We start from the raw sequence: 123,191 nt of genomic DNA on the forward strand, positions 1-123,191 counted from the left end.
AGTTTCATGCTTCATTCTCCTAAAAGTCTGTAATCGTCCATGTTAGTGCAGAAATATGACCGTAATAATTCAATATTCGAAAGATCGCCTGAGAATGGAAGGTATCTAGCAGACTTCGTCTCGGTTGGTCTAAATAATTGCCAGTTCTTCGACGAACCAGTTCAGTTCCGCTTGCAGAGCAGAAAACCAATGTTCGAAAGTTCTTTGCGGACACAGTTGAGGAGCAAATTTGCCGCTGCACTCGTGGAATTCGTACATACTCGTGTCATGTGTAGCTGCTCTCCTGCTCCAGATTCTGTTCTGGAGTCCTTCCTGTCTTGTTCTCAAGCACCCTCACCTTAGAATGTTCTAGAATCCTTGTTATGTTTCCGAATTCTTCCAGTGTTTTGAGGGAATTTTTTGTTTCAGCTGATTTCCTTGAGACAAATATTATCCAGAAGTATATTTATCGATCACGTTCTGTATCGAAATTTTGCTCAACATCTATAAAAAGGAGAAATTTCGCAATTGTGTCGATAACAAGGCAAAGCACATTGTTCAGTCATGACACGAGCCCCGTGTGTTTTCGATTTGCGTATTTCTTTTCACACGTAAAATCAGCTCGTTCACCACGAGATCTGTCCGAGTTTCTTCGTCATCTCCTCTGCTTGTCTTCATTATTTAGCGCGCTGTGAATGTGCGCGCTGATTTTTTGCTGATTTTGCCAGTACAACACAATGCCTCTCTGAAGCCGGAGGCCGCCGACCGCACAACATATCGCCAAAGCATTGATTCACTCACACTGCGTTCGTCAATTGTTCCACACTCTCTGATCCGACGATATGTCGCATGAAATTGACTACGATACTGTAGACCAAGTGGATCTCAACGCAGCAGCAACAATTGCTGATATGGTTGCGATGAAGCTTCGTGACGTACCGAATCGACTCATCATCGCACCCGACGAGCCATCGGGTAACAAAACGTCTTGTTTTGAAGTGCATGCCGCACACCTGTAGATGATTCGATTTCGGCTTCATAGCCGATTCGATTAAGATTGACGTGTGTGTGTTGGGATATAGGCATGTGGGCTTGAAATGGGTTGAATACTCAGTGAAGTGGGACTGACCCAACGTATTCAGGCATGGACTGCTTTGCCGACGATCGAGATGCGCTGAATGATTTCGCCAAGTACTATAATAATGCTCATCTTAGCGACGTTAACATCATTGTAGGAGACGATACGTGAGTTTTTTTTTCGACTTTTTACCCTTCGTTCTGAGATCAGTTGAAATTCTATAGATTTCTGTGCTCATATTTCTTTATCTTATATTTTTTTCAATAGCAATACACCTAAGAAAAGAGAAGTGACAATCTGCTTCTGTGAATGAAAACTGAGAAAAGAAAAGGAGAGAAATTTGAAATTTGCGGGAAGAGTTAAGTGGGTAACTCTGAATGGAAGTATGAAATTTATATTTAAATTTAAATTTATGAAAAAAAAATTATAAAAAAATTATATCTAAATTTTTATATATTCTTACTAACCTTTATCTATACTATCTTCTAATAACTCTTTATCTGGATGGCGATTGCTGGAAAATTCCATTAACTTCATGAGGATGTGTTTTGGAATCATTTCACCAACGAAATTAGCTGAGAAGCAGATCCTTTTGCTCTGTGTGTGTGAAAATGTCACGTGATGTGGAACGTTAACGATGAGATGATGCGTCGCATCAGGGAAAGATCCAGCACTCCTGTATGTGAACTTGATTCCTCTAATTTCCCTAGAACTAGCGTAGTTGTAATGGGATTGGCAACAGATCATTTCATTCGGGTAAATGTTCACCCAGCAACACGTTCCCGCACGTTTCATTCGGAACACAACCTCTTCGATGAGTTTTCGCAGAGGCAGCATATCATCTTAAATCATTCTTTTTGGATTTTTCTTCGTTTAATGTTTTTTCTTTATGCTGTTGTTCAGAAAAAAGAAAAACCTCTATTGTGGTGTTCCGTTACCTCAATGTTTACTCTTCCCAGTTGAACTTTCTTCCAATTGTTAGAGCGGGAACAATTAGTCGCCCACTTCCTGTTCACTGTGACCATAGGAATGAGAAAAATGAATGTTTTCTCTGACGTTAAATTAATGGGAAATATTACGTCTTCGCTGTCGTCAACTCTAAAAAATGTTCTGGAAGGAACGCGCATGTTTTTATGTGCATCCTTTATTGCGCTTCGATTGAGATGAGAGAAATTTCGGGCAACGTAATTCCTCTGCTGATCAGCTGCCTCGTTTCCATTCCTGATTTCTTTAGTGGCGGGACCCGACGAAGGGAGTAGGTGCTGAGTGCACTTTGTTCAGTCTCTACTAACACCACTGCTATCTTCGCGAAAAAAAAAATATCCAGAATATTCTCGGATTGGAGGAGTAGGTAGTGAGTGAAGGTTGAAACCTGAACCCATGCTATTACTATATTCGGGTCAAGACGACATGAAGCTCAGTGCAGTTGCGCAAGCGGCTGCGCTCGAAACGGCCGCGCTAAAGCCTGGGCAAAGAGGTGGGAACCGTGTCGAACTGCAGAGCGATGCTAGGAAGGTTCCCTTTCGATTTTAATCTCCTAAGCGCTAACGCCGTGTATATCCGTCATGGAGTGCACTTTTTGTTCAGGCGCGCGCCACTTAGGAGGTTAAGTGCTCGCTGAACCGCGCCGCTTTCATCCGACTATAGAATGCGTGAGAGGGAGGGGGGATATCATTTCATTTGACCAGTGAATAAGATGCGGATGAAAATGACCGAGGATTACTCCAGACGTGGAGCAGAAGTTTTACGCGGTAAGATCAGTTGCTGCTTCGCGATCGCTGTATTACTAGCCAGTGACGACGCCCGTAAACGTAGGAAATCAGCTGCAAGTGGAAAAAATAGCAAGCAATTGCAGAAAAGCACCGGCAATATCCTTGCAAAGGGAAGATTGTCGGGAATCCCTCTGATGGTGATGTGTAAGGCATGGGAACAGCATTTATATGTAGCTTAATGTAATGGAGGTCAATTCTATATCTTCATTTCCTCACAGTTTATCTGTTTCATTTTTTCAATTGTTTCCCTTCCAGTTTCGCAGCTCACCGCCTCATTTTGGCCAAGAACAGCGAAGTGTTCGACCGAATGCTCAGTCAAAGATGGAATGGCGAAAAAAAGGTGTGCATGTGTTACTTACTCATTATATGCATGTGAATAGCAGGGAACAGAGCAGGGACGAGCGAAGTTCCAAATTATCTCCTCATAGAAATCCAAATATTAAATAAAATAATTTCAAAATAATAATAGTAATGTTAATATTAAAACTACTAATATTAATGTTAAAATATTATCAATATTAATATTAAAAATTAATAAATCCAAATAATAACATTCCTCTCGGTGCTCAATAAATATTTAGTTCGGTCTTCAGATGTTTACTAAATGTTCCGATAAAATTATTCGAATTGGAGTGCATTTCTAGGTTACATAAATATTCTTAGATTCTTGACTATTTGATTTTTATAACTACGTAAATATGCGCATTGTCTTCGTAGATAGCCGAAAAAATCGTCCTGTTGAAAAACTACCTTAAACTACCTTTTTTTGCAACATACCTGTTTAAATACGCGCAAAAATAAACTTTACGGGTTCTGGCGCAATGGGGGAGAGGTTCGGCTGCGAAATCACAGTCGATGCTGTGGAGGCATCCAAGCCTTATACCTTTCAGAGGCCGACAGATTGTTACCAGATTTGTCTGACATTACAAAAGGACTGATTTGACACATCAGCTGACACTGTGGATTATTGTTTGGGTTGCACAGGGATTTATAAGCACCCATCCATGCTGAGCCAGATTGACTGATCAACGTCACGCTTTCAACTATCCTGTATTCTTTGTGAGCGAGGTTGAACCATATAAAGGCAACGAAATTCTCCTTGTTGGGATCTCCGCGCCAATGGATAGCGGTGAGGGTGTAGTTAACGGGTGTACGAGGGCTCACTTTCAGTTCCCCCTTCCAGTCAAATCCAAAAAAAAAATGCATGTATCACACCTGTGCGTTTTCTTTTCAACGATGCAACTCATTACTCGATAGGACCCCGACAACTCTAACGTCGTCCCATCTTCCCCCATCCAGCTGGTATCTGAAAATTAGCAGCACAAGCTGCGCTCGCACCATCAGAAGAGGATGCGCGACTGATTGCCTGCGTTCTACCACTCGTTAGAAGTTCCGTTGTTTGTTGCACGAAAAAGACATGAAGCAACCATAAGTGTGTTCTGTGGGAGAATCGAGCCAGATCCTTATCATCTTTCGTAATCTCCACCAAAAAATACACCTGGAGTAATCCAACATCGGAAATTGTCTTTTATGCTGTCTTAAAGCAAAGTTGTAATCAAAATCTACCTACGATACTATGTATAATCGATGCCACTGCTATCTTATTGTCTTCTGATGTTTCCTCCGCGGTAGAATCGTCTGGATTTTAATTCGATTAGATCAGAAGCCCCAGGCTCTTTGATTTCCCTGATGAAGGGATCGTTACACTCCTTCCCGAATTCTGAAGTTTATTGTAGGCGTTTTCACGTCATTATATTTGTGTGTGAATAAGGTTGTACTGTGTTGTACGGCATTGTATTTGAGCGTTAGCGAATCACTCCAGTGCTGATCTACTTGCCCTACGAAGCAACCATTTATGTCAGTATTTGTAAGAGTCTTGGGCTTGCAGGAAGCGTTCCGCGTTTTGGCTTGCTTCCGAGTTGAACGCCCTGAAAACTATTTACCTCTACGGAGAACTTAAAATCATAAATTCCCTCCGAATCCCGCCTTCAGATTTTTGAATAAAACAAAAAATTGTCTATTTCTCTGAACGAAAAAAATAGTAAGATGAATTGAAGCTTTTAGATGTATTCTACATTTTTCCTAAATAAAAATTCTTCATTCCCACTTCCCTACTTTAACGTATGTGTGTTTATATTGACTAGCTAATATAAGCTTTTTAACATAAAGCCTTATATTTGAGAACTGACGAATTATTTTTTTTTGCTGTTCAACGGAACGCAAGTAGAAACCTTCTAAAGTGAGATAGAGATGTATTTCGAAATTTGCACTTTTCATCGGTCAATGTTCCATTTCAAACCCGCCATAAATAGTCGAATTTCATCCAGTTTTCCCACGTCCTCACCGCTCCGTTACTCCACATATTCATATTGATATAGTGAATCCTGAAACAGTAGTAAATGGTCTGTTGATTATGGCACCTATATTGGACTTCCAAAGATTTTCGCACGTTCAGGATCTCGAGATGGTCGAAGATGCGCCTTGTCAGAAAGTGTTTCCAGCGTTTCTTCGGTTTCTCTACTGTAATCACGTAGTGCTCCATCAGGACAATTGCCTCCCAATACTAATACTTGCTGACAAATACAACGTGATTAGCTTGAAGAAGGTGAGTTTCCAGCTTGTGCGTCGATTTTTTCCGTCGAGAAAGAATCGATTGGATTCGTCCCTCCCCGAGTTTTTGTGACCCTGGTGCTTCCTCCCCTCGTTTCCTGTCGTCACGTAAAGCTTTACTCTTTGCTCTAAAGGAACAAAAAAATTCTCGAGGACCCTCCACACGCCTACGCTGACTTCACGTTTGAAGAACGGAAATTATTGACGCCTGTCGGCGAGATGAAAATTGTCTTTTCGATAGCATGATATCCTCGAATTCGTAAATTTATGATTCATTTCTGTAACAAAGTAAAAAGATATATTTAAATGTCTCTTTAAATCGAAGGAAGACTAATTACTCATAACTTATTTACTTACCAGTCTTTCGGTGGCTTTAGCTTCGCTCCCCTTGACTGATCAATAAAAGTTAATAGTAGTGGTATTTTCTGTAAAATTAGATTTGTGTTTTTTAACAACGCTTTCCTTCTCTTCTTTATATTATAAATTAAGGCGAAAGATTACGGAGTCTTCCTTCTAAACGTGTGAATTCTACATTTGGAGAATATTCGACCATCAGCTACAAACACTCCTTCGATGCCAGAATAGCATAGATACAATTTTAAAGCATTACTCGAAGTATGGGTGTTCATCCTGATTTCTCCCAAAGGTTATCACAGAATGATGTTTTAACATAAAATGACGTGAAAGACATCATCCTACTGATAAAGATAATATTCCACGTCTGATCACATAAACATCTTGCTTCTGTTTCACCAACCGTTTGCATGCGTGTTTCCACTTTCTGAGAACGGCATACTACAAACTTGAGGCGAACAAAGAAGGAAATAGGCACGCGGAGGAGTCACAGGGGTGAAGAGAAAAGCGCCCAGTGCTCACGGCTATGAAACGGCTCCAACCATTTATCTTTTTCATCATTCACACTAAGTTATTGCGCACCAATGGCCGGGTCCACCGACGCCGGTGGACCCGTCGCACCCGATATTATAGCAATCTGGCGCCGGCGCACCAATCTGCCGCCGGTGGACCCGTCGCACCTCCTTCTATAGGTATCTGCCGCCGGTGGACCCGTCGCACCTCCTTCTATAGGTATCTGGCGCCGGCGCACCAATCCGACGCCGGATGGACCCGTCGCACCCCCTTTTTCGAATTTCCTGACACACAGACAAACACACACACACACGGACTAAGCTCGTTATTATATACCATGATTACTTTTTTTTGCAGTCCAACGGAACTCAAGTAGAAGTTTAGTCCAAAAAATAGTGATGAAAGATTTAAAAAATTAAAATTGGATTAAAAACTAAAATATTGTAGACATTTTGAAATTTTTCAAAGTATGATATTTTTGGAAGCAGCCACCCACACGCATTCCAGTCTTCCCAGGATAACTACCACAAAACTGGCTAGCGTCGCATCGTTTTTCCTTTTCTTGTCTGCTTGAACATACAACACAGTCTCTCTTCTTTCCTTTCCGTAATACGTGAGGTAAAGAGAAAGAAGTGAAAAAGTGAAAATGCAGAACAGAATACTGCAGGAAGGAACGAATTTTATTTTTTTTCTCGCTGAAGTGCTGAACGAAAACAAGCGTCTGGCCGCTACGGCGACATTGGCGAATTTAAAGCACATATTTTTGATGTCACACTACGGCGACAACGGAGTACAAAGGGTTAAATCCAGCATGCTAAGAAACTGACCTTGTTGGGATCTCTTCACGAAAAGATATGGTCGGAGGCGCTGGTCACGGGTATAACCGGAATCACGCTCAGTTTCACAAAATTTTCCTGAGAAAGGGCGTGGAAAAGGTTCGGCGTTGAAATCTTCCCACGATACACCTAATAACGTGTCAAGTCCGCGACCATATGCGTATGCGCCACACCTGCAAACGAGCAAACAAAGGCCCACTGACGCTGTCTCTCGCATTCGCTGCCGGGCACTGCCTCTGCACTCGCAGATATGGGGCGTTACTAGGTGTCTGGTAGCAAAACCCGACCGCCAAGGTCACCGTTTTTGAGGACAATTAGAAAAAAACTGAACATAATGGCGCTTATTCGTGAATTACACCCTGAACACAATCTATTCCTGGATAGATCCCAACATCGTCAATTTTGTGGTGTGCTGTTTTTGATCCAGACTCAAACTCCTCTAGATGATGCTCGCAGAATATAGTATGGTATGCAACTCATATACTAACAGGGATGAAAAAGTGATGTTGTAGGTGATTTGAGACAAGAGCTCAAGTCGGATTACAAAAATTGCGAGATTTCCGTTTGGAAAACCAAAAATCAAATAGGATGGGCTTGTTTTAGGTGTGAAGACCATTGTTGGTGTTGTTCCTTTAGAAAGTGTGGGTAATCTTGATAACCAAGTAATCAATAAATAGTTGCACGATTATACATCTCTCCGTTCGATTTCTTTCACTAATAAATAGGAACAAGGGTGGGTGTAGTGTAGCGGTTAGAGGTTCCGCTTCTTGTACAATCGATCGGAGGTTCGAATCCGCCCTAGTGCTCACCAAGCCTCTCATCTCTCCGCGATCGATAAATTGGTACCAGACTTGTCTGGGAGGACAAAAAGCACTGGATTGACACATGGGCTGGCCACCGCAAGTCATTGTGTAGGCCAGTTACACGTTCGTAAACCTCAAACGATTCTGAATTGAAGCGAACGTGGGGGCGCATCCCAAGCGGATTGATTAACGCCAGACACTATCCTTATCCTTCACTTTAATGAATAGTTATAGTTATACAATATCAATTTTAACATATGCTCGGATGCAGCGCAAGGGTAACAGGGTAAGGGTTGGTGAGAATTCTCCGGCCAGGCCAACGCTCCCATCCTTTCGAGATCAAGAAATTACAAACAGACTTATCTGTTAAGAGACTGTCCCTGACTTCATACATTGCTTCGTCGTCGCAAGTCATTACGTTGGCTCCATGCGCACTAAAAATCCTCTGCGATTCTGAATTGATGCCGAATGCGTTGGCTCATTCGAAAATGATTGAGCAACCCCAAAGACATTGTATCTTGTTGTTTTGTTGTTTAATTGTAGAGTTTTTTTCGAATCATCACGATATTTTCATTCTTAGGTTTGCATCGATTTTGCCATATCTGAGATCCTTCCAAATCTGACGTTGAAGGATGTGTTCAGCATATGGTTCTCGTATGCTACTAAAGCGTACCATCAGGTCATCGTTTGAAACACTGGCTGTTTTTTTCGCAATACTCTTTTCATTACCGGACTTAGCGTTTCAGCTACTCATCCGTGCGTGTATTCAAGCAATAGCAAGGGATTTTGAACTGCTCATCACTGAGGAATGGGAGAAAAGTTGGCTCGCATTGGATAGAGATCAAATGATTGAAATCCTCAAATGCAATCAGCTTGTTGTTGCAAGTAAGTTGTTTTTTGTAATTCTTTGGTAACAACAACAACAGGTGAACGAATGACAGTTCAAGAGAGATGCACTAAGGAGCGAGTGAACACTCGAACAACATTGTCTTTCTGGAAGCTCGAAATTCTGGATGATTATCGTCCTGACATACACTTCGCGATGCTATCTTGTAAATTTACATAGTAGAGGTTCAGTTTCTGTCAAATTCGTATTGTTACCTTGACAAACGATATCTCTATAGGAATCCAGTAGTTCTTCGAAAGAACCTACTCAGAACAATTATAGTTGAATTGATTCAACTGATAAGGGAAATGTAGGAAAATCACTTCAATATTAGTCGAATTTTGCAGTACTGACTCATACTATACTCTGAATGGTCGCGAATAATCTCTTCTTTCGGAAACTATTGTTTCTAACAGACCCTGATCATGTTTACTACTTTTTTCTGTTGATAGTTCCGCTTCGATGCTTGGGTAGAACCACTCAGTATACTTCACGGCAAAATCTGTTCTTGCTGATTGCACCATATCTCTAGCAACCCACACGGTGGGCTGCTGCACATCGTCTGAGTCAGGATACTAGATCTCAGCTCATAAGTGAAAATTACTCAAAGGAAAAGCTGAGCCGAATAACGAAACGTAACTGGAAAACATCATTTCACTACGCTGCGCTACCGCTGTTTCAAAGGCGGCATACTGCGAATCTGGCGTGGTGGCGGTATTCGCGGCAAAAGGCAGAGATGGGAATGTAGATTGCGGATCCGGAGTATTTGCGCTCATCTATTTCTAATCGTCCTTAAAAAACAGCATGGAAGACGCCGTTTTCCACAGCGATATCACTGACAACGCACCACCCTTGCGCACGCGCCGCATCCACGTGCGAGCGGTCGAAGCTTAATGAGTCTTCCACACCAATCTTTTCATGTAAGACCAGTGAATAGGGTGTAGAGGGAGCGAACGTGTGAATAGAGGCGCGTTCTAACGTACATCGTAGGAACCTATGCGGTTCCCACGTTGTTTTTGTACAACGATTGGGGAAAGGTGAGCGGAACTATCTTGCAATCTATAACTCCTTCTCTAGCTTCTCCCGAGAAATTCCTCACCACGTCAGACTCACGGTATGCTGCCTTTAAATTGCATTCCTCAGTAACTAGGCTATGTCAACATGCTTTCTTCCTGCTTTTTTCACAAAATAACAGAACAAAAAAGAGCCAGATAATAGAGAATATGCTCCCCTTTCGCTCATCCACTAGCTAGAATTCCTAATCGAGATAATTAAATGTACATAAATAAATAGATAGATAAATGTAGTGTAGCGGTAAAAACCCCTCATTGCTTCGCTATAGCTGGAGGATTCGAAACCACACCTGGTCAATTAAGCCTTTGGTCTGCAAATTGGCACCAGATTTGCATCTGTAGGAAAAAATCAGTCTGTGGGACGCTCGAATGGTCCTGAAAGTCAATTTCTAGGCCGCCAAAGTTATAAACCTCGAGAATTTTAAAGTGATATCAAACGCACTAGACTGTGGTAGAGTTCAAATAGACGGACATCAAACACGTGCCTGGCCCCGTATCCGTCCTTCCATAATTTGTCATCAATACTCGACGAATTCAGATGAATATCGCCTTTGGGAAGCGGTCGTACGATGGCTACAAGCACCGAACCATCCTGAACGCCGAGGCACGACTGCCAGTCCTCTCCTCTCTTCGTTACTGCCGTATATACGGTAAATCTATTAAATAGATTTTGTTCTATCAAAAATACATTTACTACTACGAGTAATTCAAGGAATTAAATTGTTTTTTTTTCTCTTACTACTTACATACTTATGAAGAATTTTGCAAGATAATTTACGCAATTTACGAATTTGATCTCATTGAGAAAAATTTGACCTCTTTTGTTAAATCAGTTTTATTCAAGGAAGTGAAAATTTTCCAGATTATTTCCATTTTCCGGGTTGTAAAGATTGAAATCAATCAAAACAACCCGTGAAGTTTCCTGGCCTCTTTGAAATTAAACCGTCTTTGAAATACATTCAGCAACGCTTACTTACTGATTTTGGATTAGTTAAGAAAGCTCAAATGTTACTTCCAGAAATTCAGTTCAGTCCAGTTTCAACTTCTCAAAAAATTTCGAGGCAACGATGGTTTTGGATGTGGTGGATGGTCGGATTTTTTTTTCATGGAAAGCTGATTGGGTCTTTTTCAGATTTCCTTTCATGACTGCCGATGAACTTACTCACGTGGAGCGCTCTCAGTTTGCAGAAAGCTACCCAAAACTCTTTCATCCACAGATACTCCTAGCCTACAAGTTCCAAGCACTTCCGCTTTGTAGTCGAGTTAATTGCAAGTAAGTCTATGGCACATGTATTTGCTTTCCGTTAAGAATCTCCAAGTTTAATTCTGATCCTCGGATACATTTCCTTTGTCAGAAAAACAGATGCCAACCTCCATTTCCTCGAATATCACAGAAACAATCAGAGATTACGGTAGACAATACGGAGCAACAAAAATGTGAAGAAATAACGAAATACCCTACCTTCTCATTTTCTCTCAATGTACGAGACTTCTTCAAGTGTTCGATTTTTGTTTAGAACTCCTCGATTACTAACGGAAACATACAAGAGACAGTTTGTCAGCTTCAGCCCAATTACGAAGAAATCCGGCTGTAATTCCACCGTAGCATTCAATATATATATATATATATATATATATATATATATATATTCGATGTAAAACTACTGATTTTCAAGAGTTCATTTTTGCATCCATTTTGTAAAGAGCTGAATCTCACACTGACATCCTCATGCAATCAAAAATCAAATTTTAGTCCAATCTTATAGTTTTCGCTAATTTTGAGGGTTTTTTCGGCTCGAAATAGAGCACGCTAGTTAAGAAGAGTTTTGATAAGATGTGAAGCACTTGTTCTACTGTTGCGCTCCGTTCCCTTCAACGGAAAACGACCATTTAATGTCACAATACTGTACGGATAATGCTAATTTATGAAGCTGTAGGTCAGTTTCAGCTCGGGAAACTTTTTCAAAAAATAGGAAATAACAGTAAGGAGAAGCAGATTGCCTCATTCATCGGAGAGTGCTGTGTTTATCTTCGTAAATAACGTGACTTGACGATGCTAAAGTGCTAATTACGGGGTGCATTATTCTTTAATTCATTATTCATTATTCTTTCTTTTCTCTTCTTCGTTCTTCTTCTTCGTTATTCTTCTCTTTCTTCAAAGTCTTTACGCGTACAAGGTAGATGTACATTAGGGTATTTTTGCTCCATTAATACTAGAACTACTGTAAAGTGAACATTGAAGGAAAAGTGCACTCCATTACAAATTTACACAATTCCCACCCGATAGACTTCTGTCAATACTTTCAGCATACAGCGTCATTAATGGACCAGAAGTTGAAGAGTGCAAAGTTCCGCTACAGCTGTGAACACACTTCTGACAGGGACATAGTAAAAAAAAAGAAGTGTATCTGTCTGTTAAAGGCATCACCCCACGAATCTGAGGTGGTACAGATTTCAGGTGGAGTATTCGTAAACGGGACCGTAGATTATGGAGAGGTGGATTATTCCGTCCATTTCTCGCTAATTGGCGTAAAAAACGGTGTGGAAGATGCGGCGCGTGCATAAGGCTGGCGCGCTCCAATCGAACTCGTAGAAAATAGCGCGCCGGAACGCTCGAATCCGTATCTTCCGGACCGTTTTTTACGGCGATTAGCGAGAAATGGACGGAATCACCCCCTCTCCTTAATCTACGATTCCGTATACGAATACTCCACCTGAAATCCGTACCAGCTCAGATTCGTGGGGTGATGCCTTTAAATTAGGCACTTTTGCTCCACTAGGGAGATCGAATCTTGAAAAGTAGTTGACTGCGGTTAATTGCAAATCAAAGGAACTTGTGCAGAGTAGAAATATTTTGGAAGACAGGTACTGATAAATGTCTCCAATCATTCAGAGGTAGACGTCTTCTTATAGTAGGCTCAAAACGACGTGAAGCACGGCGCAGTTGCGTAAGCGGTTGCGCTCGAAGCGGTGCGGTGGAGCGTAGCAGTTAGGTAGCGTATCACCTCGATTCCAAACGCTCTCTCCATCGCATCGCTTTTAGCGCAGCCGCTTACGCAACTGCGCCGTGCTTCACGCTGTTTTGACCCGACTATAATTCGCTTTGGAAAGCCTTTCTGAATAAGCGTCGGTATTGGATTACCTATGGCTGAGTTTTAAAAAAGTGAAAATCTCTTAAAAGGAGTTAGTTACCCGCGTGGTGTGTCAGATGAATTTCAATCGATATCGATGTATTAATGCATGAATTGTGCAGATGCACCATCTACTATTATATAAGGCACAAAATTGTCCGTCCGAAGCGAATTCCCACGAATACTCAGAGATCAGGAGGACCTCCGACGTCTGCAATTGAACCGACCCGTTAAACCTGATAAGGGGCCACTGTCGACGACTTTTTTGCACAATACATTACACGGTGGAAATTTTGAGTAAGTGTTGGTGATAAAGTTAGAGAGTCAACATTTAAAGGCATCACCCCACGAATCTGACGTGGTATGGATTTCTGATATTCAAAGACCATGCAGGATCGTAGATTGCAGAAGCGGGTGAGATTTCCCGCCAATTTCTTCCTAATCGCCGTAAAAAAACAGCCCGGAAGATGCGGCTTGGAGCGTTCCGGGGCGCTACCTTCCATAACGAGTTTGGTTGGAACGCGCCACCCCTGTGCCGCATCTTCCGGGCCGTTTTTTACGACAATTAGGAAGAAATGGACGGAATCACCCTCTTCCCCACAATTTACGACCCCGTACAGGCGTAACCCACCTGAAAACCGCACCGCTCCAGATTCGTGGAGTGATGTCTTTAAACAAGAGAACAGAGCTACATGTTCAACACTGATGCAGTGAGAGGGAGGGAGTGAGGAGAGAAAGGCGTTAGGAAGTGCCTCAGGCAATGATTGAGTTCCTCCTGTTTCTTCTTTTGTATCGTATAGAATCGGCTGGAATTTGGCTCCTGGAAGTCATCGATAGTGCTCAGCATGTGCTATGATATGCCTACTTTGTAGACAAAATCCTCCACTAATAATCGATTTCCTCAACTTTTTTACACTTTCACCGCAAATCACACGCGTTCTCCTTTCATTCAGGATCGCTTGGGGTTACCGAACACAGTATGGGTCTGTATAATGAATTGCGTGGTGCAGGAGATTTACCAACTTAGTGTTTTTATCCTCCCAGGCAAGTCTGGCTGCAGTATAGCGACCTGAGGGATCCTAAGGTTTGGTAGGGATGTCGTGGTTTCGAACAATTGATCATGGAGCTGCAGCGGGTCCTCTTACTACTCTGCTACATCCGTCTTTGTAAATGCGTCATACATCCTAAGTTTTTAACTCGACTATGCACAAGTTGCATTTAAACAGATGAAACATGGCAACAGCAACAGATGGAACAGATGAAGCAGCAAGCGTTGAGCTTCACTTTCACGCATGTGCTTTCATGTGAGCACACATGTTTGTGTAACTCTTCTCTCTCCAAGCAGGATTATCCGACACGCTCCCCAAAAAACTGTCTGAAAATTACGGAAACTTCGACCAAAAACAACAAAATTACTGTCAAACTTTAAAAAACACGTGCATTCCGCGACAATAACTACTTCATTTCAAATCAAATCCACCCCGTTGCACTGAATTCGGATCGTTGGCATATCTCATATTTCTTACGTGACACGTGAAACTATATCAAAATAATCGCTTTTCTAAATGTGGTATTGATTTGTTCCGAAAAAAATTAAAGCCCACATTTGTTCTTCCTTCCGGACTCTGTGATATATTCAGCTTCTACATTTGATAGTGGTTTTGGGAAAGTTTTCGTGGTGCAAACTCATTTTTTTAAGGGAATTTTCAACAACACAATTCCTGCTTCGGAACTACACAGATACGCGATGGGACAAACGGATTTCGATCTCAAATGAACAGCTTTATCAACGGGGTGTGGACCATTCTTTCCAGGTGAGCGAATTTTAGGTACTAGGCTAATACTAGATTTATTTTATCTAAACAATACTAGTAGCAATGGTTCTGTTTTGAGTGTTAGCGGCTTTATTGAGCTCCAGTTAAGAGCTACAACCTAATTACACCTTCATATGTAGTTATTTAATGGCAGCAGAAATGTTTGTAAACGGAAGAATTCCCTTTAAAAAATTGGCGAAAAATGACTCGACCTCTGAAAATCGATTAAAACATTAACGTAAAGAATATCCGGTTATTTAAAAAGGGATATTTTGAAAACAAGTGCTGAAGAAGAGAGTTCTAAAAAACGACTGAAATCGCTCACCCTATTGATCGCCATGAGCGAGGATACAAAATTTATCGTTTCTTCTCTTTCGTCTTTCTCTTTCGTGTTTAAGTCGATTCCTTTTCGATGTGGCCATTTATTTGCAAGGTCTCGTATAAACTCAGGTGGTGGGACGCAAACGACATCAGCTCCAAATAACAGTATACATGGCATCTGAGTCAGGGATGAGCGGTGATGGATGTCGAGGATTCGAACACCGAAATTGGAATATCTGAGCCCTCCGGAGTGATGGATTTCTTTGACTCTTGAGCGCAAACTCTGCTCATCCCTGATCGAGTTTGCCATAAAAATTTAAATCTTGTTTTTTTTTCATAGTCACGGGATTAGATAAACATGTGCAAATTCGTGCAAAGTGTTTCTCTTTCAATGGAGATCAACATTTTCCTTTATCCTTTCATTTCTGTTCCTAGTTAATATTCCTTCGTTTTTTGAAAATTATCCTAGCAGCAGCTGTAGTGAGAGAGAAACCCATTGTAGTAATTCGTCCACTGTTTCAGATACGAACTCGCTCTTGCACTTTCCCCTTGCAAACATGGCAATGGACGCTGAAATTGGGTGGATCCTCTTATTCCAATGCGGTAGACGATGTACTCAAGGCCTACCTTATCTCGGAGGACATTGATCAGCCGAGGTGAGCCGACTCGGATACTACATTTCAGGATTTCCCATGCTCGCAAAAAACAAGTGTTATTTTAGATCGATCGAATATATGCTGTCCATAGTAGACGAGAAGCGAGTATTGAGGTCGTGGTCTAGTAAGAAGAACTTCACGAAGACAAGGTAGGCACAATTTCAGAGCACTCTTTAGAGCTGTATGTAGTTGGTTATGACCGTATTTAAGGTATTCAAGTGAACTGGACATCGACCGAAAAGTAGAGATCAACGATTTGCTGACGGAAGACTCACCGCTGCTTGTAAACGGCGAACTCCACCTTCAGATCACGTTACGGCCGATAGACTAGCGCCTACCGAGCACTATCATAGTCTGACCACTGATCTACACCCATTGCACACCTCAACCCGTTGATTTGATTGAGTCCTTGTCGGTCATTCCAGAGTGCTTCCAGTCGTCCTGTCATATTATCGTTACACTTCTTTATTTTTTGGTGCATATCGTTGCTCTCCATACTCAATCCATACGCAGGTCGTTAACGCGAGTGACATGTGCCTATCGCCTGTTATTGTACACATAGTTGCTTGTGCTCTTGGATGCTTTTTGTCAGAAAACTGATTCTGCATCTTCACGTCGACATGTGCTGTGTACATGTCCATTAAATATTGCTTATTTTATCTGCCTTACTGTACAACTCTGATGATACAAATCTATTGAAAATATGTTTGAAAATGTTTGTCAAAATCCCAAACGGCACCCAAAAAATTGACGAATTCAAGCCAATTTTAAAAGATAGATACTTTCAGAACTAACACCTCACTGAGCTACCTTTGTGGTCCGAGTTTATGCTCATTTGGTACACAAAATCATCACCAATCACATCATAAACAAGCAAACAAAAATCAAAATCATTGCATGTTCTGTTTACTCTATAGTGATTACTTCAAGAACGAGTTTCTTGAACCAAATCAAATACCCTAATCTTGTTGCAGTTAAATATACGATCTGAGTCATGAACATACTACCTTCATTGGATGTTGCTCTCCAAGTAACTGGGATGGATTGAGAAGGAAGTGCCAAAGCTTCGAGGCTTGTCGCATGTGATTGTTATTGAAATCAAGTGTTTATTGTACTGCCTGGGTACTTAGTTCCACTGTTGCTGTTGAATCCACTGAATACGTCAACTTAAGTGTTTTGCATTCTGAAGAATTTAAGAGGGTGTAGCGCCCTAGAAAGGGGTTCGACAGCAAATACCATGGTCGACGGTTTGAATCCATCCTAAGTCGCCGAGCCTTGTACCTTGAAAGGTCGATGAATTGCTAGCACACCTGCATGGAAGCATAAAAGCACTGACTTCATACCTCGATTTTCCCGAAGAGTAAATGTACAGAACGCATACATGGGCATAAACTTCAAATAATTCTGAATTATCCAACATTTCATCCTTTCTTACCGTTTAGTGCATCTAAAGCACAGGTAAAAATCCCGAGTGCAAGATTTTGATCAAATAGATCTGAAATATAGGAAACTATGCACTTCTTCGCTTGAACGTTGATCCTTTCCTTCAATCCACAGAACTCTTTCGTGTTTGGACGATCTGTAAGGAAGCTTGCTGTTGATATTCTGTTTAATGTACAAAAAATGGTCTATCATCTTCGTTCAGTTTTTACTATTGCTTACTCATCGTTAACAACATAAAAGATGGTTTTAAGGCACAAAGTGTTATTATTATTGCACAATTAAATGTATAGGTCTGGGCGGGTGTAGCGTAGTCGGTAAGAGGTTCAGCTGTGACTGCAGCATCGGTGGTTCGAAACCTTCCTAGAGCGAACCAAGGCTTTCATTCCTCTGGAGCCGATGAATTAATACCACAACAACTGAAAGGATTAAATTGATCGAATTTAAAATTATTTTCAAAAAAACTGACTTGACACATCGGCTCGCCCCGTATGTGATTGTATAGACTAGACCTTTTTTTTTCTTTTTCTTTTTTCGTAAGTCTCAAACGATTCTGAATTTGAAGTGAACGCGGTGAGGCATCCCAAGCGGATTGATCAACGCAAGACACTTTATCCACACACTCCATGCATAAACTACATAACCCATCAGAAGATACCATCAGGAAATGCCGTGACGAATTCCTGGACTGGTTCACGTTCGCGTTGTAATCGCACTGTATCTTATCACAACACAACTAAACATCACAGCATCGATCTACTCTCTTTATGTGCGATTTCAACCGTGTTTTTCCACTGAAGTGCCCTTTCAACAGATTTATAGCAGTCCTCTTCATCTTCAGTACGCGATGTTTTCTGCTGTATTTTGCAGAACTCAAAGAAATGTTTGAAATACGACTAGTTCTCTTCTGCGGTATCTTATGGTTGATTAGTGCGAGTCCGATGATCGAACAGCTCTGTCGCGTCAAACCCTCTTCCAGTTTATGTCGTTCATTCATAATCGAGAGGAATCAAAACATCGGTAAATTTATTGTACTGGAACAGTAAGAGAAAAGAAGATCTGTGAAAGCAAGAAAATTCTGCAAAGTGAATCTGTCCACCTTCTGCTCCACACTTATGAGCACATCCGCGTTTTTTTTTTCACGGGTGATGGGAATTTGTGATGCATGTCTAAAGTCCCCTTGATAGGTATAAGATTATGCGACATTTCATGCCAAGCGATTTTCACCCTTTGTCAGGATTAAATCCCCACGACATAACCTAACATTGAATGATTATCTTTAGAGGTTCTATGCTTATATGTCTAAAATTTTTGTGGAAAAATTGCAATTTTTCGTTTAACTACGCTTTTTTTGCGATATTAGCTTCCAACGAGATTCTCAGGACACGACTAGATGATTTTTCTGGGACTTTCTATATCTTCAGTCCATGAAATTGTACAAGATAATTTGCGTACTTTCAACTAGAATTCGTTTAAAGGCATCGCCCCACGAATCTGGGGTGATATGGATCTCCGATGGCTAAGGACTCTACGGGGTCGTAAATTGCAGAAAGGGGTAGGATAACGCTCATTTCTTCCTAATCGCCGTGTCCCGTGCACAAAGGTGGCGCTCTTCAATAGAACTTCAAGCGTACCGAGACGCTGTTCTCTACGACGGGTAACGCTCTTCCGGGCCATTTTTGCGGCAATTCCTAAGAAATGAGCGTTACTCCACCCGCTTCTGCAGTTTACGACCCCGTATAGTCTTTACCTATCGAAAATCCATACCACCCCAGATTATTGGGGTGATGCCTCTAAAAGAAGGAACTTGCAGTTGTACCACACAATTTTCCAAAATATTGGGGAGCTTTGCAATAGTTTGTGCAAAACTAAGTTCATATTTGTGGAATAGACAAAAACCCAGTTGTATTTCTTAGTTTTCTTCATATTTCGAAAGGATACGCATCAGTTGTAGTGAAAATCCAAGCTGGACGAATTAATTCGTGTAAATATTCTTTATAAAATCAACACCAACATATATGTAGGTGGTTTTTTCGCAGTGATTAGCTGATTATGACACACGTTCTGGAATTTTTTGCAATTCTACACTGGTTCAATTGGCGTGGTGGTTATCGTTTTATTCGTCACCAAAAAGTTCAGTTCCAAGAAAAACTGGAAGACGATTCCTCAAAAATGACCCCAAGTATGCCGGAACCTGGAAAAGCACCAGTTTCATCTAATCATGATGGGCGGGTGTAGGGCAGTTGGTAAAAGTTTTCGCTGTGCCTGACAGATAGATCGATGGTTCGAAACCACCGTAGTGCCAAGCAAAACCTTTCATCCTTCCTTGATCGATAAATTAGTACCAGACATGTCTGGGAGAATAAAAACACTAACTTCACAAATCGGGTAGCCCCGCACTCCGGAAACATCAAAGGATCTCGAATTGGGATGAACATGATGGCGCATCACAAGCAAAGTGATTAACGCTAGACGCTTTATCCTTTATCCTTCCGATCGTGCTCAATGAATGCTTACTCTAAGGACCAAAAACCACATGGAATCATACTTCTGAACTCTCTAAAGACGATCGGAACTTCCTGCGCTTGGCACGGCAAGCAGGAGATGATCCGGTAAGGTTACGATCACCGTAAACAGGTATTTAAGTCAGTTGAAACTTCTATTTCGGTCCTGCAAACCATTGAAAATAGAGTACGATCAAGTGTGTTTCACTCCGCCACCACCTCAAGCTTTCGAGGAAACTAAGGTAGACTGAGCCTTTCTCAGCCCGTTGAAAAGAGAGACTAAAGAAATATAGTTATTTCTTTTCAGGCGTTCTGTGACGCATTCGTTGAAACATGTTCAGAGACATTGAAAACAAATCTCTTCACTCATTTGAGGTGAGTTTTTTAAAAAAGTCTTTTCAGTATTTGGTTTCCTTAATTGAACCTCACACGAGGTTGTTATTATTCTGTATTCGTGGCTAACGTTTCGGCAATATCGCCTTCTTTAGAGGCTGAAAAGGTGAAATCGAATGTGATTTATCCGATCAAACGCCTTATCCACCAAACAAAGAAAACCTTAAGTTTATTGGAAAACAGTAAACAAGTAAGCAGTGAAAAACTGTAAACCAAATACTGAAACATCACAATGACCAGGTTAACTGAAAGTCGCTCAGTCTTTTCAGTGGTTCTCGGGTGTCATAAGTGTCGTATTTCTTTACGGTCTGCCAAAATAAGGCATAAAACTTCAAATTTCCAAGGTTACCGCAAAAAAGTTCATTTCTATCATTCGATAATAGCAGGATATCCTCTTTTTCTCTCACATCATCTTCCTTTTTATTTTGCATAGTTGTAAAGGCCTTTTTATAAACTTCTTAGTATTTTTTTTCGCTTGTAAGTCTCTGTTTCACAAACAAAAGTTTTAAAAAAGACTACAAATTTAATGGGTGCTGTAATTGAATCTTTCTCTTGCATAAGAAAGCAGTGGGAAAAGGTAAATTTAGGGTTACCAACAGGAAAACATTGTAAAAAGTTACAGAAACGAGGGTCTTTAAATCGTTAAGAACGGAAAAACTGGGCTAAATCCACTTGAATAATGTCCTCTACAGAACGATTACCTTGTAGGTGTCGTAGAGATATTACTGTACTTAAAATTCTTCCTGCTAGAGGGCACTCTCTGCAGCGGTTGTCTTAAAGGCATCGCCTCACGAATCTGAGGTGGGACGGATTTCAGGTGGACTATTCGTATACGGGATCGTAGATTATGGAAAGGTGGGTGATTCCGTCCATTTCTTCCTAATTGCCGTAAAAAACGGCTCGGAAGATGCGGCGTGTGCACACGGCTGGAGCGCTCCAATCGAGCTCGTTTTAGAAAATAGCGCACCGGAACGCTCAAAGCCGTATCTTCCCGGTAGTTTTTTTACGACAATTAGTAAGTAATGGACGGAATCACTCCCCTCTCCTTAATCTACGACCCCGTATACGAATACCCCACTGGAAATCCGTACCACTCCAGATTCGTGTGGTGATGCCTTTAAGTCGGATACCGTTCTTGACGGTATAGACCATCGCCTAACTGCTTAGTTTACAGATCCATGTCTTTTCCAAACAACACTATTTAAAAGAATTTTCACGATAAAGCACTTTGTGATATGCTGGAAAAAAGCTGAGAAAAAAACCTTAAAGATTTTTGCTCAGCTAGGTGCACACAAATGTTCAAATTACATCTTCTTTGTTTCTTTTTAGAGAACTCCATATCGACTACTCAGAATATTGTAAACAACAAAAAGAGCGATTCGAATATGTTTGCCCAAAACCACTGAGGTTCAGGACATACGCGGAACAGGTGTACATTTTTCAGCACAATACTATTATAATGACGGGCTTATTTAGACACATGTGTTTGTACGCGCGCGTCCTTACGTGTGCGTGTACGTGCGTATTTACGTGTGTTCCAGAAACTTCCCGGAAGAATTCTTGACGCGCTGAAACGGGTTTAACAGCGGGATAGATACAGATAGGTTCATTAGCGCAGAAAGCAGTAAATTGGGGTGAGATGGGAGCCAAGGCGACGATTTGGTGTGCGTGAAAGCGCTGGGAGGAGTATTCTTGGTATGCGATTGGTGGAACTTCGCAAGAAATTGGAACCACCAGGGTTGCTGGTGCACCGACACCGCGCAATGATTCCAGGCGAAGTCAGTGGCAACTGTTTTTTTTACACCTTTTGTCCCTAATGTACGCCTCCCGCTTGTGTACTCTTTGTGTTCTGCATTCGTCAGAATGGTCGGATCATTTCTCCGGAAATTGTAATAGCTTTCATGATGTGAACCCTTTCCTTCACCTTTGTCAGTATAATGATGATGTTCACGTCCTTTCATGTTGCATAATTCTACTCCCATTGTTGGGAAAAAAGACGAGAAATACTTCGAATAGTGCTTCCAAATTGTAGCGCTACCGGCGGAGTAAAGGAAAGAAGAAAGTGCATGGCGTTTTCAGTCCCTACGGGGATGCGCCTGTACGCTCGACTTCCGCTCAGAATTGTTTCAGTTTCGTGAAAATGTCTGTGGCCTTGCAATGTCTTGTGTAGGCGAGAAGACTTGTCGAGTCAGTGTTTTTGTCCTCCCGTCCAAGTCTGCTACCAATTCGTCGACCTCGAAGGCTTGGTTGGCACTGAGGTGGTTTCGAATCATCGTGCAGTCACAGCCATAGCTGCGTAAGGGAGGAGCCGGACCCTCCTCAGGTGAAAGGATCTCGCTCATGAGGTGCAGCTCAAGTGATGAAGATCTCTTCACCAACCGTCCAAAAGTGAAGAGGGTAGGAGCACCGACTCCGTCTATCGGATGTATGGTCACAGCCGCTAATAGCTCTTAAAGGCATCACCCCACGAATTTGAGGTGGTACGGATTTTAGATGGAGTATTCGTATATGGGATAGCAGATTATGGAGAGAGGGGTGATTCCGTTAATTTCTTCCTACTTTCCGTAAAAACGGTCCGGAAGATGCGGCGCGTGCAGAAGGCTGGCGCGCTCCAATCGGACTCGTCGTAGAAGATAGCGCGCCGGAACGCTCGAAGCCGTATCGTCCGGGCCGTTTTTTTACGGCAATTAGGAAGAAATGGACGGAATCATCCTTCTCTCCATAAGCACTGCTTATATTTTTGATGAAATGAACGCAAAAGGCGTTAGAAGGAAAACTACTTTTTTTTTTGGCAAATTTAAAGAATGTATTAATGAAGCGAACACCACAAGATCGTTAGCCGGTTAACAAGTTTGCATTTTTTTTTCCCGATTTTCGATTTTGCTTTTGAAACGACTTTTCTTAGTTTTGTAACAGAGAAAATTCAGCTGCATGAACTAACCTATTCCACAAATATTATGGAAATATCTTGCGCGCACATGCTTCATAATATGCAGTGATTTCCACAGTAACATATGTTTCAAATAATTCAAACCATTGGTTTCAGGCAGTAGATTTTTGCATTCGCTACACCGAACGATGTCCAAAGGCAAAAATTCCAGACGAACCTGTTCCGTTCAAAATTGAGGTAAGTGAGAGTGCAGGGAATCGTTGTCCTTTTCATTCCAGCTTATTTAGGATGAATCTCATATCTATACACGAGAAATAGAATCTCGCTGCAAGACGATGTATCGACCGGCTCGAACGTTTTGTCTCCATCCAGAACTGCTGAAATATCCAAAGTACTCTATCATGTGTGCATTGTACAAAGCTGATTGCATTGATGTATATAAGAGAGTCATCTATGGGTAGATAGATATCCTAATAAATCCTGATATCTTCGCGTGTGAATGCTTGCCAAATAACTCCTGATTTCTCGAGGCCTTAGCCGTCTTTAGTTTTTAGAAGAATTTTGAAAGATCAGTGAATCCTTTGAATGATTGCATGAGCGGAAGAAGTGCGTTATTGTTAGTAAAGGCTACATGTGTATGTGTGGAAAATTTTTAGGTGCTTAGAACTAGAAGTTAGTTCAAAACCAGCTGCCATCAAGGTTATTTCGCATCAACTCACGATATAGTACATTACAGAATGTACTAAATTGCATTTGTGATATAGTACATTAAAAAGAAAAAATAAACGAGATTTAAAAAGACATAATATTATAAAAGCGACATTAAATTAAATTAAAACACAAATGTAGTGTATTAATAAGGCGATGTAACGGATAAAGGATGATGCAATAGTAATTTGATAAAGTTGCTAAGAAAAACAACGACAAAAACAACATAAAACAGCTACCTAAAGTTAACATTCCTCGCATACAGTTTTTTTCAATTTTCTAGAACTGTCCGAGGCGAGAAAGAGAACATGGAAAAAATTGCACCTCGAAGAAAATATTTGGGTGTGATAAGTACTGTTTAGTTCAACAGTGCGCTGGTTTGAATTAGTGAGTTTTTTCGTTGGCCACGCGTCTGAGGAACAGTACAGCTGATGGAGCCTTTCGTGCTGCGATTTACGGCACGATCATATGAAATGTAATTTTAAACAGTCCGCGTTGTTTGGAACAATTCATGGTCACGAAGGTCACGCATTACACACCGCAATTCTTGGTGTTGTTGACTGCACCAAAAAATGTTGTTCTTGCCAGATCACCTAGAATTGATCATACAGAAGAAGTTTCTTCCTCGTTTTCTTCGTTTCTTCTGTCTTTTTGTTCATCATTCTTCATACGAGTTCACTTTGAATTCTATTGAAATTTCATGAGTTCCCCTTAAACATAGCGTAGTTTTGTTTTGCTCTGATCTAATCAAATCAGTACTATTTTTCAAAGGCCGCATCTGATATATTCATCTTTGCGAGGGTGAGTTTGATAAAAATTGAGCCATCCTCACTTGGTATTTCAATCTAATATCATTATTTATTCATTATTTATTTTATTTCGTAGCGCTGTCTAGGTACAACAGTAGATATCGCATTGAGAGATAGCCAATAATCGATGTTTTTATTATTGAATAAATGTTTATTGGATTTTGGTATATTTAAACAACATTCACATTTCGTGCAACACCCGCTTATCCAGTGTCTAAACGGGATTTGATAGGCCAAACGAATGGCACTCATCTTTAGAAAATCATCAAAATTTCGCATTTTCGTCATTACGCGCAGAAAATTCCCTCGGACCTAATCAATTCCATTTATAACGTTTTTCAAGCCTTCAGTGTCGTCCCAATTTTTCCTTGTGAATTTATTCACATGGATTTCACATCTTATGAGCTTCAAAGCAACTTGTTTTTTAACGAAATTGTTTCATGGCGTTTCCCCATTCGTTTGAAACTTTTAAAGTCTGTTCAGGTCTACCAAAGATGAATTTTCTCATCACATTTCTATGTTTGTTACTGTTTTTGGTATCCGTGTCATCAATTGCTGATCCAGAAATGATCCCGATTGGCAGGTAATTCTTCTGGATTTATGCAAATCCTTTAAAAGCAATGACAAACTGAAAGAAATCGTCGTTTCTCATTTATCTACATTTTATCTATTATATTCCTCTTGAATTTCTTGTTGAATTTTTTGTTTTCCCAGATTAGTTGAGAAGTGATAAGAAATGATAAGGAAATCACTATTTTGCTTTACAGCAGCAATTTCAGCATTTTCGCTTGCGAGCAATGTCGCCCCGTACAGCACTCACCAGGACAAACGCTTCCAAATGCCTTTTTTTAAAAAGATTTCTCAGAAACATTCTGTGGGATGTTAGATATCGGGCATTCCTTAAATAGTGCAGTACTGCATACTTCTATTATTTTTTTGGAATTAGAGAGAACAAAATCGTGTTCTTTGTGGATGATCCATACGTATTTTTACCGTTTGATTGTGCACTAATTTTTGAGCAGAACCAAGATTGTCATTGATCTTTATTCTGGCTAACGTTCCGGCGTCGTCGCCTTCTTCAGAGCCTGAAAAACCAAAGACACGAAAAAAGGAGTGTAATCTACTCTCTCAAAAGTATTTTTATCTTTCTCGAAAAACCATTCTCAATGGAGTGTCTTACATGTCGTTAGGCAGTTTCGGAATCTGCGCTTCATTTCCAGCTGTTGTTTATGTCAAGTTTAAATCTTTGTTTTTATTGTAACAGAAGAGTACTCTTTACACGTTCATAGTTTCCAATGACGACCATCTGTCGATGTATTCACCATGAGTCTCTGTCATAATGCTCCATTTTTCTGGGAAGGTATCTGGGACCAGAAGTTGGGGGCGGGGGGCTGGGTCTCAAAGAGCGATTCAACATTGGATATGAATTCAGTGAAAGAATCGAACAGTTAACGCTTCAGGGAATGCCGAAGGGCTCAGAAGAAGCAGTAGTCTTCTAGACCGAGGTGTGGGGAGTGGGGTGGATGGGAACTGTTTCTCAACCTAGTGGGTCATGTAGGCGACGAGGGGACCGAAGCGGCATGCGGGCGCGCGTTCTCGTGGAGTGTAGAAGTTGGCGGCGACCGTCGAGCAGCAGTTCTCTCCACATCATTCCCGTCGAGTTTGGTCCTGTGTGTCGCAGGATGTCGAAACAGAAGTAAAGTCCTCCTCAATATGATGGAATTAGATGCCGAGAATGGCGCGGGAGGTGCTCCTCTTTGATGTGAGCGAAAGCCTAAGGTGCCGTGTGCCGTTGCTTTCACTCGCCGAAGGGATCACTCGAGGATGACGTAGATTCATTTACATTGCAACGCTGGCACAACAAGGACGCGGCGCTCTTGTATGCCTTTGGCTAGGAAGAATCCAGAACCACAAATCTTCTACCTCATCTCACTCCCCCCCCCCCCAAAAAAAAAACGCGTGTCTTAGCTCGCTGACTATTGAAAAGCAACATTATTTGTGGATGATCCATAGAGTATTTTCCGTGCTTTTGAAAGCAAATTTTTTTTGTAACGTAAAAATATAAGTAGTCAAGGTAATAAATTGAATAAAACACAGTTATACTTAGACCTAAGCAAAGACGTCCTTCGATTGTTTCACTAAAATCTTGCTGATATTTCTACAAATAGTGTTTCAATTACAATTGTGGCGTTCAGAGATCCACCAAATCCATACGCTATCCTGAACTCTCGACGACACAGGTACTCACAGTGCTTCTTTTTTAGAGCGCAGATTATGGGACTGATTTAATCTTGGCTACTGCTGCTTTACGTAAGAATCTTAAGAGAGCGTTCAAGAAGCAAACACCATCATCGGACAGCATCCGAGGAGCACATGCGCCACCTCGAGCAATATGAGGCTCAACGAGAAGTTTATAAGGAGGCCGTAAAAGCAGCGCAGGATCAATATTATAACAACTACTTCGATAGAATGAAGGAATACGCTGCGCAAGTTTACACCAGGAGGTATGTGCACCCTTTCCTTAAAATCCTATATGGATGCTCAAAAATGAGATAGGTTGGATACAGATTGAGTGATCTCCGGAAAGGATTCCTCGTAATTACTACGTTAAGTGTTTTTAAGGTATCAACAACTCGTTGAGCAACAAGCCGCCGAGAGGAGACGGTATCTGGAAACTATGAAGGAGTTTGGAGCGCGCGACACGGATCTTCCACCTGCAGTCGCTGAAACACCACAAGAAAGACCGAAGTCAGTGCAAATTTTGCTATGGTGACTGCTTCAAGTGCTATTAAACCACAATGATTTAGTACATTTAGTAAGCAATAGTAATCAGTGTACAGAAAATTCCACTAGTTCTCCGGAAGGTCAGCGCTTATGCAAGTGTTAAAGGCAGCATACCACGAATCTGGGGTGGTACGGATTTCAGGTGAAATATCCGTATACGGGATCGTAGATTATGAAGACCGGGGTGGTTCCACTCATCTCTCTCTGAATCACTGCAAGCAGCCGGCCCCTGCATACTGTTTTGCACGATGGCTTCTATTGCAGCGCGCCACCCTTGCACGCGTAGCGTCCCTTACCGCCTATCGGGGCAGTCCGGATTGATTTTTGACGAATCGCGGGGCGGAGGCGGCGCAAGGGGTTGAGTGTTGCAATAGATGGCGGTGCGCAAAACAGCATTCTGGAGACGGCTGTTTGCAGCGATGCGGGAAGAGCGGAACTACCCCCGTCTCCATAATCTACGACCCCGTATACGGATACTCCATCTGAAATCCGCACCACCTCAGATTCGTGGTATGCTGCCTTTAAGGAATAGGGGTAGTAACCCCGGAACGTGAAGAAATGAAATATATCCTAAAACGTGAACAAACAAAAAGAAAGGGTTGCATTAGGTATCCAATAATTGACTAAAAAATAATATAATAAAGTGAAATAAAAATGATGTGTCGGTTCCATGTGATCTGCAGAAATTTCAAAAACTTCTTGAGAAACCGTGCTCGTGGCTACACTTTTAGAACAACTTCGTTCTTACTATTATCTACGTTTATGTACTTGAATTTACTTACTTACTTTAAGAATACCAATTTTTGAGTACTTCCATGTATCTAGTTTAGTCTAAGCAATGATCCTATGAAACTAAGAACTGTTAACATTTAAAAAAATGACCATAAAAAAAGAAACAGGAAAAAATACTTTTAAGATCCAGTTAGAAATTAAGCCAGCATCCACATGATGTAAAATTAAAAGTGCAGGAAGATACTTCATTTTGTCAGTGCTGTGTGATGGTGAAAAAAAGCCCCTGGAAGTATTTGCAAAGTCACGGTGTCAAACACATTCAGAAATTTTGGATTATCTCCATACGGACTTTAACTCTACAACGTCGTAATGTCATTTGCTGGTGAATTATCCACTTTATCCGAGTATATTGGATCATCCTATATGTATTAGATTGTCGCATAAGTCTTTTTCTTTTTTTTTTTTTGAGGACTATCTATTCCCTGAGAATGCGAACGAATTGAGAATCATACCATGGTTTTGCAAGTGCGCGGAGTCCACCTTTTTTTTACTTTAACGGACTTTTACCATACCCAATGCCAAAATCATTTCGTTCCTTATAATATATGTAGAACAGTAGTAGAACAGAATCAGTATTGGACACCAGTACCATCGCGTAAGGACCATCGTTCATCACGCTCTCCTCTACCAAGGCGAACAGAGGTTTGAAAGCAATCCAAATCCACATTTATAGGGAGGCTGCCATCTTTTACAAGACGAAGCCAAGAAATTTGACTGTTCGCTAGATGATTGTAAGACAGATAATAATTTCGGGCCATCAGAAGTGAACATCGACCAATGGACTCTGTAGAGGAGGACCCACGATGTTTGCGGGCGAGCTTGACTTTCAATATTGACGGTAAAATGCGCGCAGTCCAGCAAAAACCAGAAAGGTCCACAGTGCTGGTGGACGGGACCCTCACGAGTTGTCAGTGTTCGACCGCAAGAACAAAGAGCACATGCATTTGTCGTCGCTCTCCATTCACAGCAGAAGAGACTTTGCACTCTCACGCGCTCATCACCGCAAACGAGAGGTGGATCATGCGCGAGAACTCTATCATAACAAAAGAGTGGAAGGATGGTGATGAGGACTCCGAATCGTCCTAGAAGCTCAACCTCCACCTCAAAATGGTGCAGCTATTCCGCTGATGAAACGAAAACTCAGAAACTTCAGGGAACTCCAAAACTGAAGGGAACTGTTCAAAAATGTTACTAACGCCCAAATCTACGTTCTCCATGTGCGAAATGTAAAGGTCCACATCGAATGCTTCCACTACATGGACAAAGGCCAAAACTGCATTACTTTACGACAATAACACACAGCAAAGATGTCCCATGCCGAGCTGCAGAACGACGCCGCAGGTGCCCTGGGTTGGGCCATGACTCCCAAGAACTGTGGCTCTTCGGCCATTTTCAGCTCTTTTTGAACGAAGAGAAGTTAAAGTCTGAGGACAATGCTAGGAAGGTTCTGAAATATTTCCAACAAAGTGATATTCAACGTTCTCGGTTACCCAGTAATCAACGTTGTCACTTTTAACGGTGTTTCTTGGAATACATTTCAGAAGCCCTTTCGGTGATCTGAGGCCGCTTCCCAAACAACTTCGTGGGACACGGGCAGACCCACCACCGAGCATGATAGTAAGTCTTTCTGCGCAAACAGCAACGCCTGTACCCATGGGTGTTAATTCCAGGATCCTCAACCTCCTTCACATACTGAACCACGGCCAGAAAATGTCGATGTGCACAGAAAAGCGGTTGCGCTGGAGGCGCTGTGTTCGCGGTGAGAGTTCCGTGCTCCCCAGCACAAACAATCCTAAGCTTCTTTTAAGCCAATACTAAAAAAAAGCATTCTGAATGAATTCGCAGTTTAAGGTTTGCTCCAACAGTTCGTAAGCACTGCTCCGGTGACCGCACGGCAAAGGAATACGTAAAACGATGTGCCGCCTATTTCCATGTATGTTTTATATTTTGTATTTATTAAGACTAAGAATCATACATGAATTGGAGTGACTGAGAGATTTAGGCGTCTTTTAGGTTATATCTGCATGAAGAAGGATCCAAATCAACGAGTTTTGGTTGGACATCTTTGAAAAAAATAGTTTTAGTGCGCAAAAATATTAAGCTGAATTATTTCAGCAACGGAAAACATCAAGCATGATACACTCTGAGGAGTGTACGAATTGGAATTCATGCGAATTCTTAAAGAATGTCCTTTTTTCACATTTTTAAGGCATTTTCAAATGTGAGAGCCTGAAATTCCCACCAATTTCCAATTTCCAGAAATGTACCTTCAGATTGCTTCTGCAGTTAGACGAAGCTCTTGATAATTAACTAATCTAAGAGTTAACAGCTATAATTTCTGCTTCACTAATGCGACAAATGACTTTACATGAGCACCTACGTTTTTCAGGATTGCAGGAGTTTCCTACCACGATCGGATCCTCTGTACAATATTGCTCATGCTTTCAATTCAAATGTTGGTTTAAATCTTGGCACCGTCGAAGTTAACGGCATCCCTTATTATCCGATTAATGAAGAAGGTTTGTCAGATTTGACTTCTTATCGCTTTATTATTTTATTTATTTAGTTGTTATTTTTGTTGTTAATATTTTTACACTTTGCAGAGATGTTTTACTTGAATAAATCCTCTAGATGCTAAACAGGAATGTGGCTCTAGAATGAAGGATTAATTAAGGAATTAAGGGATCTCTCCACGATCGGCTAATATTAGGAGCGCAGATTATGAATAGCAGCGAGTTTACGTTCATTTCTGCCTAATCGTCCGCTTTTACGAAATGAAAACGGTTTTACCGCACGGATTTTCCTACGAAGCACCTTACAAGGCAATCCTTGTAGGTGTTCATAAGCTTATCCATTGGTTTTACTTAGAGGCAGCTGACGTGATGAGAGAATCCGCAGAAAACCTAAAATGGGGTTGATCGTTGTGAAATGCAGCCTGCGAGCCGCCTCAGTTCTGACGATGTTCCAACGTTGCTCCCCTATGCACACACTTCGGTCCCCTCATCAACTTATTCCTCCGTTTTACTTGAATAGGCCGGTGGAAAAAAATCACTGATCTTCAACGCCGCATGCGCAAGAGTGGCGCGCTGCAGCTGAAATGGTCGTGGAAAACGATGTTTCCCACGCCGTTTCTTACGATTACGGAGAGATGAGCAGAACCATCCCGGATCCCGCAATCTACAATCCCAACTCGTGCTTTTGCCGCGGATCCCTTCACCACCTCAGATTCGTGGTATGGTGTTTTTAAACAGAACAGTGGAACTACATTGATAACACCAGCTCGCTCGTGCACGTGGCGCATCTACGATCGCGCTTTACATGGTGTCTCGTACAGAAATTCGTACAGGAAGGCTTTCACGCCGTTTTCGTGACAAATAGAGGAGACCGAGCGAGAACACGGGCATAATCGTAATCAAGGTCCCCTTCGCTCTCTTTTCCATGGGAAGTTCCAACATCGTCATTATCAAAGTATCCTGGCTTTAATGGCCTCTTGACGTCATCGAAAATATCTATATTCCAAGATAAAATATTCTATTTAACGTTAATTCACAGCATGTCCACACTGCAGGTTCAATTGGAGTCGGTAGAGTCGCCAATGTTCCTTTTGGATCCTGGGGAGGCGGATACTCAGAAAACATCGGCGTTAGGTTTGTCTTTGAAGATTGCCACGTTCGCTGTGAATTCACAAAACAATGCAGCGCCGGAAATTGTTCCTCTCCTAAACTGCTAATTAATGCGCACTTCCAGAGACTATTGGTCCCAGACGATGGAAGTTGGAGCAAATTGGTACGAAGGAAAGTATGGATACAAGTCAGGATGGAGCGTTCCTTTGGTGCAGTCGCTTGGCATCGAAGGCGACACTCATGCAGTTGTTAGTGAACCGTGTAGCTGTCACGTTCTCGTTTTTTTCTATTTTGCGGACCATTTCATTGGATACTGTGGAAGAGTTATCCATCTAGGTATCCGTACCGATCAAGCAAGGAGAACTTGGTAAGCCGATAGGAGTGGATGTTGGAGGTGGAGTTGGTCCATACTATCAGCAAAATCAGCACGTTGGGGTTGATTATATGAACGGACAGGTGAGATAACTGTGCAGCTTTAACTTAGTCTTACTCATTTACTGTACAGAAACCTAGACACGTTATAGCTGGAACTCCGCCTCATCTTTTAAGTTCTAATCCCCAGAATTGTTAAGGTTGAAAAATAAAAAAAGAGCCTACCCAAGTTTTGATTAGTGTAATGTTGTGAGAGCAGTTATGTACAGGGGCCGTTACGTTTTCCAACGGGAGCGTAAACCGACGACGACTTCCGGTTCTGACCATTCCCTCTTAGAATTAAATCACTGGGTCCAAATTTCATAAATTTAGGGGACAATTTTGACAAAAAAAAATCATTTCAGAAACAGTGTAAGTTAATGGTAACCCCAGACCACTGAAAAGTAATAGGGTTTAAGCGATGCCAGTGCATTTCATTTCTATCAGAATTTCTTTGTTTTTTTTTAAGGTTGGGACTAACTTTGGCGTCGGCGTACCGTTCGCAGGAGTAGGAGTGAACACTGGGCTTGGAATCTCATTCCCTTCTGTTAACGACATTGTTGGGTGAAATGTAACGGTAATATCAGTAACGTGTAGCAGTCGAATGAAGCATCCAAATTTCAAAAAAAAAAATCTACTCTGATGAACAGAAACTGATGGTCGAAGTGAATTTGGAACAAACTGCATGTTAAAACCCCTGCTTTCTCAGTGTGAAGGGTGCGTTACTTTTTAAAAACCTAATATTTATTACTCATTGTGATAAGACCTGCATTTATTCACATTCCTTCGTTACGCATCACCTTTATCTCTGTATTATTTTTCTGTCTGTTTTATTTCATTGTGTTTTATTAAGATCATTCTGGTGTTGTTTCTTTTCAGAAAGATGAGCAGTGATTTTTATTTATTTTCCCCTATTTTATTTCATCAGTTAAGGGCCTACATTCTAAATATCCAATGTATAGCTCATAATACACCCAATCAAGGATAGAGATGAAAACTGTACTAATGTTACTTGTACAGTTGTGTACAAACCTTCTTTACTGTTATACGTTTTCCAACAGTTGTGGGGTTCGTTGAGTTTATTTACCTCGGCTTACATGTCCAACGTCGAGAAAGTTACTAAAAAAAAATCGGAGCACTACTACATTAGCAGTTTGAGATGACTGTAATGTACGCAAATCTTCCTTGATTTGTTTTCTAATTATTCGTTTCTTACAGTCTCCCTCAAATTTTTCTTTGCTTCTCAAGTGCTCAAAATCTATTTCATATCTTTCTAGATGGAGGAGGGTACGAACAGTATCTCCAAGGATTTGAAACCTGCAATCGGCAAGATTAGTCCTAAATGATGAGCAACGATTTTTATTCATTCAGAAAGTTAATCTCCTTTGGCTTCCTATCTAAGCAATTCATATAAGTTTACGGCCAAAGTTGAAAGAATGAACAAGCAGCTATGTTTGTTTCATTATCTTCATTCACATTTAAATCTTTGTACAATTGTAAAACTATCCGTATTCATCTACTCGTACACATCAAAATCTTCAATATCGGTGACCAGCGGCACATTTTCGCCTTTGTCGATTTCAGCACTGGATATGATCTCATCCAGATCTTGCAGCATAGAGCGGACTTCTCTTGGAGAAGCCTACAAAGAGGTTATCCAACGATCTGTTCCTGATTACCGACCACTTATCGAGGATCAAAGTGTTCGATCGGGTTAACGCGACACGTCTGCCGTAGAGCAAACACTTTCTCTGCTTAAAGGCATCACTCACCAAATCTGAGGTGGTACGGATTTGAGGTGGAGTATTCGTATACCGGGTAGTAGATTATCGAGAGGGGATGACTCCGTCCATTTCTTTATAATTGGCGTAAAAAACGGCCCGGAAGGTGGGGCTTCGGGCATTCTAGTGCACTATTTTCTACGACGAGTTCGACAGGAGCACGCCAGCCTTGTGCGGCGCCGCATCTTCCGGGCCGTTCTTTTACGGCAATTAGGAAGAAATGGACGGAATCACCTCCCGTCTCCATAATCTACTATCCTGTATACGAATACTCCACCTAAAATCCGTACCACCTTAGATTCGTGGGGTGATGCCTTTAACACAGATTCCTTTTTCTAGCCTAATGCAATCAACGACGTATACCTTCTGCTCGGTTGAACACATTCAATCCCTTGTATAGGTGTATCGTACTCACGTCGAACTCATTTGCAACAATTTGCAGCAATTCGGATACCGTAATACACTGACCACCCATGTAAACTGGCACGTCTCTGGCTCCGGTAAAGCGACGTCCCAAATAATGTATCTGCAAGCACGTCCTTAGAACATACGGTAGCTTTACGATAAGACACCAATGCATTGGAGAAAGTTAAAAAAATATGAATGGTTTTCTAAAATATCAGTACTTTTCTTAAATAGTGATTAAGGACGCTGAACAAGGCGGTAGTGAGCATGATTCCCCAAGTGAGGTAAAGCAGAGTGAAGCAGAGCTTGCTAAGGGTATCCGTAACCGGTACCTTGTCTCCGAACCCGACAGTGGTGAAACTAATGAAGCTGAAATATAAAGACATCGATAGTAAATGTCGTATGTGACAACAGAACCTGACTCTGACCTGAAATAAACATCATCGACGCTGTGTCGAACGCCTGTATGATGGATGAAATGTGATCCAAAATAGAATGTGCAGGCGGAAAGAAGAAGAATGATTGGCAAGGGCATGTTAGCATCACTGCTCAGCTTCGAACGAGCCACCGGCTGAAGCGAAAAGATCGTAAAATCTAAATTAAACGTTCAAAATGAACTGAATTAGTTCCATAGCGAACTAACCAATTTAAAAAGGAACATCAAGTACCAGAAACCTTTGGTCATAAATTTTCCAAAGTTAGCTGTTGTGAGTAGGATGAGAGGAATACCAAAAATCGAATATAACATGCAGAACATTCTTGAAGCATCCGTAGTCGGACTGACGTTTCCATAACCTAAACATGAAAAAAAGATCGCTGTGAAGTCAAGAAATTCGGATACGATGTTTCGATGCCTTGTTTCTCGTTGTCTTCAAAGCATATTTTGATTTTTATATGATCTGATGAACTACTAACGGCTCATCCGAAATCACCTTCGCACTTTAGTTACACAACTGAAACTCCGCATTATTGATGAAATGACACCGTAAGTTTATTGAACCAGTTTGATTTATATAAAGAGATGGAATAACGAGTACTACCATCCGAACTTTTTAAAAGAAAAATGCAATTTTTCTTCTTAACGGTTTTAAAACTGCGCAAGTACAGGTTTTTCCTTACTTCAAAGGAATAGCTGAGCTGCTACTTAGTTCATTGTAGGGAAAGTCCTCGCAGAGCCTTTGGGCTGCCCTCATAAATGGTTTTGGATCGCAGCTTCAGTGTTCCTCGATTCCATTCCCTAACCGACCGCAACACTACATATTTATACGGGATCGTATCGTGACGTCGTGTACCGTGACAGTGAAAAGCATAGAAGCATGCGCTCCCATGACGACATCTGCCTTGAAGGTTCTCTACGCCTTGCATCATTTATATTCACAGCTGTTTGATGACATGAACAACACTTTGTAGAATATTCCCGATAAAGGCTCGATACTCGATAAAGGCATTGTATCAAGTATCAGTGCAACAAGGCGGTGGAAACGGCTTTGTTCCTACGAGCTGCGTTAGGCATTACCCTACGAGTCTGGAGTAGTGCGGATTTTAGGTGCAGTATTCGTATACGGGATCGTAGACTAGGGACGACTAACTCGTTGTACGAAATAGCGCCCCTGAACGCTCGAAGCCACATCTTCCGGGCCGTTTTTTACGGCAATTACGAAGAAATGGAAGGAATCATCCTCCTTCCCATAATCTACGACCCGTATAGGTATAACCCACCTGAAACCCGCACCACCCCAACATCGTAGGGTGATGCTTTCGAAGGGAATTTAGCGGAGCCACGCCTACACCTGCTATCAATACCCAGAACACCGTAGTTCTTCACGCGTTTCCCAACTACGTCAATTTCGATACGTGCCATTAATGTAAACTTAGAAAAGAAACAAACTAACCGATAGTAGCCAACGTCCCGAATTCAAAGAGAATAATATCAAAAAACGGAACTTTTGCCAAATGCGGATCAATATATTGGAAGAAAACCGCTCCAAGAAGAAGGTACGCTGTTAAAAGGAGAACTAGAAGTACCTGCGGTAGTCCTGCACGAAGCACCTAAATTAACTGGAATTTGTCAACGATTTTCCAGACATTTTATAGAAACTCTTCTAATATACTGTAGCCAGCATAGTAAATTTATTTATTTGAAAACACATACAGATAAAGCTGTAAAGAAGGACAAGAAAAAGAAGAACGCACGAAAATTTCATCTAAACTCTATATAGCAAACTTTTCCTCTCCTCCTGCACGTTCTCGTGATGGGGTCATTCTCTTGCTACAAAACTAAAAAACCCTCACGCGAGATTCTTTTCGCAAGCCCAGAACCCTATCGCTGAACAACAGTTGCTAAGTTCAACTTAACTGCTGTTGGCAACGTTCAGGATACTTACTACACCCTCGCCATTCAAAAAACAACTGAGAACCATCCAAAACAAGTTTTCTTCGCACAAAGCTGGTTCCGTTGTAATTATCAAAAAAAAAGAGAACAAGATCGAAAAGTGAACAGTAATCGACAGTTTGAGTTCATATTTAAAAGAAGAAACCATTCACGAGGAAGTCTAAAGCTCCAAAATGGTAACATCAGAACAAGTGTGTGAGGTTTAAAGTTGTGAAGAGGAGAAGGAAGCAAACGCGTCAAACGAAAGTTCCACTAATCGATCTAGTGGTCCACATCGCAATCACGTTCCTTAGCGTTCTGTAGCTGAATTTCAGGATACAAGCAGTTTTTCACTATTGCTACGATCTAAATCACTATCGTGAAAGTATTCCTGAAGAAATCTTCTAGTAGGTCAGAAATCGTATCATTTTTAAGAACTTATTCAGCATGGACTTTTCTAGAAAAGACGAAAACAGTATTGCTTTGTGTTTCAATAAAAATTGCCCAGCTTTACCAACAAAACTTCAACTTAACTTATCGTACTTGATAACGATTTGAGACGCTGAAATAATATATTTGTTTTCCTTAAACGAAAATCAACAAAACTGCACTTTCTCTGATTTCCGAATACAAAGGAGATAGACGACAAAGATGAATGCTACAAACAATTAGGAATTAGGAGCAGAGAGTTCGCTGTTTAGTGCTACAGGCGTTGTGCTATGGACAAAGTTGAACGTTTCTAAATTGCTGGTACTGTGGTTCAAAGCAAAATAAAAGAAATTTCAAACGCTGTTCAACATATCTCTAGCAAAATATTTTTCTAAAACCATTTGATAAAAAAGTGTGTGTATGTGAAATTCCGAAGAAGCTGAAGTGTGTGAATGATAAAACTTTACATAATAAAACGTTGCAATTTTCGGAATTCTCTCGACTGTAGGAACACTTTCGAACACATCTTATGAAAGTTTTGATGTTCTTTTTTTCTATAGCTCTCTACAATTCAAATCGTGACTTTTATGCAGAATGCTAAAAAAAAGTAGATTCTGCATCATAAGAACTTCATTTCTGGGAACTACATTGCTTCTCATTTTGTTGTTATCGTGACAATCGCGAGTTGGAAAAATTCATGGAACAAATGTGAAATTTATTATAAAATATCAAAAAACAGCAAAAATTCACCAAATTACTTCACGATGCAGCCATCGTCCTTAAGACTAATCAAATTCCTAACATTTCTTCTGTCTTTCTTTAGATACCTATATGCAGTGGATGGTTGGCGGTGTGAATGATACCTGTGGATGCGATACTCTGATAGCAAAAGACCTGATTCTCGGTAATTTTAGACAGTGACGGGTTCTGTGCTAAACTTTCAAAGTCTGTGCTGCTTCTGGCTTAAAGATTGATTCGATTACCTCTTCTCGAAGATTTTTTTCTTTCTGGAGAGAAGCAAAGTGCTTAATGACATGAGGAACTATTAATATAGTAGCAGTATCAAGTGTTAACAACTAAAAATGCAGTTTTGACCGTTCTCGGCTCTCGGTTTTCCGCCCCTTTGGATAGTAATACCTCACATTCAAAAGAAAGTGAGGGGTCCACTGCTTCTTATCTTCTATCATCAGTATTATGCTTGCGAGACGTATGATATAAACATCTCTTTCATTCTTATCGACACAATAAGAAAAGTGTAAGGGAGAAATTGGTGATAAGAAAGGTTTTGTGAAAGAAATTGCCTAAATCTTCGCTGCAATGATTGACTGAAGCTGGAAAATATCTATTAGTTGGGAAACAGGTTAATTAACTGCTTTGAAACCATCACTTATACATTTTAATGGAGGAGAAAAGGAGTTAATCTTTTACTATGCTTCTTCTCAACATATGTAGTCCAAGATAAAGAATTGAATATCAAGGAGGGATTTAAGAAGTCTCTGTGATACAACAAAAGCATGATAACTTGTCCCAGAAAATGCATGTGAGTCATTTCTGTTCTATTCAGTCTCCGAGAATACTAAAAATGTTGGACAGACACAATTTCTAGTCTTCCTTCTATGCTTTACAACAGAAAATCTATCTTACCTGTAGAAAAGTAAAAACTTCCAGTAAAGCAGCAGTATGCTCAGCAGAATATTGGAATAATGTGAAAAAAGAAGTGATATCTTGGTTGGATGAAAAGGTTTAATTTTAAAGAATTTTTTCATAAAAACAATACAAATTACAAGGGAGGTGCAAAAACAAGTGAAGACAATCCACGACAGTATACATATTTTAATTTATACATTTTCAATCCCAGAAATTTCTTCACCTCTATTCCAGGAAAATCGAAGCCGTTCTCCTTTAGCTCGGAAGAAAAACGAAAATTTCCAAAACCCTTGAATTTCATCCAAATGGCAGATTTATAGTATGACGGAACTTAAGACTTTTAGAAGCAGAGAAACAAGGACCGCTCACCTTTGGATTGCATTAAAAATGCTAGATTCCCAAAATGTTCATTTTTCCCGAAATGACAGATTTCAGACGGTTGCGAAAGGAGATGGACTTCTAGACAATGGAGAATAGATGGAGTTCGAGAATTCCTCACAGCTTATGTTTTATTCGCATACAGAAGTGAAGCTTACGGTTCTTCGGACAAAAAGTGAAGCTTTTCTAGATCACGTGTATAAGTAGTGCTTCGGTTTTGACCTCTGTAGCAGAATAAGGTATGTAGTAGCGTATTACGTTACCTATGTTTCCGCAGCGACAAAGGACATGACGACCAGGCAAAGAAAATAAAACATCATTATCAGAATTGCTAAGGTAGATTGGGTACACGACAGAGTCATTGCGTGGCTGTGTTACCGAGAATGCAACCAATTCGAGAATATAATTAAAAATTCTCACGAAAATTTTAACATCGGATTGTTTCTAGTTGTTAAATCAACTGCAGAATTTTTCCGAAACGAGTTTCAAATGAAACACAACGTCTCGCACTTACAGCAATCAAGAAGGACGATTTCCTGGAAGCCATGTTGGCATTAGCAGCCGACGACGATTCAGCTGTGCCAGCGAAGATCCTACGAAAGAATCATGTGAAATGCGTGAGCCGCGCAATCGTTCTCGGACGATTGATCGATTTGGAAGAATTGCCATGAAAACGGGTTGTGTCACGCCCGGTTAACCTCAGCCTTCATAGTTCTGTAAAGAAGAAGTGGGTAGATTTCTGCAACACACAGCTGCTCTCAACTCGATCCGGCTATTGACAGATTTGCTGCAATTGTTCTTGTTTCACTCCCAAGAATTCATCGCTAGATGTTGTAACTGGTCCTGCTTATGTAGCCGTCGAAAAAAAAGCCGCAAAACTCATTTGTTGCCCATTTTTAGATGGCTCACGCTACATATCAACATTCCAATAAGTAACAAATTTAATCGTAAAATTTTCGGCATTCAATTTTTTAAACCACGCTGTCTAAGAAAAGCTGTGAATTTATCTTTATCTATCATGTAATGACAAACAAAATGAACATATTTCGAAAAGAAATGGAAGCAATGCAAATAAATAAAAAGAAAGGCTTTCAAAATCGCATGTTCTTACAGGCAAAGCCAGAATTCATTTCGCCGTAGTCATGTTACACATAGTTGTCAACTTTGCAATCTACGTAGGCTTCCAATTGAGATTGTGATTTACCAACGATCAATAGTAATGCATGAATAATAGTTAGTGGTTTCCCTATACTTCAAAAATGCCTAGTTTTTAAAGTGAATCATGATGCTACAGGCAGAAACTCTACCTTACGTTAACACTCAGCAACATTTACATCTGGCTGTCACATTTTTGTACAATCCCTTACTTCATTATGAAACTTGTCAAGAAATATATTAGCGGAAAGCATTTTGAATTCCTATCAGCAATCACAAAAATGTAATCGAAAACGGTAAGAAGAACTTTAAAGGCATCACCCTACGAAGCGGAGATAGTGCAGATTTAAGGTGAAGTGTCGTTGTAAGGGATAGTAGATTACGGAGAGGAGAATGATTCCGTCCATTTCTTCCTAATTGCAGTAAAAAACGGCCTGGAAGATGCGGCGCCGCACAAGACCGGCGCGCTCCAGTCGAACTCCTTGTAGAAAATAGTGCGCCAGAACGTCCGAAGCCGTATCTTCGGGGCCGTTTTTTACGGCAGTTAAGAAGAAATGGACGAAATCACCCCCTCTCCATAATCTACTATGCCGTATACGAATACTCCACCTGAAATCCGTACTACCTCAGATTCGTGGAGTGATGCCTTTAAGTGGCAGTTGAAAGGAACTAACCCCCACTTAGTAATGTCTATCGGTTCCCTGATATTTTTGTTCATTACTGTCTCCCTAGTTAATTGTTTTTCAGTACTTTCCATTCTCCATGCAATGCTATGTTGTCATGTGTGCTTTCCTCAGAGCTCGTTGAGAAAATCTTGCTTACTTTTAGGCAATATGTAGCTGAAAGTAAAATGTAATTGTACATGTATATATAACAAATAAAACTAATGAACAATATAAGTCGTATGTGTTAACGTAACTCAAACAGTTTCCGGTGGTAGAAAAAAGAGTACAGAGAGAGAAAGAGTTTGGCTTGCATATGGCCAAGTTTCTTGAGATCTTCCACCATCACATCCGTCCAAAACTTTCTTTTACGAGCAGGAGGTCTTTTCCGCTTTGAATCTGACAGCATCCTCAGAACAAGTTGGACACGACGATCAGATGGTTTCCTTATAAGGTAACCAAGAAAGCGATGACAGGTTTCTGCGAATACTTTAAAAGGCGGGACAGGATGTAGACTTTATCCTCGTGTCACCCGCCGATACATCTTATCCTTCCGTGTAAAGTTCTTTGATATGGCACATCATGGGGCAAAAGTAGCCAAGCGTCCATCTAAGCAACTTCCTTTCCATGCGACCGACTTTTTCTATTGCCGCAGACAACATTTCACCTTGTTAAGGAGTTGATTGCCGAACTGGCCTTAGCACATCTTTGCTGAGTACTTCTCTCACGTAGCTTCTTTGTTCTTTAGTATACTGCCCAGATAGTAGAACCCGTTTGCGAGTTAGGGTGGTTCGCCTCAAATTCCGTTGATGGTCACGCGTTGACCCACTTCCGCTTACATTTATTAACGCAATGGCCCTCAAACAATTAGTCGTTGATTTGTGTCGTCAAATATGCGGAAAAAAACCTCTGAAATCCGCGCGAAACGCATTGAAAAGACTTGAAAAGAGTTGAAAGTGACTTTGAAATCCAGGAAGGAAAAGCGCATACGTTTTGGATGCTGCTACCATCCTTCGATCTTTCTTCTGACAGTAAACATATGCTCAAACATTGATGGAGCAGGACGAAAGCGGAGTTGTTCATTATCGGGTTTTTCGCGATATCCGATATCTTAACGAAGATGCTCCAAAATCTTACATTCTATACGTGGCAAAGATATTCCTTGACAGTTTCTCGATAGGATAACTTCCTGTAGAGGGGTACTACGACGGTGTATCATATCCAAGAGTCAGGTGCCGTTCTGTAAACTCATATTGGACTGATGATCTCCTTCATCTCAAAAGCCCTGGCGAAGGAAGGATAACCGTGCCAGTTCCATTCTCAGACTTTCCGCACTTCATTTTCTGATTCTCCGACGCTGTCAGGTAGTCCTTTTCTCAACGCTGTTAATATCGGTCGTTGGGCGCGCACCAACCTTCTAGCAATACCAAGTCGCAAGTCAATTAATAATAATTACTATCAATTGTGCTTCAACTAATCTTTAAAAACGATGCTATAGCCCTAAGATGGAACTTTATTCTAAAAAAAATCACTACAATCTAAATCGTTAAAGGTGCGTTAAAGGTGATTTTGTTTTCACATCCTTTTGTTGGAATGCCCAATCAACATTAACAATGTTCCCTCACCTATAGCGGCTCCTTTGGTACTTTTGGGCGCAGGTGAACACTTCTTCATTTTGTCGCTTCACACGCTTAGCAAAGCTTTGTTCGAATTCCTCTCATCCAACGGCCTTCAAAATTTTTTTCTTTCTCGACGTCAATCCTTTCTCACGATCACTAAGCTAACGAAGCAAAAGGTGATCTGGACCTGAATTTTGGTGATCTACACCAGAGAACTAGATGCTTCTCCTAGTTCAGACCACAAGAAGTCCAGGCGACAGATACAGAATTGTACGTAGGTACTGCTTCCGCAAATGCAAAAGCCAGATTTTCCTCAATATCAAAACCGAGAGCATTTTCTTTGCAGTGTCCTAAGTAAAAGTGGTGAAGGAATCAGCCTCGATTTTCGCCATATTTCGCCAGGTGTTTATCGACACCTGCTGGCGAAAATCCTTACTGTTTTGTTTGTCGTTCAGAATTGTCATGTTGGAATCGTACTGATTGAAAACAGGCTGTGGTTGAAATCGAACGCGACGTCCCAGACAGGTCTAGATTTCCAGATATCCGACAAGAGGATGTTACTTTTCAAAAGCTCAAGAGTTGTCATCTTCCTCCGGCCCTGCTCCTTAGGCGTTGAAATTGCTGACTCTCATGTAAGCTGGTGACGTTGATGATTCCTCCAGAATATCGAAACAAAGATGAGAATTGCCTGCTTGCAATCATCTCTCAGGCCAGTACCGTGTGCCGGACGTTTCCTGGATAGGAGGATACCATCTCCCGGATTGTTGCTATTATTCGTCTTTGCGTTCGCATCATTTCCGGCAATAACCGCCTCTTGGCTGGGTATTTTGGACATGAGCGTATTGAGTTCATCATAATAAGCGTCCATGGTCCGTTGCATCTGTCTTCATGGTTATCTGCGATCACAGGGTCACAAGAACGCTTCTTCACAATATCGAGCCAAACCCCCCCCCTACACCACCACATTATGGTGATCGTTCTTCAACAGCTAGCGCGGACCTTGCCACCTTCTTCTCATCAACATCACCGCAATAGATTATGTGAAGATGCTGATGACGAGACGTCCTCTGATGTATGAGCCCTGCAATGCAGAATACGACACAATCAGATATCGTAACAGCCGCCCGCGATCAAGAAGGTCCTATGAAAAACGCAAAGTAGGTGGAGTCATCTCCAAATTAGGATCTACAATGACGTGTGAGATAAAGCCCAAAATTTTCTTCTCACCAATGCGGTCGCAGTCACTAATTCCCGAAAGCATTCGTTTAATCAAACTCACAAAGTGAATATTAGGCATAATTACGTTGTCTCGTACATAATTACACTCTACGTGAAATTTCAGACATCTTAAGTTTTTTCGGCGTGATTAATGAGCCAATGGATTCGACTTCAGTTAAGAATGAGTCCGTGTTATCCTCGGCCATGACTTTGCGGTGCCAACTGATGAATTCAAGTGTTTTTATCCTCTGAGATAACTTATCGACTTTGGCAACTACGTGAAAGGCTTTATTGTGGATATATGAAGAAGCTCGTATCAGTGCGCTATATTCGTCGAACATTTGCTTTCAGTTACATCGCTATTACCAAGACATGTTGTTTTTAGTTACGTTTTTTAAGTCAGCTTAGTTGCACTTTTTTTCCTGCCTTCTTTTCTTTCGAACATTTATCTTGCGTCTTGTATGATCACATTTTCCTTCTCGTCCCCTTAGTTGTGAATTAATCTAGTTTTTCATTGCGATCAATGCAATTGTTTGTGAGCCTGTAGTACAGACATTGCCTTCTTGTAGTTTTGAACGTCATCATTAGCTGTACCTTTCTTTATCAATTGTTGTTGCGTACACATGTAAATGCCGGGTATTGGGTGAGCTAGGGGGAAAGCTTTCAGAGTGTTTATGACGGCGTAGCCTAGTTGAAGGCATCACTCCACGAATCTGGGGTGGTGCAGATTTCAGGTGGAGTATTCTTACAAGGGATAGTAGATTATGGAGAAGAGGGTGATTCCGTTCATTTCTTCCTAATTGCCGTAGAAAACGGCCCGGAAGATACGGCGCGTGCACAAGGCTACAATCGAACTCGTTGTAGGAAATAGCGCCCCTGAACGCTCGAAGCCACATCTTCCGGGCCCCCTCCTCCTGATTCTCTCAGTATTTGTCATTTTAATTTGCTTCATTGATATTTGTTTACACGTCGCCTAATCCGTAACTCCTTCTTTTCGATGTTCGCCCCCGTGCTGGTCAGCAGGCCCGGTATGATTGGCGAACCTATTTACTATAACATGGTATTGGGATCGCTACAACGTTCGCAGCTTTCGCAACTCAAAACCAAAGCATGGCAAGTAACTTCCTTTTTTTCCCTTTTCTCTCCATCGTGTGCATTTTCGATTATCGTAGTATTGTTTACCTACACATTCGTTTTCAATGTAACTCGACAATAAACAATGAATATGTAGATATAGCAGAAATAAAAAAAACTGAAACAATTTCCTAAGCTTGACATTGTGTTGCTAGTATTGCCAGAAGTAGGCTAATAACATTAGTCTTCCTGTGATTTTTTTATGATTTATCAGGATACTTGAATTTGTGAAGCTCTACATTTATGGTGAATATGTACTATCAACCAAACTTGCTGGTCGCTCCGTCAAAAACCGTCCGGTACAAACCCGTTAAAAAAACTCGTTTTGTGTCAGTGAGCAGCATCCGTTTATGTCCAGCGTCTGTGCTAAAACATTGGAACATTATGAGCAACAGCCAAGATTGTTAACAAACTTTATTAACGGCTAACGTTTCGGCGTTGTCGCCTTCGTCAGAGCCTGGAAAGTAAGAACATTTGCAATATATGCTCTCAAATGCCTCAAATGTTCTTACTTTCCAGGCTCTGACGAAGGCGACAACGCCGAAACATTAGCCGTTAATAAAGTTTGTTAACAGTCTTGGCTGTTGCTCAAATTAGACTATCAACAAGTTGCAATCTCTATGCCAAGATTCAAGGAAAGTCGAACTTTCGCACATTGGAACACTAATCTCGTTTTATGTCATATTTGCTCCTTATATTCTTCAAGTAAGAACTTAGATTTTCATTAGAACTTCCATTTATCCTGATCACGTGCAGAAGTTGCTCTGTTGCTTTTTCTTTCGCGAGAAACACGAAGGAGATTTGACTACTAGATCAATGATCTTAATGCAGTACGTTTAATATTGCGAAAAACCTTCTTTGGCAGATATAGCAGTCTGCAATCAATGAAACAGAGTATTATAACAAGATGGAAGTCTGAGTACCCTCCTCCAGCAGCGTAAAGTAGAATGCTCATAGCATCACACTTTTGATTGAATGTTCAACGGCATTAACCACACTTTCCTCTTCTTCCTACAGTGATCAAGTTTCTGAGGCGAAATGAGGGAGGTGTAAGTTTTCTTTACTACACTCTCGCTGCTTCCTAAACTCTCGCCACCACTTCTCCACCTCGGAGGTCAGATGTTTCTTGATGTTTGTTTTTTTTGCTAAGACATGCGAAGATGATTCATCTGGATACATATCATTATTATGACGTGAACAAGGTATCCTGAACAAATTCGCTTCAAAGAACATAGTATTGTCAGGACTCAGCTGAAGTCTAATCTTTCCTCACGTTTCATGATGTCATTATCAGTTGCTCCAATGTTACCGCATCCCAATTTTCGCATTTCATTCTCGAGTAGTACTGAATACTTTTTGGTGATATTGGTGACCACGTCAAGCTTTTCTTGTCAGGTTGATGATAATGTTGTTGTAGAATGGCAAAATCATTGTTTTGTACACAAGTTTCGAACCGGCTTCATGTACGTGAGAGAGAATTCTTGCACTCCTGAAGATTCCATCTTCCGTCCCAACTTTATCAGATGCCTTCTTTAAATCAACAAGATTGAAGCATATTAGTATCTTATACTCTCGCGATCTTTCGATAATTCTTGACACAGTGTGTGAGGTGGTACCGAATACCTTTTTGAACCTGTCGTTAATCTAATTTTTCCGATCCCCCTTTAGTGTCAACAAACCCTATCACCAGTATCGGGTCGATAGATTGGTACAGGACTTGTCTGGGAGGATAAAAACACTGACTTCACATATCGCGTAGCCCGCGCAAGTCAATGCATAGGCAAGTTACACATTAGTAAAGCCTCTGATTCTTTATTCTTTATCCTCTTTGAGATTACTGTTGTGATTTATAGATGGCAGAAGTTAAGCAGGTTAGAGAACAGTCGCCGATGACGTGTGGACCTCCATTCTTGTGCAACGCCACAAAACTTGCGAGATCGTAAACGTTATGCACAACTATTGGATCAAGTGATTCCAGATGTACCTTATGACATACAGCGATTTCATAATTTGGGCAGATTTGATGGAAAAGGTAGCAAAATTAAAGGTTAGGAAAGTTACAGGAAATATTCAAATAACTGTTGTAATTCGTAGTACAGTTAACGTTATGGTCAGAAATGATGGCAGAACAAGAATAACTGGCTAACGATCGGCTTCGGATAATGTTCTCTATGCCTTAGTTTCCTGAACAACAACTCTTTTCCTCCAAATAAAAATAATATAGCCTTCTACTTGAAAATGCACATGTGTAGGAGAAGGAGTGAAAGAAGGCGCAAGAAAACCGTATTGGATACTAACCATTAAAAATTCTCTCTACAAATGAACATAATACTGACCGAAATACATCACAAGAGAATATAAGCTATGGCAAACAACAGCGTTTCATAATTTCCTCATTAATATGTGCTTGATCTACACCAGATTTCAGTAGTATTGGTCAAGTTATAAGGACAGTCATTGCGTTCTCCACACGTCAACCCTGGAAACTGCTTTGCTTGCTTGCGTTTTCAAAAGCAAGCCAAACGCAAGCGCTACATCCGTTTTTCCCAGCGAAAGACTTTTTCTTGTTCGCTACGCATTATCTACAGTTACAACACAGAAAAAATATCAAACAATTACCAATTTATGTACATTAATTCAGCAACACAACTGTGGTATGTTTCTTCTCTACTGTACATGATATATAAAGGATAAAGGATAAAGTGTCTGGCATCACTCCGCTTGGGATGCGCCATCACGTTCATTTCAATTCAGAATCGTTTGGGGTTTACGAACGTGTAACTGACCTCTACAATGACTTGCGGTGGCTACCCGATGTGTCAAGTCAGTGTTTTTATCCTCCGAGACACGCCTAGTATCAATTTCTCGACCTTGGAGGGATGAAAAGCTTGGTGAACACTAGGGCGGATTCGAAGCGAAAAACCGAAGATTCAAATCGTTCGTGCAGGAAGCGGAACCTCTAACCGCTACACTACACCCGCCGTCGTATGTGATATATACATTCTGTGGCTGCTGCTCATCTCCTTACCCTGTTTTTTCCCTGCCGTTAGCTCCACGTTAAACACCTTCAAAATCTACATATTATACTAATGATATATTTTATTGCGAGTTTTGCATCAACTGTCCATGTTTTTGCACCGCTACTATATGTCCAGCTGATTTCAGCATGTAGACGATTGCTATTGACGTAGCGGCATACATCATGAACGGTACATCCCATGTGGTGAGCCCAATTATCGCAGCGAACACCAATCTGCCACAGTCAAAAACAACAGAGATGTGGCTAAAACGTAGGATTTTATGAGAAGTGCAGTGAAAATAATCTGTTGGAAGAAAAAACTAGATAAAAACCCACTCCTGATCAAAATAGTATCCGAACATTTGCAAGAAGGAGATGAGATAAGTTATATTGCAAAGAAAGTATGGCCATGTTAGCATTTGCCGTTGCGCATCAAACTTTAACCAGGAGGCGATCAGAATCAACCACTGTGCTAGAAGATAGCCGCGAAGCGAAGCAGTTAATGGAGGATTATACTGCACCACTGGACTTTCAATCTAAAAATATTTGATATCTGGATATAACAACAGAAGAGATGACAGGGACTGATGGATTTGAAATTAACGGGACCTCTGGTATTCCATCAGTATTGTCATCCAAGCATAGCCACATGAAAAAATATTTTGTCTTCACGCCAGGGAAGTATCCTGGAGGCCAAAGAGCTGCTTTAACCTGAAGCGTATATCTTGCAAGATAAAAATTTTGAAATGAAGCGGTGGACAGCTTTATTGGCTGTCACTGACCGTTGATGATTAGACATCATTATTACCAATAGCTGATACCAAAGCATTTAGGGAAAAAGGAGGTGCTTGGGTCTAGAGCGCCGAACACGTTCAACTGTGCTGATGGGACGCATCAGCAACACAAGGCAAGAACTTGTCTCTTCTCTGTCTAATGCATCCGAGGAAAAAGGTGCTATTTTGCGAATTCTACTAATAGACTTCCACTGACCACCTTCCTCGAGCGCCACTACCCGCCTTTGCTGGAGATTACTTCGATTACCTCGATTACCTCGGTTTCACTATCCACTGTCAGAACGTAGAACTTAGACACAAGAGCTCACAAATCATGCTATATAATAACGCGCTTTGTCCGTGTTTGTTTGTGTCTACGTCCGTCTATGTCTGTGTCAGTGCGTCTTTGCCTGCTCAAGTTTCTGCTTGCATTCTACCTCTGAATCAGGGTTTAGAGTTATGCTGAGACATATGAAGCACATTATAGGACAAGTTACTTTTATTTATGCATAGACCGGAGCTTAATGAGCATTTTTACTTCCAATTTTACAAATCCGTAGAAGTGGTTGGCTCTTATCTTACATAGATAGGTTGAAAGTTTTGTTTAGTGCCAAAAATCACGAACTTATCGCATAACAACTTGTGATTTATGGTTGTTTTCTAGCCATTGCGTTTAACGACAACTTCTTTGAGCATGCTTTACTGATGTAACATATTTAGAAAGAACAATTACGTTTTTAAATTTTCTTGCGAAGAAAATATGTGACCATGTTAAAGAGCTTTACTTAAACACGACAAATTTTATTGATCAGTGGATTCAAGCGAAGCGAGCACTGCAAAGCACTCTGATGTTCGACGGTAACCGGACGTCTAGACTGATAATTATAATCACTATCTCCTCATAAACGTATTGCTCATTCCTTCTTATGTATGAAACTTCCATGCAAAATTCACAGTGTTTTCATCATCAAACAGTACTGCACCAAAACCTAAGAAACCGGATCTTTTTTTCTTAACCCCTGGTTTATTTGCAGAAAAACGTTTTAAAAAATCTTAAGGTCCACTACCTTATTCCACAGTCCTGGAAAAATCTCTTTCCCATTCTCGTCTCTCATCTGGCCTTTATCGTAACCAAGTGCTTTGAACTCGAAGAACTGAAAAACGACTGTCTAGTTGTGAACAACTCTACGATTCAAATAATCAGTGTTCTCACCTGACACCACAGTTGATTAAATGATGCGACCGGCGTAACTAAACCGTAGACTATTTCTTCATCCTTATGTTCAGGTTCGTATGTGCCAAATAACCTGTAACATTTGACACTGTGCAAATGGGTCATGTTCTGGAAAAAACATCGGTGACAAATTACTAGCCGATCCCAAATGATCAAGGTTCCTCCATAGTTCCTGTCGATACAATACGGATTTCTACCATGATGTACACGATGGCTGGAGGGTGTGTTAAAGAAGTATTCGAGAGGGCCCAAATAAGGTACTGCCTGAACATTGTTTCTTCCTTCCCACTATCCAGAATTTTACAACAATCCGAAGTTTAATATCTTTACGAGATTATTGTTCAATCTGATTACTTCTCACCACTTGGTTTCGCTTCGTTTTTAGTGGCTTTTTAGTTTAGTGGCTTACTACTTAGCAAGAAATCTCCAAGTGCTTTCAAATTTTGTATGTTGTAAGATAGGCTATGATACTGGATAGTAGATAACATTGCGATCGCAAGGCTCTACAAGTTGGTTTTCATTAAGGTTTAAGCAGTCCCTTCTCCCAGTTAAGATATTGGGTTGAGGAAAAAACCTAGAATAAATATTTCCTTCGTTCCCGCACTCATATTTCTATTAAAGTTAGAGCTTACTTATTAAGGTGACTACTTATGTTTTTACGCACGCATACCCTTTACAACTCCATAGTTTCTTCATCACACACTGACGATCATCCGTCGATGTATTTACCATGAGTGCCTATCACTGTGTTACATCTTATCTGGAGGGGCTCAAGGAGCCCTCTGACTAGAAGCTGGGTAGCTTAGACTCAAAGAACAACTACACACTATTTGAGATCGTAGAAGAATCGATCTGCTTTTGCTCCGCAGAATGCTTAACGCACTGAAACAGGTGATACTGTTATTGAGCGAAGTATTGGAAATAAGGGGAATAGGAAACCTTTTCTAATTCACGGCGCCAAGCTGGCAACGAACGGCCGAACCAACATACGCTGCGCATGTTGCTCCTGTTCAAAAAACAATTATCCCGTACATTCCTCTACTGATCTCAAATCAGTGTTGTATTGTTTTTTGAGCCTCAGCCCCCCAGCCCATGATCCCTAGAAATTACAACTTCCCCAAAAAACACTGTTATCGACTGTTGTTATAGGCATTCATGGTAAATACATTGACGCATGATCATCAATGTGTGACTAGGAAACTGAAATTGTGAAGGGTCTGCATGCAAAAAAATAAGTGGTAACAATTATATGATTTCCACCGCGGCCTAGCGTCCAACGATGCAGCACTTTTTCGAGTTCCTTTGCGCAAAACTGTGGTGGTTGCAAGTCAAAAAAGTAGTAGGTCATCTCTTTTGCGAGTTACAGTTGTTGTTCGGACACTTAATTTCCTTTCGTAAAGGTGATAACGAAAGCCACGGAGCAGATGGTAATCGGAAGGAGTTAGATCGGGAGAGTAACCAACGTGAGGTACCATACCTCATTCCAGCACGACACTCTTTTCACAGAATATTTTGTGGATGAGCGTTGTTGTTGCGCACATTGTCGCGTTTCTGGCGAACAGCGTATGGCAACTTCTGAAGTTGTGAAGCGTACATCTAAACGGCCACTGTATATCAGGCAGAAAACACTTCGAAGGAGAGCCTTTTCTGGGAGGCTAAACAGGGAAACATTTTTTCCGGTGTAAGTAACATTCGGACTTATTTTAAGGTTGTTTGAAATAGGGCAGCCAATATTGGTATTGTATTGCTGACGTAAATACAACTCTCAACTCTACTAACGATCTTGTTGAGGAGGTCGTCTACGCCCGAACAGAGAAGCAACGACAAACAGGAACTAATGCTTGACGACATCTTCTAGTCACGTAGTTGTTGTGGTACTCACACCGAGACACCTTCACGGTAGCCAATATCACGAAGGTGATTGACAGCAGTTTTCTGATGGTAATTATGTCTTTTAAAACTTGCAGTATTAACATTGAGCTCAGCTATATTTTCTAAAAGTGTGCATGCGAAGTTTTTAGATAGAACTTTTTATTTGTCTGATGTTTCGGCTTTCTGTCCTCAGAGGTAAAAGTTAATTGAACAATCCTAAGTTTAATCCATCAGGTGTCACATCACCCTGGGTCAGAGTTTCGATAGTCGTTCAAGAAAGTGAAAACGGAAACCACGTACTTTGAAACAGTTCTACGTAGTGTTCCACCCGATGTGTGGCGGCTGCTTGCACGCACTTTTTACTTGCTTATTTAATGTCCTGTGTGGATCAGTAGTGAAGATATAGATGATTTGATCTGCGCGCGCAATATCAGGCAGCTATGGTTCACAGAGTGGGACAAGAGTCAAGATCTTATTCGTTATCGACAAACATTCATTCCTATTATTCATTAAATGGTTTCTTTTAAGAATCAAAACGCTCCAGTCCAGGATTCCTACCGGTCTCCCCACGTCATCTTGTAACCGTTCTTGAACAATGCTGTGTTAAACAGCAGCACTGACGCTATGAGAAATAAATGCAAGGCAAAGAGAAAGTTTGTTTTTGCGTGAAACATTGCATTTTATAGTGTGGGATAATTGGTAGTCCGGACGTACTGTATAGCCATTATCACATGCGATTCTCAATGCTAGTCTTCGTGATTCACGTCATTCCTGGTTGCCAATGCATGCGAATTACTGCTCGCTTTACTGCAGTCGGATGTGCGGATTTGGCATACAAGAAGATGCTCTTGCAACTTCTCCTGACCGACGATTAACCATAGGTCGGAAAGTTATCTATTATTTGAATGCAGCGCAGGTAATAGTGACTGTGGTTTCAGGTAGGAGTGTGGCCTTGTCGAAAAGCAGAGTATGGTAGGACACAGATAGCTTCGATCAATCGAAGCAAATGTTGGTACAAGGCTTATAGACCTCACCAACTAAAGCTTTGAAAACCTTCTATCATAGCCTGGTGCAGAATTAATTTTATTCTAGAATCATTTCTTGTTCCTATAAGAAGTTATGGAAAAATGAAGTTTTATACAGCACTTTTCCTCAACTCAATACAACAGATCTCACATTGAGTAGCGCTAGCGCTATTAAGGAGTGCTTTGGTAGATGTGTCGTCGGAAATCCCCAATAACTGCTCAATCTCCAACAACATAATATAACAATCACTGCTCTAGCTCTCTATCAGTTGTTGACACAGGAAATGTTTAGGATCACATGCATATGTTCCACACTTACGCTTGAGTGTATCCAGAACTGATAGATAATGTTCAGGTACCGATGGACGACAAAAATATTGGGTGGAATTGCAATAGCTTGTAATAGGTCAAAGAATAGCATAGCAACATCCTGAAATCAATGCATAATCTACAACCTGTGATCTACTGTTAATTTTGCAAATATTACAATTAATCATTGCCTAAATTATAATCTGCTCGATCTAGTTAGAAATGTCTTAAAGGAAGATACTACAACTTCTCCAAAATGTAAAGCCTTTTCAATACCTGAACAGCTCCTTGTCGCAATGCTGTGCTAAGATTGTAGTACTCCGAAGAATGATGCATCTGGTGAAATGACCAAAAGACGCCAGCTTCTGCAAATGCACACTGAACATTTTATTTCCCAATTCTAAGGTCCCAACTTCACTGACTCAAAATTCATTTGTTCGCTCCGTCAAGTCGTTTTTTGTACTTTGGCTGTATACGATAAGTTGAATGTCACTTTAACCGAGACATTAAGTGTCCAGAGGATATGCCGGGAGATACGCCAGCATGCCTCGACAAGGCCACGCCCTTTGGAGACCGAGACGACCATCCTACTAGATGGTTTCTTGGCTATAGAAACACAGACAGCGACACAGTTGCAAGGAAAGAAGAAGATCTAATAAGAGACCCAGACAACTACGTACTTGCAAGGAAATAGAAGGAACAAAATTTGAAAATAAAGGTTATTGAAATTACTGAATCGAGTAGAACATGACAGGATAGTGTAGTAGAAAGTAATTATGAAAAGCAGGGTTTTAGAAAGTGTAGAAGAATGAAAAGGAGCATGAAAAACTAGGAATTATGCACAGTGTTTGTGCGAAAAATGGGTAGTATTTGATTTAAGTATACTACATGCTTACACTACATAACTCGTTCATTATGCTCTGCTTGATTCAACGAACGAGAGTGAATACAGCGAAGTATCATGTAGAAAACATCACACAATTTTATAATTGCGTAGTGTGCTCCATACTCAAATTGGATACATGAAGTTGGTCTGTAGAAATTGACACCCATGACAGCATTGATGACGAATGTGATAGCAATGAAGGTGTTAACAAGAAATGTGAGAAAGACCTTCCAATGGCAAGGGGAGTGGATTGCTAAATATCACCTCCAGGAATGTAGGAAACAGTACAAAATGTGCGCGCACGTAAGAGCTTGTAAAGTAGCACAATGTCCTACGACGAACATTTCACTTTTACAACGGTTCCGTACTGGGTAAGCTTACATCCTCAAGCATCGCGTGGTGCATCATCCTATGTTGCACCACCACAACAGCAACCCCAGCAACAACTGCAAGGATCTAGTGGGCAGGTATGAAGCTATAAAAGATTTGTATGAAAAGAATTACTGTTTTAACTCCGACACTTCAGGTTCCCTATTGGGTGACTGCCTACCCTCAAGCATCACGATCCTATGTTGCACCACCACAACAGCAACCCCAGCAACAACTGCAAGGATCTAGTGGGCAGGTATGAAGCTATAAAAGATTTGTATGAAAAGAATTACTGTTTTAACTCCGACACTTCAGGTTCCCTATTGGGTGACTGCCTACCCTCAAGCATCACGATCCTATGTTGCACCACCACAACAGCAACCCCAGCAACAACTGCAAGGACCTAGTGGGCAGGTATGAAGCTATAAAAGATTTGTATGAAAAGAATTACTGTTTTAACTCCGACACTTCAGGTTCCCTATTGGGTGACTGCCTACCCTCAAGCATCACGATCCTATGTTGCACCACCACAACAGCAACCCCAGCAACAACTGCAAGGACCTAGTGGGCAGGTATGAAGCTATAAAAGATTTGTATGAAAAGAATTACTGTTTTAACTCCGACACTTCAGGTTCCCTATTGGGTGACTGCCTACCCTCAAGCATCACGATCCTGTGTTGCGAGGAGAGAGCTAAGGTTGAACCAGTCATGTATGGAATTACCCTCACATCGTGTGGAGGTAAACGAGGAGATTTTCGGCATTCAACTCTTCCATGAAGTGTATTTTATAGGTTCCGCATGAGGAGAGAACCGAACATATACAAGCCTCCTATTCCTTCTTAGCACCACAACCGGAGCCAGCAGTAGATGCACTTCATCCATTCCCAGGTCAGCGGGAAGTGAGTCAGAGAGGGCTTCACAAGGTACTTGTGTACGATGTACCAGGCAGCTCACTCTCGTATGTTTTCTCGTACCACAAGAAAACTATAAAGGAGAACACCTTCGTCTACCGGTGTGTTGAGTGCAAGAAGATTAACAAACACACGTCCGTGAAGGTGATCATGCGCGACACACCATAATAACGGGATCAGATCTCTGAGTGAAATTTGCAGGTTATTGGAGACGACTTCATGACGGACCCCAGGATGCTGGATCACCGGTGCATTCCAGTGGAAAGGGCAAAGGACAAAGCTAATAGGATGTCATACGAGGTTTGTTGTAGTTTTTGTAAGAACGTTTTCTTTTGAGTTTTTAGACAGAACGTTTCCAGTGTCTCCAAACCACCAGGAAGAACCCCGAAGCAACGCTCAGGCCTACCCAAAGTTATTGGCTCAAGGTGATTAACCAAATCGAAAATATGGAGTGGGAAGGTTAGATTTTTCAAAAACATACGAAACAACCACATATTAAGTAACAGTAATCTTTATGTTCAGATATTGAGAAGAGGATGAAAGTAATGCACCACTTTTTCAAGGGAGGTTATGAGTCAAGAAGGTCTGCATACTCCAAGTGAGTGGATTAGGTATGATAGGATTTACTCGAAATGAAAATCTAGAACTTGTGTTCAGAGCTGTAAAGGAGGGTTCGGCCGAAGTGGACATGAACAATGTTCCCGATCCACTCAGAATACTACCGGATGGAAGGACTTTCCTTCACTACCAACAGCCAACAATGCACATTTATTACTCCGAGGACGTTATCAAAGTGAGAAAATAACAATTTTTAGAGTATATTCTATAGCACAATTCAAAAATATTTTAGCGAGCAATCGACAACGGCTTGTGGGCACTCATTGGTGATGGGATCCATAAGCTAAATCCTCGAAGTAAGCGTGGATCAAGTGTGCGCATGGAGGAAGGTCAGCTGTACACCATCCACGGTGTTTGCAGAGGAGGATTCGAAGTAAGAGAATGGAGGATTTGAAGAAGAACAGAATAGAACAGAAAAAATACTAATTACTCTGCTTCAGGTGCCTCTCCTTTTCGCGATAACAAGACGTAAGAGAGAAGAAGAATACGTGATCGTCTTCGAGAAAATGAAGCAGGCCCTAGAAAGCGCAAGTGAAAGTGACCCTCAGTCTGAGTTTGAGCTTACGATAGTCGTCGATTACGAACTGGTACGTTCTTTTCATTTTCCGATGTTCCGTTTTACAACAATTATTAATCAACTACAGGCGGCGATTAATGCAGCTAAGCGGGTGTTTCCACGCTGCGCTATCGAAGGATGCTGCTGGCATCTAAGCCAAGCATGGGTTCGCAGGAGGAACACGCTTGGAATTCTTCAATTCCTCAAGGGGAGAGGGAAATGCGGGCGCGTTACACGATGGTGGAGAACATTGAAGGGACTTCCCTTCCTTCCACGGGAGATGTTCCATCTCGTGAACGCACTAAGAAGACCACCCGTTCCTGCATCCCACCCTGCGTACCTGCCGTGCAAGAAGTTCCTCAACTACTTGCAATCAACTTGGTTACGAGGGCCATTCGAGAAGATGTGGTGCAAATACATGGTACACGAACAACGGACAACAAATGTAGCCGAGAACTACCACATGTAATTTCCTGCATTTCACTTCACGTTGTCGCGTTGTTAATGGATGTCAGATTTCAGGCGCCTAAGACAAATGATAGGGAAGTACCATCCACCGCTAACAGAACTAATTCTAGTTCTTCGAAGTGTAGTTGCGGTTGCGAAGGCAACCCTCTCGAGGATGGAAACTGTAGGTTGCTTCATGATTCAGCGTCAAAGGAAAAACGAACATCGTCGCCAAAATTTCTCATTTCAGTTTCCGAACGAAATGAAAAAACTCCGAAGGAAAGACAGAGTGCGCCGAGAAAAAATAGAAGCGGCTATGTCCACATTCGAAGCCTCCATTCAAGGAGGACAAAATCCAAGCATGGCCGAAATTGGAAGATATTGCCGCAAGATGTCACGTTACACATCTGACAAGGCTGTATAGATCACATATTGTAAATATAAATGCACATATGTTCAAATGTTCTACAGATAAATTTTTTTTTATTTTATTCGTATTTATTTTTTTCAACTCCTCCCCCCCCATCCTCCTCCCCCAACCCTTCCCATCCCCTACCCCCTCTGAATATTTATTCAAATTACAACTATTTCAACATCTACAAAATCTCTGTCTCCTGCTTCTTTTTCTTCTTTTTGCGCCAATCATCACCTTGAGGTATGCGTCCGACGCCTCGCACCTATAAAGGTCATGTCATCGCCTATTGATTAGCGTTTCGTTCAATAACAATCTTCTACTGTCACTTAATAAGAGAAAAAAATATCTCTCAAATGACAACAACTTTAAACATAAGAACATAATAACACATAATTTTTTGTAACATAAAGAAGAACACAGTAAAGAAAGTAGAAAATATTGCTCTGGATGAATACTACTAGTAGAAACTATAGGTAGAGTGCAGATTTGATTTGCTTAGTCAGACAAAGGATTCTAAATATATAGCGTTGTGATGACTGGACTTGGAAAATAGGACTAACCAATCCATCGAAGTTTTGCTCAACTTTTCCTCTCTCCTTCTTCCTCTTTTCCTTGATCCATATCGAAATACGAACCTACAAAATTGGTATAGCTATAAATTCGCGTTCTTACATTTATACATTAAGGCTGAATCAACAAAGAAGCAACGAACTAAGCAAGAAGCAAAAAAAACCGAAAACGAAAGAGAAAAGACCGAACGCATCCAAACAAAAATAAAGAATAGCGCAAAGAACAATGATAATTGTTCTCAAATGCTTTGCGTTCGCGCCAGTTTCCCTGAATTTCAAATCTCCCTGTGTGTTCTCGTCCAACCGTTCTGTTTGTTCCACTATTTCGATTTCGCGGTTGTCGCGAACGTACGCGTATTCACCACGCTTGCGATGTCGCATATGACGGGGAATAAGTGGGCGGAGCGATGGGCGGAGCCACCCAGTTGGGCAGCAGCGAGAGATAACTCCTTAGGGATACGTTTCCTCGCTAATTGCTCTGCCGAGGCATGATCGAGGCATGCTCGAAAATCCGCAGGGACCCTCTTTACACGCACCCGGGACCAATCTGCAGCGATGAGTGGTCCCGGCAAGTTCTGCACCATCAACCTAACCGCTGCGCACCACCGCGCTGCTTCGAGCGCCGCCATTTACGCAACTGCACCGCGTTTAATTTAGTTTTAACCCTACTATACCGTTAGCTAATACAAAGACTTTTTCTATTTTATATTATTATTATGATTTTCATATCTATTGTTAACTTATTTTCCAGTATTTGCAAACGGTTCTTTTTGTTTTGTATCTACTTCGCCATACTTACATAGAAGAAGGTCAACAAATCAAGCTTTCTCGGTTAGAGAGGATTCTAATTCTACTTTGTACGTACCATGTATAGCTCTGTGCCCGAGGTAGTAAGCCAAATCCTGAGTGAAAAAACACAATAACCAAGTGTATGGTGAATTTTTCGGAAGATCGAAAATATGTATGTGATCATAGAGAGGTCCATACAACGTTGCCGACAGATATCGCCCTCCGATCCTGAATGCAGTTTTCAATAAGATCAAGTTGACATTAATGAGATATCTCTTGCCATGAGATTTCATGAAGCAACTAACTTCAGTAGCAGTGACAAAATCCCTGCATTGATTGAGGTGACAGTGTCATTGAATGCGTACTTCTTTTCGTCTAGGAACAAGTATTCGAGTAAAACTAGTAGAAGCATCCAAGTGCTGGCCTGAAGAAGATCCCAAAACATATCTTACAGTGTCAGATTCTGAGATTCAATTGAGACAATGACTCAAATGGTTGTTAGCATCCACAGCGTTTTTTTCCATACAAAAAAACGAGCTATGGTTTATATTACTTCATTTGGATGCTACTAGTGTTGAAAAATTAGTTTGGTTATCTAGCTTGCTACAAAGAAACCAATATCTACCTCTTACCGGCTCAATTATGTTGGGGATTTCTTCCACCGTTTCGAACGTCGTTTCATTTGGAGTCACCAAATAAAACAAATATCGCAGATTGTATGGATTTAAGTCGCTCAGGAGCTTGTTTGAGAGGGACTCCATATGAAATTGCCTACAACATCAAACACTTTGATAATAACTTTAATTAAAAAAAGTGCATACAATAATATTAGCAGGTGCTTCATGAAAATGGGGATAAATGAGATATATAGAGAACAAGTAAAAAAGGAGTAAAAAATAAGAAGTAAAAAAAAAAGACAAAAAAAACAAAGAGAAAAGAAAATCGTAAGAAAAGCGGTAGTAAGAGGCAAGAACAAGAAGGATAGTGGCACAAGTGAAATTGCTTAGGGTACTGTACGATTGCAAGAAAACTCTGAAATTAGCTTATTGTACAATTTCCTTCCCATCCTTGCCCTCAACATCTTAAAATTTCAGTATCAGTATTAATGAGCAATTTCACTTGTGATTTTCCTTGGTACCGCTATCCTTCTTGTTTTTGCCTCTTACTACCGCTTTTCTTACGATTTTCTTTTCTGTTGTTTTTTTTTGTCTTTTTTTACTCCTTATCCTTGATCGGCGGGCTGGCATCATTGCCTGACCCGTTTGCCGCATCTTTGCCGAAGAGTGTCGTCCTGCAACAAAGCTCTGCCCAGCCATAATCATTGGATAATTTCAAACGTTTTTGCTCAGATACATGCATTCTGATTGAATGACAAAAATCGCTTTATTTTCTCAACTGTTTGAATTTTCTCCAAGAAAATATGATACATTCACGTTGAGAAAAACTTCTAACTCCTTTCGAGTAAATGCAAGAGACGTGAATGGCCCACTACTAGAGTGAGCTACAAGATGACGAACATGCGCACGAAGTGTTCGCTTCCCGTCCAATTGTATATATCACTATCTCAAGAAGTGCTTAACTCTATTTTAAATGTTGATTCTAAGAGAGTTTAGCAAAGGATGTGATACAAATGGCAAAAGTTCACAAGATGATTTCTACCAGATCTTTTGTACAAAGCGCTTCAAGGAAACAAAACAAACGTACAAACTCTTCTTTGATTCCTCCTATGATTAATCTTTGCGACAAAACAAAACTAGAGAAAGAATCAGCGAATATACGGATTTCTTTGAACTTGAGTAAAAGAAGAGGAAGATCAACAACTAGGAATCTTTCTAACCTCGGTGGCTTGCCCACACTCGCCCGTTATGGAACAGGACTAAGAATCAAACAACGGAAATTTGTAAGCTGTTCACGTATAGGGTGCAAGGTGTTTAACTATCAATGGTAAGGAACAAAAAACTTCTTGAAAATCATCTTCTCTGTGGACTAGCGATTTTTATGTATTACGGCAACTAACGAACAATCTTCCAAATATTTTGTGGAGCAGAGCGAGAAGGTTTTCAGGTGTTTTGTTCTTTCTTCTCCAAAAAAAAACTCTGATTGTATTGCACTCCATTGAACATAGCACAGTGCTCAATGTGGTGCCTAGGTCACGATAATGTGGAATGAAGGTTCAGCTTACAGCATCTACATGTACAGATTACAGGAAAACATACTGCACACAACATGACCGAAAGAAAGTGGAGAAATAATAATTCGTTAATAAAGTACAAGGAACTAGTAGACTCAAACATGATAAAAAAAAGCGACCGCACCTGCACAGAGATCTACTTTTACTCATATTCAGGATGATAGAAACTGTAACTACATCTAAAAAAAGCCGAAACGTCAAGCAAATAAAGGTTCTATCTAAAAGAAAACTTTGCAGGCACACTATTAGAAAATATAGACAGAAGTATGCCGAGCTTTCAAGAAAACAAAACGGTTGAATCACAGAGATTACTGTTCTAGCGGTCTTCTCTCCACAGTGCAAGGTCCCCAAATACCAACGAGAAGTGTTAGCGGAGGAGCAGTAGTTTGCAATATAAAATCGCTCGTGTCAAACAAATGAGAATCCAGAACCTAAGCGGAATGCTGGAGCACTAAACCTTGCAGCTACGCGTCAACACTTAAATGCATGTCATAAACACAATCGTACTACATTGTGTAGCAGAGACCCTTATCACTGTTGAATTGCAAGGAAATGATTACAAAATTGCTGTTCAGCAGGAGAGTTTGATTGGAAGCTTAGAAATATTCTAGACGAATGAACATAATACTTTTTCGCCATTTGAAACCATTCTCACTGAAAATCGTAGAAATACCGAAGCGCAGTTATGTTCTAACGGAGTAATGAATCGTTAGTTGAGAAAATAACAGGAAACCGTTTTTATCGCATACTCTTATAAAAATGTTCAAAGACTGAAAAACATTATAATTATCATCTTCACAAATGATGAAGTATTATATAGCGAGAAATCTATCGGAGACTCATTACCTCGAGACTGAACTGCTTCTCGATGAATGTTCACAATTTTCTTAATACTTCACCTGAAATCCGGGGAATTTAGGAATGTGTTCTCAGATCACCTGCTACCTGTATCACCTCGCTCGAGAGGGCACCAGTAACACTTCCATTTGTCCTGATCACGCGCTAGTGTTGGGTGTGAGAACGGCGTTCGTTCTTACAAGATATCAATGAGGTGTCCTTGCGTGCCTCTTCAAATAAAACCAATGGATAGGCTGCTGAGGGGACCGTAGCGTGTACAAGGAGGCGCGTTATAACAAACAACGTTTTATAACAAACAAACCAACAAACGTAGGAACAAGCGTCGTTTCCACACCATTTTTCGGAACAAGTAGGAGGAAGCCTGTTACCCTTGCTTCTTGTTTTTGTTGTCTTGTTACCCTTGCTTACACCCTTCACTCTACGTTTTTCCTGAGATTTCCATACAAAGTCCTTTCCGTGACCAATTTACCGATATCGCAGAGATAAAATTCTGACCTTTTACTCGCTGCGCTGCATCCTCACTGGGACAAAAAAATCAGAATTGATTTCTTTTTCAAATATTGTTTATTCTTCCCTTATATTTCGCTAATGCATTATTTGCATTATTTTTTCGTAATTAATTAGTATATGCTTCTTCGTGAATGAATGTGCTTACTAACTCTGTTGAAGCAATCGACACCGTACAAAAGTGAGCAGGCGAAACTTCTTCTTTCTCTCACTGGTGCTCCAATAATGGGCAGAGAGTCGCGATCGAAGCATTTTAGTGATCACCATCCTGCTAATTCTCCGGAAAGAAGAACTAAAATTAGAATAAATAACTTTGTGCTACGAACATTAGAATACAAGAATTAAAATAAAGGACAGCAGAATTCTTATCAGTGCCCCAGGAAGTTGCGGTGCGTCAGTGTATAAAATTATTTCTAGGTATCTCAAGAATTTCTTTCTGGCATAAGAAAGCAGATGCTGATTTAGTCAACACTAAATACACATGTTTCACTCTGCAATTAATAATCATGTTACTCTCTCACCCTGTAGGAAAGCAAAACCACAATAGCAGGGTTGTTGAGGATTTTTGTACACTAGTCATATTCAACGGTTCGAAACCCCCTTAGTCCCAGCCAAGCCTTTCACCTCTCCAGACTTGCCTGGGAGGATGAAAACACTGACTTGAAAGCACTACATCGGCTGGCCCAGCTAGTTATACCATAGACCACCATGCGTCCATAAAATCACAACGATTGCGAATTGCAGTTGCGCGTTAGCGCATCGCAAGCGGATTGATGCGCCAGAGAATACTATTTGATAACCATTTAGTGTATTTTTTGCTGATCACATAGATACCAGTTCCACTTTCGCAGGTTCAAAACGTCTAGAGAAACAAAGGGTTAGAGAATTTATTCAATATTTGATCAATACGTCAAACATTACAAGTAAAATTCTTTAGGTCACAGATTTCCAAAATTTTTACCCCGATACAAAGGAGTAAGTTTTAAGATTCACGTAACAGAAAACAAAGACAGACACATATTACTGTTTTCACTACTCACTGCATATACCTACCATCAAGTTATTTTTATTTGCTTCAGTGAAAACCTAAGACAAAGTCCTGATTTGATGTTAAAGAACAGCAGTTTCTTCTCTAAAAAAATGTGCATTAGTTCTTCTTGAAAGAAAAAGAAGTCTATTAGTTTAGCGATGTTACTGCTACAATTTTGAGCGCATTTTTTTCTGTCCACAACTCAAAGTGAACAATAAGAGCTTATAGTTTTTTAGTTCCTAGTTAGCAGTTTGTACTTTCTCGTGAAACCAGTATTTCGTGCTTTCTCCTTCGGGAAAGGCTCACGAATTGAACAATCAACATTGGAACTGTGTTTACAAAGTGATATGCGAAGTGCCATTACACTACGTTTCATTTTATTCCACTATGCCTACAGGTAGGTGCTATATAATGCAAACCTTACAATGTGAAAGTTTGTCAGCTTCGGCCTTCACCGTGGTTTTTTTATGATACGCGTTAGATCTACTGTTCATCCGTCAGGTAGGGTCAAGTGTGTGATAAGATTTTCCATTCGAGGGTCGTAAAAGGAAAAGGTTGAAAGGGAAGCGGTCTTAAGGGAATATGCAGTGGCCAGTGGTAAATGAAAGATAACATGATAACAAGTACAAAATATTACGTCAAATGCATCACCTGTGCCCCGCTGTTCATTTGCTTTGCTCGATTTGCTCGAGAGGGCACCAGTAATACTTCCCGATTTGTCCGCGCTAGTATGGCCCAGAGTGGTATATCTTCTCGCGAGGAACTGACAAGCGTCTTCTTTTTTTCTTTGAAGTACTTTGTAGAGGTCTGACCATCAGTCTTTCTGCGGAGCGTTTGATGTCGTATCGTATCCAGTCGCTTACAGTTCTGGTCTAACGATTGTCATAGAAACACATCAGGTGTTCAGCCCACATAATTTTGTTTTCGTTGGCATACGCAGCAGCGTCTCTTATCTTCGATCGATGACGTAGAAGTGAACTTCGAATCCCTCCTTTCACTTGTGTAAACCGGATACTCCTAGCATCATCCTTTCAACTGCGCGTTCTATGGCGCTAAGCACTTTTTCTTCCTGCTTGCGACAAGCCCAGGTTTCTGAAGCGTAGGTAAGAAAGAATGGCGGTCTTGAATAGGTGAACATGGAGCCGGATGTTCCTAAACTTCTATACTACATCCTCGACTCTCTTGATGGTCGTTCATCATGTTGATTTCCCCACCTAGGTATACAGCTGGAGCAGCTAGCTAGCTGGAGCATTCGGATATAGTCGTCCCGTTGAGCGTTAATGGGCATCAGAAACTAATTTGTTCCTCGCAGACATCGCCTTATCCAGGTCCAGCTATAGACCTATCCTTCTATACGTTCCATCAAATTACATCAGCATTCTTGAAGACACACTATCATGATTCCTCTCCACAAGAAGTTATCCGTCACGGGCCCTAGGAATTATCGAGGAATCTCTTTACTGCGTGTTATGTACAAGGTATTAGAACGCATTATCTTGGACCGACTCATTAAACATCGCGAAGAAACAACGCGCAACGAACAAGTTGGCTTTCGTCCTGGCCGACCTACGATTGACTAGATGTTCGTCGTCAGGAGAGTGATCAAAATCAGGCAGCAGTATTCGAAGCCAATGCAACTAGCTTTTCTGGACTTTGAAGCCGCATTCGACTCTCCTCACCGAGGCCGTCTTCTCAACGCACTCTGCGCCGATGGAGTACCAGGGAAGTTCGTTCGCTTGCTTCATGACATGAATCAGCGAACAACTGCTGCAGTTCGAACACCAGCAAGATGTACAACACCGTTTGAAGTGGTAACTGGAGTAAGACAAGGAACACTGGCAGGACCCTTCCTGTTCAATTTCGCCATTGACGACATTATGAGAAGAACAGTCGACTAGTGTCCTACCGACATTGTATTAGCACCATCAGGGTGCCCCTTGACTGATCTCCAGTATGCCGACGATGTTGTTATATTCGCGGAAGACAGTACGAAGCTTTAACATGTTGTCAACTTTGTACCGATGCAAGCTCAAACGGGAATCAGGGTGGATGGACAACCGATAAAACTCGTCGATGAGTTCTGTTAGCTGACCCGTACGCTAAAGAACAACGGCAGCTACGAGAGAGATGTTCAGCAAAGATTCTCTAAGGCCACTTCTGCATTTAACTCATTAGCGAAATGCCAGTGGTCGACCACCATCACCAACGAAGTCAAGCTGCGAGTCTACCTATCCGCAATTCGCCCCATCATGATGTACGTATCGGAGACTTGGGCAGCACCATCAACGGTTATAGAGAGGCTTGATTGCACGGAACGAAAGCTGCTTAGATACTAGGCTATTAGATACTTGGCTACTTTTGGCCTTGAATATGCCACAATGAAGATCTTTACGCAGAAACTGATGTGGTATACCGACGAATGACACGTGGAAGATATCAACATCTTTCACCGCCATCGAAAGTGGCTAAAGTAAATCGTCTTCGCTTCTTTGGTCATATATTAAGGAGACCGGCAGATCGCCTTGTTCAACGAGTTCTGAAGAGTTTGCCGGATTCGAGCTGGAAGAAGCCACCTGGCCGAAAACGGACGTTCTGGACTGACGTGGTGAAAGAAGACCTGAGGACACTGGGCGTGGATAGGCAGTTGAGGCGAGACGTAAGGTTTCGCAGAATATGGAATAGTGACGAATGGATTGATTCTGTGCAAGCCCTCGCAGAAGATCGAGAAGGTTGGGCAGAGCTGTGTTCAAAGACACACCTCGGCGAAGATGCGGGTAATCGCGTCAGGCAATGACATCAGCACGCCAATTAAGTTAAGTCACACCAGCATTCGTTCCGCCTGACTGATACTTGATGCCCTCAGGACGATTTCATCAGCGAAACAAAAATGGTGTTTTTGCCAGAAGTCAACTTTCACTTCCACGTTATCCAATTTCAATCCTCACATCACGTTCTTTCAGAGCGGCATTGAGTATTTTGGGTGAGATTGTGTCACCAGGACAAACCCTTCTCTTCACGTCGCTTGACATTATTGTAGAATGGGGAAATTTTGGTGGTGAAGGTGCTGTACAACTCACGAATTATATTCATGTATGGAGTAGGGACGACGTGGTTGCGTATGACCGCTTTGGTCTAAACTGTATTAAAAACTTTCTTCAAATCGATGAAAGTGAGACACAGCGGCATCTTGTACTCTCGCGATATATCTATGAGTTTTGAAACCGCGTGTACGTAGTCAATCGTACTGAACCTTTTTCGAAACCCTGCTTGCTCGCATGGCTGTCCTTCATCTAGTGTTATTTCTATCCTGTTTAGGATATGACATACAGTAAGCAGATTGGGCAATAATTGCCGATGTGTGTATCCGTTCTTATACAACAACACGGTCTTCATGGTTTTCCATTGCTTAGGAATTTTGCATTCCGACACATAACAAGTGAAGAGCCTCGCCAATGTGATGACGAGGACGGTTGGTGTTGCGTAATTCTGTCGAGACCGAGTGAAGGACGATTCTTCACCGATATGATGGCAGTTGGATTTAGGAAGGGAGAACCTCAGAAAATACAAGTCCTTAAATCAGATGATGAGGGGACAAGTGGACGTGGTTGTCGAAGAGATCTGAGTAGAAGTCGTGAATGAACTTTTTCATTCCCCTTCTCAACGTTATAGTTCTTCCATCTGGGGTCCGGAGAGCAGTCACAATTATTTTACGATTGGCGGAGTTATGACGGCTGTAGCGAATGCTCTGTCCTCTCTCTGCGTCTTCAGCCAACACTTCTACTGTTCTCTTTGAGGTCTTCTTTTATCGTCTCTCTGCGAAGCCTCGCGAGGTCGGACATGAGTTCTTGGTTGCCTGCAACTCGTGCAGCTCCACGCTGGCGTATCAGCTCTAGAGTTTTCGGGGACAAGAGTCTCTTGGTGGTTTTAAGACGTTAAGTCTTCCTCGTGCAGTCACGAAGGTAATAAACGAGCCGGTCGTATTCCTCTTCGATGCTGTCCATTGCGGACTCCTTCCAAGAGCCGGTTAGCGTAGCGAAAATATCCCAGTTAATGATACTGAGACTCCGCCCTCTGAACTTCGCGTCTTTCCCTTCTTTCCGCGTAAGGGAAAATCTTTCCCGGTGAGGAAGATTTTCCCTTACGCCATGGTCCGATCAGGTATAAAACATTGGTACAACAGCGACATCCGTCACGCAAAACATTTTACTGACGCTGATGTGGTTGATTTCATTATAACACCCTCCATCGGGTGACTCCCGCGTCTATCGTGGAAAGGAGGACTTGTAGAATTGCAAGTTCTCATGGATGGTCTTAGTCGTCTTAATGAACTCGGAAAGCCTCTCTTCCTCATTCCATTGTAGGCCGTAGGTCCCGATGTGAAGTTCTTCAGGCGTTCTTCCGGGACCGATTTTGTGGTTTAAATCACCAATCATGACTTTGTAGAAGGTATGATCCTCTCTGTAGAAGTTCTCCAGGTCCATATAGAACGCTTCGACTTCTTCTTTGTAGCTTGATGTTGGAGCGTAAGCGACGAAGATTGTCAAAGCTGGCGTTGAACCACATCTTCTCATCTGCAAACGTCCGATTCGGGTTGCAAGCTCGAAAGACTCGATGTTTCTTGCCATATTCGTATTGACGAGGACACTAACTCCACCAACTCCACTGCTGTCGCATGTTCCTGAGAACAGTTCTTCTCCAGTGTCATACACGGCGTTGAGTGGGTGGAGTCGCCTCAGTCCGATGACGTCGCACTTAATCTTAATGGGTTGCATCATGAGATCTTCAATGGCCGCATCCGATGCAAGCTTCGGGCGTTGTAAGTACAGATCGTCATACTAGTTCTTCTCTGTTTCGTTAGCCTACATGACTCCTGGAACCCCGTCTTTTCCGGCGCTATTGTACCAGGCTTTCTTCCGCAATCAGGAGATTCTTTCCTATTACTGTGCTTTGCTGAAAGATTTTGAACCCGTGGGCAAGTTGCAAGCCTCTACTCCCATGAGTTTTTGGGAGAACTTTGCGTTCTTTCGGAGTGCAGAGGTGTACAGTAGTATTATGATCCGATCCCGGCACAGCAGAAGCAGAGGACCCACCCCCTGTATCTACCTGCGTCTCAGGGCAGGTGCAAGGTCGCTTCTTGTCCGCGAGGAGCCCCCTATCCACCATCCAGGGACGCGCCACGTAGCCTCGCGACCAACCGGCTCTGGTCCCTCTAATGAGCGAGATCTTTAATGGCGGGTGTGGAGCAGTAGGTTAGAGGTCCGTTATTGCCACATGGTCGATGGTTCGAAACCGCTCTAGCGCATACCAATCCTTTCGTCCCTCCGGGATCGGTAAACTGGTACCAGACTTGTCTGGGAGGATAAAAACACTGACTTCATCATCCCCCCGCAAGTCATTGTATTTCCAAAACCATCAACTATTATTACTGCAGTAAAAACGCGTTGGCGCATCCCAAGTGGATTGATACGCCAGTGACTTTATCTTCAAAATATCACGTAGTATTAGATAATTACACACATTATAAAACATTTCATAAATGATATTAAATGATTACGTAAACTACAGAATATTACATTTAGTTTCAAGCGTAAGACAGTATGGAAATCCCAACATTTTGTTTTGAAAGTGTAAAACGAGTTGACAATGTGTTAATGAGTCCTCGTAGGTTCGACACCCGCCTAAGTCGATTTTTCACAGAAGAGTGAGAAATTGGAAACTATCTCTAAAAAATGAAGAATTTAATTGTATGTAGTTTTCAGAAGTTTAAAAGTGGATGTATTGGAATTTATATTAAAATTTATTCGTGACGGTTGTGACCCATCACCACGCTTGACGCTGCCGTCAAGTGTCACTAAAATAGTCATCACCAACATTCGTGATCGAAGATAACATTGACGGAGCATTCATTTGACATATATTCTACTTTTGTTAAGGATGTACTGGAGGAGTTATAAGTAAGGAATTGCTAACTGCTATGAAAGGATGCAGAATTGTGAATGGTGGTCTTATATTTCAGAACCTAACAGGTATGTCTATAGGTACGTTTGTTACAGTGTCTTCCGAACAATTAGTTGGACGAATGGTAATATTTACTGCCCGACAGAAATGCTAATATCTTCGTTGTAGTGTGTCTTCTTTGAATAAAGTTCTACCAAACTTTCTTTATCTGGAGCACGAGCTCACAAGAAATTGTTCCATCCGCTGCTGTTTTATTACCTGCGGGGCTTGACGTCTCGATTGAACTATTGAAGGATTATCTTCAATTTTTTCACCATCTCAGACCAGATTTTTCTATGACTTTTCTGTAATTTTTCTATGTTGTAAGCTAATGTAATTCATAGGTAGTTTCGACAAAAGGTTGACAACATGTTTCGGCTTCGTTCCGCTTCGAACGCTAAAATAAGTCCATTTGTATGTTTCAGAAGTAACGCATGACTTCTCTTCACTTGGAGAAATTCGATATATTAATGGGTCACTAAGGATTGAGAATTCACCAATATTCGTGGTATTCAATTTTCTGCAAAATTTGAAGTATATAGATAACTCCGAAATAGGTACGTTGGAGAATTTCTTTGCAGATGAAGGCAGCATATCACGAAATTGGCGATGTTGAGGTCTCCTTGGGCAGATTTAGAGTTGGAGGTGTAGATTACGAAAATGAGCGTCGCTCTTTTCGGCTCTCTCTGATAGTCTTGAAAAACTGCGTGGAAGAAGGTGTTTTTTTAACGCTCCACCGCTCGTCATACTCGTAGCGTACAGGAGCGAGCAGTCGAAGATCAGTGAACTCTCTTCTCCTGCTTGCACGAGTAGAACCAAGAAAAAAAAAAGCTGCTAAGGAAACCGGTGCGTATTTGCGTACAAAGACCCATCATCGCCAGGGTCGTGATATGCTGCCAGTGCACAAGAAAAAACCTTTTTGTGAGAATGTACAAAATGGTCTGCTGTTGAGTTCTGGATATCTATGTATGCATTTAACGATGAAACATTTCGTTACAAACCAAAGTGCTCTCTTCAAACATTTAAAATATCTAAAAACATTATCTTACAAACTAAAAACGATGTAATTTTTTGCCTGATGGGTAATATTGTTCAATGAAGAACACTTATGATTTATATAACGTAATGTCTACAACTATTATATTTCCACTCAATTGGACAACCGCAACTACATCCGCTTATTCCAACATGTTCAAGCACATATTTATATAATGAATCTCAGTGTTGCAGGTCCAGGCCTTAGTATACAAGCTAATCCGAATCTCACTTATATCAAGCTACCTTCTCTTCGATCCATATCCTCAAATGACTCCATACGAGTTGTCATTCATGATAATCCAAAGCTTGTTGTTAGCGGGAAGCTACGGAAAGTTCTACGAAAGCTGCCGGAAGACCAGATTGATTTTCCTGCTGATTCTCAACTAGCACGAAAAATTCGCCAAGTGGAAAACTCAACTACTACTGATACTCACAATGAAAGCAGCACAAATTACACAACAGACGTTCCTCATCCTCCCCCTTCTAATATACTAGAAGGTGCTTCTTATTCTTTTTTTTTACCTCAACTGTCACACTTAAAATCCTAAGCACTTGGTGTTTCAGAGATGTTCCCATATCTCTCAATTAATCATTTATTCATGTCAGTCACTGCTCCTATAGTCATTTTAATCCTAGCACTTTGTGGAGCACTATTATGGGCCCTGAGAAGAAAGAAGATTTCTTTGCATCGGGTTCATAGGAATATCTTGCCTTCACCTAACTATCGTCTGAAGCCAAAGGCACAAGTCATCCTACTCTCGTTGTGTCAGGTAGTTCTCACAATTTTCTGTAAAATATGGAGAATTAGAAGGAATAGAATTATAAGGACATTCTACTTATAAATCCGTTAATGTGGAAATTTGAAGAAAGAAAATACTTGTGGCTGCAGGAGCAAAAGGAAAGTCGGTCTTTTTTTAATTTAACTTTTTAACTTGAAAGATTACTATTAATAATACACTGTATCTCATTACACACACTTCACTCATTAGTACATCTAAAACTATCTTGCATTTTTTTTTTGTTCATTCCACTATTTTAATCTTTTCAAGTCACTATGATCGGTTCGTCTTACAGATGAAAAGTCGGAATTCTTGGTGAAGGTTCATGCAAACTATATAAACAACCAAATGTTGCCACTTGCTACTGTAAGCAACCTTAGCTTGATTTCTGTGATATTTTTCTTCAACTTCTTAGGAACTACTAAAGTTCTCAAAGTGAATATCTGTTATTTCCAGAATGGCCGGTTACCTACACCTACCGAAGGAGATACAAATGCATCTCGAAACCAGTTTTTAATTTTTGATCGCGTCAGGACAATACTAAAACCGAAATCAGTTGTAGTAATAGGGACCGGAGATGATCCAAAATGCGTAATCTTTGGGATTCCTACGGAAGTAGGCAAAGAGAACGTTTACGAGCGTAAGCTGTGCTTAGTTTTTTTCCTTCTTCTGGATGCGTTTGGTTGCTGGAGTCATGTAATGAAAGCAAGCGGCCCGTTATTGCTAAAATGGTACAAATCCCAGTTCCGTCTGATTCTCCGCACAGCTTTCTTCTGAGTATTTCTCATGTGTGACTGTCTTTGAATCTTGTGACATGTTGAATAGTTAGTTTTTTTTATTGATTTGCTTGAGCTGTAGCTAAGACTGATAGCGATCTTTCTTTATTAACACCTAACGTCTCCGCACTCCGCATAATCGTCGCAGAGACGTAAACTCTGAAATCCGAAAATCTATGGAGTATTGCAAATTTACATAATTAAAGCTAGAGTCAGAAATCATAGCGAAGTTCCGCATAATATGAAACTTAAATTTTAGGGACGGTAGCAACCATTCGTTTCGACACTCTGACCAGCATCCAGTTCTTCTCACCTTCAAGATATGCTTTCTATGATATGAAGAGAAACAGAGGAGTTTCTCGTCAATCAAAAATCGACGAGATCGGAGATCTGAAATAGAGCTAGAAAGAAAGGGTAGGTTATGATGTTTTTCTTAAAAATCGAGATCTGAAAGACAAAGAATGCAAAAAGAATTTCCGCCAACGTGTGCCTATTCACGTTGGAGTGCGGATCAGGAAGAGGCTTTGCGATGCAGATTCCTTCAAAAAGTATATCCATAGCGCAACAAGGAACGCTGTCGGTTCTATTGCCGCAGAAGAAGTTTGCCTTCGCACCTGCGGAAAAAAAAATCCACGTATAATTCTATATGCGCTGCCCCCAGGATTGGCGATTTCAGCGAGGAAAAGCGTCTGAGAAGGAAGCTGTGTCGTCAACTGCTACAAGACCGCAATAACGAGTGGACTTCAAGAGCGATGGAGTTTGAGAAGGCATGGAAGAACAAGAACCCGCCGTAGGTCTATGCCTTGCGAAAACAGTATAGCGACAAAATGAAAAGATGTTGTCCAGTCCTCCACATTGGAAATGGAGTAACTGTCGGTGAGGCAACCTTCCAATATAGAAAGACCACTTCGAGTCCTTGCTGAACCGCCCTGCAAGCGCCGTCAATTCCTGAACTTGAGTTTTTTGATACACAGACATGTGCGGTCACCGAGGAACCACCGACCGAGTCTAAGGTCTGTACGCAAAAGGTAAAAAATGGAAAATTTGGTGGAAACAAAGGAATTAAGGCAGAAATGCTAAAGTATCTTCCTCCGCCTGGGATTTGTGAGATGACAAAGATCATCAGGATATGGGTACGGAAATCCGGATCATGGATGGTCGAAAGGATACCTGACTCGTGGAGATACGCTATCAAGGTTTTGGAGCGGATTATCCTGGACCGAGTTATTAAACATCGCGAAGAAACAACGCGTGACGACCAAGATGGATTTGGCCGATCTACAACTGACGAGGTGTTCATCGCTAGGAGAGTGTTCGAAATCTAGCAGCGGTATTCAAAATTAGCATTTCTAGGCTTTGAAGCCTTTATCGACTCTTCTCATCGAAGCCGTCTTCGCGCTCTGAGCTGATGGTGTACCAGAAAAGTTCGCACTACTATCTATTACTTACCGCTTGATTGATGGCATGAATAAACGAACAACTTATTGAACACCACCAACAAATTTGAGGGGGAATGGAGAAAGAAAAGGGAGGGAAGAAAAAGCTGCGAGGAACAGTAGATCAACGTCCTGTCGATGTCATCGTAGCACCATCAGAAACTCCTTGAATAATCTCGAGTATGCCGACGATGTTGTTATATTTGCGTAAGAGTTTTCAATTTTCAGTAAGAATTTTCGACATGCTGTCAACCTTGTATCAAAGTTGGCTACAGACTATGGACTACGTCTACGCCCTGATAGACGCGAGCAAATATGGATCTCTTCGAGACCTCCAACGGGAATCAGGGGGACGGACAACCGATAGAACTCGTCGATGACTTCTGTGTTTTAGGTGTGTGCTGAAGAATAACGGCAGCTACGAGAACGATATTCCTTCAGCAAATGTGCGCTAAGGCCATTTCTGCATCTAACTCCTTAATGAAATTCCTGTGGTCGACCCCCATCACCAACGAAGTCGACCTGCGAGTCTACCTATCCGCAATTCGCCCCATCACAATGTACAGATCAGAGACTTGGACAGCACCATCTACGGTGATGGAGTCTTGAATGCACGGAAAGGAAGCTGATTAGACTTCGGCTTGGCTACTTCTGCCTAGGGTATGTCACAATGAAGATCTTTACGCGAAAGTCGTGTAGTATACCGGCGGTTGACAAGTAGAAGATATCAACATCTTGTACTGCCATTGAAATCGTACAATACAATACAAATGAATGAAACGTCTTTGCTTCTTTGGTTAAATAATAAGGAGACCTCCAGATCACCTTGTTCACTGAGTTTTGAGGAGTTTGTCGCGTCCGAGCTTGAAGAGGCCACCTGGCCGAAAACGGAGGTTCTGGACTGAGGTGGTGAAAGAGGACCTGAGGATACTCGGCGTTGGACAGGTAGTTGAGACGAGACGCAGGGTTTCGCAGAATATGGAATAATGACAGGGTTAGACAGGGCTATATTCAAGGACGGCACATCTCGGCGGAGATGCGGGTAATCGCGTCAGGCGATGACATCAGTCCGCCGATTATGTCGAGTACGTGAGTCATGAGTCACAAAGGTTTTTATAAGGGACCTGACGGTTCGCCTCATAGATCAAAACCTGAACAAGTCTTGATTTGGGATAATTCCTTTGCAATCGCAGTGCAGTCATCTTTACTGTTCATTTTTCGACATTTGGTGCCCTTAATGTTATGCATGGAAGAAATGATTGCATGGTGCCAGGAGTGGTGTATCGTGCGTGCAGATCGCGCGCTGGGGATTACATAAGAGAAGCGGAACTCCCGTAACCCCCGTTGTGTATTCGGGTCAAAGATATCTAGATGGTCTCGCAAATCCTATTCTCTCCACACCACTCGGAGCACAACGTAGAATACGTCATCAAAAATATGAAGGAGGAGGTGAGGAGGTAAACGTTATCATACATTCGATCCTTCTAGTCCAAAATCACAGCAGAACACTAGAGGAATTTTGAATCACCGCCAAACATTCAAAAATGAACAGGAAAAATAAGTGCATTGCGATCACAAACGAATTAGCACCATATTAGATTTTGATCGACGGGGCGGACCGTGAGATCCCTTATAAAAACCCTTGTGACTCATAGTAGTGGTACGTGGTAGTCAGATTTTGCTAATGTGGCAAGCACTAGCAGATGAGCTGTTGTTTGAGTTCACATATCTTTTGAATAATTTTTGTAGAGTGGCAATTAAGAGGATTAGGACAATCATTAGATTAGTTTTCAATAAAAAAGGATCGATGCCAATCTTAGCTACAGCTCAAGCAAGTCAATCTGTTTTTTTACAACTTCTGGGGAGATTTAGAAGACAAGTTTCGATGTATTGCGTGATTTTTGAGTGGTTAACGTAACAGATTCTAGTGGTGAACACGCAGGATTTACAAACTCCGCTGTGTTTCTTAAAGGCAGCATACCATGGAATCCACGATGTTGAGTCTTTATAAACAAATACAGAGCTCGGGGTACAGATTACGAGTATGTGCATGACTCCGCCTAATTCGCTTAATCGCCTTCGTTTCTAGGATTTACGCGAGTACGCACCATCCTCGTACCCGCTGCGGGTCCCTCAACAGCCTATTTGTTTGTTTTACATTAAGAGGCTGCTGACGAAAACACATTGATTTCTGACCGCTTGCTCGTGGATGCGGCGCGTACACACTTGTGTCTCCGTCTCCACTTGTGTCTTGCATCCACGGGCAAGCAGTCAAAAAGTCTCACGCCCCTGGTAAGAACAAACGCCGTTTTTCAGGACAGTTAGGAGAAGCTGAGTGGAATTACGCTCATACTCATAGTCTACAGATCCCAACACCGCCAATTTCGTGATACGCTACCTTTAACGTTTGATTGTACAACTAATGTAATGGAGTTTCCCATCAGCAAGGTAGTTACACTCACTATACGCAATTGCAAATGAGATGCGACGCAAAAACGGAAGGAAAACAGGTTGGCACTCATCTGAGTACAGACAAACATGAAATGTTCTAGATGGCACATCTCGAATAGTCCTTCGATTACTGCGCACAGAGAAAGCAGGTAACAGCGTTCAAAGTTATGAATATAGTGCAACGTTCACGTCAGAAAGCGGAACAGCCGAAAAATCTAGTCTGAAGTTTGTCTTTTTCACCTGGTGCGTCGTTTTGGTGGTCGTCAAAGAATAAGGAATGATATCAAGTTTGGTTAAGGCCAAGTTTTGGATTGGTTGCTGATCTACAAGAGGTCCTACAACTCGTGCAATTATGTCAAAATGCTAAAGATTCTGTGAGTGAAACACGTAAGAATAAATTATACTTCAACTGACTTAACATTGTTAAAACATAGATTTGTGTGAGCGATCGACACAAAGAAGTTTTCTCTTTGCTCCATCTTTTCTATTCATTCGTGGTTGTGATGGAAACGCCTATTTCATTAAATGATGCATTCCAACTTCACTTAGGTTTGCTATTCTCGAAGAAAATATATCTGGCTGTACATCGTGTTGTTTTATTGCAGTTAAATGCAATGGGTCCATGATCGACAGAATTGAAATGTTGTTTGCAATGAACTTCCTTCTAGAATGGGCAATTAAGGCAAAAGTGATACCAAAGGAATTGACCACAGTAGGTTAATTTTCATATATCCATATTTGAGAACGTTTCCTGCCATAAAATACTCACTCCTCATAGGACCTATAGTCACCGGTGCACGCGTTCAAGCAGCCCGACATGATGCATTTGGTGAAGTGGGTCTCTGACCCATTTGTCGATCGATGACGCACTTTCGCTACGATAATAGGGTTCTCGAAGCTTAACGCTCTCTCTACATAACGTCAACCCAGCTAAACACATGAAACGGGATCCTAAATGTTTCCTGTTATGCTCTTTACATAAATATTGGGGTGGCCCATAAGTTCTGGCGTTTGCCCCCAAGTTTCGAAACCTCATCGAGTGAAGGTTACCCTTTACGGCACTGTGGGTTGTTTATCACCTCTGCCAATCGAATCGAATCGAGTCTGGTACGATGCATGTCTTTGAGGTCCAATTTGTCGCCTTGTATCGGTAAAACCAATTTTGAGCCCTCCTAAGAGGCATCGCTTCTTCGCCACACACTTCGTCACTCAAGCAACTTCTTTGACTTTGGCACTTCTATTACATACAAAGAATATAGTGTCAAATACCTTTTTTGTCGACTTAGCACTTGGCACTCTATTTTGAATCCTTTTTTTACACAATATTTCCACGCACATTTTCTCCGCAGCGCCTTCTGCACTATTAGCATCGAATATTTTGTGTTTGTTGCATGATATCGGAGCTGGCAAAGCTACGACACCGAATAATAACCATGATTTCTTCAAATAGTAAAAGGGGATATGTTGTAAAGATCGTATACTGTAGATAATTAAACAGCGCATTTTGACTGAAGTAACTAAAGAAATGAGAGAATCGGGACACGAGTGGGACAAAGACCTCGCAGTCGCCAGAGACAATATATCTTGAAAACGCGTTCTTACATCGGCGAATCGGATCATTCCAAACCTCTCAAGTGTGACTTATGATTTGTACGTTTCTTGTTATTCGCATCTCAGGACGTTCATCAATAAAAAAACAACAACTTTGCAGCATTGTTATGTTGATTTAAAAGCAGCATACAACGAATCTGAGGTGGTGCGGATTTCAGATGGATTATCCGTATACGGGGTCGTAGATCATGGAGACGGGGGTAGTTCCGCTCTTCCTGCATCGCTGCAAACAGCCGTCTCCAGAATGCTGTTTTGCGCGACGCCATCTATTGCAACACTCAACCCCTTGCGCCGCCTCCGCCCCGCGATTCGTCAAAAATCAATCCGAACTGCCCCGATAGGCGGTAAGGGACGCTACGCGTGCAAGGGTGACGCGCTGCAGTAGAAGTCATCGTACAAAACAGCATTCAGGGGCCCGCTGCTTGCAGTGATTTAGGGAGAGATGGGCGAAACCACGCCGGTCTCCATAAATCCTCTGCGACCCTGTATACGGATACTCCACCTGAAATCCGTACCACCCCAGATTCGTGGTACGCTGCCTTTAAAAAGATGTCACGAACGAACGTAAACATTCTCATCTTTATCAAGTGACTTTTTAGGCAACCACACTGTGGCGAAGTACCTACGAACAGATGGCGGCTTTTCGACAGATGCATTCAAATGTGTTAGTTTACTCGACACTTATATTTCTCAGTTTATTTTCTTCGTTAAGTTCCTTTATAATGCTCACTCAGAAATATGATGATCGTTTAGGATGACTATTCACCCAGATCATCTAGATCAAATATCAGAAGAAGTCGTTCTAGAAATAGCACGTGCCGGAGGCTTCCCTACACCATTCTTTTCGTACCGTGAAGAGGCTTTAATGATTGATAAATTCGTTTATCGAACGCATGTTGCTGTCGAAGAGACTGATTTCGAGAAAAAAGCTAGAGAAGGACAGATGAGACGTCTCAAAATCTCAGAATCCGAACAAAAGAAGAAAGAAAAAGAGTTGGAGGTAAACACGCTCCGAATTCCATTGGGAGATCTTACAGTTCTTCTCTACCTGTGTAGATGATATTTCAACTAAGAAATAAAAATTAAGGGGAATACGACTACGGTAGGAATTGAACAATCTCAAGAAGATCCGTTGTATGTAAAGAAGTATAGAGGAAGAAAGATGCAAGAACTATGGGAAGCAGAACAAAAACAAATAGAAGAATTAAAGGTTAGTCCTATTTATCTGTGGTTGAAATATAATCCTGTGAGTGCTCGTACCATGGTCACCAACAAAGGTGGATGTTTTCGAATGGTAGAGAATTGGCGATTTTCTGGACTCTTGCTTTCAAAACATATTTCCACGAGCTCTGTTACGAGCTACTGACATTAGACGATGGTGCCATGAATCACATGGGAATGAGCGCTGCTTTATGTTTGAGAGATCTCATTACAATTTCAGCATGTGTGGATTTTAGACTATGATATAGAGGAAAATTTAATATTACTGAAACAATCCTTACTGTTTTAAAAAGTATTTTTCAGAGAAAAAGAGAGAAAAAATGGACACAAACCACCACGGTTCAAAAACTAACTACTTCTACAGTTTTAAAAGGGAAAATCCCACCTTTGCAAACCTCAACCAGCCCAACACCGACACTCGCAACACAAGAATCTTCAAGAGGAGCGTTGATGGTGTCTAGTGAAGGAGCTGGAAAGGCATCAGGTGAAGAGAAGCACCAAGAACAGATTTCACCAGCTTTAGATGTTGAACAGAAAATCACCTCATCAGACACACCCACACCACTAGCGGATAAAGCGTCACCTGATCAAGGATTGAAGGAGAAAAAAGGCTTCTTTAGAAATGCGTTTTTGCGCATTTCAAGATTTGTCGCACGAAAAGGAAAAGGAGCTGCTCCAATTCTATCTGGCAGACAACTTCAATTACAACCTCCTACAGCTCCAACTGACTTGAAGGTCGCTCGTTCGAAAAAAGGTTCCAAAATGTTATCCGTGAAATCAAAAAAATCACGAAGATCTACCAGATCAAGAATGGAGAGTTCAAGTGGCCCTAAATTACATTCTCCAACTCCAGCAAATAAGTTGCCGAAAGATGCATCTACACCGAGCATTATGCCGATTAACCCTTGGTGGATGCAATCGTCCATGAAGCGAATGGACCAGAGGACCTGAACTTTCCGGCTATATCCAGAAAAATATAGTGCACTTGTCACCGCGATATGGATACGTCCGTTTAGACCACCCAGCAAGCATTTTTTTATACATTTGTTGTCTCTCAATATTAATGAGCCAGTTCTCTATAGCTAACTGTTTAATATTAAATTTGCAATTGCACACCAGAATAAAGTATTTTCCTGGTATAACGGGACATCCGTGAATAAGAAAACGTATAGTTGTAGTCCGCAGTGTTCAACCGAATGAGAGCCGTGCGCCTGTATGATTGTGACAGAGAATGGAGAACACGGAGAGTCTGTCAAGCAGAGGAGAAGAGAACGCTGCGACAGCATCGCGCACTCGCTCTGTTGAACACATTCGGCAGCGTCTCTGGACGCTACAAATTTTTCTCTTACCAGAAACAGCTGTGAAATGACACTAAGCCATCAATAATCCTTAATGGTGGGCTATCAGCAGAAATGTTGATGATCGCGCATTAGACTTCCAATAAATGGCTCATATACCCGTTACTACGCACTAGAGAGCTACAATAGGAGATTAGGAACACTATCTCTAGCATGGGATCATTGCATTTGGTGCGTTTTGAGCTACAAAAGAAGTGGATCTAAACTGACGTTTCATCCGAAATTCTTATTTCGGCGAAGAAAAGAAAAAAAAAGGAAAAGCGAAAAAAAAGTGCAGATAAGCATGCTTTGTCATGTTTTCCTATGTGTAGATAGTGAAAATGCTGCCTATAAGCTTTAAAATCATCTTGTAATCAACTAATGTATTCCGTAATCCCCTCATGACAAGAAAAACTACGTTATTTCCTCAGCAGGACGACACGAAAACTGCACCAGAGATTATTTAACAAAATTATCTACCTTGCAGAATACGCGAAATTCAGTAGGTGGAACGGAAAAACCACTTTATTCTGATTTTAAAAAAACATCCATATGACTTGCAAAATTTCAGCGTATTCGGACATCCATCAGAGGTGCCGGGAGTTTGCTGCAGAACGTCGTTTATGTCCAGTGAAACAAAATTTCTGAACGCAGAAGACTTTCAGCTTTTGACAGATAGTCTAAAAACGAACAAAAAAGGCGAACACATTGCTATAATCAATCAGTAACTCCGTTTCAGGCTTGTACGGGTTCTGATCAACTCTCCAAAATGCGAAAACTTCTTTCACTCCTCTATTTGCGTAACTATATATCAGCCTTCTTACGCCATAAAGTCTTGCTCGACAACATTTAGAAGTGATGTAATAGTTTAGTAGGTGTTCGTCTCCTTGCCTACCGCAGCTGGAGTTCTCCTGTAGATGACTGAATGACTGAACGGTTGAATCTGACTCTTTTCTTACTATCTAGGACTGGCCAAATTGTTAGACATTGAAGTGTGGTCTAATCTTGATTAATGCACAGCTAACTCCCACTTCATCTCCAAATCCTGATCCTCTCCAAGCTTTTCCTCAGACTAATTAAGTTCATAGCATGCAAAAAAGCGATAATTGTGTGTTTCTCAAGACTGCAACTCGCTTATTAACTGACTGGTTGCCGCAATTCCCGTGAATCCACCGGATTTTCGAACACGATAGCGCAACCACCTAATGCCTATGCACCTATGGGAAGACGGCTTGTATGTAGATGTCCTTGGAAATAGTTTTATCCTCGCCGCAACCCTCGCCCGCAAACAGGAGCGAGTTCCATTTGCTATGCGACATCACATTACTATGGATGGTTTTATTAGCAGAATCGTGGTAGGCCAGCTATGGTCGGCAACTACCCTCTCCGTCGATATTTTTTCACTCTGTCGATTATTGGCTGATTTAAACCACAAATTGCACTACAATCAATTCACTGTTCACTCTTCAGCCCTTCAATTTTTAAAAGTGTGCTAACCGAGCAGTGAACAACTCACAAATGCCTGCTATGCTTCATCCTTAAGGGTAAAAACCAGCTCATTCAACTGCAACCACATTACATCCAAAGTTATTAGTCCTTGGAGTTTTATTTTTGCTCAAAACACAGCCTCCCTAAAATCTTGTGTTTATTCTGTTCAACTGGATTTCTAAGCGGTCGGACACAGTCGGATTTTTGTTACAGCTCAGCCTATACACTAACAATTGAGTTGAAGCGACCCGCAAGGTTATTTTTTTGTTTAGAAACAAAGCAATTAAGGCGAATGTGCCACAAAGATTTTGTCCACCGCCAAGAACAAAACTAGAAAGCATTGGCTAGAGACGTTTACGGCTTGTTTTCTGAGTTGGAAAGATCTGAGTTCATTCTCTTCCATCAGTCTGATTTCTGAAATGTGAAAAGAAATTAAGTTTATTTGTTTGAGTCTTCTCCAATGTTTTCTTTTTTGCTTGGCATGGCACTTATAAAGAAGTTGACTGTAGAATTCGTGAACTAATTCACTTAATCCCTAAATCAGCCCCAGGAAACCAAGGTGTAATCGAGCGATGGCTGTAAAAAGCGCTTTTCTCGTAGGTCGTTTTCTCATCGCTATAATTAACCGCCTACAGGTATTATTATGACCGAAATAAGCTAGTACTCTTGTGTCATCTTGATGTATCATTTCCTTCTTTTTTTGTCCCCAGGGTTTCTATAAAACTGGTCGCGATAGTCGGCTCAAGTGACGTTTAGTGGCCTATTTCAGAGTAGTCGGCTAAGCTCAACGTCTTGATTCGCTGTCTTCCAAATCTTGTTCACTTTTTCCTCAACGTAATGACCTCTCAGCTTATATCTAGGAACTTCCTTTGCCTCTGAGAGACGAAAATTACGCATATATGTCACGTGATCGAGATTTCTATTCACTTTCAATTTTCGTTCATTCTTCCTTCAATAATATCAGCTTTTCTGTTCTCTTTTGATGTTTCAATAGTATCACCGTCAAGTTTTCATTTTGTAACATCTGGTCATCTGTAATTTTTGACCAACCCTCTTGAATACTCTTTGCAAACTCTTTGACCGCTTTCCTCAAACGCGCGGAGACGGATCTATTCGCCGTCATCGTAAACCGCTTTGATCCACCTTCGTTTTCCTCCGCTGCACCGCAGGAACAATTCGGGGACATGAACTTTCCTTTGAAAGAGCGCTCCTTGAACTCTGTCGTTCTTGGAACTCACTTTGAAAAATAATTTTCTCTCGACTGTGTTTTCCGATTCAAATGTTCGTATCATTTTGTTATCTGAGCAACATGTTTTATACGATGGTTTGTCATATTGACGATCCATCTTCGAAGTTTCATCAAAAGTCACCTTGAAAATAGTATGAACACTGAACGTGAATTAAAGCTAATGTAACAAGAGAAACTCTTTTGGCTGATCTTGAAACGACGTCTTAATCGCCAAAACGTCTCGGAATACCACATTAATTCTACTTCTTACAATATTTTCATCAAACATCAAAATCTTGCTATATCTCACACTTTTTGGCTTATGATAATGATATTCTCCTTGCGCTTCACCTTAACTCCTGCAAAAATAATTTAATAGAAAGAGAACGCAGAGGTTGTGCTTTCTCCGTTCTTTCTTGATCTATCATTGTGACATCGAGGAAAAATGGGATCGCAAAGTACTGATCGAACGTTGTTAGCTTCAGTGAAATGTAAATAACAAGAACTTTAAAATGAATACTCATACTGGCTCACGAAACAGAAATATCAGCAAAGAGGGCGTTGAGTAAGTTTCGGCAGAAACCGTTTAATGAATAGCAGAAATAAATGCTTGTCAGTTGATAAACTAATGATTTCTTGTCTCTTGTATCGCTCTGCTGCAACCTGACTGTGACTGTCAGATATTGCGCGCGTAGATCAAATGTTATATCGTCGCTGGTGATACTACAGAGCAATATCCGTACCCATTCGTTGGTGCACTTGGCAGCGGCAATTGCGTGTTACCAGCTATTTCACAACTGGTGGAAGGCTTAGAAGGAGAATCCGCAAGCGAGCGTGGTACGACACTTGTCGGAATAAACGTCGGATCGTTCTAAACAATTTCTACTTAGGCCTCTGAAGACGGTGAAAGAACTAAAACGTTGGCCATATCAGGATCCATCGATCTGAGAACTTCGTAGATACCCTGAGAGTAAAACTAGACTATCAGACTGAAAAATAATCATCGTCTGACATCCAAACATAAGTCGGCCTACAAGGATTACCATTACTTGCTCTCTGAAACTTAGGTTTCGAATACCCGCTGGTCCATCGTTTTCCTAATATCGTCCAATGAATCCTACTATTGTTTTATTGTTTTTCAATGTTTTACTGGATTCAAGAGGGATGTAGTATATAAATGGTAAAGAAGGAGTTCTGAGTGAGACTGCCAAGCGAGATAAAAATCCTGACAAACCTTACATTCCCGATTCCATCGCCTACAAAATTATTTGCCTCACTTGTTCCTCATATAATGCAGTTTGTCATGCACCGCAGCAGTACTAGTAATACTGCACCCTACGGTACTCATTGAAACACACGACATGAGGATGGTGCGTATCTCGATAAGTACTGTACGATGTGGTACTCTAAACACTGTAGAATATGGTAGTCTTTAGCTGTATACGATTCTGCATTATTTTCTAGATTTTATTTGACAATGGAGAAAATTGCTATTTTACAGACAAGTGGAGTATTTTCGATAACTTCTTCAAATTTTTGTTCGAAATACTCTAGTTTAGGGTAGAATAATCAGTTAGTATTTCCTCAACTGTAAATATGTTATAATTTTGTGGAATTTAAGCAAATCCAGGGTAGAAGCTGTGAGCGTTTCCTTCTGAAACCTAATTTTTCTAGAAATTCGAAGGAAAGGACTTCAATAGCTACTCTACACAATTGTTGTGTAGTCTTTTAGCGGAAATTATGAACAAAAAAAACTAATAGGTTGGAGGACTTTTTCTCGAGGTAGTACTCATGAAAAGTTCCGTCACTAGAAATTGAAGCAAGAAGACCGAAAAGTAAAAATTTTGTTCTAAACGAAATAAGAAAATAAATGAATATAGATGCTTGGAAAGTAACCATTAAACCAAGCAGTTAGATATCAATTGCATGAAATTTTGATCATAGAAGAGCTCCATCAAGCGCTTTCGCCTTCATTTCGCCCCTACACATAAATAGTTTATTCCTGCAGTCATTTCCTAAGGCATTTTCACTAATATATTTGTGAATTTTTAGAACCTCTCCAATGATTCAAAATTTCCTACTGTGCCTTGTTCTGTGTGTTGAAATTCTCATTGCAAATGACAATGACGTACACAAAATGACTGAAATGGTGGAAAAACCTAACAAAGTAAGTGTCATTTTATTTGGAACAGAAATTTATGGCTTCTTCCGTCCGCTTTTTTCGGGAGAAGGTGTTCTCAGTCTTCTTGAAATATCGGATGATGCTTCTGTAATTCCAGGTGCAAAAATATAGTTTTCCACCAAATAATACTCCAATTTCCAAAGTATACGTACTTGGGAGACCTGTATATGTGAGATCGCCCTTTGTCATACCGCAGAGGGAAATCTATCGCAGAAGTATGTCGAAAAAATCACAAATTCAGTGCTCGCAAAAATTTCCGATGTTATGTTTTTCTCAGAATACGGTTTTTAAAGGCATCACTTCACGAATCTGAGTTGGTGCAGATCTCAGGTGGAGTATTCTTATAAGGGATATTAGATTATGGAGAGAGGGGTGATTCCGCCCATTTCTTCCTAATTGCCGTAAAGAACGGACCGGAAGATGCTACGCTGCACAAGGCTGGCGCGCTCCAGTCAAACTCCTTGTAGAAAAAAGTGCGCTAGAACGCCCGAAGCCATACCTTCCGGGCCGTTTTTTACACCAATTAGGAAGAAATGGACGGAATCACCCTTCTCTCCATAATCTACTATCCCTTATAAGAATACTCCACCTGAAATCCGTACCACCTCCGATTCGTGGAGTGATGCCTTTAACCATTCCACGGATAACGCGAGATACAGCTAACAATTCGAGGAATTCAAAGATGTCAATTTATCTTCGGTGGCAATTCCTTCCATTCATAGAAGTTTCAAAAAAAACTGAAGTGGACCACTTCTACGTGTGTACAGAAATGTATCGGAAAACAAAACAGTAGAATGAACGAAACATGGGAGATTTCCGCGAACACTGCCTTCTTTAACAACAGCTTTTTGAATCGAAGACCCTTTTAGTTTCAGGACTTGACAACCAGGTATTTCGCGATGAGAAATCAGACGGAAGTAAACCACAACCTGTGAATGAGTTTGTCGAAGACTCTGCTGTACAAGAATCTGTGGTTGACCAGGTATGTTCCACCAAGATGGTTGAACTGAGAAACCATCAATTAATACGAAATAAACAAAGTTAATTTAAAACGGCGATGCTGATCGTTCACCCTAACCATCCAATTCATTAGTAAGTTACCCTTTTTTTTCTTTTTTTTTCTTTTTTTTGAAGCAGAAATGTTTAAGTTCAATCAGGAGTCAGCTGTTTTCAATTTGTACAGAAGCAGAAATTTTACAGTTCTTCACCGATTCCGACCCAACTCATTACCATCTACCTGAGCGACCATTTCCCAACGTAAATCCATATGCAGCAGCACCACCGCTAGAGCCAAAGCAGAAATATCCGCTACCGCAGTGCTACACAAATGAAAGTGGTCAGTTCAAGCACTAAATCAAAGGTGGTCTCACAACGGATCTGGATACGTTAACTCATAAGTGCACAAGCGTAGCCGTGTACAAATAGTAAAGAACAAGCAGATGGGAAATCCAGAAAAAGAAAAGTTGTTATTTTTAGGGGAACGTCTGTGTACCTCCCTTTCACTTTCTGAAGCAAATTAGCTCGAATGAAGTCGCATTAGGGCAGGGAAACGTTCCGCGCGAAAACCTGTCTCTTATGTTCCATTACATTTGTGGCTACGGTATAATGCACCAAAAAGCTGAAAAAAGCATGAAACGTACGGCTTCTACGTCCAGTCCGTGTTGCGAACGGACCAGACCACTTTGCTGTCATCCTAACGTTCTCTTAGTCCATGTATCGTCCTTTCTTCTAAAAACACAACTCTTCCGTCTTTTTCCCCAAATATAATCGACCATGTTGCTAATGTGGGACATGATTCTCAAAAGGAGCATACCATGAATATGATGTGGTGAGGGAATCCGCCACGAAAAGCTGGAGATGGTATAGTAGATTGCAGGATCCGGGGTGGTTCTGCTCATCTCTCCCTAAAATGTCGTCATCCACGCCGTTTTTTTTCCGACTTCAGTTGCAGCGCGCCATCCTTGTGAACGCGTCGCATACACGTGCGAGCGGCTGCAGATTAGTGAGGTCTTCTCACCAGATTATTCAAGTGAAACAAACGAATAGCCTGCAGAGGGGACCGAAAAGTGTATATAGAGGAGTGTTCTAAGGTAGCCCGCAGAAGATAAAAGTGGTTCCTACGCCAGTTTTTACGACTATTATGAAGAGGTGAGCGGAACCACTCCGGATCCCGCAATTTACAACCGAATTTCTAACTTTTCCCATGGATCCAAACACCAAGTCAGATTCGTGATACGCTGCCTCAAAGCTGGAACTACAATGTACGGCTAGGTGTTCTGAGCGCCGACTAAACTATAGAAGAGATATCACAAAAGCTTTCTTTCTGTTCAATAACTTCCTGGAAGTGCGAACAGTCGTCTCCGCTACTCACGTCTCCGGTATGCAGCGGAGGGCTCGAAGAACTATCGAAAAACTGAACATTGGTTCTTGATTCTTCATTTGGTGTGCAGTTTCCCTTATGGAAGCGAGAGTTGCCCATGCTGATCTCATCCTTCTATTCTGTCCTTCCTTCACGTCATTTTTGAAGTCTGAGGACGGTAAAGTCTGCGTAATTTGGATATCTTCACGTTAACAAAGGTATACTACCAACAAGCAGTTTTTTACAGCAGATTTAAACCCAGCGTAACCCGATTTTGACGTAGTGTGGGGACTACAGCAAAAGCGTAAAGTTCGGGTAATAGATGTGGAACACACGTCGGGGGTCTCTAATCGTCGTAAAAAGAAATCCAGCGGAGACGCCGTTCCTGTTGCTAAGACTTGTTGCAACGCGTTACCCTTGCGCACGCTGTGCATCCAGGTGCGTGCGGAACGTTTCCACAAAAGCGTGTTCTAAAGTACCTCGTATGAATTAAAGCGCTCCCCACACCGTTTTTACGACGTTTAGAGAAAAATGAGCCATCTACTACCCGGACGTTACGCTTTCGTTGTAAATTGCGCACCACGTCGAAATCGTGATATGCTGCTTTTAAGAGAAACTAAGCTTGAAGTTCAAGCTTGAAACTAGAGGGCACAATTTACATATCTTACTATTCCTTGAAAGCTTCACTAACACTCGATGAAATCCGAATAACCATCCAGTATGTGTGAAACAGGTAATCTAGTTTCCTGTTTTCTTACAGGATTTATGTGCTGCAACTCAAAACTGGAACAAGTGATGCGAGACACATATGACGAGCTGTCGTCCGATCCAAAATGGCAGTCGTGTAACGTGCAAAAAATAGCGAATACCCTACAGGTTCGTTGAGGATTCGAACAGTGAACTTTTCTCAACTTGCAAAGCGTATGACGCAAACAACGGATACATAACAACGTAACAACAACTTCATGAAATGTTATGCGAAAGGGTCTCCGTAATAAGCTCTGGAAATGTTGCTTCTTCAAACCAGCTCAATTCAGAGGAATTTCCGGACTTTTGCCTCCTTCGAGTCGTAGATAAAGTTCAGGATGTACTTTGTTTCAAAACCACCAGGGATCTTATTTCACCCGATGAAGCAACTCCTCACACCCATATACAAAATAAACTTGCATAAAGTAGACCTTATCAATTGTATTTATTTACTTGTTCTAGTGTAGTACTTATTTCCATCGTTTTTTTTACCAATCGGCGTTGCGGCGTTAAGAGTTGTGTTCTGGGCAATTTCACTAATACACTACTAATCCACTGCATGTGCTCACCTTCAAATCTGTAGGTGTGAAAAGTCCTCTCACTAGTTAAATGATGCTCACAAATCCGGGAATCACGGGTCTATTGAGTTGTCGAGGATAGGATCTGATCGCGGATGATTTTCAAAATATGATTTGCGTTCTCATCGCAATCAACTCTTGAAAATTACTGCATAAGCTGCATATGAACACTACCTACTTGCGGAAAGAACCGTGTATGGAATATTTCCTCGACCTACTTTTTCGATCGATCTCGATGTTACTTTTTCTACGGGAAAAACACCACCAATCCCATCAAAATGTTTAAGCATTCGCTAGCTTTCAATTAAACTCGGATAGTCCATTAGGGGAAAATCAATTTCAATAATACAATTTCATGACCATTTGATTCGAAGTGTGTTCTTTAAAGTTGTGAATGCTAAAGCTAGTTTGAGAATAAAATTCCGATCCTTGTCTCTGATATCTGACATGACTGCATTTCGCGACTGTGTGAAAAATACATACCCACAAATCGAACACATATGGGGAAATGTAGCGAATAAATTTGTGAGGCCGCATTCTAGATAACCGATATTGAAAAATCACAAAGACTCATTTAGAATAAGACTCAAACCGTCTTCAATATGGATTTTGAGGCCCTTGTTGGTCTCGGCGATTTCGCATCAAAATCTCACTTCTACAGTGATCTTATCTGCAAGGTAGAGGTGGATGGAAGGTTTGTTCTAAACGTAGCTGTTGTTGTAAGTGAAAAATGACAGTCACAAGCAAATTCCAGATTCTTGCTCTCATACGCCACTCCTAATCGACATCGCCCTCTCCGGGAACCGTACAAGAGTGAATCCGTAGATATTCCGACAAGTAGTACTGGTTATAATTAGTTTTTTTAGAAGGAGTTTTTGTGAATGTATGAAGGCGAACTTGAACAATTAAATGCATCAAGTGTACCTCACATTGATATGTAACTTCCATAACAACCAGAAAAACAAACATAAACTAACCTCTCTGTTCAGTTTGGGGCAATCGGTTATCCATAAATCCAGAGTTAAAATGAACATTAACCAGGATTATTACTTTATTGGAAGTGTTCCCACGGTTTGTACCTACACTACTAAAAAAATCCATGAACTTCAGGTCCGTTTTGATTTCCAATTAAATCTTACGGACATTCGAGGCTGAAAATTACTAGATCCGTGACCGGATTAATCTTCAAAGATTTTCTCAGGATGCAGGTGCAAGTCCAACTTTTAATAATTCAGACTGAAATAGTTACTGAGTAGTTTCAGTGGTATTTTCTTTGTTCTTAGCCTTCATTTCAGAGCAAAAACATCATATGAGAGGTAGACAATAGGATTGATTGAAATGAGGCGAGGAGAACCATGTGTGGGAAATTTCAAACCAATTCACACTGAGATAGAAGGAATATCTAGTCATACAGGCTACAAGAAAGTAGTTTTTTTTTATCAAACAAACACGAGAGATTTCAATGAAGTAATTTTATAGAACTCTTCAACAAAAAGGAGATCAATTTATTGTCCCGAAGGCAATGATTTAATCGAATAGTTTCAACAATAAAGAATTTAACAACACTACTTTAGAGTCACAGACATTATAGTTATTTCACTTCGCGGTCGACCACTCTTTTCAAAGGTAGGCACCTGGTTGATCTTTTGTACGACATTCATCCCTTCAATGACCTAAAAGAGGAGCTCAGCACTGTTATATTTCAAAACAGGGTGTCTTATTCCTGGAGCTTTCTGGAAGCTCTTCCCAGTAATAACTGTAGCAAGATAAAACAAAATCCAGTCTAGGCTTATCCCAATACGAAACTTTGATACAATGAGTATTTGAAAAAAGCTATTTATTAACTGTGAAAATATCAATGTCGCTTCAATCAACAACAGCGGAGGACTCACCTCTCCGAAAATGGTGTTTTTCCCATCTAGCCATTCCGCTGGGCAGACTGTGATGAAGAATTGCGATCCATTAGAGTTCGGGCCAGCGTTTGCCATTGATACCTGTGGAAAAAGCGAAAATTCAGATCTTAGAAAAAGGGAAAACGAAAACTGGAAAAAAGTGCACCTACCTTGAACGGTTTGTCATGTCGTAAGCGTGGGTGAAATTCATCTTCAAAATCTGTTCCCCAAATGGATTGACCACCTGTGCCTTTTCCCGTTGGATCCCCAGTCTAAAAGTCACAACCTCATGCAAAATATAACTTCGCATGCTGTCTACAGTTTATATGGTACCTGTATCATAAACGACTTTATCACTCGGTGGAAAGTTAAACCATTATAATATCCTCTTCTCGAATGCGTGCTGAAGTTCTCAACTGTTTTTGGGCACTCATTAGGGAACAATCGTATTCGTATATCTCCCATTGTAGTATGCAATACAGCTTCTTCCGTTGCTCGTTGTGTCTCCCCTTCTTGCTTGAACAATGAGTTTAGGATTTGTCTTCCAAATAGTGAATTGAAATCACGAGAAGAACTGGCTAACCTCGACAGCTGTGAGCTGATCTTCTTTTCGCGGACGCTCGTTGAATATATCACGACCAGTAGCCGACTCATCAGTTTCATCTGTTGAGTAAGGTTCTGTATTTGTGAACAGATAGAAACGGTTCTTCTTATATGCACAGCAGACCTGGAAGTCCATGACAATGAATTGGGATGTAATTAAAGACAAGTCATGGCATGAGCACGGTTTTCCAAACAAAAAAAAAACCATATATGTAAGAGCAAATGTGCTGAAATATCAACAAACCAACCATTATAGGGTCTGGATCTGTGGTTCTGTTCAAGTTGGGATTGTCTGCAGCCTCGGTCTCAATAGTGGCAGCTGCTCCTTGCAGTCGCGCTCGAATATCTGGTACTGCTCTGAAACGAAGCTACTAAAATCCTATAGCAAATATATGCTAATAGTGAATGGCAAAGTCTGGGGGTAAAATCTGAGTGACCTGCATAGAGAGACGCCGACAAACCGCATGGTTTCATCTTTACCTATTTCTCGCACAATTTGATCTGTGAATACATTGTACACCTAAAAAAATGAAAAGTGAGGTGACATATTTTTAAGACATCAAATGAAATGAATATTATGAACAATCAAACTAACCTTTACTCCAACAGGAGAAGGATACAAGATAAAATAGCCAGAATAATCCCAACACAGCCGAAAATTTCTTAACGTGTTCGAGCGATCCTTATCCATATCCTTCTCCAGAGCGATACGACGATTCCATTCCATGTTTTGTAAACCATAAGACCTTCAAATGCTTCCCATCTGTTTTTTTTTTTTTGAATTTTTAGGATGTTTAAGATACGCAGCAAGTGAATAATTCCCTTACTCCAAAAACAGGTGAAAAAATGCCTTGGAAACTTCAGCTTAGGAGGCATACCGATGTTCTTTTGCTTCCGTCAAGTACTTGTTCAACGTCTCGTCTAATGTTTTCAACAGTTTTCCAGTAGAAAGCGAAAATATCCTAATCCGCCGATCTTCACCATACGTAGCAAACATCGTCCCTTTAGGGTTGATCGTCAAACAAACAGGAACAGTCTTCATCTTCAAAGCGAAACTATTATAGAATAAGTTAAAGTATGAAATGAAGTAGTAAGCTTAGATAGAAGCACAGATGCAATAATAGTCGAAGCCGGTGCCCCCCCCCCTCACTTTTGAACGACTGGCGAACGACTCCTCATCACTTGAGCTGGACCCTGTACTAGACCCCTTCATCTGAGGAAAGTCCGGCTAATCACTATCGCACCTAAGGATGAAAGGGTGAAACTCTGGAGAAAACCCCACCTTCATGAACTCATATAGATCAGTCTCAGTCTTATACTTCCATTTTATATTATCGGGAAATTTGTACCCTCTCTTGGCTCCGCTCCAATATTCAATCATTCCAGAATCGTCTACAGAAATTACGATATCAGTCTCGTGGTTGTACTGAATGAATAATATTCTTGTGTTCAAGTCGAAGTAAGTGGATAAAAAAGCTAGAAACACAAAGGAAAGCAATGTAAATGTCGAAACACGTGTAACATGTAAATGTCGATAACGTGTAACATGTAAATGTCGAAACAAAACAGTAACACAGGGATTAAGGAAGAAACACAGCTTAGGTCGAATTAAAAATTCAGTTTATACCCAAAACGCCTGTTCACTGTACCTCAATTTCTCTCACAGGTGCATAATGCAAGTTTTCAATAGTGTGAAGAGCAGCACTAGTACCCTTTCCATCCACAACGATTATCTTACCCGAGTCGCTATCACAAACAGAAAGGTATGGCACAGCGTCAGCACCTAAAGAGTTTATGCCGTGCAGTCATTCTTACAATCACTCAAAGTCAACAGGTCTTACGCTGTTGATCATTAATAATGAGTGAAAGGAAAAAAAAAACGGAATCATGAAAATCTCGACCCAAATTGTCCTTGAAGCTAAGCCTACCTTGATGAATCCAGCATGCCTTCCGAGGGGTAAAATCGAACTTCAGAATATTAATCATGTCAAAATTCTCGACATCAAATATCTTAACATTCTTGTCTTGCTGACAGACGGTAGCCAGTAACGTGCCATTGAAATTGGTGCATATGTGAGAAAAAGAAGCTGAAAAAGTAAAAGACTTAGTAGAGATGCAATAATTTGAAGCGCCTAGGACTCACAAAGATGACAGCGAAAATGCTTCACAAATTCCACGCCCTCAGCATATTTCTTCTTCCAGAACTTCAAATGACCATCACAACTTGCAGTAATGATGAAATCAGTTCTGAAACAATGTGCTAGTCGTAGTTGACTAGTCTGTTATCAATATACTCTCTGCAAAATTTGCTTCATTTTGGATTCGATAAAACAAAGACTGATTTGATGGTAGGAATAAAATTTATAGACTAACATATGATAACCAGCAGGTGATTATGCCAGTATTTTAGCCTGATCCACTTAGGAGAAAAGAAGAAGAAAACTTCTAGCAGGAGTGCTGGCACTTCTTCTTTGTTATAACGAAACAAGGAAGATAGTTCTCGATCAAAATCTCTCCAACCCAAGAATTTATACTTACTACGAAGCCGTATCAAAGCTTCAAAGAACTTCTAAAACCCACTGCGTGGCGATGACGTAAGTTATGACATCACGATGCATGAAAGACTTCTCATACTGAGTAGCAGACGGAATAGATCGTAGGTAGGTAGATTCAAATTTCAATTTCCGTTCTAGAAAATAACAAGATAAATATAAAGGAAAGGAAGCAAATTTTGTGCACCGATCTAGGAAGAAAAAATCTTGAATCGGTTTAAAACACTAAATTCCAACTAGCGACAAGAAATAAGGAATGCCCACAAGATGTTGAAAATTCTTCAAAAGCGTCTTGCCTCACCTTTTGGTTTTTTAGCATCCGGTGCATCATTATCTCCTGTTGCTCCTCGCCTCTTTAGTTCAGGCTTTGCAACCTCGTCCGCCTCCTTTTCATCAGCATTATCAGGCGGAGGCTCTTCCGTATCTTTCATCCTAGAAAAACATCGTAAACACGCGTGGAAACAAAAAGCAGCAAAACCCTCAAAAAAGTATGGAATGTTATCAATGAAACATTAATTAGGAATGTAATGACTTGAGAATAATACTTTGTAAACCATAATTGTAACAGCAAATGATAATTCGAAAATGCAAACATCAACACCTATCACGTATATCCGTCAGCTAAGTATGACCAAAAATTCAAATCTAACAAATCGAATTGGTGGTCTGGATTCATCATTCATGTTGGTCAAAACAAACAAACAATAAACTTGATAACATTTCTTCTAGTGGGATGAAAAAAAATTGCATTCCAAGACGAAAAAATCTTCTAAAATGAGCATGTCACCATTCAACTCTTGAACACTATTCTGTTGTATGACTTACTCATCATAAGAAAATCACATTTCAAAGATACTCCCGATATTTTCCTACTTTATGACAAATGGCAACAACGATCGAGATCTCAAATCTTTTCATAGGACTTCTCCGAAGACAGGAAATAAACATGACAGTGGGCGAAACGATAATCTATTACGTTTGAGCACAAAAAGAAGGAAAAGGAGACTCAAAAGCACGCGGTTAGCTTAGGATCCCCACAAACTAACATAATTCTAACGAATAGTATCAGTTGTCCGTCGATTCTCGTTCTCAACAAAGGTGGACACTTCCTAGTTTACGAATGTAATTCTCTCTTATGAATATTAAGCCCCTATCAGGAAAAATAAGTCTTGAGCAATAAAATGAAGTGAAAATAAGTATACACGTTCTCCTAAAGCAAGCACTAATCTGGAAGTGTGCCACCATCCAAAGTATCCGCTAGCGATACTTCTTTGGGCGGTCGTAAGAGCGCATGCTTAGCTCGCCTAGGTAGTCTTGTTGCTGGAGCACAGAAAGGACATAAAAGTGAATACAGCTTTTCGTTTTTTTTCAGTGTTAGCAACGATTGCAAATATGCATGTAGATGGTAGTAGCTTTCACAACTCTTGTTCTGCGTTAATCATTGTACTTTGCATTCAATCATTGCAAAAATGACCTATGCGTGATCAGCAACGACTTTAATCATGAGGTACTCCTCTGCGAACAAAGCTGGTTCTACTCTGATTTGGTAAAATGTAGTAGCGGGGGCACTCAACGCTGCTCTAATCAACTTGAACTTCAGAGAACGTTACATAAATCAATGAGATCCTTAAAGGCATTACTCCACGAATCGAAGGTGGTAAGGATTTCAGGTGGAGTATTCGTATACGGGATAGTAGATTATGGAGAGGGGTGTGATTCCATACATTCCTTCCTAATTGCCGTAAAAACGGCCTGGAAGATGCGACGCCGCACAAGGCTGGCGCGCTCCAGTCGAACTCTCTGAATGGAAGAAATGGACGGAATCACCCTCCTTTCCATAATCTAATATCCCTTATAAAAATACTCCATCTGAAATCCGTACCACCTCAGTTTCGTGGAGTGATGCCTTTAAAGGCGGCATACCACGAATCTGACGTGTTGGGGAATCCGTGCGAAAAGCAAAAGATAGGGTCATAGTTAAAACTGAATGCAGGTTCTAGGTGTGGGTGGTGATGCTCATTTCTCCTTGATCGCTGTAAAAAAACAGGAGAAAAGGGAAAGGTAATTATGAGGTTTGTCAGAATGCTCGGATCTCCTTAGCAGCCTATTCATTGGTTTTACTTGAACATGGTGGTGAAAAGTGACAATGAATGGATTGATGGTTCGCACTTGGATGCAGCGCGTGTGACTGAAATCGTTGGGAGAAACGGTATCTTCCGCGCCGTTTTTCATGATGTTTAGGGAGAGATGGGCGGAACCATAGCGAATACCGCCTTCTGCAATTCCAACTCCAGCCTTTGCCGCAGATTTCTTTACCGCGTTACATTTGTAGTATGCTGCCTCTAACTGTCAATTGTCTCTCTCACTCTTCGTATGAAGAGCATTTCATAAAGTGATAGTTCGTCAGTCAACAAGTTATCACCAAACGTGAATAACTAAGCCAGCTGAGGTCTAAAACCTGATCATTAATCTTCAGGGATCCATGACACGTGGATTAAAGCTAGTAAGAGAAAAGAAGAAGATAGAGCTGGAACTATTGGTTTAAAGGCATCACCTCACGAATCTGAGGTGGTACGGATTTCAGGAGGAGTATTCGTATGTGGGATAGTAGATTATGAAGAAGGGGGTGATCTCGTCCATTTCTTCCTAATTGCCGTAAAAACGGCCTGGAAGATGCGGCGCGTGCACAAGGCTGGGGCGCTCCAGTCGAACTCCTTGTAGGAAATAGCGCACCGGAACGCCCGAAGCCGTATTTTCCGGGCCGTTTTTTTACGGCATCTACGATCCCGCATACGAATACACCATCTGAAATCCGTACCACCTTAGGTTCGTTGGGTGATGCCTTTAACTGCACTAACATCTCCAAATAGGCTTACAAGAAGTGAACAGCTAAGCCAATCGGGGGTCTAAAAGCCGAGCATTAGTCTTAGAGGATCTCTGATATGGAGGCTTAGCCTACTAACAGAAAAAAATGAAGATGGAGCCGAGACTACTAATGTTTTGACCTCAACAAACTCTCCAAACACGCCTACTGGTAGTGAATGACTATGTCATAGCATGTATTACTTTTAACAAAACCGAAAATGAACTGAGATATAGCTAGCAAGCGCTAGCTGCATTGCGTCTGCGCCGTACACGGAACTGAGCCCGACTTCAGGTTCCTTCGATCAGGCAATACCTATTTCTTTACGACATTCTTTACTGGACGTCCTTCCGCCGCAGACAACTGTCGCTTCGTTCCAGCAACTAGCGCAGAGACCGGGAAGTTAAAAAAAAAAACAGCAAAGAGAAGCAACAAATCCAACTCGCTTCACTTGTTCCAAGTAATCAAAGTGGTTGTAAATTGTAAAGTCTTCAGGAGGTACGTTCTCACCACTAAACAAGTTGCCAATCAGACCCTATCCAGCTGAGAGGAGAATCGAATCGTGCGAAGGTTCCGCAAAGACCGCCACCTGAAGATGTGTGTGTGTGTGGCTCCCTACGCAACAACATGTCCGACGCCTAACTTTTGCCGTAATTTCTTCACTCCTCCGTTAGGTGTGGTTGATGAAATTTAAGCATCCAAACTACTTCGATCTGGATGAGGTGTGCGAATTCTTTCGAAAAAGAGGTGGCGAAATAGCGTGCCCTGCAATCAACTGCTGCGCTGCACAGACAGGGTATCTCGTTCAAAATTTGGAGCAGTTATTCAAAGAACAACAGTTGGTCTCAAGCAGATAATCCTGCACTTGATTTCCCACATCAGTTCTACTGGACTTTTCTGTGAATATCTTAATTTTGAGTGCTGATTCTTCGTGTGGTATCCTTCAGGTAGGAAGTTGATGTGGTGGGGAATTCTGGTCACTTTTTTCTCCTCCGTGTGATTTGGATGTTCTGCCAATGCGTGTGTGTTGTTTGAATCGTTATATCTGTGGTGTGTTCCAAAAAAGACGATTGCTTGTTTCAATGCCTCTATTTCCGTTTCCCTATGTTCTTCATTTGTTGTCGTAAACAGTCAGAAATATTTATGATGCTTTTTGGGTAAACATTGATCCAATGAATTTGTAGGTCCAGATATGTCGGCGAAAGTAGCTGGTGCTCCGAAAACTTCGGGAAAAGAGTCCTCATTCAAGGACAAAGACAAGCCGGAAAGTGTTCGCAACAGGTGGGCTTTTTTTTCCATGCTCATTCTTCATTCGTTCGCTATGTGTTTCATGTTTTTCTCGTCAATCCTCACCATATTTGATGCCCCGCACATAAAATCTCGAGGCACTGATCACATATAGTCAGCCAAATATTTCCAACCGAATGAGCGGGAATTGTGTTTTACTGAAGCAAAACAGAGTGGAGGAGGAGTTCTCATCAAGTAGCGATGGAAGGAGAGTGCGCTTTGCGGTAGAATGTCCACACACTCAGCTAAACATATTTTCCGTCGATTATATGTGCTAAGAACAGAAACGGATTCAGGGGGTAAAATGTGGTTGCGGGGAGGCACTCAGTGACGCTATTATTTCGGGATGGTATATATTACTTTTTTTTCTTTTAGTAACTTTAGCTTACATATCGTAGATCCTCTGAGACTAATGCTTATGTAATAGGACCCAACTGATTTAGTTATTTACTGCCAGAAATAACGGCGCCTCCGAGCCACCACCGCCATTTTTTTTAGAAGATACCACAGTCGACTTTGATCCTACCTTGCTACGATATAAAATCTCTTCAAATTATCAGTAAAACGAGTTCTCATTAGATAAAATGGTTTTTTTTAGCAATATTGTGGCTGCAAAGGCGGTGGCAGATGCTGTTCGAACATCGCTTGGTCCTCGGGGAATGGACAAGATGATCCAGTCTGGCAACGGTGACGTTACTATCACCAACGACGGTGCGACGATATTGAATCAAATGAGTGTCGTTCATCCAACTGCAAAAATGGTGCACTTAATTCATTTTTGTCGATTCATTCATGGGGCTCATATAACAGAGTGTTTGCAGCTTGTTGAGCTCTCTAAAGCTCAAGATATTGAAGCAGGTGATGGCACTACAACTGTTGTGGTAATCGCTGGCGCTCTGTTGGATGCTGCGCAAACTCTTCTTCAGAAAGGTCTTCCATTCCTCTCTTCTTTACACTTTTCTTGAATGTTATTATGTACCTTTATTATTAGGTATTCATCCTACTACCATCTCGGACTCATTCCAAGCTGCCGCAACCGAAGCAGAAAAGATTCTCGTAGGAATGAGCTCCTCTGTAGATCTATCCAACGATGAACTACTTGTCAAAATGGCAACAACTTCTCTCAATTCCAAGGTTATCTATGCAAACTTTAAAAAATGTTAGATTGCTATTTTTGCTTGACTGTTGCTTGCATCCTTCGTTTGTGAATTTATTTTTAAAGCTTCCATCCATTTATGATGTCATTGATTTGGTTTTTCATTAACTGCAAGACTTGATACCAATAGGTGATTCTTGGCCTCAGTGATTCCTCTGATTTGACGAGGCTTTCAGGTGGTCTCCCAACACTCTTGGCTACTCGCCCCAATGGCAGTGAATGCTGTCAAACGTATCATTGATCCTGCCCATGACGCATCTGTTAACCTAAAAATGATAAAGATCATCAAAAAGATGGGAGACACCGTCGAGGTATTTCAACATTTTCTTTTAAAATCCGTTGAGTTGGGATTTCTGTTGAATGATCCGGTTGTCACTCAGGAATCTGAAATGATTGATGGAGCACTAATAGACCAGAAAACAATGGGTCGCGGAGGGCCCACTCGTGTCGAGAAAGCCAAAATCGGCCTGATCCAATTCCAGCTTAGTCCACCAAAGACCGATGTATAGTAGATGTCTTTGAAGGTTTCACTTTTCTTCTTATTCAGAATATTATTTGTTTTTAGATGGAGAACCAGGTCATAATCTCTGACTACACTCAAATGGATCGTGCTCTAAAAGAAGAACGTCAATATATTCTCGATCTATGCAAACAGATCAAGAAAGCTGGGTGCAATGTGCTTCTTATTCAGAAGAGCATTCTCAGGTATGAGGTTGTTGTGACAATATCACCAGCTGATTTTTTTAATTTTTTTTTAATTTCAGAGATGCTGTGAACGAATTATCGCTGCATTTCCTTGCAAAGATGAAAATTATGGTAGTTAAAGACATTGAACGCGAGGATATAGAGTTTTACTCTAAGGTATTCACTTCCCTTCAAGTTTATTATTTTACTTATTTGCTTCCCTTCCTTCCAACTTCGAGTTTTTGTCTTTTCCGAAATGTCGCGTTGTAAAGTTGTACTGTTTTGGATAATAATGTGATGTGAGGTATTGTAAAAGTCTTCCATAATTATTCAGCTTATCTTAGATCCTCGGATGCCGTCCTGTTGCTTCGGTGGACCACTTTGTCCCAGAAGCATTAGGATCTGCCGATCTCGTTGAGGAAATCCCATGTGGAGCTGATGGAAAAGTCATTAAGGTTTGACCTTCGCCTAAACCAGAACAACTTTTTCCATTTTGCTTGCTATCTCATTGTCTTGATCTCTGTCCCATTTATTCCTAACAATAACAACGCAAAATGCACAAGAGAAGGCGTTTCCGCAACGTCAAACTATTTATATTTATTATTTTACTATTTATATGACTGGCAGCGCCTTGAATTGCGTTTAATGCATTTTGCGGTTGCCGATCTTGTAAGCATCTCTTGTCTAGTTCCGTTCTCTATTTAAGTCTCTACATAAGAGTCCATGTAGGTGTTCTTTCCGTTTATGCTTTTCGTTTTCTTATATAGAGCCCTAGACATGTGTGTCTGGGTTCGATTTTTTTCAATGGGTTCCTACCGTCCATTCCAGGTTTTTTTTTAAAGATGGAAGAAATAAGAGTTCATAAAATTTTTGCCGGTTATTCAGTGGAACACCTTATTATATTTTTACCCATATAAACAGAAGCATTTGTGGCAATTAAGCTTGGATTATCGATGTTTTAGGTGCACCCAAATTTATTGCTTCATATCCTATTTATTTTCAACTGATTGAAAATCATTCAATTTCTGCACACAAAAAACCAAGTCAAATCAAATTTGTTAGTAGCTTCTGATTTTTTGTTAAGGTAATCATTCATTTCTCTAAAAGAATTCTTCAATAAGAAAGCATAAATATTGAGAAGTGAGACTTGCTCGTGTGTACCGACACCTGTCCCTCGTGCAATAATGTGATATTGAAACAACAATTCACCGTAACTTTAGAGTTTTGTAGTAAAGTTATGTTAGTCAAGTTTTGTTAAAGCCTGACTTTCAACACTAATTTGGGTCTCTTCTGATTTCTTTCTCCTAAGGCTTCCCGAGTAACTATTTTCATCTCTATAATAAGATTCTGCTTTTTCAGAAGTACGTATAAACTTTCAAAATGATAAATATAAATCTTCTATGCCTTTTCTCTTATTATTTTACATGATCAGTTCCCCTCATAAACTAAAATATTTAATAATAAGATAAGGTTCACATATAGTATTTAAGGTCACTGGTGTTGCTAATCCTGGACAAGCATGCTCCATTCTCCTTCGTGGTTCCAACAAATTGGTTCTGGAGGAAGCAGAACGTTCTCTTCACGACGCGCTTTGCGTTGTCCGATGTTTGGTTAAGAAAAAGGCACTCATTCCTGGTTAGTTGGCTTTCCCTGTAAGAGACGCAATATTAACTGAAACAGCGGAAAACTAGCGCTGTATTTCGTCGAATGCCTTGTTGCTCCATCGAGTTTAGATTTCTTGTACTATTGTTGTTTCGGTTCAATGTTCAGCTATCTTTGTTTTTTTTTTTAAGTTTTCTCTCAAATCTTCTTTGCACTGTTCAAAAGTTATTTTAGAGGTCAGGGGGATAGGGGATAATTTTGGGTTTTTTTTTAATTGAAATAATTTGTTCTAGTACTTTTTCAGGCACATGTTGGTAAATCATAAAATTTCTGCAAACTTTTCTGTTCAGGTGGAGGTGCACCAGAAATGGAAGTTGCTGTACAGCTGCGTCAGCTAGCCCAAAAACAACTAGGAGCACAACAGTATTGTTGGCGAGCATTTGCAGACGCTCTTGAACTAGTAAGTACCAAAGAAACCCTCTCATTTTCTTTAAATATCCCATCGTTCATCTTATAGAGAAATTTTTGTTGGCCCATTCTTGACACGAATGTATAGGTGCGAGAGAGCCCACAGTATGACTAAGATGTGAGAAAATACGGGTCAACGGGGGGAGCGCTATGTGGAGAAAAGGGAATATGCAAGGAAAATTAGATTAAGTTTAAAAAAAAGAAGAAAAATAAATTTTGACAACGGAGAACTTCAGAAAGAAATAACTTTTAATGTTTCTCTTGAATTTCTAGTAACGTTAGATATCTTTACACAGCCGTCAGTCTGTTTGTATTAATTGTTTTCGAAAGAGAAGAGTTTGCAATGTTGTTTTAATAGTAACTGTTATAGGTGCCTTATACGCTTGCCGAAAATGCTGGTTTGTCACCGATTCACACTGTGACTGAATTACGTACGCAACATGCCAATGGAAATACTGACTATGGAGTTAACGTCAGAAAGGTATTGGTCTCATTGAGCCTTTATATTCATACACTATTTAGCTGCGGTAATCGCATATTTAAGAATTTGAAGAATTAAGAATTACGTGAAAATGTGAATCTTGAGGTTATCGTTCACATGTATGATATAAAAGGGACTATATCTTATCCTTATCTCCTATGTCCTATCTTATGTTATCTCTATCCTTTTTCTCTGCTGGTGTTAATGTCTCTTTCCTGGAAAGTGCGAGCTTTTCTGGACTGCTGAAAAATACTTCTGGAAACACTGAAAAGTTTCTATATCACCAGACGTTATTTTCCTAGTTGTTAGCTACAAAAAACAATTATAGGGTTATGTTACTGACATTCGTGAAGAAAATGTCCTGCAACCTTTGTTGGTTACTCTTTCTGCGGTTAAACAGGCATCGGAGTGTGTAAGATCCATTCTCAAAATCGACGACATCGTGAGTTTTGTACCTCTACGTTATGCATGCTGATTACAGCTAAATTTCGCTTCCACTTGTGTTACTCATTCCGCTGGTGCATAAGTTCTTATTTGATACTAATGTTGCATGAACTGGAAGCAGAAACAAATCCTTTAATTATTCTCTCTACGTTATTTGTCTCTATTTCCCACTTCGAAAGCACTGTACTTTTCTTAGATTGCAGAGAATATTTCATCTCAATACAGAAATGAAACAAGACCTAGCCGTTTTTCCTCGCTGTTTTTTTTGGCATTTTTGAAATATTTCCCCCTGCACTATTACTAGCTTTGTTTCGCAATCCTTTATTCAATGCCATCTACTGATGGATCTAACAAGGGATAGTTTTGTTTAACGACTACTGCCGTTCATGGTGATGCTTCCGTTCGACTATCCCTTCTGGGACATGTCATTGCGAAATAATCCAATATGCTATGCCATTATTTACATTATGCAAAAAATTGTTTGTGGAATCGTTCACATGTGTTTTTGAAGTTTTGCATACGTGGTTACACATTTCCGTGGTTAAACTCTAATTTTTATTTGCTCCCGTTGTTTGAATAGAGGAATAGTGGTAACTTTGAAGGAGTAAGTTTATGCGTAAGGCAGTGGAACGGGAGTTTTATCAATATCTGATCAGTAACATGTCCTGATTTGATTAAATGTCTCCTGAAAATGTGCGAACTGCTCTTCTGTGTTTCATTGCTAGAAGTGGAGCGTTGTTGAATTGTTCTTCACTGTTTTTTTTTTCTGTGTTAGAAGCCTTTCTTTGCATCGTTTATTTTTTGCTAACCGTTTTTACTCAAAGTGGGAGTAGGCTCCACATACAGGCGTTGGGAGACAAATCGTTAAAACCTTCTTTGTTGAACTTTCGCATTACTTGAATTCAATTCTATCTACTTACGTTGATTGATAAGCGACGATGAAGATGACAGTTGCATCGAATAGCAAAATTCAGTGGAACAAAGTATGCAACTGAGTTTACATAAGCGTGTTTACATAAGCGTGAAATTATATTTATGACGAATTTATTTGTTTTGGATTCCTTGTTCAGATCGCTGCACTGCTATACATTCAAAGCCTGTTTTGCTAACTGACAATATTTGTCGTTTAGTGCACGACCTGTTACGGAAAAAATAATGTCCATTTAACGTATATGTAGTTCGTTTTCTCTGAAGATTGGAGTTATCTGATCGTAATGCTGGCTGTTCATTCTCCATTCTTTTTTTTCACGAGTATTGCACCTTGTTCATATTCAGAGACGAGGTAGATCTTTTAGATCCTACTCTAAAAAGAACTTGAAAACGTATGTTTTTCTACCCGTGAGCTTCATCCTTCTTTAATAATCTATTTCAGGTTATGGCCGTACGCTAGTAGGAATTTGCTTGCTGAACTCTTCTTCGATCTTCTCCGCCGTAGGCGGTCTCACTGCAGTCATGTTTTACTTCATCAGCTTTTTAAGATCACCGTTTTTGCAACAGTCGCTGCTTTTACTTCGGTGTGCTCTCAACAGCAAATGTTATCTTTTTCAAATGTTGTCTGTTATTTCTTGTCTTGTAATGTTTAATAATAAAAACGTTCAAATCCTCACATTAAAAACAATTTACAGTAACAACATTTATCGACGAATTTGTGCTTGGCAATAGAAACAGGTGAAGCTCACAGAGATAGATGTTTTTGCACTGATGACGAGGAAGAGAAGGAACTGACTACTCGTTATGGGATGCGTCTGGGTGGTTTGAGGGCACTAGCTTGGACCTGCGAGTTTTCTATACGCGGATACATCGCGTGTGATAACGCAGCTGACGGGCGAGAAGTAGCAATTCCGTGATCCGACCAAACCTCCGATTTGGGACTTCTTTATTGGTAGCAAACCATTTTTTGACGGTTTGTACGCCAGATAGTATCTAGAAAAGAATACGTGAAAGGTCTGCTGAAAAGTAGTAATGTAATGGTTACAGTCAAGAAAGAGATGGGGTTGACAGAGTAATAATAAATGTTAAGCTTTTGTTATAAAACTGTTGTTGTTGAAATTTAATTAACTACAGTTATTAATTTCATAAAACATTGAAAACTTGGTGTTTTTCTTTTTTTTTTGTATGGAACTCTCTTAACTGTATACATTTGTAGTGAGGATGAGTTCATGCTGTGGTTTTATTTTCTGGCAACTCTGCCAGATTTTGTGGAGTCGAATGTATCACTAACCCGCTGGAGAGAGCCACTAGCGCGCAAAGGAGAAGAACACGAACGATTATCGCCGACAAGGACCCGTTCATTGCCTGAAAACTTAGAATTTTCAATTTCTGCATTACACAAACGAAAGAAAGCCAATGCAAGTGTATTTTTTGTAGACGAATTCAAATGAGCAAATCAGCTGCTGCCAGAGACTGCCTAGAAAAATAATTTTCTGGAGGAATATGTTTGTTGATGTTTTGTTGAATGAAAATTAGAGAAATAAGAAAAAAAAAGTTCTACTCAGAAGTGTTCTCTACATGGAAGGACCCGACATATTGTTTGATTTAATGATTTTCAGAACTGCGGAAGCAAAGAAAATAAATTAGATCAAATGGAATGGGAACGAAAAAGGCAGCTTCTTGGTAAATGAATTCCAGAGAAGAACGAAAAGCAGTTTAGGACGACCAGGTTCATAAATAAAGCGCTCAATTCCTAAGCACCCATTCGTTGAGTTATGACTTCCCAATCTTTACGGCTAGCACTATTTTTATTGAGCAAGGAACAATTCGATTACTTGAGCATTCTCTGAAAATTTTAAGTTTAAAAAGAGGTAACCAACTGCAAAAGAAAAGACGGCTGCGACGAACGATAATACGGTGAACAGAGATGTATGACTTTCTTTCTAAGATCTGGTGAGATGAAAAGATCTTCATTTCATTCCACTGAATCATTTATTTTAGTTTTTGAGTACAAAACATTGTTGTTTTGGGGTTTCACTACAATGACTAGAACTGCTACTAATTATTACAGCGGTAGATCCTAAAATTTTGGTTATTTTCTACGGAAAATATGGTGAGCGCCTCGGCTAAGCTCAGCCTCAGACGGGCCGGATATTGCATTGCAGTCCACTGCATGACAGGTGACAGTTCAAACTGATAATCTATGCATTTTGAAAATAAGTTATATACGCGAGTTTGTATCAGACTACTTCAAGTGAAACTTTCGTTTCAATCTTTTGCTGCCTCTCTGAAAATAAGAATCTGGAGAAAAGAATTTGAAACAGAAGTGTTGAAGAAGTTCGGTCGCATAGAAAATAAGTTGAAAATAAGTTGGAGCTAAAACCTGAAAAGCCCAAAATAACAAAACTATGCGTTGACGAACACATGGCAGAGAGAAAAAAGAAGTAATTACCTAAGAGTTAGTTAGGCAAATTAAATTAGAGCATGATGCTGTGGAACTATAGCTTGAATCTTGATCTCGACAGGATAAGAGCCGGAATTGGTTCTCGCTGATGCACGAATAATTCTTATTCGGAAGCAATTTCACGCTCATTGGTGACTCATTGATGACTCGTAACGTAGGTATCAAAAGAAAACAGATGGCTACTCCTCAAGAGATACTAAGCTTTAATATAAAGACACTTCTTTGGTAAAGTCTAAGGTCAGCAACAGTTGGGTCCAGAACGAAATTCAAACGAAATTCATTGTATTTCAGAAAAGAAAAATCGATGCTCATCACTGAGAGCCACAAATAGTCTCGGAATAAAAAGTATCCAGCGAAGATAATCACCATTTTCTCTTACAGTCACGTTCTTTAAATGGAGATTTACAGGACATTGTTCATTGTAATAAATTTCTGGCGTTACCAGCAAACATCGGCAAACGATCTTATACAACCGTTAAACGAGCTTTTGCTTTATTGCTCCATGAAACAAAAATGAACTTAATTATTGCGAAGCGCATGCTGATAGCTTGGGAGTACTCTGCATCGGATACTGTATCATGGAAAATGACGGAAGAAAAAACATCTTTTATTGGTCTTCCAGATGACCCAGTTTACGACATGCACCATAATAGAAATGTTATTTAGGCAGTCTACTGCTAGTAATAAACCAAAATAGATACAACGAACTTTGTACAGACACTGAAAACAAAGGAAAACAATGGAAAATGCATGCCAGCAAACAGCTCTACGCTTCGTTAAGCCGGTTCGAAACAATCTGACATGTGGAGCAGTTCCGTACACTGCGGAGCTCGGGATTAGTTCTACACCCTGGCTTCCGCAGCCGAAGCGAACGCAACTCTTTACGCAGTACCACCTTAAGACAAGTCGTTGTCGGGCCTTAACAAGACAAAAATTTGCATGATTAAATGTATTTGTCATCAGATATTCGAACACTTTTCCTCTGAAGGTTGGGTGCAAGCAGAGCTAAGCTTTTAGCTAATATTAAACGGAGAGTTTTTCCCTTGAAGAGGAATATAATTTTAAAGATGGTTCAACTTCCTGATAGTTATTTGGTTGGAATTTCGGTAAATTTTGCAAATCTTATGCATTTAACTGTTATTCACTCTAAAAAGTCTACCTCTAAAAAACCAAGTTTTATAGCTATAATGACATGTAGATTTATGAAAACAATAAGTTCCGAAACAGGTAGAACAATGCTACTTCGGTGTGATCCCGAGTTATCCTAGTACTGATCCTTTCCTCATCTGTTTCAACCACATAATTACAACGCTTTTTTTTTCTAAAAAAAAATAAACTAAGTGAATTAATTTTTGAACACGTAACAGAGGAAGAGAAAGAGGGAGAAAGAAAGAAGAACAGATCCACGTATAAATGTTGGTCTTGCTAGAAAATGGCAAAATAGTTCACTTTTACATTTAGCGGCCTCAAAAAAAGAATAGTTTATTACAGGATGAAAGAGAATAGGAGGAGTATCAGAGAAGTTCCCCATAGTTTTTATCAGTTTTTAAGAGTAGGTTGTTTATTTTCAGGACACATAGAGTGAAATTATATATATATATTTGTTAAGAATGATGATTATTTCCAGTTCATTAAAGCTACCAAATTTCACAACAACTTTAGTGGAGATTTAGCGACACTACATTATTCACAATGAATAGAGTAGAATTGCGGATAAAAGTTATTCTATGAGCTTTTTTAGACGAGTTTCTTAATGTAGGGAATTAAGGCGTATGTCTATCAGCATTACTTTACGACGAGGCTTATTTACGTCTGTAATACTGCTCACGTGGGATGCTCACCCAATTCCTCACGTTGAGAAGGAAAAACATCCTAAAAATGCTCCACTAGTAACTTATGTGATAGTGAATATAAAATTTCCGGGAGATTTCTTCCTTTCATTATATTTTTATCAACAAAAATTAAAGTTCGATTTCTTGCTGGTTGATCAGGTCGTTTAAGAAAGGTGAACATCGGACGGCTGTATGCAGAATGTGGGAAAAGTAAGAGACTGAACTGAAGAGAAAGAGATGTATCACTTCCAATTCAGCGCTATACATAGCATGGGATTTTATGATCTTCAACCAGACTAATTTCAACATTCTAAATCTAATAAAATTGTTCTTTTGTTTTTAATAAAATAAAAAATAAGTGAACTAAAATAAAACAACTGTAATAAATTAAAAAGCTGCCTTTAAAAAGTGTTCTTGTTAGTGTACCGCTAGCATCGCCCACAACATCGTGGTAGACCAAAAGATACACAGGTTCAATGGATAGGAAGTCTTGGTTTGAGTAGTGACCAAGAGCGGAGTGGCTGGCATCGCAAGTCGCTAATCAGTTGGTTGTCATCACGGATGTTACATTATAGAATCCATTATGAGATGATTTTAAATCGCGTTCTGAGGTACGGTCGACGGGATTGGTTTCAATTTGCTTGAAATTACGTCATCGATTAGAGTACAGCAGAGAGAAGTGGAAGTGAGTATTTCAAGCAGAGAAAGACAACTAATGAGTTGCGTGCGCAACAATTCGTCTAAAGTTGTCCACATCTGAATCGTTTCTGGCAAATATCGTGGTGAACCGTTTTCAAACAGAAAAAAAGTCACGAAAGGACCGTGCCCGCTGTGATGCGTCAGCTTTCTAAAACAAAACAAGCTCATTAAAACATGGTAGCATTATAAGGGACATTATATGGCATTCCTAAATGGAAAAACATAAGTGTGGCTTCAGGACATTGAAAATCCGGAACGCCCGTTCATATAGCTCTTTGCTGAAGAAAAGCTTGTTAATGACGTTTTTTTCCAAGTAATTGCAAGCACAGACTGGAAAGCGCTCGTTCGTGGAGTACAATGGGTCTTTCGGAAAGCCTAAAACTGAAGGCTTAAAAAATCCAGGAGTTTTCAGAAATGAGTCGAATGCCCTAGCAAATGCAGTCGCCTTGTAGAATGTTCTCGAAATTTTTCATATAAATATATAAGGGCGCGTTTCTGTCAACTTTTCTTATAAATATAAGGGCGCACTTCTGTTAGCTTGCAAAATCTGATAAGTGAACAACCACTTCCGCCACTCGCAAAAAAGTGCAGATCTCGACTTGACCGGGCACTGAGCATCACTCGCACAGGAGGAGCTGTGACAAATACGACGTGCTCAAAACAATTTTTTCGACAATTTTTTCGTCTCGCACCCTTCGGGTAATGGGCAGGGTGTATCAGTACCCTAGAGTTGGGCGAAAGGGTGGTAGAATTCCAGGCTATTATGATTATTGTAATTGCTTATTATTGTACTATGTTTTCTTAAATCTCAGTTGTTTTAAAGAATGTTACAATTTTGAATTTGTGCAAGATTCAACTGGGATAATGTATAGAGTTCAGCTTTACGCCACAGTTTTCGTCGGAAGTCCTCTTATTTAAGTACTTTTTTCAGTTGAGAATTTGACCAGATTCAGCCACTTCTCGTAGATCAGAATCGTTCGCACAACCCCCTGATTTATATTTTAAAAAAAACTGTGAACCAGATAATAGAAGTAAATCTTCTCCATGAGTACATGCAATGAATGACTCACATGGTCATCCAAGTCACCTCCACTTGAACCATCTGCAGAAGAAATTCTAACAAAGGAAGTCATAAAAAACTGATAAATAAAACGGAGGTGAGAATTAATAGAGATAATCAAGGATTACGAAGATACCTGAGTATATAGTGCTTTACTATATGAGAAAACTGCCGAACACTTCTCAAATACGTAATTTCCAATCTCCGAAGTGTAACAGCAAAAAAGTTATTTGTTTAAACTTTGTAGAAAGCGCTGCGCGTTCAGGAAGAAACTTGTGGAAATTCGACAAAAGATAGTTCACATTTTTTACGGAGTTTGTGGTAGCAAACGCTATTAAATCTTAGAATGTCACCAATTTCTTCTCTTCTAAATTGACTTTGAGATTAATATCTTCTCGGTTTAAAATGCTCCGCTAAGAGAAGGAAAGTTGGAAGGAACATCTCAAAATGATGAAGATAACAGTAAAATTAGTGTGTTAAGGACATTAGATGGGAGATTTTTGAAAACGAAACCAGCTACTTTACAATTACAAAAGAACACTTCAACTTATTTTGTCAGACACGAAACTTGACTTGAAGAAGTCAGTGCAGAGGCGATATTTCCGCCACAAATGGCTAGACCAACCAGATATTCTGCCTTCAATGGTTGATCGAAAAAAACGTTGTCTTATTGGTTCATATCATCTTTTTCTAAAGAACCTTTTGATCGTCTTGATAAGTCAGGTTCCATTGAGTTGACGATTATATTATAGTAGTGTCCGCGGAATACTCCGTAGCCATCCAAACATGCTCCTTCACACCCCGATCTTCGGCCGTTAGATGACAGAGGTGAAGAGTTGATGGAAGGGCAGCGATTTGCGCGTTTCCCGGGGATATATTAACTAGACGGCTTGGTATCCGGCTTCCGAGCTTCACACTCAGTATACTCATGTGGGTGCGAGTCTCGTGCTTCATGTTTGTGAAGGAGCAGAGTGAGCAGCTCACATAAATCAGTGAGATCCTTAAGTGAGAAACTGATCCCTCAGAAGCCAGAGACTATAAAAATTTCAAATAAGGATAAAAGGAGTATTAATTTTTTTTGGGTCCTATTTCTAACATGGACCGACTAAGAAAGATACATCGATGAAATGGAACAAGTAATTACAATCTTGTCATTCTTCATGAAAATATAGTTTAGCTTTGCGTAAAAAGATTAACTAAAGTAGTTTATAGGGGAGAACAAAAGCGTTGATTTAATAGTTCAGCTGACTCTCGCAAGTCTTTGTTTAGGCCAACACGCGTTCATAAAACCTTAAACGATTCCAATTTGAAATTGGATTCGTTGGCGAATCCCATGCGGATTGTCACGCAGGATACTTCAAACTTTTTTCATAGAATTAGTGTGATGTATCGTACCACTTAAAACGATTGTGATTATCTAAAGCAAATACGGTAGCAAATATTTGTTTGCCGGTCAAAAATCACAGTAATATCTATTCGTAACATCTTTTCTAAACCACAGCAGAAGTGCTATCGGTATCATTTTACATGCAAATATTTCTGAGATAGTAGCAATTAAAAAATGATTATTTTGGAATGAAGATGATGATGACAATTGAAAATATGGTATTAGGAACTGTAGACTAGCATTTCTTTTCAAATTTTTGATTTATTAAAAGTTGTAAAATTTTAGCTTATCAAGACAAAACGATTGTTGTATCGCAAAAAGTTTACGCGATGTGGTGAAAGAGAAAGACGAGAAACTCCAGCACAGTGGCAGTTGGCTTATATTTGAGCTCAGAATTAATCCTGTGTACACGTATTTCTGCGAGACTATCAAATCATCGTAGTAAAATACTTTTAAAGTTGTTCTTTGGTTTAAAAGTCAATTACAGAGACAGCGCCTAGTATTCTACACCCACAAGGTCTGAGGAAGCTAATTTCTACGAAGGGCTCATAGTAAGTAGGGTAAGTATGCTCAGATTCTGTAGTAGGCCAGATATTTGCTTCGGTGTGTGTTCTCGCATGAACTTTAGGAAAAATCCAATTGATTTGAGAAATTTGATCAAAATGGCGTGTAAATGATATTTTAACAGAAAAAAAACAATTGCACATAGCTTGGAGTAGTAATATTCGAGGAGGTGGTGAGAGAGCTTTCTGGATAAAATAGATTCGTTGTGAGTGAGCATTAGAGAGGACTCATGATAGAGTCTACCCCGCCCACAAGGAAACTTGTACAAGTTTTCAGAAGATACGTTATTTATAGCTGCAAAGGCTACAAGTGCGTGTCAATTTATAGTTATCATTTATTACTAATTAATTTATTATCGTTATCTGTTATTTATTAGTTTGTTATCTCAGCTTAATCAGGAGGAATAGAAGTGCAAGAGCTGCAGTTTTTTACGGCAACCAACTAACTCTGAAAATGTTTTTTTTTCTAAGGTTTTTTCCCGAAGAAGACTAACTACGGATCTTTCAAGAAAGGAGCAGAAGTCGTGTTTGATCAATGTTTCGCTTGGTTATTCTTTATTTATTTATTAATATTTATTTATTGTTTTCCCATGAAATTGAAATGTCATAATACGTCCCATTGTTCTGTACCTTTCTTTTAAACGGCAGCATCATATGTTTTTATTCATTTGTATGATATAATAAAAAAAATGAGTTGAAATAACGAATTGGTTTTAACTGGAATAGAGTGTGGATTTTCTCGCCTGGAAGGGAGCCATATGCGAGTTGTTATGTTGAAATTGAATGAATTATTCGGGAGGAATACACACATTCACAATGCGTGCAGCAAAGTTATCGTGGCCATAATCAAAAGAGGATGCCTGGAGTGATGGCAAATAAGTTTCCAAGCTCTTACGTTTGGATGTTATTTAGGCAGAAGTGAGAAGAAGAAATAAATCCCGGGAAATCATTCAAACTCTCCACAAATTGTCCGAATAGTTAAAAAAGCATCTATCGAGGGGCCGCCTATACGAGCTAATTGCTGCTCGCGGTGGCCATGCTTGTACTAAATATAATTAGGCACCTGAGTACACACTCTGGGCATGTGCGAGCTATATGACATGGTATATGGTTGAATGTGCACAGTTACTGCAAAAAAGGTGATGTTGTCAACCACACCGCCGAAACACAACGCAGTTAGATCCGTAGAGTTAGGGCTGGTTTGACGCACTTGGTAAGGCTGCCCGCAGAGTTCAGAGCCACGCAGGCGCGGTACGGCGGCTCTGCGCTTCGATTATTATTGCCTATTCACTACAGTGCACCCAATAACCACCAAGCCGCTGCGCCCGCGCGGCTCTGAACTCTGCAGGCAGCCTACGAGGTTCGCCTGTTGCCGACAGGTCGATCGATAGATGGTTTGGCATCGCCCCAGTGCTAACCAACTCTTTCTTCGCTTCATGGTCGATAAATTGGTGCCATGCTTGTTTGGGAGGATGAAAACACCCATATGACGCATCTGTTCGGCCCCACAAGTCATTGTAATGCTGTACACGCTTTCATGAACCTCAAACGATCCTGAAAGTGTGGACGCATCCCTATAGGGCTTGATCTACGCAAAGCACTTTTTTCTCAGTTGTTTACCTAGAGAGAGCATCATTCAGTGGCGACAACTCTGAGTTTCGTTGCGCTGAACTGCCGGCTCATTTGATGTCAATAAGCATTCGGCACGCGAGATTCGGTCTTGCAGATTACGGAACAAGCGGCAAATGGATGAATTCTGTGCGAATTCTTGTCGTAGATCGAGAAGGTTGGGCAGAGTTCCGTTTGAGGAAGACACACTCGATGAACATGCGGGCATCCGGATAGCACCAGTAAACACTAATGACAGCAAGGCGGTGACACCAGGCCGAGACGGTACGTCAATGGTGTATCACATTCCTTTCCTCAAGCTCTGCACTAGAAAGCAATGAATTTCTATTGAAAGCGTTTCAAAGAGAAACATCAGTGGGATGCCAGTTTTTCGAAAGTGTACTTTTAAGCTTTGCAGCTTTCAACTCGGAATCCGAGTAAGGATCCAAATTTTTCATATATAGCATACTCACAAAGTCATAGTGAATTTTCAAGGTCAAAAAATTCCAAATGTTAGTTGGATTAATTCAATAAAATTTCTAAGTAGAACATAACAGAACCAGATGGGTTACACAACACTGAAAACCACTTCATAAAGTCTTTGGAGCGTTCGGCGAAGTTTGACGTCGGTTCCATTTGTAGTGCAGCATACACCCAAACGATGTCCTACTTACTACCACAACCACAAACATAAAATAGACGGGAACACAACTTAAACATAACACAAAGCACATCGGTGTTGTTTCTTTTATTACACTTTATGTACGGTGTTGTAGGTATCACTTAAGAGTGAAAAACACCCTCCTCCTCGTAAGTAACGCTTGCAGCCATTTGTGTCTGTTAGCACTTTAAAGTAGAAAAACATCCTTCTGCGCTGCTACACTCCCAGATAATCTTCATCCTTAGTAAGGACATGTCATTCCATCGTCAGTAGCAGTGTACCGAACGACGGACGGGAGAACTGATATTGGTAACCCAAAAGCACAAAGCTTAAGATTCTTCTCTCAAGAGTCTTCTCTTAAGAGTCTTGATAGAATGGTATTAGCCGGAAAAAGCGAAGAATATTACATTCACTAGCAAGTGTGTCCATGAGTTATAAATGTCGAACTATACTACACTACTTTTCTTTACCTTAATGGGACAAGCGGATTAATATAGAATAGGTGACCTCTCATTGAGTGACACACACAAAAAGGTGTGTTAATGACTACATAATGATCCCAGCAAAAGAAAAGATTTCGCTAAGGAACTAACTTCGTCGAACCACTGTATGAAACTTGATTAATGAATTATAAATGATAATCTTTGCGGTTATTGGATTCCTCCAAGAACATAGAGGAGTGGAACGGAGATCACTAGTTAATAGCGTGTTCACGTTTATTTCCACTCAGTAGATAAAGAAAGCGATAGAACTCGAAGAATTCCGTCACCGTTCAACTTCGCAATCCAGTATGACCTAATCCGCAATCTAATATGACCAAAATGAGCAGCAGGAGTTGCGTCAGTTGCACAATCGCAGATGTGTTGCGGAGTAACGGAGCTCTACTACCGGTAATAAGAAGCATCGTAAGGGACATGGGACCCCAAAGGCTACTTCACTTTTCGTTTTGTGAATTACCGAAGGAATTGAACATGGTCATGCTAACATTCATGGACTAAACCGTTACTCCTATCTATTCCCATAGAGATCCCAAATTTGTCAGTTCGTGCTACGCCGTCCTTAACCCAGTTGTTCGCGTACTCCGTTGTTTGGGTTTTTCGATCGTATGATTTACAATCTATTTTCGAATAATTCATTTACTATCCTCGAAAGATAATAATTCTTGCAACTGGAATCTACTCAGCGGCCGACCATCGATGGCCTAATTTCAGATTGTATGCTCACTAGGTCTCGAAATGATTACATTTAACGCTTTCAATGAAATCTGAATAAAAATTCATGGCCTTCACTATTTTTCTTGATTGCGTAGTCGTTCTATGAGTTTTTCATAACAAGGCAAATACTATCTAGTTGTAGAGTATTTTAAAACGCCCACATCATCCCATCTGCACATAGCCGGTCAAAACGACACGAAGTGAACTGCAGTGATGAGTAGTGCTAGCAAGGGTCCTTGTTGGATCCTAACCGCTACGCTCCACCGCAGCGGTTCTAACGAAACCGCCTACGCAACTGAACTGAGTTAAATTTCTTTTTGACCATACTACATTGGGTCGGTATTTTTGTTCTTCCAGAGAAGTCCTGCAGCTATTTGTCGTCCGCGGTGGGATGAAAGGCTAGGTTGACCTAGAATGGTTTCAAACCACCAAGACGAAGTGGGACCTCTTTACACTGCATTATATCGCCTTCGTACCTTATTGAAGCCAAATATGGCTACTTCTTCCCTGTTACCCTCTTCATATTCACCCTCCTTACTGTTTTTGAGGGGAAGGACATCTTATATTGTTGGAAAATCCCTCTCCGTAATCAGAAGCTATGATCCTATTTCCTCTTAACAGCGTAAAAAGGGTTTGACAACATATCCTTCAGAGTGTGATTTTGAATGAAGGCTAGGCGCTGGCACACCGCCTACTCAATCAAACACATATGTCTCGGCGATTTTATTAGAGGTAAGATGCGAATAGTCTTGTGAGCCAATAGTCTACGCGCAGGAAAATATGATGTCACTCAACCCTCAGGCAATACTTTGCAACGGAAATAGGACATAATCCGACTAACGGCTGAACTCATGACGTAGACGTGAATAGAGTAAACGATTGCTCTAAGAGGTATTGCGCTAATCCTAGAGGTAAGAATAAACTTTCCAAGCGAAAACGAAATTCACACCTTAGGTTTTTCTTAGTAATGGATAGTTAATAAAACATAATGTGTCTGGCGTTGATCAATCCCTATGGGGACCCGCCTACACGTTCAGAAAAGAAAAGAAAAAAGAAGGAAGAAATCCAGACTTCGTTTGAGATTTATGAATGCGCGTGCAGCCTTAGATTGACTTGCGGGGGCTACCCGATGTGCCAGGTTAGTGTTTTTATCTTCCCAGAAAATATCTTTATCTGCTACCAATTTCTCGATCCCAGAGGGATGAGGGGCTTGGTGAGCATCAGGGCGGATTCGAACTTCCGATCGATCGTGCGTACAACGGAACCTCTTACCGTCTGTGTTACATCCGCTCTATTGGATGGTTACTTTCATAAAATGTACTTCCAATAGATATCTATGACGCTGGGAATAAGTACAGCAATTGCTTGAAATTTTGGTTCGAACCCTTTTTTAAGTGTAATATAGTGCTGTTTTATCTATGCTAACCTACTGATCAGATAGAGATATCTTCTGATATGTAAGAAAATAGCGGCATTACACATGAGGGTTCAGGATAGCCAATCTTTGAAACTTTAGAGAAAGAAAAGTTCTCTGGAGTCTTTTTTTCTCAAGAACAGAATAATAAACTATAGTACTGAATCATTTGTTAACATTCCGAGGAGAGCTATTCCGAGAGTGATAGCTATTTCAAGAAAAGGAATGGTTCACAATGTGGAAGCATTCTGCAATGGCCATCTGTTTTGCGAGCAAGTTTTTTGTGGTTACTGGAAGATGGAAGGAATAAATGGGAATTTCAGCTGAGCGCTGACTTACGAAATATGTATAAACATGTTCCTTAGTGAAAAAAGTGAAGAAGAAAATATTTGACAGAAACATAAATAGTACAGCATTTTGCTCAGCGTAATGTCATACGCTTGCGGACAACCTTAATTGAAAATATTGGCCTCGTAGAACTACTAGTGACGATTTCTACCTCATTGATATTCAGCCGCTGCATTATCTATTATTGTGCATAGATAACGTCACGTCCTAACCAGAATAACCGATTGTTTTTTAAATAAAGTGCTCAAAAACTTGTGGGGCTAAGGATGTCAAAAAAGGCGGCACCTTGGAACCCTATAGCTTAACTGATCTATTCCGCGAGATGCAGCAAACGTATCGTACATTTGAATTTTACCGCCTAACGTTTTTTCTTCGTAGATCATTCTAAAAGAAGACAAAAAATTTAGGTAAAGAACATCCTTTGGTGTTAAGAAGTGATACGTTTGTTGCCAGCCTACTGTTTACATATGAAGAGAGTAATATCCCAAAAAAAAAAAAAAAACCCCCCCCCGCAAAAAAAAAAAAATTTAAAAAAAAACAACCCTCACCATCGAAGATGGCGTACCTTAATAAAACGAATAAACCGTATTTCGGCCGTTTTTTACGGCAATTAGGAAAAATGGACAATCCCCTCCTCTACCCTTTGCGACACTCCACTTGAAATCTGCACCACCTCAGATTCGTGGGATGTCCTTTAAAGGTTGTTGTTCTGGAATATGCCGTATTTCTGATTGGAACCCCATAAACAATGCAGTGTAGGTCTTTTCTCCACACAGAGCGTGAAGTGAAACAACTTCTCGAATATTTTGCGATATTACTTCCCCTCAGTTGCTAAATCCATTACGTTTTATAAGGAAAGGACATTCTTGACCTCAAAACTATATTAAAACTATCGAGAACTTCTTAGCAGTAATCTTGTTATTATCGTAAAGGTTTAATGGTATCTTTTTATTTGCCCTCCACAGCACAAATCAGTGTTTAAAAAAAGAACAAATAAAATTCCAATAAATGCCTCCACCCATAGTTTGATGAATTAGCCTAGTGAATTCCAAAATTAGTTTTTTTTTAGATTTTTTTGAGATGGTTTCAGTAAATTGCGTCTTTTAAACGGCACAAAAACACGGCAGAAGACAGCAAAATTGCAAGCACTACATTTTTCGGCAGAAAAAGAAAATCGTCTATGGCATGACGTTAACGAGACGACAGTAGCAGTAATAAACACTCAACAACAGCGGTTCCGTCTAGACTACGGAGTTCAGAGGAAATAGTTATTACCCCATATTTAATAAGCAAAGTAGTGGAAGTTTCATATTTCCCCATTTAGAGGAAGGGACTCGAAAGCGACAACAAGTTCCCAGCACCCATTGGAACTTGTCACGAAACATTCGTTCGTAACACGTGCCGAGTGCGACGCGTCTAATTTACGTAGATGTCAATGTCGCATTTAGAAGCACGAGGGATGATGTCGAGTGATGTAGGTCCCATTAAAAAGTGTTGAGGTGACAAAGCCGAAGAACTTATAAGATAGAAAAAGTGAAGGAATTAGTACTGATCCACAAATGAAATTACATGTTATATGTTAAGCATGGCTTAACCACGGTGATGACCATGAATCTCCTTATAGAAGCGAATTAGCCTCGCCCTTTCAAGAGAACCTTCCGAATGTGTCTGACGATGAACAACTAGCGCTGGACAAGGAGCTGTCAGAAATCAAACACAGTGTTTTCTTGTGAAGACACTTGATTTACATTTTCTGCAAGCTCTACGGGCTGTGGTGTGGCTTCAACCCTAATTCTCACGCCAGTCAGTACACCTCTGGCGGAGGAAATGCACAGATCCTTTCCTGATGGCGTTTCCAAAATAGCGCTATTACAGCTGGACTTCTTGTGCAGAAAAAAAAAACAGCAACAAAGTAACAATCAACAAACTCAACAAAGATATATGATTTCAAAAATTTTCTATTTTATCCTTACTATGCACTTCGCACATTATTTGCTGGTTATAATTTTTACCCAGCAGCTTTTTGCCTGATCACGTCATTTTACGTTCACATCATTTGAGACTATTTAAACTATTACAAAATTAAAACGCCTTTCATACCTTTTCATGACGATACATAGCTTTAATACTAATAGGTAATCTTTAGATATTTTTATGGGTAAGTTATAAACCATTCTATGGAAAGGTGAATACTCAATTTGAACTATAAAACCTGCAATTTGCAACTTGTATTGTATTCTACAAAATATTTTTCCAGTATCAAATGCCACATTGTTCCAAATCAAAAACCTTAGAAACGTCGAATTTCGATATTAGGAATCATGTAGCATTTTCCAAAAACCCTAGAAACTGACTTTTCTCACGTTTTCTCAAGAAAGAAAGTGAGTATTTCCAGACAGTATGGCATCCCTCTCTCATCTCCAATATATTGAAATTATTTCGGACCTCCGGTCTTCAAAAACCATTTTGGAACAAACTCTTAAGAAAAACTGCAGCATAAAATGTATTTAATGTTTGATCATAGCTGATAGTCTATATGCCAAGTAAAGTTAATGTTATTTTTGGTATGTTTGCTTTTCTTTTTCTGCAAATTTCAACGACCTAAGAAAAAATGTAATTAAAAAGACCGTGATTCTGAATCCTGAAACAAGCATGTTAAATGTAAAACATACTGAAGAGCTTCTCGACCACTTTGAAGAATTTTTACTCCTTCCCAATATTGGATTATCTAACACCACCACCAAATGCTGTTACTTTCTACTTAGAGAATACAGCCCGCTAACGTTCCAATGTTCCAAGTTCCTGTGATTGTCAGTCGATAAAAAACGCATTGTTTCGTATTGTATTCACCCACGACTAGCGAAATAAAAATAATACAGAAATAAGAAGATAAGATTAGTAAAACAGAAAGAAGAGCCAGGAATGATGACGGCTTGTGATCCTCATGAAGTAACGGTTTCCAGAGGAGAAGTTGGGCGGAGACGAGGTGGCAGTTTTAAAGGAATTTCCGGCAGCCACGTGTCCACGCCTACAGCAGGCCCTCGTTAATCTCAGCGATAAATTCACATTCCCGAAAACTTCATGCGCAAATTTTAATAGTAGAATTGATCAATATTCACCAAAATATGTAGTTCTGCAATGAAATGAAAAACTGAATTTGAAAAAATAATCAAAAGTCGTAGAGAAACTATTAATGAGAAAAGTTGGAAAAACTCGAATTTTTCGTTCGTTCGTTCGTTTTTGTTCCATTTTCGTTGTTTGTTCGTTTTTGTTCAATCCCTCATAAGAATTTTAAATTAGGGCGGGTATGGTGCAGGCGATTGCACCGTTGCTGGTTTGAAACCGTTTTAGGTTTTTCATTTTTTCATTTGGGATTTTAACCACGGATTTTTTTTCATTTGGGGTCATTAAGCTGGTACCAGAGGTAAACGGAAAGGCTACAAAGAAAACAATGCCTTGATGCATCAGGTTCATAAACTTGAAACTATTTCGAATAGAACATATAGATGTAGGTGCATCTCGAAGAGATTGACTAACGAAAACAATTTGTCTTTACGATTTAGCTCAGTTCTATTATCTTTGAAATATTCGATTTTGATCAATTTTTCCGAGATTTGAACGCCGAGGAGTTCGACTCCATATCAGAATGAGATAGAAATAGGTAAAATAGAGGTTTGTAGATGCAGGATATGCAGCAGGGTGCTAGAAACTTGCATATAAAATAGTTCAATTGTTAAGTTATAATGTGAATAAAGTGCATATTATGTCACGATAGTCTGCAATTTCTCTTAATCCCTTATCTATGCTAAGTAATAAAAACCTTTCAATTAAAGCTACATCATGTTGTTCTCAATTAGAATTATCTACAGTTTTTTCCCTCTCTCCAAGAACCAGTGCAATCTCACAATGAAATATCATTCCTTTCAAAACAATTCACTGGCCTAATCATTTCTCACTTCTTCCTGATCCGAGAATTATACGTATCTACAAGAATTTTATTTACCTGCTGGATTTAACGACAATTTTACAGTAGGAGTTACATAGAGAAGGCTGAATGGGCGACGATTTCTCATCTAATCTCTGGGTTTGTTTGTTTCATGGCATCTGTGTATAATACTGTCTGAGCTGCGTTCTTAGTCGACTTCGCCGAGATCACCGTTAAGGAAGCATTCAACCATGCTGACAGTCCTTCTTTCATGTAGTCTTTTATCATTAGCTCGGGTACATTACAACTCGTTTCAGCTGCACGATTTCCGCGAGTGGTGACGGAGCAGGTTTGGAAAAACAGCTATGGTGGCGCATATTTTTGAGAAATAGCTTATTCCAGCTTCATTCGTAAGCGATTGGAAGGTTGTTCGGCGTGGTTAAGCACGCACAGTTTGGTTTGCTAATGTATGTTAAAGTATTCCTAAATATCTCTCTTCTGCTTTTTTGAAAAAAAAGAGTTTTCACGGAGATCTCGGATTTCAATGGATCTCGCTTAACTTTGGTGACATACGTAGTTTGGACAGAACCGACCAAGATTCATTTATAGTGGAAATCTTCGGGGATAATTCTCAGCTAGAAGAGGGCAGATGATCTTGAGAAATAGGGAGGAAAAGGAAAATCGGTTCTTGTGTTTCTATCCTGAACACATTGTATAATTACTTATTCCATAAATGGATCGTGTTTTCTTTTTTTTCTGCTGTTTTCATACAATCGTTAGGATAGCACAGTCATCCATAAATGAAGTGTACATATTTCAAGGAATAATGAGATTTTAAAAATCTCTAGCACTTTAAATAAGAATTTCATCGTAATTTCAGAAACTTCCTCATGCTCACACACATTATAAGAAAAGAACCTGTAATCATGTGTTTCAATAGAAAGCAGTTCCATGATCGACGAAAAAGTACCGATAATTTCTCCAAATACCGTAAATACATACTGTATTGTTCGTCATCCGCACAAACATGATAGTCACCGCTACCAGATTCTTTTCTATGTAATTTATTAATTTTAGATACGGTTAAGACCTTACGTTTAGCATGTGACGGGAGATCATTAAACAATTAGATTTAACGAAAAATTCACTGCCAATTGTGATGGTGAACGACTGTTTATCAGATTGTGGACAAATACATAGATCGTTCAAACGAGAAATGCAATTATAAGGAATATCGGGTTGTTTGTTTGCAAGCTGTTTGGCAAAAAATAAAGCAAACAAAGCGGAAACAAACAAGAAAAATGCGTAAGATGGAATACGCAGATTATTTGAGATTCACCACATTTCAGCCCTCGTTAGGCGTAGTATTTTCAATCTAAATACGATTACGGTGAAAATGACTCAACAATCACGAAGCCTCAACGCCAAGATAATAATCCATGAGATTAAAGGTGTAAAATACGTATGTGAAAAACACCAACCAGAAGTTTTCATTAGCAGCTTGGAATGTCCACGTAATTACGTTTTCGCGTGGAACGCATGGTGAACAATAGAATCAAATATTCCACCTTGTGGATTGAATTCCATAAGAAGCTCTATGCGGCATTAGTCACACATCCTTAGAAAGTCTGATTCTTTTCGTCCACAAAAAAACGGTAAGTGAAAAAATAGTATCCATTCTGACCTAACACTATTTTCAGTCATTCAGCTATTATCTTGATTCATTTTCACGGTAACTCCCCTACACAGGGTCAAGTGTGATGGGATTTTCTCATAGGGGACTAGCAACTACACACATTACAAAACACTAAATCAAATAATATTAAGCGATTAAATACATTGCAAAATATTGTATTAAGCTGCAGACGTAGAACATTATGGATGCCTCAACATTTTGTTTTGAAAATGTACAACGTGTTGAATGTGACAATTGGTCCACGCAGCTTCAAGTCCCCACTGAGCGAAATTTTAGCAAAGAAGATGGAGACCTGAAACTACTCCTAAAAGGTAAATAATTCAATTATAAGTGATTGAAATGTTCGACTTTCAATGAATGAATGAAAGTTAAATGTCGTATTGGTTTTGATAAGCTGTACACGAGGTTGTTAAATAGTTTTATTGGCTAACGTTCCGGCAAAATCGCCTTCTTCAGAGCTTGAAATGGGCGATTCAATCTACAATTTAAACGACCAAACCCCTCTACAACTAAACTGATAACTCCATGCCTACTTTTTCAATCAGCAACTAAGCGACACTGAATGCTCACATTGGATCGGAGACGCCTAGCATGGTTCGCTGACTGGTCGATCACGAATGCGAATGGTTCGAATGTCTCATTCTGATCCGAAGAACCATCCGAGATATGGTGCAAGTTCCTGTGTTATTGACAGAAATTCGCCCTTGCGGTTCGTTTTAGGGTTTTTGGCTTGGACCCAAAACGCCTCCAGCGATTTTCAAGCCAATGTTTTT

General features: G+C 40.5%; 16 protein-coding genes across 24 annotated transcripts; 10 read left to right on the forward strand and 6 right to left on the reverse strand.

Annotated features, from left to right (window-relative positions):
- Positions 1-821: 821 nt before the first annotated feature.
- Positions 822-16,157, forward strand: RB195_017702 (uncharacterized protein; the record flags this gene model as incomplete). The annotated part of the gene is made up of 12 exons (XM_064184809.1): positions 822-954; positions 1,122-1,224; positions 3,085-3,169; positions 5,285-5,434; positions 8,526-8,624; positions 8,692-8,830; positions 10,443-10,554; positions 11,037-11,177; positions 14,735-14,849; positions 15,693-15,826; positions 15,892-15,975; positions 16,037-16,157. The coding sequence occupies 12 exons, from the start codon at positions 822-824 to the stop codon at positions 16,155-16,157; spliced, it is 1,416 nt and encodes a 471-aa protein (XP_064040690.1).
- Positions 16,158-16,357: 200 nt separating this feature from the next.
- Positions 16,358-32,748, forward strand: RB195_017703 (uncharacterized protein; the record flags this gene model as incomplete). 2 transcript variants are annotated; one of them, XM_064184811.1, is made up of 20 exons in its annotated part: positions 18,208-18,286; positions 19,790-19,878; positions 19,959-20,012; positions 20,078-20,145; positions 21,493-21,592; positions 23,210-23,290; positions 23,341-23,510; positions 24,045-24,103; positions 25,054-25,153; positions 26,766-26,810; positions 26,895-27,074; positions 27,193-27,318; positions 29,688-29,763; positions 29,817-29,905; positions 29,998-30,079; positions 30,536-30,665; positions 31,715-31,793; positions 31,894-32,017; positions 32,106-32,225; positions 32,650-32,748. In XM_064184811.1, 20 exons carry the CDS (start codon positions 18,208-18,210, stop codon positions 32,746-32,748), a joined length of 1,950 nt encoding a protein of 649 aa, XP_064040692.1. The 2 variants fall into 2 exon arrangements, with proteins under 2 accessions (XP_064040691.1, XP_064040692.1); XM_064184810.1 differs by lacking the exons at positions 18,208-18,286; positions 19,790-19,878; positions 21,493-21,592 and adding exons at positions 16,358-16,413; positions 22,334-22,421 and having other exon boundaries at positions 19,904-20,012; positions 24,045-24,112.
- A 948-nt stretch (positions 32,749-33,696) lies between these two features.
- On the reverse strand, positions 33,697-43,507 carry RB195_017704 (uncharacterized protein; the record flags this gene model as incomplete). 2 transcript variants are annotated; one of them, XM_064184813.1, is made up of 9 exons in its annotated part: positions 33,697-33,822; positions 34,377-34,487; positions 34,588-34,735; positions 34,795-34,937; positions 35,010-35,161; positions 36,259-36,415; positions 39,706-39,784; positions 42,016-42,118; positions 43,345-43,507. In XM_064184813.1, the coding sequence occupies 9 exons, from the start codon at positions 43,505-43,507 to the stop codon at positions 33,697-33,699; spliced, it is 1,182 nt and encodes a 393-aa protein (XP_064040693.1). The 2 variants fall into 2 exon arrangements, with proteins under 2 accessions (XP_064040693.1, XP_064040694.1); XM_064184812.1 differs by lacking the exon at positions 42,016-42,118 and adding an exon at positions 42,902-42,977.
- RB195_017705 (uncharacterized protein) lies at positions 38,007-39,862 on the forward strand (the record flags this gene model as incomplete). The annotated part of the gene is made up of 2 exons (XM_064184814.1): positions 38,007-38,070; positions 39,708-39,862. The coding sequence occupies 2 exons, from the start codon at positions 38,007-38,009 to the stop codon at positions 39,860-39,862; spliced, it is 219 nt and encodes a 72-aa protein (XP_064040695.1).
- Positions 43,508-48,078: 4,571 nt separating the features above from the next.
- On the reverse strand, positions 48,079-53,547 carry RB195_017706 (uncharacterized protein; the record flags this gene model as incomplete). Its single annotated transcript, XM_064184815.1, has 8 exons — positions 48,079-48,262; positions 48,335-48,534; positions 48,608-48,709; positions 49,839-49,925; positions 49,985-50,078; positions 50,145-50,269; positions 53,222-53,332; positions 53,488-53,547. 8 exons carry the CDS (start codon positions 53,545-53,547, stop codon positions 48,079-48,081), a joined length of 963 nt encoding a protein of 320 aa, XP_064040696.1.
- Positions 53,548-54,423: 876 nt separating this feature from the next.
- Positions 54,424-57,422, forward strand: RB195_017707 (uncharacterized protein; the record flags this gene model as incomplete). Of its 2 annotated transcripts, none has more annotated exons than XM_064184817.1 (15): positions 54,424-54,564; positions 54,624-54,722; positions 54,782-54,880; positions 54,940-55,038; positions 55,098-55,205; positions 55,258-55,389; positions 55,579-55,677; positions 55,737-55,836; positions 55,900-55,975; positions 56,035-56,170; positions 56,228-56,368; positions 56,436-56,582; positions 56,640-57,016; positions 57,074-57,182; positions 57,249-57,422. In XM_064184817.1, the coding sequence occupies 15 exons, from the start codon at positions 54,424-54,426 to the stop codon at positions 57,420-57,422; spliced, it is 2,037 nt and encodes a 678-aa protein (XP_064040697.1). The 2 variants fall into 2 exon arrangements, with proteins under 2 accessions (XP_064040697.1, XP_064040698.1); XM_064184816.1 differs by having other exon boundaries at positions 55,258-55,365.
- A 172-nt stretch (positions 57,423-57,594) lies between these two features.
- On the reverse strand, positions 57,595-60,130 carry RB195_017708 (uncharacterized protein; the record flags this gene model as incomplete). 2 transcript variants are annotated; one of them, XM_064184819.1, is made up of 7 exons in its annotated part: positions 57,595-57,675; positions 57,974-58,048; positions 58,345-58,460; positions 58,848-58,999; positions 59,077-59,195; positions 59,404-59,542; positions 60,030-60,130. In XM_064184819.1, the coding sequence occupies 7 exons, from the start codon at positions 60,128-60,130 to the stop codon at positions 57,595-57,597; spliced, it is 783 nt and encodes a 260-aa protein (XP_064040699.1). The 2 variants fall into 2 exon arrangements, with proteins under 2 accessions (XP_064040699.1, XP_064040700.1); XM_064184818.1 differs by lacking the exons at positions 57,595-57,675; positions 58,345-58,460; positions 60,030-60,130 and having other exon boundaries at positions 57,993-58,048; positions 59,404-59,532.
- A 4,807-nt stretch (positions 60,131-64,937) lies between these two features.
- RB195_017709 (uncharacterized protein) lies at positions 64,938-65,255 on the forward strand (the record flags this gene model as incomplete). The annotated part of the gene is made up of 1 exon (XM_064184820.1): positions 64,938-65,255. One exon carries the CDS (start codon positions 64,938-64,940, stop codon positions 65,253-65,255), a length of 318 nt encoding a protein of 105 aa, XP_064040701.1.
- A 521-nt stretch (positions 65,256-65,776) lies between these two features.
- RB195_017710 (uncharacterized protein) lies at positions 65,777-66,151 on the forward strand (the record flags this gene model as incomplete). The annotated part of the gene is made up of 1 exon (XM_064184821.1): positions 65,777-66,151. One exon carries the CDS (start codon positions 65,777-65,779, stop codon positions 66,149-66,151), a length of 375 nt encoding a protein of 124 aa, XP_064040702.1.
- A 560-nt stretch (positions 66,152-66,711) lies between these two features.
- Positions 66,712-66,996, forward strand: RB195_017711 (uncharacterized protein; the record flags this gene model as incomplete). The annotated part of the gene is made up of 1 exon (XM_064184822.1): positions 66,712-66,996. One exon carries the CDS (start codon positions 66,712-66,714, stop codon positions 66,994-66,996), a length of 285 nt encoding a protein of 94 aa, XP_064040703.1.
- A 623-nt stretch (positions 66,997-67,619) lies between these two features.
- Positions 67,620-68,132, reverse strand: RB195_017712 (uncharacterized protein; the record flags this gene model as incomplete). The annotated part of the gene is made up of 1 exon (XM_013441610.2): positions 67,620-68,132. One exon carries the CDS (start codon positions 68,130-68,132, stop codon positions 67,620-67,622), a length of 513 nt encoding a protein of 170 aa, XP_013297064.2.
- An 822-nt stretch (positions 68,133-68,954) lies between these two features.
- On the forward strand, positions 68,955-79,617 carry RB195_017713 (uncharacterized protein; the record flags this gene model as incomplete). Of its 3 annotated transcripts, none has more annotated exons than XM_064184823.1 (16): positions 68,955-69,018; positions 69,291-69,395; positions 69,780-69,911; positions 70,585-70,890; positions 70,957-71,162; positions 71,219-71,294; positions 71,467-71,537; positions 71,628-71,811; positions 75,936-76,077; positions 76,133-76,208; positions 76,269-76,383; positions 76,440-76,546; positions 78,045-78,109; positions 78,199-78,445; positions 78,533-78,655; positions 78,970-79,617. In XM_064184823.1, the coding sequence occupies 16 exons, from the start codon at positions 68,955-68,957 to the stop codon at positions 79,615-79,617; spliced, it is 2,667 nt and encodes an 888-aa protein (XP_064040704.1). The 3 variants fall into 3 exon arrangements, with proteins under 3 accessions (XP_064040704.1, XP_064040705.1, XP_064040706.1); XM_064184824.1 differs by lacking the exon at positions 68,955-69,018 and having other exon boundaries at positions 69,332-69,383; positions 78,970-79,150; positions 79,217-79,617; XM_064184825.1 differs by lacking the exon at positions 68,955-69,018 and having other exon boundaries at positions 69,386-69,395; positions 78,970-79,150; positions 79,217-79,617.
- Positions 79,618-84,781: 5,164 nt separating this feature from the next.
- RB195_017714 (uncharacterized protein) lies at positions 84,782-89,442 on the forward strand (the record flags this gene model as incomplete). Of its 2 annotated transcripts, none has more annotated exons than XM_064184826.1 (7): positions 84,782-84,886; positions 84,999-85,116; positions 85,777-85,883; positions 86,102-86,237; positions 88,021-88,136; positions 89,164-89,279; positions 89,340-89,442. In XM_064184826.1, the coding sequence occupies 7 exons, from the start codon at positions 84,782-84,784 to the stop codon at positions 89,440-89,442; spliced, it is 801 nt and encodes a 266-aa protein (XP_064040707.1). The 2 variants fall into 2 exon arrangements, with proteins under 2 accessions (XP_064040707.1, XP_064040708.1); XM_064184827.1 differs by having other exon boundaries at positions 84,857-84,886; positions 85,771-85,883.
- Positions 89,443-90,150: 708 nt separating this feature from the next.
- On the reverse strand, positions 90,151-94,063 carry RB195_017715 (uncharacterized protein; the record flags this gene model as incomplete). Its single annotated transcript, XM_064184828.1, has 15 exons — positions 90,151-90,258; positions 90,478-90,579; positions 90,648-90,749; positions 90,811-90,993; positions 91,061-91,204; positions 91,329-91,437; positions 91,518-91,600; positions 91,676-91,826; positions 91,959-92,122; positions 92,363-92,506; positions 92,730-92,863; positions 93,009-93,167; positions 93,224-93,327; positions 93,661-93,769; positions 93,934-94,063. The coding sequence occupies 15 exons, from the start codon at positions 94,061-94,063 to the stop codon at positions 90,151-90,153; spliced, it is 1,926 nt and encodes a 641-aa protein (XP_064040709.1).
- A 1,696-nt stretch (positions 94,064-95,759) lies between these two features.
- On the forward strand, positions 95,760-104,007 carry RB195_017716 (uncharacterized protein; the record flags this gene model as incomplete). 2 transcript variants are annotated; one of them, XM_064184829.1, is made up of 15 exons in its annotated part: positions 95,760-95,841; positions 97,680-97,776; positions 98,381-98,543; positions 98,604-98,712; positions 98,774-98,916; positions 99,115-99,249; positions 99,319-99,441; positions 99,504-99,643; positions 99,703-99,799; positions 99,967-100,077; positions 101,113-101,257; positions 101,575-101,684; positions 102,063-102,173; positions 102,502-102,615; positions 103,990-104,007. In XM_064184829.1, 15 exons carry the CDS (start codon positions 95,760-95,762, stop codon positions 104,005-104,007), a joined length of 1,698 nt encoding a protein of 565 aa, XP_064040710.1. The 2 variants fall into 2 exon arrangements, with proteins under 2 accessions (XP_064040710.1, XP_064040711.1); XM_064184830.1 differs by lacking the exon at positions 95,760-95,841 and having other exon boundaries at positions 97,688-97,776.
- Positions 104,008-104,380: 373 nt separating this feature from the next.
- On the reverse strand, positions 104,381-104,909 carry RB195_017717 (uncharacterized protein; the record flags this gene model as incomplete). The annotated part of the gene is made up of 2 exons (XM_013441614.2): positions 104,381-104,540; positions 104,839-104,909. 2 exons carry the CDS (start codon positions 104,907-104,909, stop codon positions 104,381-104,383), a joined length of 231 nt encoding a protein of 76 aa, XP_013297068.2.
- Positions 104,910-123,191: the final 18,282 nt, after the last annotated feature.

This window comes from Necator americanus, chromosome II, assembly GCF_031761385.1.
Source record: "Necator americanus strain Aroian chromosome II, whole genome shotgun sequence".
In the NCBI taxonomy this organism is placed as follows: domain Eukaryota; kingdom Metazoa; phylum Nematoda; class Chromadorea; order Rhabditida; family Ancylostomatidae; genus Necator; species Necator americanus.